The sequence below is a fragment of the Hyla sarda genome, chromosome 4 (genome assembly GCF_029499605.1).
Source record: "Hyla sarda isolate aHylSar1 chromosome 4, aHylSar1.hap1, whole genome shotgun sequence".
NCBI classification, from domain to species: domain Eukaryota; kingdom Metazoa; phylum Chordata; class Amphibia; order Anura; family Hylidae; genus Hyla; species Hyla sarda.
Window position 1 is genome coordinate 325,487,993 of NC_079192.1, and position 144,179 is coordinate 325,632,171.

The 144,179-nt window shown below is 43.3% G+C and overlaps 2 protein-coding genes across 8 annotated transcripts in view; one reads left to right on the forward strand and one right to left on the reverse strand.

The window, feature by feature from the left end:
• Window positions 1-27,307: 27,307 nt before the first annotated feature.
• On the forward strand, window positions 27,308-99,790 carry SIMC1 (SUMO interacting motifs containing 1). Of its 6 annotated transcripts, XM_056574979.1 has the most exons (11): window positions 27,816-27,915; window positions 30,154-30,325; window positions 61,400-62,020; window positions 62,261-62,484; window positions 63,807-63,876; window positions 79,930-80,072; window positions 80,326-80,409; window positions 80,485-80,613; window positions 93,886-94,048; window positions 96,424-96,502; window positions 99,339-99,790. In XM_056574979.1, exons 2-11 carry the CDS (start codon window positions 30,182-30,184, stop codon window positions 99,551-99,553), a joined length of 1,872 nt encoding a protein of 623 aa, XP_056430954.1. In that variant the 5' UTR covers window positions 27,816-27,915; window positions 30,154-30,181; the 3' UTR covers window positions 99,554-99,790. The 6 variants fall into 6 exon arrangements, with proteins under 6 accessions (XP_056430955.1, XP_056430960.1, XP_056430959.1 ...); XM_056574980.1 differs by lacking the exons at window positions 27,816-27,915; window positions 30,154-30,325 and adding an exon at window positions 27,308-27,739 and having other exon boundaries at window positions 99,339-99,786; XM_056574985.1 differs by lacking the exons at window positions 27,816-27,915; window positions 30,154-30,325 and adding an exon at window positions 27,742-27,802 and having other exon boundaries at window positions 99,339-99,787.
• Window positions 99,791-137,565: 37,775 nt separating this feature from the next.
• KIAA1191 (KIAA1191 ortholog) overlaps window positions 137,566-144,179 on the reverse strand; it is a 45,250-nt gene continuing 38,636 nt past the window's right edge. For both annotated transcript variants that reach the window (XM_056574989.1, XM_056574990.1), the window contains 4 exons: window positions 143,700-143,824; window positions 141,293-141,396; window positions 138,618-138,733; window positions 137,566-138,523 (listed from right to left, as the gene is read on the reverse strand). In XM_056574989.1, the coding sequence (XP_056430964.1) occupies window positions 138,312-138,523; window positions 138,618-138,733; window positions 141,293-141,396; window positions 143,700-143,824 (557 nt within the window). In that variant the 3' untranslated portion in view covers window positions 137,566-138,311. The remainder of the gene's footprint in view (window positions 138,524-138,617; window positions 138,734-141,292; window positions 141,397-143,699; window positions 143,825-144,179) is intronic.

The following is a 144,179-nucleotide window of genomic DNA, read 5'->3' on the forward strand; positions in this document are numbered from 1 at the left end:
GCTTCCTGATCTACCTACCTAGTTACCTATTTACCTGGCTACCTACCTACCTGCCCGTTTACTGTGCAGGACACCAAGGAGGGCATTATTACAGTTTGTGGGCCTATAGATGGGAAGATTGTGTAGAGGAGGGGAGGGCACTGAATATATGCAGAGTCTGACATGTTTTTCCTGCAGATGTTAAGAGATCCACATGGCGGTCTTATCCGGACGGAGAAAAAAAGGAAAGAGGACGCCGCTGATCAGAAAATACGTAATTGTGAGTCCCAAAATGTAACTGTAATCACTTATATGGTATACACATCCTGTGTGCAGCTGATATCTACCGCCATATGGTCCTGTATATAATCACTTATAATGTATACAGATTCTTTATAGTATAGTGGTCTGTGTATAGTGGTTTTATTCAGTACAGTATGGCGGTATTATCCAGTTATTGTGTGGTGGTATATATTTACTCCTTGTATACCAGTATTATTAGTCATGGAAATTTACCTACGTTATAGTGTTTCTTATATATATAAATTTTAGTTTATTGTGTGTGGGATTTAGGTGGAATAGGGGCGTGGCAGAATATTGACGAGCTGCAGAGCCGAGTAGGGGCCCTTGCATTTTTTTGGTTCATGGGCCCTGAGTGTTGTCAGTCCGCTCCTGGGAGGGGGTGTAATTAAGGGGGGGGAAGAGGGGGTAAATAAAGGGGGGGGGGAGGGGGTGTAATTAAGGGGGGGTGCGGGGGGGTGCCAAATGCTCTAGGTACGCCCCTGATATTTATAAAAATACAGGAACAAATGACATACAGGTACAAAAATATACAAAAGAGTTTTGTAAGGCAAGTTCAGAAAACAAAAGATGAAGTTCTTACAGCATGATGATATAGCAGTCCATGAGAGTGAGTTCCAGCTGTTCTTAGGATGGTCTTGTCAGCTTGTTGCACAGCATTGAACACACAGAGTCTAGCATTGTTAAATATTATATATCTGCCTTTTTGGAGGGAGACTCCATTCCCCCCTCCCATCTGATCTCACCAGAGGGGGGCATCTCTGTTCCTGGCCCTCTTATCTGGTTAATTATATGATGGGACCAGAGTGCCCTTACATCCTGCTGCTTCAAAAGAGCCCCTGACTTCAAAGGAGATACAAGTAAAACAGCCAGACCCCCAATAAAATGCAATACACAAAAGGATACACCGTCTGAATGACCTCTCACCCATGTCTTGGATGATCCATCACACACAGTTATAATTTATAATACACATATAGGATTTTAATAATCAGGCCTTGGGCCTGGCACAAGGCCTCTGAAAAAAGATCTGATTGGTTGCTATGGGCAACTGGGCAACTTTTCTTGTGCACATGTTTTGATAAATCTCCCCCACTGTGTATGTGAATCAATATGTCGTTTATTTGGCATGACCATTTTCCTTTCAAGCAGAGCATTTCAAATTTAGAAAAATGCTTAATTTTCCATAATTTCATAACATTTTGGAATTTTTCACAAAGAAATTATGCAAGTATTGATGAAAAATATACAACTGTCTTAAAGTAGAATATATCATGAAACAATTATATCGGAATCAGACTGATAATTTAAAGCATCTCAGAGTTATTTATGCATAAAATGACACAGGTCAGATTTATCACCTATCTGCAGGACTGGAGGAATTCTACTTTTCAATGGCACCATTTTGTGCTGTATTTAACACAGCCTGTTTTGGCATTAAAGGGGAACTCCGATACTCAACAACTTATCCCCTATTCACAGGATAGGGGGTAAGGGCCTGGTCATGGGGTACCTGACCACTGGGACTCCCACGATCTCCTGCCAGGTGCCCTGGCTCTCCTCATGCATTAAGCAGCCACTGCTCCGCACAGGATCGGCTGCATCTCTCAGCACAGATCTGTGTAGATTGGGCAGGAGTGCAGCTTTGGACACTGTAATAAATCTCATGTAATTCACATTTTGCTAAGACTGTTTTTTTTTTGACAAACAGAAATAAAATAAATGGCTCAAACAAAGTCAAAGAAAGGTAAAAATTTGGAAGTTTATTGTAATGTAAGGACTTGAACAATCCAAAGAAAACTTATGAATAAGTAGTAACCTCTTATCACTCACATATATATATATATATATATATATATATATATATATATATATATATTGTCCCCTGCAGTATAGTAACACTCAGGAAAAAACCCCATTGGAGGAAAACTGTAAGGAAACCATGGCTGCTGTATTGCCCATCCTCTGGGCATATTAAAGGAGAAATGTGGTGGAAAACTTTATCTATGTCTACATTTTCTTTGTAGGTCCGGAACCTCATTTCCACATCCTTGTAATAGTACATCTAAGGCTCCTTTCTAAGGCTCCTTTCACGTTTTTCTGTGTAAAAATGGATGTATAATAAAGGATGAAATAACGTGTGCTTACGGCTGAATAAATATTCATCTGTTAAGACCTGTTATAACATCCCTCCTGTATGTCTGTTTTAACACCTCTGCCTACAGACTCCCACAGCCGGGACTACTACAACTCCCATCATGGAACATATAACACGCACTTTTAAAACTTAAATTTAAGGCAAAAAGCCTGCCTGCGTGTTATACGGCGATAAATCTTCTGGTCACTGATTTAAAGCAGCCGCAGCAGGGAGAAAACAAGTGCCATTTTTACTTTTAATTTTCCTTACCTCCCCCTCCCTCATCATTCCCCCTTTTCCCTGCTTTTTATATATTTTTTTATTTTCCTTACCTGGCTGCGCTTCGGCAGGCCAGGTCAGGCGGGGGGGGGGGGGGGGTCTTGCGGGCTGTGGTTAGTGAAGCAGATGAATGACGTCCTCTCCCGGCTCCTCTGCGTGGCAACAGTGACGTCACATTTCATTTCCTGTAGTCGCCGCACTCTGAACTCTGACTAGCAGTGGTTACAGGAAATGAAATATGACGTCCCTGATGCCGCACAGAGAAGCCGGCAGAGGACGTCATTCATCTGCTTCACTGACCGCAGCCCGCAAGACAGCCGAAGCGCAGCCAGGTAAAGAAAATAAAAAAAAACTATGAAAAGCAGGGAAAAGGGGGAATGATGAGGGAGGGGAAGAATAGCATAGGAGGAACATGATGGGGGGATGATGAGACAGGGGGAAATGATGAGGTAGGGGGAAATGATGGGAACATGATGAGACAGGGTGGGGGATGATGAGACAGGGGGAAATGATGAGGGGGTGGGAATGATGGGGGCATGATGAGACAGGGTGGGGGATGATGAGACAGGGGGAAATTATGGTGCGGGAGGCACTAAAGGCTTAATGTCTGTATGGCTAGTGATGGTCTATGACAGGGGGGAATGATGAGACATGGGGGGTGGTGATGAGAGGGGTAAATGTGGCACAGGCACTGATAAAAGGGAAGGAATGATGTGGCACTGGAGGGGACAGGACCAAACTGAGGTGCAGAAGAAAACGAAGTTGGGGGGATGATGTGGCATTTAGTCCAAGTCATTTATTTTACATTTTATTTTTTTACTTAAATTTCCCTGTTAAAGTGGGGGTGCGTGTTATACGCCGATAAATACGGTACTATCCATAATAGGAGTAGTAGTTCCCCAGCTGCGGGAGTCTGCCGGTGGCTGGGGAGGCTGCATTAGTGTTTGAACTACAACCCCCAATCGTGGAACAGACTCTGTTCCATGATGGGGGTTTTAGTACAGGGGCTGAGGGATTGATCGCACCGGGTCTCGATTCTGAGACCCGATGCAATTCAAAGTTATTAAACAGGGGAGCGGGCGAAATGCTGCGCTCCCCTGCGATGTACAATGTATTTACTGTACTTTCATTTTTAAATTCCCCGCCGGGAGACCTGAATGGCCGGTATTGATTAGCCATTCAGGGCTCCTGGTGGGGTTTTCAAATAGAAGCACTGCGGTGGGGAAAGATATATAGAATCGCTGGGGGGGGTATATATCTGGCCCCCACAGTGCTTCTATATATCTTGCCCCCCGCAGCACATATATATATATATATATTGTCCCCTGCAGCGCATTTATATATTGTTCCCCACAGCACATTTATATATTCCCCCCCCCCCCCCAGAAGTGCATATATATGTTCCCCCCGCAGCGCTATGATATGCCCCAGGCAGCGCTAAAAATAAAAAGCTTTCTACAGCAGCACATCTGGCTGGGGCGATGCGCTGCTGAAAGAATACTTGTCATTCATAGCGCTGCAGCGGCATCTGTGTATAGATGCGCTGCAGGGGTCAAACATATATCCATATAAGTCTGGCCGGCCAGATGCGCTGCTGTAGAATACTTTTCATTCATAGCGCTGTCAAGGCATTTGATTGTAGAAGTGCTGTGGGGGCCAGACATATGGATATATGTCTTACCCCTGCAGCGCATCTATATACAGATGCCGCTGCAGCATTATGAATGACAAGTATTCTTTCAGCTGCATATCGTGCCGGCCAGATGCGCTGCTGTAGTTTCGTACCCTCGCCTCAGAGCTATCCTGGAACAATGAGGCCCTCTGCGCGACCTTCAAGAAAGGCTTATCCAGTAACATCAAAGATGTCCTGGCCGCACGAGAAATTCCTGCAAATTTGTCTGAACTTATTCATTTGGCCACCCGCATCGACATGCGTTTCTCTGAAAGACGCCAGGAACTTTGCCAGGAAAAGGATCTTGTTCGCACCAGGCGATTTCTGTCCCCGGCTCCTCTCTTCCAAAGTCCTTTGCAATCTGTTCCTGTGCCTTCCGCCGAGGAGGCTATGCAAGTGGATCGGTCCCGTCTGACCTTACAAGAGAGGACTCGTCGCCGTAACGAGAATCTGTGCCTGTACTGTGCTAGTACCGAACACTTCCTAAAAGACTGTCCTATCCGCCCTCCGCGTCAGGAGAAACGCACTCCATTACCTCACAAAGGTGAGACGACTCTTGGTATGAATTCTGCTTCTCCACGTCTGACTGTGCCTGTGCGGATTTCTCCTTCTGCCAATTCCTCCTTCTCAGCTGTGGCCTCTTTTGTTAATAGGTTCAGCATCCCAGTGACCTGTCTCGTCAAACCGCTCTATATTTCTTCTGTCAACGGAGAAAAGTTGGACTGCACTGTGCGCTACCGCACAGAACCCCTGCCTATGAGCATTGGACTGCATCATGAAAAAATTGAATTTTTTGTTCTGCCCAACTGCACCTCTGAAGTTCTTCTTGGCCTGCCATGGCTCCAACGTCATTCTCCTACCCTTGACTGGACCACCGGGGAGATCAAAAGTTGGGGTCCTTCTTGTCTCAAACGATGCCTCACATCTGCTTCCACTTGTCAAACTCCTGTGGCTCCACCTATACCGAGCCTTCCCAAGGCCTACCAGGACTTTTCTGATGTTTTCTGCAAAAAGCAAGCAGAGATCTTACCACCTCATAGGCCTTATGATTGTCACATTGACCTCCTTCTTGGTACCACTCCACCCCGGGGCAGGATCTACCCTCTGTCTGCCCCAGAGACTCAAGCTATGTCTGAGTATATCCAGGAGAACCTAAAGAGAGGTTTTATTAGAAAGTCCTCATCCCCTGCTGGAGCGGGGTTCTTCTTTGTCTCTAAAAAGGATGGATTCTTACGACCATGCATTGACTACCACAGTTTAAATAAAAATTACCATCAAAAACCGCTATCCCCTGCCTTTGATCTCTGAACTCTTTGACCGTCTTCGCAGAGCTAACATGTTCACTAAATTGGACTTAAGGGGCGCGTATAATCTTATTCGCATCAGGAAAGGTGATGAGTGGAAGACCGCGTTCAATACTAGAGATGGACATTTTGAATATCTAGTTATGCCCTTTGGGCTCTGCAACGCCCCTGCAGTCTTCCAGGACTTTGTTAATGAGATGTTTTGGAACTTATTATATACCTGTGTTGTGGTTTACCTGGATGACATCTTGATTTTTTCCTCTAACTAGGAGGAACACCATCGTCATGTCCGTCTAGTGGTCCAAAGACTTTGTGAAAACCACCTGTATGCTAAAGTTGAAAAATGTCTCTTTGAATGCAACAGTCTTTCTTTCCTAGGATACCTAGTCTCTGGCCAAGGGCTTCAAATGGATCAAGATAAACTGTCAGCGGTTTTGGATTGGCCACGCCCTTCTGGACTCCGTGCTATCTGTGGGATTTGCCAACTATTACCAACAGTTTATTCCCCACTTCTCCACCATTGTGGCCCCTATTGTGGCCCTGACCAGGAAGAATTCTAATCCTAAATCATGGCCTCCTCAAGCAGATGAGGCCTTCAATCGTCTCAAAACTGCCTTCGCTTCTGCAACAGTGCTGTCCAGACCTGATCCATTGAAACCTTTCTTCCTGGAAGTTGACGCTTCCTCAGTCGGAGCCGGAGCCATACTTCTTTAAAAAAAAAACTCTACCGGACGTAACATTACTTGTGTTTTTTTCTCTAAAACTTTCTCTCCGGCAGAAAAGAATTACTCCATTGGAGATCGTGAACTTCTGGCCATCAAGTTAGCACTCGAGGAGTGGAGGCATCTATTGGAGGGTTCCAAACACCCCATTGTCATTTACACTGACCACAAGAATCTCTCGTACCTCCAGTCTGCTCAGCGTCTGAATCCTCGCCAGGCTAGATGGTCGTTGTTTTTTGCCCGCTTTAACTTCGAGATACACTTCCGTCGCGCAGACAAAAATGTCAGAGCTGACGCCCTTTCTCGTTCCTCTGATGCCACCGAATCTGAAGCCCCTCTGCAGCATATCGTACCGCCTGAGTGATTGGTCTCCTCTGCTCCAGCCTCACTGGGACAAACCCCCCCCTGGAAAGACTTTTGTTCCTCCATGCCTTTGCCTCAAGATCCTCAAAAGGGGGCATTCCTCTCACCTGCTGGCATTAAAAAGTCCATCCAGCTCATTTCCCGTTTGTATTGGTGGCCCACACTAGAGAGTGACGTTACTGATTTCGTTCGGGCCTGTACTATTTGTGCCCGGGATAAAACCCCACGCCAGAAGCCTGCTGGACTCCTCCTTCCTTTGCCCGTCCCTGAGCAACCATGGTCCCAAATTGCCATGGATTTCATTACTGATCTGCCCGTATCCCATGGCAACACCGTCATCTGGGTGGTCGTTGATCGTTTTTCCAAAATGGCACACTTCATTCCGCTTCCAGGTCTTCCTTCTGCGCCACAGTTGGCAAAGCATTTTTTTCTGCATATTTTTAGCCTTCACGGGCTTCCCACGCATATCGTCTCAGATAGAGGAGTTCAATTTGTGTCGAAATTTTGGAGAGCTCTCTGTAACCAATTAAGAATCAAATTTAATTTCTTGTCCTCCTATCACCCCCAATGCAATGGACAAGTAGAGAGAGTAAACCAGATTCTTGGTGACTACTTGCGACATTTTGTCTCCTCCCGCCAAGACGATTGGGTCGACCTTCTGCCCTGGGCTGAATTCTCTTACAATTTCAAAAATTCGGAATCCTCTGCCAAATCCCCATTCTTTGTGGTGTACGGCCTTCACCCTCTGCCCCTCCACCCCATTCCCACTTCTTCTGGACTTCCTGCTGTAGATGAAGTAACCCGGGATTTCTCTGTTATTTGGAAGGAGACTCAAAAGTCGCTCCTACTGGCCTCGTCTCGTATGAAGAGACATGCAGATAAGAAGAGAAGGACTCCTCCTGTCTTCGCTCCTGGGGACAAAGTGTGGCTCTCTGCCAAATATATCCGGTTTCGTGTTCCTAGCTACAAGCTGGGTCCACGTTACCTTGGACCATTGAAAGTCAAGAGTCAAATTAATTCTGTCTCCTACAAACTTCTTCTTCCTCCTTCTCTTTGTATTCCTAACTCCTTTCATGTTTCCCTTCTCAAACCTCTCGTTCTTAACCGCTTTTCCCCCAAGGTCACTGCTCCTGCTCCTGTCTCTGGCTCCTCTGATGTCTTCACGGTAAAAGAAATCCTCGCCTCCAAGGTAGTCAGAGGTTAAAAAAAAATTCTCGTTGACTGGGAGAATTGTGGCCCCAAAGAGAGGTCTTGGTAGCCCGAGGATAATATCCTCGACAAGGAACTCATCCATGGGTTCCTGGGCTTCAAAAAGAGGGGGAGACCAAAGGGGGGGGGGGGTACTGTTACGCCAAGCACTCCGGGTCCCTGCTCCTCCCCGGAGCGGTCACGGCGTTCGTTTCTGTACAGCGCCCTGGTCAGACCCTCTGACCGGGAGCGCTGCACTGGTGTCACCGGAGGGGATGCAATCCACGTAGCGGGACACGCTCCCGCCCGCGGGTCGCATCCCAATCTCCTCACCTGCCCCGTCCTCTTGCTGTTCTGTCCCGGCGCGCGCGGCCCCGATCTCTAGGGCGCGCGCCGGCTCTCTGAAATTTAAAGGGCCAGTGCCCCATTAATTGGTGCCTGGCCCAATCAGTACCTACACCTGCGCCATTTGTATAAAAACCCACTTCCCTTCCTGTCCTTGCCGGATCTTGTTGCCTTGTGCCCTGTGAAAGCGTTTAGTGTGTTCCCAAGCCTGTTTACCCAGACCTTCTGCTGTTGCCCCTGACTACGACTCTTGCTGCCTGCCCTGACCTTCTGCTATGTCCGACCTTGCTCTTGCCTAGTCCCTGTGTACCGCGCCTGTCTCAGCTGTCAGCTGGGGTTGAGTCGCTATCGGGTGGAACGACCTTGGGGTTACCTGCCGCTGCAAGTCCATCCCGCTTTGCGGCGGGCTCTGGTGAAAACCAGTAACCACTTAGACTCCGTTCCCCTGGTACGGCTCACGCCATCACCCCACTTACACAGAGGATCCACCACCAGTGTCCTCGCTGCATACCAGTCCGGATCCTGACATAAGCTTTGATTTTGCTGTATGCTGTTCCACTGAATTTAGGGGTATGTTTAGGTTCAGTAGTCATGTAGGATTGATAAGCTCAGAGTTGGATTAACTCACGGTTTAGAAGGCTGCTGAAGTTGAAGGCTTCAGGCCTAACTTGGCTTGAAGAATTGTACAGAGTTGTGCTTGCTTTCATATCCCGAGGAAAAAGAGAGAGAATATTGGATACAGCGCCCTTATATACTGAAGGAGCAGGATCAAAGCTTATTGGTTCCCAGACCTGTCGGTCCTGACCCAAAGCATTATGGTCACATCAAATGACCCCATCACATGACCCAATGGTCCTTGAACCTTGCATAACACAATTCACTAGTGATCACATGACCTAAGGTCCTGTACATTTATTACACTATGACAGAATATATTAAATATATACAATTTTGAATAGCATTATGAGGCGACTAGGGGTTAACCCACCAGGAGAGCCCCGAATGCATGGAGGAACTCTGACTGTGGGGACTTATGACAAAGGTACGGGAGTGGGGGCGTGTAGCTGCATATACATATGGGAAAGAGGGGGGGGGGTGTATCTGCATATACCTATGGGAAAGGGGGGTGTAACTGCATATACCTATGGGGAAGAGGGGGCAGGGGTGTAGCTGCATATACATATGGGGGGGGGTGTAACTGCATATACACCTATAGGAAAGAGGGGGGGGTGTAACTGCATATACCTATGGGTAAGGGGGGGGTGTAACTGCATATACCTACGGGAAAGAGGGGGGGTGTATCTGCATATACCTATGTGAAAGGGGGGGTGTAACTGCATATACCTATGGGAAAGAGGGGGGGGTGTAACTGCATATACCTATGGGAAAGAGGGGGGGTGTAACTTCATATACCTATGGGAAAGAGGGGGGGTGTAACTGCATATACCTATGGGAAAGAGGGGGGGTGTAACTGCATATACCTATGGGAAAGAGGGGGGGGGGTGTAACTGCATATACCTATGGGAAAGGGGGGGTGTAACTGCATATACCTATGGGAAAGAGGGGGGTACAACTGCATATACCTATGGGAAAGGGGGGGTGTAACTGCATATACCTATGGGAAAGAGGGGGGGTGTAACTGCATATACCTATGGGAAAGAGGGGGGTGTAACTGCATATACCTATGGGAAAGGGATACCTATGGGAAAGGGGGGGGTGTAACTGCATATACCTATGGGAAAGGGGGGGTGTAACTGCATATACCTATGGGAAAGGGGGGATGTAACTGCATATACCTATGGGAAAGAGGGGGGGATGTAACTGCATATACCTATGGGAATGAGGGGGGGGGGTGTAACTGCATATACCTATGGGAAAGGGGGATGTAACTGCATATACCTATGGGAAAGAGGGGGGGATGTAACTGCATATACCTATGGGAAAGAGGGGGGTGTAACTGCATATACCTATGGGAAAGAGGGGGGTGTAACTGCATATGCCTATGGGTTAGAGGGGGGGGGTAACTCTGCCTATACTAATGGGGATAGGGGAGTAAAGGGGGGGGTAACTGCCTATACCAATGGGGAAGAGGGGGGTAACTCTGCCTATACCAATTGGGAAGAGGGGGGGGGGGAAATCTGCCTATACCTATGGGAAAAAAAGGGGTTTAACTCTGCCTATACCTATGGGAAACGGGGGGAGGGGGTTTGTAACTCTGCCTATACCTATGGGGAAAGGGGGTGGGGGGACTCTGCTGCCTATACCTAAGGAGAAAGGGGGGTTAACTCTGTTCCTATACCTATTGGGAAGGGGGTTTAACTCTGCTGCCTATACCTACAGGGAAGGGGGGCTATCTAACTTTATACCTGGATGCCTACCTACTTACCTACATACCCAGCTACCTAACAATGTACATACCTGGCCTTCATACATGGCTGCCTAACTACCTAGCTAGCCCCCTACCTACCTAACTTGTCACCTACCTACATATCTGGCTTCCTGATCTACCTTCCTAGTTACCTATTTACCTGGCTACCTACCTACATGCCGTTTACTGTGCAGGACACCAAGGAGGGCATTATTACAGTTTGTGGGCCTATAGATGGAAAGATTGTGTAGAGGAGGGGAGGGCACTGGAAAAATGCAGAGTCTGACATGTTTTTCCTGCAGATGTTAGGAGATCCACATGGCGGTCTTATCCAGACGGAGAAGAAAAGGAAAGAGGACGCCGCTGATCAGAAAATACGTAATTGTGAGTCCCAAAATGTAACTACAATCACTTATATGGTGTACAGATCCTGTGTACAGCTGATATCTACCGCCATATGGTCCTGTATATAATCACTTATACAGATCCTTTATAGTATACTGGTCTGTGTATAGTTGTTTTATTCAGTACATTATGGCGGTATTATCCAGTTATTGTGTGGTGGTATATATTTACTCCTTCTATACCAGTATTATTGGTCATGGAAATTTACCCATGTTAAAGTGTTTCTTATATATATATAAATTTTTGTTTATTGTGTGTGGGATTTAGGTGGAATAGGAGCATGGCAGAAGATTGATGAGCTGCAGAGCCTAGTAGGGGCCCTTGCCTTTTTTTGATCCGTGGGCCCTGAGTGTTGTCAGTCCGCTCCTGGGAGGGGGTGTAATTAAGGGGGGGGGAGGAGGGGGTAAATAAGGGGGGGGGGAGGGAGGGGGTAAATAAAGGGGGGGAGGGAGGGGGTAAATAAAGGGGGGGAGGGAGGGGTGTAATTAAGGGGGGTGCGGGTGGATGGGTGCCAAACAAAGGGTCCGCCAAATGCTCTAGGTACGCCCCTGGGTAAGGGTACCTATACATGAACACCCTTACCTAAGCAAATAAAGGTTATGCAAATAGTACACTTGGGAAAAGTGGTTGGGAAAAATATAGGGTTTTTTTCCCCACCTTAGGTGGTTTATTGTAATTATAAAAATAGTACCCTCCAACCATTGGTCTCTGCAATATTTTTGTTAATACAATTACATAAAGTCACTTACATTTAACGTCTTCACTAAGTGAATGAAAGGGGGCATCTTTTCTGATCTGAGTCGTTCATTTTCTTTTTTTTTTTCACAATATCCGCCCAGGGCATCATGAAGACTTCTCCCTGCCAAGAATTGTCTCCACAGAACCTGTCAGAGCAGCCAGACAAACATTTTTGACTCCTTTCTCAAGCACAATGCCCACCTCTTTACAAACACCCTGTGTGTATTTCATTACACAGTAATATTGCCCACTTTGTGCCCCATAGTTGTAGACCCCCCTTCTCTGTGCCCTCATAGCTGTAGGCTCCACTCTCTGTGCCCCCATAGTTGTAGGCTCCACTCTCTGTGCCCCCATAGTTGTAGGTTCCACTGTCTGTGCCCCCATAGTTGTAGGCTCCACTGTCTGTGCCCCCATAGTTGTAGGTTCCACTGTCTGTGCCCCCATAGTTTTAGGCTCCACTGTCTGTGCCCCCATAGTTGTAGGTTCCACTCTCTTTGCCCCCAAAGTTGTAGGTTCCACTCTCTTTGCCCCATAATTGTAGGCTCCACTCTCTGTGCCTCCATAGTTGTAAGCTCCACTCTCTGTGCCCCCATAGTTGTAGGCTCCACTCTCTGATACCCGCTGCGATCATCCTTCATCCCTGAGATGCGGAGCTTCCTTTCTTTTGCAGAGATGAGGAGCGGCTTTCTTCTGCGCTCGCACCTCTGCACTATAGTCCGGCCGGCCAGTGATGTGAATAAAATTTACATCACTGATTCATATTTCCCGCTGAAAGCCAATCACCGTTCTCAGCGGGAAATATGAATCAGTGATGTGAATTCTATTCACAACACTGGCCGACCAGAGTATAGTGCAGAGATGCGAGCAATATATTCTGCAATAGAAAGGATAATCGCATCGGGTGTCAGGAGTTATTAGTACAAAAAGACAAAAATAGTGAAAAAAGTTAAAAACACACACACACTTTATTAAACACATCATTAAATACATTACTAGTAAAAAGTTTCACTAAATTAATTATAAAAAAAATATATTATTTTTACATTTAAATGGCCCCTTTCTACATTTTTATTATTGGCGGCTACAATTTAAGCTCCCTGCCTGCCCACATAAATTGATCCATGTTTAAAAAATAATGAAAATTGCCACCATCTCCTTTGCTTTATATTATGCTGTTGGTATGTTGCCCTCTTTTTACCTACCCCCTGCAGTTTTTCTTTTTCATTTTTGTCTAGTATTTCCTTCATAATCCTCTTTCAAAGCTTGCTCACTGCACGCATTGTTCATTGGTGCGCCATGCAGCGTGCACAGCGCTTGCTCCCATCTGTCTGATTGACAGGCAGGAAGCTGTGCTGTGCTCGTCAGTGTCCAGGTTGCACTATGAGAGTTAGGACTCATGCATGAGTCTGAACTCTATGAGAGACTTGTGGCCAGGACATGTAGGGAGACTCCTAGTGGTCAGTTTTTACAAGTCAAAATAAATATATAAATATATATTTTAATGACATGGTATTAGAAAGTTGTTACATTTTTTTCCATCATTACTGCATCCTTTTTTTTTTTTTTGTAGACAACAAATTTTGGAAAAAACGCCAAAGGGGACAAAAATGCAATTTCCACTCAAAGGCAAAAATGCCAGAAAAAAACAAAATGCAGGGAAAATCAGTGGCAGTTTTTCTGCCAGTTAAAAAAAAAAAAAAAACCTAGTAGAAATCTAGCCTAAGGCTAAATTCCAGGAAAAACTGCCAGAAAAACTGCCACACCGTTTTTCTGGTGTTTTTTCTGGCGTTTTTCCTGGTATGTGGAAACAGCCAAATTTGTACCCTGTGGCAGTTTTTCAATGTTTTCAGGGTACCACTCTGTGGATGCTGAGCATCCGATCCACACAGTGTTGGGAGGTGAGTGGTGATGTATAGCATCACTACTCATCTCCCCCAGCCGTATAGTATACAGGGGTGCATAGTGTACCTGTATATACTATACAGGAGCCAGGAATCCTGTCACCTATAGCCCCTTTATACACTATATACAGCTATCTATACATAGCTGTATATAGTGTATACAGGAGGCAAGGTCCGCTTACCTCCCTCGCTCCCTGTCCCCGCCAGGTCCGTGTAGCTCTGCCCCTAGTGATGACGTTATTAGGGGGGGCGGAGCTACAGACAGGAGCCAGGCTGGTAAGGGTGTGAGGCTCTTTTCACATTTATGTTTTGTATAATGTGAACAGACCCTTCTGCCAGTGTCCTCCCAGACAGGGAGACTCCAGCTGTTGCTAAACTACAACTCCCAGCATGCCCAGACAGCCAAAGGCTGTCTGGACATGCTGGTAGTTGAAGTTTTGCAACAATTGGAGGCTCTTTTTTTGGGAAGACATTGCATTACGGGCGCTCTCCCCAGCGGAGAGCGCTAAAAATGTTCTAACCCATTTTTATGTTTCTTTTTTCTTCTCATTTCAGATCCGTGTATGCAGATGATTACGGCGGATGCGATGGATTACTGCGGATAAACTGGATTTTTTTCCTTTTAATAAAATGGTTAAGGAGGGCTGTGGGGGAGTGTTTTTTTTAGAATAAAATAATTTTTCCAATGCGTCGTGTTTATTTTTAAATTACATTTTCAGGCATAGTAGTGGAATTTGTCTTATTGACAGAATCCATTACGAAGCCAGGGCTTAGCGTTAGCCCCAAAAACAGCTAGCACTAACCCCTAATTATTACCCCGGTACCCACTGCCACAGGGGTGCCGAGAAGAGCCGGTACCAGCGTCAAAAATGGCACTCATATGCCTAGGTGGTAACAGGCTGGCGTTATTTAGGCTGGAGGTCCTCCATCACCCGGGTAATGTAAGGGTGTTGCTGCTTGGTTGGTATCTGGCTGAGAATAAAAATGTGGGGAACCCTATGTGTTTTTATTTATTTATGAAAAAAATGCATAGAGTTCTCCGCATTTTTATTCACAGCCAAATACCAACCAAGCAGCAACAGCCTGATGTTACCAGGGTGGGCGAGGACCATTGTTACTTGCCCTCCCCAGCCTAAATAACACCAGCCTGTTACCGCCTAGGCCCAGGAGTGGAATTTTTGACGTTTCGGGACTGTTGGTACCGGCTCTTCCCAGCACCCCTGTGGCGGTGGGTACCGAGGTAATAAGTGGGGGTTAGCGCTAGCTGTTTTTGTGGCAAAACGCTAAGCCCTGTCCTTTATTAAAAGGAAAAAAATCCAGTTAATCCGCAGTAGTCTGCCGAATCCGCCAGAGTCCTCTGCATACAATGTTCTGAAACAAGAAGAAGAAAAAAACACAAAGAATTGGTTAGGATATTATTGCAATGTCTTCCCAAACAGGGAGCCTTCAATTGTTGCAAAACTACAACTCCCAGCATGCCCATGTGGTGGTCCAGTACAGGAGTTATACCCCTGTACCCTTGCTGCCCTGTCAGACAGCCTCCCTGTAGTGTCCCCTGGGCCCCCAACACCTGTCCCCTTATGTATATATATATATATATATATATATATATATATATATATATATTTTATTTATATATATATATATATATATATATATATATATCTATATGTATTATTGCTTTAAGAAATGTTAACATGTGATCACCAGTTGTCATGTGAGTGTAACCCCGTAAGGTATCAGTGACCATGTGACCTAAGAGGCTTCCTGCTAGTCTCCCCCATATAAGCCCTGGGTGGAGCTTCTCTCTCTTTGAGCTCTGCTCTTCTGCTAAGCTGAGGTCCAGTGCAGTCGTGCATAGTGTGTGTATCCAGAGTGTTGGAGACCTCAAAGTCAAGTCCTGCAGCCACCATCAAGTCAAGTAAGTTAAAGTCACAGCTTTAAGAGTCAAGTCAGTACCTGTCATCTGTCAAGTCAGCTTGGTCTGCATTCAGTTGTGCAGTCCTACTACAAGTCCTAGCAAACCCTTAACCCCTTAACGACCACTGCCGTAAATGTACGTCCTAGTTTGGCGGTACTTCGCGCACCAAGACGTACATTTACGTCCTGTGTATGACCGTGAGCATCGGAGCGGTGCTCGCATCATACACGGCAGGTTCAGGCTGCTACCAGCAGCCGGGGACCCGCCGGTAATGGCCCACATCCACAATCGCGCGGATGTCCACCATTAACCCCTCAGATACTGTGATCAATACTGTGATCAGTGCGGTACTTTAAATGGATGATCGGATCGCCCGCAGCACTGCCGTGGCAATCCCCAAAAAGCATAACATTTTTTCAAAAATAAACATATTTGGTATTGCCGAGTGCGTAAATGTCCGAACTATCAAATTATAATGTTAATGATACCGTATGTTGAATGACGTAAACGTAAAAAATAAAAAAAGGCCAAAAATGCTGCTTTTTTGTCACATTTTATTCAAAAAAAATTATTAAAAAATTATCTAAAAGTTTTGTATATGCAAATGTGGTATTGATAAAAAGTACAGACGACGGTGCAAAAATTAGCCCCCATACCGCCCTATATATGGAAAAATAAAAAAGTTATAGGTGGTCAAAATAGGGCAATTTTAGATTACTGATTTTGTACAAACAGTTTTTGATTTTTTTTTAAGCGGAACAAAAATATAAAAGTATCTAGCCATGGGTATTATTTTAATCGTATTTACCCACAGAATAAAGAACACATGTAATTTTTACCGTAAAGTGTACGGTGTGAAGACAAAATCCTCCAAAATGTGCTATATTTTGGTTTTCATTTAAATTTCCTCCCTAAAAATATTTTTTTTGGGTTCGCAGTACATTTTATGGTAAAATGAGAGGTTTCATTACAAAGTAAAATTGGTCACGCAAAAAACTAGCCCTTATTTGGGTCTGTAGATGGAAATATAAAAGAGTTATGGATTTTAGAAGGCGAGGAGGAAAAAACGAAAACGCAAAAATAAAACTGGCCTGGTCCTTAAATGGGCACTGTCATGAAATAAAAAAAATTGATATGTTGTAGTACTTAAGTACTACAACATATCTCTAATATAGGAAATAATAATGTTTCACTAGCACTGGATGGGATAGAGTATATCTGCACCTGACAACTGCTGCTACACTATAAATACGTTGCGCTGTAAATACGTATTAAATAAATAAACAATATAAAAGTATATGCATATAGTGTGCGCTGTTTATGGTACACTTAACATAAATGAAGCATATATCACGTACCTATATTTAGTGCAATGAAGAAAAAATAGGCTAGTGGTATACACTTTCTGATGTTTTTACATTGAATTAAGTGATGTCACTAAATGAGGAAATCTTATAATAGTGTTATAAGGAGCACAGCGTTATGTGCTTCGTTAGTCCCCTTTTGGCTCCCGGATACCTGTATCCTGCCGTGCGATGTTTCCGTGTGGGCTCCGATTGTGGGTCCTACAGCAGTTGCGAATCTGATTACCTCCTTAGACTCCCGATGTTGTCCGGTTAGTTGTTGGTAGCGTGGAGAGCAGCGGGAGCGCGCCCCGGCCGTTGGCGCCTCAACCAAACTGCTTGCACGCTACGGGATGAATAAAGTTGTAGTTGGTTTGGCCTAGTGACGTCACTAATGGTGCCGAAGTATCCCAAAAAAAACTATCGGCGCGTTTTGGATACGGACGGTTTCCTTCGTCTGGATAGCTGCCGTGGGTTCATTCATCCTAAATGGCCACATCGGGAGTGCAATGGAGGAGATCAGCGCTATCCTATAGGAGTTCAGTCAGTTATATTAAGAGTTCTTTAAGGATATCTTCAAAGTGGAAAAAAGGATATTTTGAAAACTGTTTTGAAAAATGTTTTAATTGTTCTATAAAAATGCAAACAGTTCTAGCTCTGCATTCAGTCCATTAGGGGCTAGAGAATTTAAATTAAAAATCCATTTGGTCTCTGCTCTGGATAATTGGGAGATATAATTACCTCCCCTCCAGTGGGGGATGATTTTTTCTATAGCAAAAAAACTCGAACTTTTTGCAGATTGATTATGCCTCTGTTTATAATGAAAGGATAAGGGGTGGCCCTCATGGCCACGCTGGATGTTGTATATATGTTCTTTGATCCTGATTCCCAACTGCCTTTTTGTGCGCCCTACATATATTTTATTGCAGGGGCACCGAATTGCGTATATCACACCCTGAGTCTTACAGTGAATATGGCTCCTAATTTTATATTCGGTTCCATCTTGTTCATTTTTCACACTGGTTACAGGGTGACGGTTTTCCATAGTTTTACAAGCAGGACACATCTTGCATGGAAAAAAAACATTTTTCAGGGCTAGAAAATTTGCTCCTCCTTTAGTCTGTTCTTTGTTATTATCTATAGTTTTATTACGTACTGTGGGCGCTATTTTATTCCCAATATTTTAGGCCTTTTTATAGACAAAAGACGGATTTTTCGGGAGTATATCGCCCAGAATTTTATCCTCTAGTAAAATGTTCCAGTAATTTTTTACTATTTTCTGAAAGGTAGAACTCTGTTTGTTGTACTGTGTTATTATTGGTTTTCTTGTTGTTTATTTAATTGTTTCTTGTTTCACCACCAGAAACAGCCTTATCAGCATCGCTTGCTGGACCTGCGGCAACGCTGGAAGAGGATTGTGAGGAAGAGGAGTGTTACGCCGAGCGCTCCGGGTCCCCGCTCCTCCCTGGAGCGCTCACGGCGTTCTCCTGTTCGCAGCGCCCCGGTCAGACCCGCTGAATGGGTGCGCTGCGATAATGTCCCCAGCTGGGATGCGATTCGCGATGCGGGACGCGCCCGCTCGCGGTGCGCATTCCGACCCGCTTACCAGACTCGTTCCCCGTCTGTGCTGTCCCGGCGCACACGGTCCTGCTCCATAGGGCGCGCGCGGCCCCGCACCCTAGGGCGCGCGCGCCGGGTCTTTGCATTTTAAAGGGCCGGTGCGCCACTGATTGGCGCATGGGTTTTAATTAGTGTCTTCACCTGTGCAATTCCCTATAATACCTCACTTCCCCTGCACTTCCTTGCCGGATCTTGTTGCCATTGTGCCAGTGAAAGCGTTCCTTGTGTGTTCCTAGCCTGTGTTCCAGACCTCTTGCCGTTGCCCCTGACTACGATCCTTGCTGCCTGCCCTGACCTTCTGCTACGTCCGACCCTGCTCTTGTCTAATTCCTTGTACCGCGCCTATCTCAGCAGTCAGAGAGGTTGAGCCGTTGCCGGTGGATACGACCTGGTTGCTACCGCCGCTGCAAGTCCATCCTGCTTTGCGGCGGGCTCTGGTGAAAACCAGTAGCAACTTAGAACCGGTCCACCGACACGGTCCACGCCAATCCCTCTCTGACACAGAGGATCCACCTCCAGCCTGCCGAATCCTGACAGTAGATCCGGCCATGGATCCCGCTGAGGTCCCGCTGCCAGTTGTTGCTGACCTTACCACGGTGGTCGCCCAGCAGTCGCAACAGATAGCGCAACAAGGCCACCAGCTGTCTCAACTGACTGTGATGCTACAGCAGCTTCTACCACAGCTTCAGCAACCATCTCCTCCGCCAGCTCCTGCACCTCCTCCGCAGCGAGTGGCCGCATCCAGCCTCCGTTTATCATTGCCGGACAAGTTTGATGGGACTCTAAACCTTGCTGTGGTTTTCTCTCGCAATGTTCCCTGCATTTGGAGATGATGTCGGACCAATTTCCAACTGAAAGGTCAAAGGTGGCTTTCGTGGTCAGCCTTCTGTCTGGGAAAGCCCTGTCATGGGCCACACCGCTCTGGGACCGCAATGATCCTGTCACTGCCTCAGTACACTCTTTCTTCGCGGAGATTCGAAGTGTCTTCGAGGAACCAGCCCGAGCCTCTTCTGCCGAGACTGCCCTGCTGAACCTGGTCCAGAGTAATTCTTCTGTGGGGCGAGTACGCCATCCAATTCCGTACTCTCGCCTCCGAATTGTCCTGGAATAACGAGGCCCTCTGCGCGACCTTCAAAAAAGGCCTATCCAGTAACATCAAAGATGTGCTGGCCGCACGAGAAATCCCTGCTAACCTGCATGAACTTATTTATCTGGCCACCCGCATTGACATGCGTTTTTCCGAAAGGCGTCAGGAGCTCCGCCAGGATATGGACTTTGTTCGCACGAGGCGGTTTCTCTTCCCGGCTCCTCTCTTCTCTGGTCCGCTGCAATCTGTTCCTGTGCCTTCCGCCGTGGAGGCTATGCAAGTAGACCGGTCTCGCCTGACACCTCAAGAGAGGACACGCCGCCGCATTGAGAACCTATGCCTGTACTGTGCCAGTACCGAACACTTCTTGAAGGATTGTCCTTTCCGACCTCCACGTCAGGAAAGACGCACTCCGACTCCGCACAAAGGTGTGACAGCTCTAGGTGTGAACTCTGCTTCTCCACGTCTTACTGTGCCTGTGCGGATTTCTTCTTCTACCTTCTCCTTCTCAGCTGTGGCCTTCTTGGATTCCGGATCTGCAGGAAATTTTATTTTGGCCTCTTTCGTTAACAGGTTCAACATCCCAGTGACCAGTCTCGTCAGACACCTCTACATAGCCTCTGTTAATGGTGAAAGATTGGACTGTACTGTGCGTTACCGCACGGAACCCCTCTTAATGTGCATTGGAGCCCATCATGAAAAGATTGAATTTCTTGTCCTCTCTAACTGCACTTCTGAAATTCTTCTTGGACTACCTTGGCTTCAACGCCATTCCCCTACCCTCGATTGGACCACCGGGGAAATCAAGAACTGGGGTAATACTTGCCACAAAAAGTGTCTTATGTCTGCTCCCAGTCCTGTCAGTCAAAACCCTATGGCTCCTTCGATACCTGGTCTCCCCAAGGCCTATCTGGACTATGCTGATGTTTTTTGCAAAAAACAAGCAGAGACTTTGCCTCCTCACAGGCCTTATGACTGTCCTATTGATCTCCTCCCTGGTACTACTCCACCCCGGGGCAGAATCTATCCCCTGTCTGCTCCGGAAACACAAGCTATGACGGAGTACATCCAAGAAAATGTAAAAAGGGGATTTATCCGCAAGTCTTCTTCCCCTGCTGGAGCTGGATTCTTCTTCGTCTCCAAAAAAGACGGCTCCTTACGACCATGCATTGATTACCGCGGTCTTAATAAAATCACTATAAAAAACCGCTATCCTCTACCTCTTATCTCGGAACTCTTTGACCGCCTACGTGGCGCCAACATCTTTACCAAATTGGATTTAAGAGGTGCATATAATCTCATCCGCATCAGGGAGGGGGACGAGTGGAAGACCGCATTTAACACCAGAGATGGACACTTTGAATATTTGGTTATGCCTTTTGGGCTTTGCAACGCCCCTGCCGTCTTCCAGGACTTTGTAAATGAAATTTTTCGTGATCTTTTATATACCTGTGTTGTGGTCTACCTGGACGATATTTTGATTTTTTCTTCCAACCTAGAAGAACACCGCCGGCATGTCCGCATGGTTCTTCAGAGACTTCGGGACAATCAGTTATATGCCAAAATGGAAAAATGTATTTTCGAATGTCAATCTCTTCCCTTCCTAGGATATTTAGTCTCTGGCCAGGGACTCCAAATGGACCCGGACAAACTATCAGCCGTATTGGATTGGCCACGCCCCTCCGGACTCCGAGCTATCCAACGTTTCTTGGGGTTTGCCAATTACTACAGACAGTTTATTCCACATTTTTCCACTATTGTGGCCCCAATTGTGGCCCTAACCAAGAAAAACGCCAACCCTAAGTCCTGGCCTCCTCAAGCGGAAGAGGCGTTCAACCGTCTCAAAACTGCCTTTTCTTCTGCTCCCGTACTCTCCAGACCTGATCCATCTAAACCCTTCTCACTGGAGGTAGACGCCTCCTCGGTAGGAGCTGGAGCTGTACTCCTACAGAAAAATTCTTCCAGACATGCTGTTATTTGTGGTTTCTTTTCTAGGACCTTCTCTCCGGCGGAAAAAAACTACTCCATTGGGGATCGAGAACTACTGGCCATAAAACTGGCTCACGAGGAATGGAGGCACCTGCTGGAGGGGTCCAAATACCCAGTTATTATATACACCGATCACAAGAATCTCTCTTATCTTCAGTCTGCCCAACGGCTGAACCCTCGCCAGGCTAGGTGGTCGTTGTTCTTTGCCCGTTTTAACTTTTAGATTCATTTTCACCCCGCTGACAAGAACATTAGGGCTGACACTCTCTCTTGTTCCTTGGATGCCTCTGAAATGGAAGCCTCCCCGCAACACATTATTCCTCCTGACTGTCTGATCTCCGCTTCTCCAGCTTCCATCAGACAAACTCCTCCAGGAAAGACCTTCGTCCCTCCACGCCAGCGCCTCAGGATTCTCAGGTGGGGACACTCCTCACACCTCACCGGCCATGCTGGCATCAAGAAATCCGTCCAGCTCATCTCTCGTTTTTATTGGTGGCCTACCCTGGAAACAGATGTTGCTGATTTTGTTCGGGCTTGTACAGTCTGTGCCCGGGACAAGACTCCTCGCCAGAAGCCTGCCGGTCTCCTCCATCCTCTGCCTGTTCCTGAGCGACCATGGTCTCAGATTGCTATGGACTTTATTACAGACTTACCTTTATCCCATGGCAACACAGTTATTTGGGTGGTCGTTGATCGTTTTTCTAAGATGGCACATTTTATTCCTCTTCCAGGTCTTCCTTCTGCGCCTCAGTTGGCGAAACAATTTTTTGTGCACATTTTTCGCCTTCACAGGCTTCCCACGCATATCGTCTCGGATAGAGGGGTTCAATTTGTGTCAAAATTCTGGAGGGTCCTCTGTAATCAGCTTAAAATCAAATTAAACTTCTCGACTTCTTATCATCCCCAATCCAATGGGCAAGTGGAAAGAGTTAATCAGGTTCTTGGTGACTATTTGCGACATTTTGTTTCCTCCCGCCAGGATGACTGGGCCGATCTCCTACCATGGGCCGAATTCTCGTACAATTTCAAAGTCTCTGAGTATTCTGGTAAATCCCCATTCTTTGTGGTGTACGGCCGTCACCCTCTCCCCCCCCTCCCCACTCCCATGCCTTCTGGTTTGCCCGCTGTTGATGAGGTGGCTCGGGACTTCTCCACCATCTGGAAAGAGACTCAAAAATCTCTCCTACAGGCCTCATCCCGGATGAAGAAACATGCCGACAAAAAAAGAAGAACTCCTCCTGTCTTTTCTTCTGGAGACAAAGTGTGGCTCTCCGCCAAGTATGTCCGCTTTCGTGTCCCCAGTTATAAACTGGGACCACGTTATCTTGGTCCTTTTAAAGTCAAATGCCAAATCAACCCTGTCTCCTACAAACTCCTTCTTCCTCCTTCTCTCCGTATTCCTAATGCTTTTCATATCTCTCTCCTTAAACCACTCATCCTTAACCGCTTCTCTCCTAAGGTTGTTGCTCCTACTCCTGTCTCCGGGTCCTCTGACATCTTCTCGGTTAAAGAAATTCTGGCATCCAAGACGGTCAGAGGTAAAAAAAAAAATTCTTGTAGATTTGGAGAATTTGAAGACCCAAGGGGGGGGGGGGGGGGTACTGTTACGCTGAGCGCTCCGGGTCCCGGCTCCTCCCCGGAGCGCTCACGGCGTTCTCCTGTTCGCAGCGCCCCAGTCAGACCCAGACCATGTCCCCAGCCGGGATGCGATTTGCGATGCGGGACCCGCCCGCTCGCGGTGCGCATTCCGACCCGCTTACCAGACTCGTTCCCCGTCTGTGCTGTCCCGGCGCGCACGGCCCCGCTCCATAGGGCGCGTGCGCGCCGGGTCTTTGCGATTTAAAGGGCCGGTGCGCCACTGAACTTCTGGCCTGTCCCGCTTCAAGTGTCCTGTCAGAAAGGACCTTTAGTGCAGCAGGAGGTATTGTCACTGAGAAGAGGAGTCGCCTTGGTCAAAAAAGTCTGGATTACCTCACCTTTCTTAAGATGAATGAGGGATGGATCCCAAAGGGACTGACACTGGGCGATACATTTGACTGAACAAGGCCTGATCAGATGAGATGCCTTGGCCTAAAAATGGTCCACACACTGCTGTATTTGAACTCTGAATGCTGGATGACTTGCGTGACTTATACGCCACCAACTAGGGTTCAAGCCGCAATGTTTTAGGGCACTTTCTGCCTGGCAAAACAAACATAAATTTTTCAGGCCGCTGCTACAGCAGCGGCTGCGACAATACCAAATTTTCCAGCCAGGTGTACATGCCTAATTTTTCTGGCCTCTGCTGCTGCACTTGTTATGGTGCTGCAATTTTTATGGCCGCTTCTACAGCTGCGACAATACCAAATTTTCCTGCCAGGTGTACATGCCTAATTTTTCTGGCCTCTGCTGCTGCACTTGTTATGGTGCTGCAATTTTTATGGCCGCTGCTACAGCTGCGACAATACCAAATTTTCCAGCCAGGTGTACATGCCTAATTTTTCTGGCCTAAGCTACTGCACCTTTTCTGGTGCTGCAATTTTTCTGGCTGCTGCTACAGATGCGGCTGCGACAATACCCAATTTTTCATCCATGTGTACATGCCTAATTATTCTGGCCTCTGCTGCTGCAATTGTTATGGTGCTGCAATTTTTATGGCCACTGCTACAGAAGCGGCTGCAACAATACCAAATTTTTCAGGCATGTGTACATGCCTAATTTTTCAGGTACTCTCTGCTGGCATCTCTGTCCATTTTTGCAACCGTGGATATTAGATGTATGCTAAGGGTATGTTTCCTCCGTGCAGTTACAATGGCGACAGAAACAGGGTAGCATGGTGGCTCAGAGGTTAGCACTGCTGCCTTGCAGCGCTGGGGCCTGGTTCAAATCCCACTATGTGCTGCCTCAAGGGGGGCTATAACTATGTGCTGCCTAATATGGGGGAATCTTATGTGCTGCCTAAAGGGGAGCTCTAACTATGTGCTGCATAACATGGGGGAATCTATGTGCTACCTAAAGGGGGAATCTAACTATGTGATGCCTAAAGGGGGGATCTAACTATGTGCTGCCTAATATGGGGGAATCTAACTATGTAATGCCTAAAGGGGGGCTCTATGTGCTGCCTAAAGGGGGCTAAAGCACGTTATTCCAAACCATTTAGGAATAATAGTTGATTTATGCCCAGACTCTGCATCAACTATGTAATTTTCCATGGGAGTTTTGCCGTGGATCCCACTCCGGCACGCCACAGTCCAGGTGTTAGTCCCCTTGAAACAACTTTTAAATCACTATTGTGGCCAGAAAGAGTCCCTGTGGGATTTAAAATTCGCCTGCCCATTGAAGTCAATGGTGGTTCGCCCGGTTCGCGAACTTTTGCGGACGTTCGCGAACCGAAAATTTTATGTTCGCGACATCACTAGTCAGGAGTGACACTTGCTGTGATCTGTCTCTTACTGCAGGTACTACTGCTCCCAACATGGAACACACTCTGCTCCATGCTGGGAGCTGTAGTATCTGTACTAATAGACAGAGGGCCCGGGTGTCAATTCTGACACCCATTGCGATCTGTCTATTAATGCAGGTACTACAGCTCCCAGCATGGAGCAGAGTGTGCTCCATGTTGGGAGCAGTAGTACCTACAGTTAAGGTCAGATCACAGCGGGTGTCACTCCTGACACCCGCTGCGATCCTCTGGTATAAGCTATAGAAGTGGGCTGCAGCCGCACTTGTCTGGTCCCCTGTCCTCACTATACTCCGCTGTGATGTGAGGATCTTCACTTCACAGATTCACAGACACCTTCTGGCCAATTACAGCTCTTAGCGGGAAATATGAATCTGTGAAGTGAAGAGAACTTCACATCACATTAAAAATTAATAAAAATTTTGCTCAAAAAAAATTATAAAGTTAAATACAATTTTTTCCATCACTACTGTGCTTTTTTTTTTTTTTAATGGTACCCCACGAAATTTAACAAAGAAAGGTATCTCCATCACTTTTTTGGTTCGTTAAAGTCCAATAAAAAAATGTAACCGCCTGCAAAAACGCCAAAATTAAAACCCACAAGGTGTTTTTCTTGGCTTTTTTTCACTTCCATAGACTTCTATGGGAGGAAAACGCCAAGATTTTCCCGGAAAAAAACGCCATACTCTGAATTTGAGGACTTTTTGAAAACCAGCCACTGAGCCCAAAAAAGCTAAAAAACGCCCAGAGGATTTAAAAAACACCAAAATGAAAAATGCCAAGTGGATCTGGCATTTTGCAGTTCACTATTGACTTGCAGCTAACATCTGGCCACTGCGTTTTTGCAAAGAAAAAACGCTGTGCGGCAAAATCAGTGTTTTTATCTGCGTTTTTCATGAAAAACCTCAGCGAAATTCTAGTCTAGAGGAGTTTTGTGGGACATTATTGGTTGCCTAGCCTTAGGATAGGCCATGAATATCAGCTCGGCAGGGGTGTAAAGTGTTGGACCCCAACAAAGCAGATATTGATGTTTTAATTTGAGGAAGACCCCTTTGAATGGTACATAGAAATTAATGTGTTCATTGTATGGTGGTATGTGGGCCCTATGGAATAGTGGTGTTTGTGTTCTATGCCTATATTTATTCTTCTATAAAATGTTAGACCCCCCCCCAGCTCATGTTGTGTCCAGAAGCCCCTATTTTTAGTAAAAGAAAAGGGACACAGGTGCTTCACAGGGTGTTATCTGTGCAAAATACTAGTAAGTACAGGAAGTATGTATGGTTAGGTTCACACCACGATTTAACCATCCGATTATCGGACTGTAAAATCGGACGAAAAATTGCAAAAAATTGTATACAAATTTCTTTGCTATCTGATTTTAAAATCGCATCCAAAAATCGTACAGATGAAAATTAAATCCGATTTTCAATAAAAATCTAATCCAGTTTTTAAAATTAATATGTATGCCAATGGCAATAAAGTTTTATATATTTGAAGTGTATGTGTTTTGAAGTCTAATGCACATGCATACAAAAAAAATCGTGTGTGATTAATCTGATTAATCGATTCCATGCGATTTACATAGATCATCAATAATGCAAAAAATCGGACACAATTTCGATCCGATTTTGAATCTGGACGAAAAATCATGGTCAACCACGATTTTACCTGCGATCTTAAATCGTGCAAAATCGGATTCGGATCAAAACTGCTGCATGAGAAAAAAAAATAAACAGGTACATACCTTTCTTCGCTCCCCCGGTGCCTCCTGTAACCCGCTCCAGTCTCCGCCGCGATCCTCTTCCTGGTTGCTGGTGGTTGGCGAGTCATACTGCACTCAGCGAATCACCGGCTGCAGCGAAGTCCCGACTCAGCCGCCGATAGGCTGAGCGGCAGGGTGAGAACACTTCAAGACACACAATTCTTCACTACACCGGCACCTGCTGCCGGGGCCGAAAACGTCACACTGCTGCTCAGCCTATGGCCGGCCGGTGCAGTATGACTCGCCGACCATCGGCAACCAGGAAGAGGATCGCGGCGGAGACCGGAGCGGGTTACCGGAGGCACAGAAGGAGCGAAGGAAGGTATGTACCTGTTTATTTTTTTTTTACTGCCGACACTATGGACAATAATTTTCCTATTCCGGAGTTCTCCTTTAATAAATGGATGGTAAAATCTTGATGTGAATGCACCCTAAGTGTTTATTCCCCAGCAGCCTAAGCACGTGGTATGAGACTACCTGAGAACAGGTTAGGTTTCACTTCTATATATGGAAGGATAGAACCACAAGGAAATGTATATAAATACTCCATGGTCCTTGTGTGTAGCTTGCACCAGCTGATGAGGGGGCGGGCACTTTGGAGGCGTGGTCCCATGAGCTGTCCAATCGCGGCGCTCCGCCCGTCTCCTCCTGGTATATCAGCGCACCCTGCGCGCGTCCCCGTTTAGTTGGCGGCAGTAATGGGCGGCCGCTCATTAGGTGGAGCTGTCTGTGTGACTTATGCGGGGCCTCATGTTACTCTGTCTCAGGGAAGTCCAGCATGGACGATGTCATAGTCATAAGCCATTCGGATGAGTCGGAAGAAGACGGGCGAATATGGAGGAAAAGAAAACGTCCGCGCAGCGCCTCACCTGCGCAGGTGGGTAACTCGTGAGGGGGTCACGTGACCTAAGGCGGCCGGTATATATACACGGTTATATAGGTTAGCAGGCTGTGGCGGAGAGGCTGGGTTTGAGGAAATTGAGGAACCGGGTTGGGCTACGTCTGTGAAGTGAAAGTTACCGGCTGTAAACAGGATGAGCGCAGGTCTTCTAGGTGTAGTGTTCATAGCATAGCAGGGTCGGGTTATCTTCAGGGGTCACCCCATTTCTATACTGTGCCTTTATATAATGTGTCCTTCTATATGGAAGGAGACCACTACAAAGACCAGCAACGCCAAGTAGACTCTATAAAGCCCTACAGTCTGATACATTGAGATCTAAGAGATTGTCACTATAGCACGGGCTGGGTTATACATAACCTGTCGCACAACTACAACGTCCAGCATGCCTGGGCAGCCAAAAGCTGGAGGCACGCTGGTTGGCAAACCATGACCTATACCCGCCTCTCCTGGTGCCCACAGCTCTCAATGCCTGCTCCTCACCTGGTGAACAACCCCTTTAACTATTAAGTGACTGCTCCCTAGATCATAGTATTGCTGTAGACTGCAGATAAAGCTCCATAGATCATAGTATTATTGTAGACTGCAGATAAAGCTCTATAGATCAGAGTATTACTGTAGACTGCAGATAAAGCTCCATAGATCAGAGTATTACTGTAGACTGCAGATAATGCTCCATAGATCAGAGTATTACTGTAGACTGCAGATAAAGCTCCATAGATCAGAGTATTACTGTAGACTGCAGATAACGCTCCATAGATCAGAGTATTACTGTAGACTGCAGATAATGCTCCATAGATCAGAGTATTACTGTAGACTGCAGATAAAGCTCCATAGATCAGAGTATTACTGTAGACTGCAGATAAAGCTCCATAGATCAGAGTATTACTGTAGACTGCAGATAAAGCTCCATAGATCAGAGTATTACTGTAGACTGCAGATAAAGCTCCATAGATCAGAGTATTACTGTAGACTGCAGATAAAGCTCCATAGATCAGAGTATTACTGTAGACTGCAGATAAAGCTCCATAGATCAGAGTATTACTGTAGACTGCAGATAAAGCTCCATAGATCAGAGTATTACTGTAGACTGCAGATAAAGCTCCATAGATCAGAGTATTACTGTAGACTGCAGATAAAGCTCCATAGATCAGAGTATTACTGTAGACTGCAGATAAAGCTCCATAGATCAGAGTATTACTGTAGACTGCAGATAAAGCTCCATAGATCAGAGTACTACTGTAGACTGCAGATAAAGCTCCATAGATCAGAGTATTACTGTAGACTGCAGATAAAGCTCCATAGATCAGAGTATTACTGTAGACTGCAGATAAAGCTCCATAGATCAGAGTATTACTGTAGACTGCAGATAACGCTCCATAGATCAGAGTATTACTGTAGACTGCAGATAAAGCTCCATAGATCAGAGTATTACTGTAGACTGCAGATAAAGCTCCATAGATCAGAGTATTACTGTAGACTGCAGATAAAGCTCCATAGATCAGAGTACTACTGTAGACTGCAGATAACGCTCCATAGAGCAGTCTTTTTCGAGGAAGTCTGTGTATCCCAGGCTTTACTAATATGGAATTGGACAAAATAAAACTAAATTCATGTGGTGGACTACACGTCACAGCATTGCCAAGGCACAACACTGAGATTGTGTATACGGTTATGATGTCTTATGGTCCCGTCCTGTTCTGTACCATTAAAGATGACTCTTTTACACCTCTGTATATTTGGGGTTTCTGCTGTAAAGCTTTAGGTTGCTTTAGTTCTTCCGTTCAATCGCATGTTATAAATAACGGGTTAAAACGGCTATTAGAAAAATCCCGTAGACTATAATGGGATTTTCTAACTTGTTAGGGATTTTCTAATGGCAGTTTAACCCTGCGATCGCCCGCTAGTTTATAACTGTGAAAGCAGCCTTAGTTCCAGCAGATCCATTCCCCCCCCCCCCCCCCCCTATGATTACTCACCATACCTTACCTGTGTGGGGCTGAAAGGGGTACTCTGCCCCTAGACATCTTATCCCCTATCCAAAGGGACCCCCGCAATCTCTGTGCAGCACCCAGCGTTTGTTTAGAACGCTGGGTGTTGGGTGGTCGTGACATCATGACCATGCCCCCTCGTGAAGTCAAACAACGCCCCCTCAATGCAAGTCTATGGGAGGGGGTGTTGCCACGCCCCCTCCCATAGACTTGCATTAAGGGGGCGTGGTCGTGATGGCATAACCACCGACGTCCGCTCCAAGCGTTGTGAACAAAATGTTTAGAACGATGGGGCAGCGGAGGTACCCCTTTTAAAGTGCTACTCTGCTGAAGTATTTTGTGTACAACTGCTCAGGGTGTCAATGAATACTTGTAATCTCCTGTTACCCCTCCCGCCATCAGAGCTGCTTGTTCTCTGTACAGACGCAACATGTTGGAAGTGTCTCCTGAGGTGATAAAGACATTCATACTGTATCCTACAACACCTATGAAGTGGTCACAAGTCATTGCAGTTTGGCAGATTTGTCCTTTTACTCGATCAATGAGTTCTGGGCTGTCTCCATGGAGCCACCAGGTACATCAATCCACTTTACAGGTTACATAGTTAGTATGGTCGAAAAAAGACATATGTCCATCAAGTTCAACCAGGGAATTGAAGGGTAGGGGTGTGGCGCGATATTGGGGAAGGGATGGGATTTTATATTTCTTCATAAGCATTAATGTTGTTTTGTTCCAGGAATGTATCTAATCCGGTTTTAAATCTGTAAATTTTTCCTGCGGTGACCAGTTCCTGAGGTAGACTGTTCCATAAGTTCAGTTATCATTGTAAAGAAGGCGTGTCGCCCCTTGAGACTAAACCTTTTCTTCTCCAGATGGAGGGAGTGCCCCCTCGTCCTTTGGAGGGGTTTAACCTGGAACAGTTTTTCTCCATATTTTTTTTATGGGCCATTAATATACTTATATACATTTATCATATCCCCCCTTAAATGTCTCTTCTCAAGACTAAATAATTGTAACTCCTTTAATCGCTCCTCTTGGCTAAGATGTTCCATGCGCCATATTAGTTTAGTCGCGCGTCTCTGCACCCTTTCCAACTCCGCAGTGTCCCTTTTATGAACAGGCGACCAAAACTGAACAGCATATTCCAGGTGAGGCCGTACCAATGCTTTATAAAGGGGGAGTATTATGTCCCTGTCCCTTGAGTCCATGCCTCTTTTGATACATGACAATATCCTGCCGGCTTTGGAAGCAGCAGCCTGACATTGCATGCTATTCTGTAGTCTGTGATCTACAAGTACACCCAGATCCTTCTCTACCAGTGACTCTGCCAGTTTAATCCCCCCTAAGACATACGATGCATGCAGGTTATTAGTACCCAGATGCATAACTTTACATTTATCCACATTGAACCTCATTTGCCAAGTGGATGCCCAGACACTTAGTCTATCCAAGTCATCTTGTAACCTATACACCTCCTCTATAGACTGTACCGTGCTACAAAGCTTGGTGTCATCTGCAAAGATAGAAACAGAGCTGTTAATACCATCCTCTATATCATTGATAAATAAATTAAACAGCGGGCCCAGTACAGAACCTTGGGGTACACCACTAATAACCGGGGACCAATCAGAGTACGAATCATTGACCACCACTCTCTGGGTACGATCCATGAGCCAGTGTTCAATCCAGTTACAAACTAAAATTTCCAAACCCAAAGACCTTAACTTACCTGTCAGACGTCTATGAGGGACAGTATCAAACGCTTTGGCAAAATCCAGAAACACTATATCCACAGCCATTCCTCTGTCAAGGCTTCTACTCACCTCTTCATAAAAGCAAATTAGATTGGTTTGACAACTTCTATCCTTAGTAAATCCATGCTGGCTATCACTTAAAATACAATTATCCCCTATGTATTCCTCTATGTAATCCCTTATAAGTCCTTCAAACAATTTACCCACAATGCACATTAAACTTACCGGTCTATAGTTTCCTGGGGAAGACCTAGAGCCCTTTTTAAAGGTTGGCACCACATTCGCCAGTCCCTTGGCACAATACCAGACACCAGTGAATCTCTAAATATTATGAACAGGGGTACAGATATTACTGAACTTACCTCTCTAAGAACTCTTGGGTGCAATCCATCTGGCCCTGGAGATTTGCTTACATTTAAATTACTTAAAGGGGTTCTCCGGTGCTTAAACATCTTATCCCCTATCCAAAGAATAGGGGATAAGATGCCTGATTGCGGGAGTCCCGCCGCTGGGGACCCCCGGGATCATGCACGCGGCACCCCGTTTGTAATCAGTCCCCGGAGCGTGTTCGCTCCGGGACTGATTACCGGCGACTACAGGGCGGGTGACGTCACGCCTGTGCCGGCGTGTGACGTCGCGCTCCGCCCCGCAATGAAAGCCTACAGGCCTGGTCTTTCAGGGGCGTACAGGTTTATTTGCATTGGTCCTTCAGGGGTTAAGCTGTAACCTTTTCCACGTTAGAGCACCACTACATTTTTTTTTTTTTTTTTTTTTTTTTTTTACAAAAATCTCTAAAAATAAGCAATGCCCGATATCTATATACTGCTGAGTAATACGCAGTGGCTCATAAGTGGTGTCTTCTCCCAGAGTGGTTCGGCTTTCCTTATCTTTTCCTTTCCATGACTACTTCTTTCAGCCACAACTCCTCTCTGCAGAACCTGCTGGACAAGCATATTGGGCTACTTTCACACTGCCCTTGCTCCCCTTCGAGAACATCACTTTATTTTTTATTTATTTTTCCTGACTTTAACCTGTTAAGGACCAAGGGTGTACCTGTACGTCCTGGGTCCTTTCCCTTTCTATAACGCGGGGCTACAGCAGGTCTGATCGCAGCGCCGCAAGCTATTAACCCTTTAGACGCGGCGGTTAAAAGTTGATCGCCACGTCGAAAGTGAAAGTAAACTAATGCTAGCTCAGGGGGCTGTTCGGGACCACCACGGTGAAATCGCGGTGTCCTGGACAGCTGTAGGACACGAGGATGGTCCCCTTACCTGCCTCCTGGTGTCCAATCGCCAAATGACTGCTCAGTGCCGGAGATCCAGGCATGAGCAGTCAAGTGGCAGAATCATCGATCACTCGTTTCCTATGAGAAACCAGTGATCAATGTAAAAAATCAGTGTGTGCAGTGTTATAGCCCCCTATGGGAGCTATAACATTGCCAAAAAAGTGAAGAAAAAAAAGTTTAAGATCATTTAACCCCTTTCCTAATAATAAAAGTTTGAATCACCCCCCTTTTCCCATAAAAAAAAACTGAATAAAAATAAACATGTGATATCGCGGAAATGTCCGCATTATAAAAAATATATTAATGAAACCGCACGGTCAATGGTGTAAGCGCAAAAAAATTCAAGTCCAAAATAGCGTATTTTTGGTCACTTTTTAGATCATGAAAAAATGAATATTAAGTGATCAAAACATAAATCAATACATAAATGGTACTGCTAAAAACTTCTGATCACAGCGCAAAAAATTAGCCCTCATACCGCCCCATACGCGGAAAAATAGTTATAGGGGTCAGAAGATGACAATGTTAAACGTATACATTTTCCAGTATGACAAAATCAAACCTTTATACCTGTATCATTATAATTGTATGGACCTACAGAATAAAGGTAATTTTTACAGAAAAATGTACTGCGTAGAAACGGAAGCCCCCAAAAGTGAAAAAATTGTGGTTTTATTTCTTCAATTTTGGCGCACAATGTTTTTTTTCTATTTCGTCGTAGATGTTTGGGGAAAAATGACTGTCACTGCAAAGTAGAATTGGTGGCGCAAAAAATAAGCCATAATATGGATTTTTAGGTGCAAAATTTAGTTATGATTTTTTATTTTAACCTCTTAAGGACACAGCGCGTACCTGTACCCCCTGCGCCTGGTCCCAGTGTTTTAAACCGTGACCCCGCATCACCCTGGGCTAATAGCGCATGGCACAGTTCGTTGTGCCGTGCACTATTAACCCTTTAGACACAAAGTTGATCGCTGTGTCTAAAACGAAAGTAAAAGCTTCCCGGCAGCTCAGTCGGGCCGATCGGGACTATCGCAATAAAATCGGATGTCGCGATCAGCTAGGACCCTCACCTGTCTCCATCGCGTCTGATCGGCGTTTGATTGCTCCAAGCCTGAGCTACAGGCTTGAGCAATCGAGCCCCTATTACGCTGATCCATGCAAAGCTATGGCTTTGCAGGGATCAGGGTAAAAGATCAGTGTGTGCAGTGTTATAGCCCCCTATGGAAGCTATAACATTGCAAAAAAGGGGGAAAAAATTAATAAAGGTCATTTAACCCCTTCCCTAATAAGTTTGAATCACCCCCCTTTTCCCATAAAAAAAAACCTGTGTAAATAAACGTGGTATTGCCGCGTGCGTAAATGTCCGAACTATAAAAATACATTAATTAAACCGCACGGTCAATGGCGTATTTTTGGTCGCTTTTTATATAAAAAATGAATAAAAAGCGATCAAAAAGCCTGATCAATGCAAAAATGGTACCGATAAAAACTTCAGAACACGGTGCAAAAAATGAGCCCTCATAACGGCCCGTATGTGGAAAAATTACGTTATAGGGGTCAGAAAATGACAATTTTAAATGTATAAATTTTCCTGCATGTAGTTATTTTTTTTCAGAAGTACGACACAATCAAACCTATATAAGTAGGGTATCATTTTAATCGTATGGACCTACAGAATAAAGATAGTGTCATTTTTACCGAAAAATGTACTACGTAGAAACGGAAGCCCCCAAATTTACAAAATGACATTTTTTTTAATTCAATTTTGTCGCAAAATGAATTTTTTTCCGTTTCGCCGTGGATTTTTTGGTAAAATGACTGTCACTACAAAGTAGAATTGGTGGCACAAAAAATAAGCGATAATATGGAATTTTCTGTGCAAAATTGAAAGCGTTAGAATTTTTAGAAGGTTATGAGGAAAAATGAAAATGCAAAAACGGAAAAACACTGAGTCCTTATATGGTTAAAGGTAAGGAGGAAAAAGTGAGTGCAAAAACAAACTCCTGGTCCTTAAGGTGTTAAAGGCCGTTTTCTTAACGGGGAGCAACTGCAAACAACTAGTCTGACAGCTCCCGTTTACTATTATGGGGGCCGCCGGGTGCTGTTATGAATAGCGAGGGAAAAAGACGGCACATGGTGTAATTTTTTCTCCCGCTGTTTTGCAGCGGCTGTCACACTGCCGGGTACCAATGGCAGTGTGACGGGGGCCTTACACTCACATAAGTCCATTAGGCAACCACAGGTTAATCAATTAGACAAATGTGATGTTATGTAAACATTTCTTACAAACTTCCACAGACTTTCTTTTCTTCTCTTGATACCCTTAGAAAAACTATGATTACACTAGTTGTAAGACTACCTGTGCAATGAACTTGCTACATGCCCTTGCCCACTTGGTTACGTAGGTAAAACTCAGAGAATTAAGGTGCCGAGTTTTGCAAGGGAGGTGGAGACGCCATAAAGGGGCAATTCACCAAGTTAGTACCAACAAAGGACAATGAGGACAGAATGGCCATCAACAATGTGGCAATAGGAATGTACAGGTTTTAGGCAGAATCAGGTGATCGCGTATATGTAACGGGGTCAAATTTAGCGGATGGGGTGTCGCAAGGTAGGACTTCTCGGGGGGGGGGGGGGAAATAGGGGAAAGGGAGATAGAGAGGAAAGGAATAGTGAGGGGGATTGTGGGGAAAAAGGGGTAGGGTTCATAGGCTCTTCAAAGGGTAGAGACATAGTGGGGGCTATGAATCCAGATATTCCATCTTGTCAAAAACTTCATATCAGAGTGGCAAGACAAAGCGAAGGCACGCTCCAGTTCACACAGTGTAGGACCCCTGACAGAGTGGGTGTCTTCCATTTATATGTAATGCATAATTTCGTAGACATGCGAAGGTGTACTAGAACAGTTCTGACATTGTGTGGATAGTCCTCCAAATCTATAGAGGAGTGCGGCGGAAGGGGGAAATCTCAGTCAGTATACCTAACAGTCTGGATATTATTAATTCTATTCCCCTCCAGACAGGTCTGACAAGGGTAAGTCTATTCTTAATGCGTCTACTTGTACAGCCCACATAACCTAAATTGCAAATGCTACAATGTATATAATAGCCCAAGTGGTATTGCAATTTATAAAAGATGAAATAGTATAGGATATACCCGCGATGGTTTCATTAAATTCTTTAGCTTGTTTACGAAACGCACAGCAACCGCAGCGATTACCACAACATCTGAAACAGCCCTTGATATTAAGCCAAGTGTTATGGGAGCTGTTTGCTGTTATATGTGAGGGTGCAAGTATAGTTTGTAAATTGGGTGGGCGTTTAGCTGAAAATCTGCAGCCTTTATGTATAAAAATTTTAAGAATGGTGTCTTGTTCTAATATAGGATGATATTTACCAACAATGGTTTTTAACTTTATTGTATTGTCGACTATATGTAGTTACAAAAGTAACTTTCTTTCTTGTTACTGTTAGTAATGGTATCCTGATGTTTAGATTTTTTTTTTTTATCCTGTGAAAGGTCTTCTCTTTTAATTGCGCAAACTTTGTCGATGGCAGAATTTATCAGCCCTCCAGGGTAGTTTCTGTTTCAATCTATCAAACAGTTGGACACTTTCAGCCTCAAAAAGATGATCCGAAGAACAATTTCTTCTGAAAAATTCTCCATACGGCAAATTTCTAATAGGTTTCAGATGGCATGAATTGGCATGAAGTACAGAATTGCCTGCAGTAGGCTTTCTGTATGTGGAGGTGACAATTTTCTGATCTATGACTTCCAATTTTACATCAAGATAGTTAATTGTGACAGAATGGAAATCATAAGTAAATTTCAGAGCGCAGGGATTGCAGTTAAGATACTAAACAAATTGTGGTACGGCCGCCACATCAGCAGTCCAGATGATGATGATGATGATGATGATGATGATATCATCTATGCAGCGGCCGTACCACAAGATGCCAGACAAAAAAGGGTTAAGTGAATCAAACAAAATAATTCCTCCCACCATGCAACAAAAAGCATAGCTAAAGGAGTATTTGGCACCCATTGAAGCTCCTACCCACTGTAAATAATATTTAGAATTAAACATAAAAAAATTATGTGTTAACAAATATTCAATAACCATAAGAATAAACCTTTTTAAATCAGGGGTATAACTGGAATATTTATCAAGGTGGTATTCAATATCTATCAAAGCAAGATTATGGGGTATACAAGTGTAAAGTGTTTCTATGTCACATGTTAACCACGTATACTGAGGTTGCCACTGAACAGTAACGAGAATACCAAGTAGATGCTTGGTATCTCTAATGTACCCATAGGTACGTTTAACCAGAGGTTGCAAGAATTGATCAACCCATTTGCACAAAGATTCATTTAAAGAGCCAATCCCCGACACAATAGGTCTTAAGGGTGGTGGGAATTGGTTCTTATGAATGAATCTTTGGCAGGGAATGATAAATGGGTGTGATAGTCAGAAGGAATTTGATTATTTTTTTTTTTTTGTATGTTACTCCTAAGGACTGATACTGCAAGACCCTCATTCAAAAGATTTTTAAGGATGATCTGATAGTCCGAGGTAGGGTCCTTGTGTAGGACTTTATAAGTCGTTTCATCATTCAGCATATCTTCGTTCAGTTTGATGTATAGATCTTTATTTAACCCCTTAAGGACTGAGAGATTTCACATTTTTGCATTTTAAATTTTTCCTCCTCGCCTTTAAAAAATCATAACCCTTTCAATTTTGCACCTAAAAATCTGTATCATGGCTTATTTTTTGCGACACCAATTCTACTTTTCAGTGACATTAGTCATTTTACCGAAAAATCCACGGCAAAATGGAAAAAAAAATTCATTGTGGGAAAAACTTGAAGAAAAAATGCCATTTTGTAAATTTTGGGGGCTTCCATTTCTACACAGTACATTTTTCGGTAAAAATGACACCTTACCTTTATTCTGTAGGTCCATATGGTTAAAATGATACCCTACTTGTATAGGTATGATTCTGCATTACTTCAGAAAAAAAATCATAAATACATGCAGGAAAATTTATACGTTTAAAATTGTCATTTACTGAGCCCTATAACTTTTATTTTTCCATGTTCAAGGCGCTATGAGGGCTCATTTTTTGCGCCATGATCTGAAGTTTTTATCAGTACCATTTTTGTTCTGATCAAACTTTTTGATCACTTTTTTTATTCATTTCTTTTGTGGTATAAAAAGTGATAAAAAATGCTCTATTTTGGACTTTGGAATTTTTTTGCGCGTACGCCATTAAACGTGCGATTTTAAAAGCGGTATATTTTTATAATTCGGACATTTCCGCATGTGGTGATGCCACATGTTTTTTTATTTACACTGTCTTATTGTGTTACTAGGAAATGCCGGGTGATTTAAACTCTTAATTCAGAAGGGAATACCTGAAAGGGTTAACTTTTTTTTTAATTAAATTTTTTTATTTATTTTTTTTACACTTTTTTTTTTTTTGCGAGCTCATAGCTTCTATAGGGACCTATGAGCTTGCAATGGCTGATTGCATACACAGATTGTTGCCTTGCTGTTGCATGGCAACAAGCTGTGTAATTGGCGGTTGATTGCTCCAGCCTGTAACTCAGGCATGGAGCAATCAATCAGAGCCGGGATGCCGACGGAAGAAGGTAGGGACCTTCTTCTCTCCGGGTAGCTGATCGGGGCATCGCGACTTTATCGCGATGACCCCCGATCAGCCCGACTGAGCAGCCGGGAAGTATTTACTTTCACTTTCGATGTGGTGCTCAGCTTTGAGCGCTGCATCGGAAGGGTTAATAGTGCGTGGCCGAACGATCGCGGCCGTGCGCTATTAGCCACGGGTCCCGACTGTGAATAGGCGCCGGGACCCCGCATTAGACAGGGACCGGACTTAGGACGTACTCATACGTCCTAAGTCCTTAAGGAGTTAACAGTACCACGGCTCTGCCTTTATCGGCCGATCTCACTAGCAAATCTTCATTCTTTTTTAATTCAGACATAGCTCGTTTTTCGGCTTTGGATACATTTTCTTTGTATAGGTTGCTCTCTTGAGTATTATTAGTTGTTTCTCGATACAGTGTGACAAGTTCATCATAGATCAGTTCCTGAAACCGGTCTAGTGCATCGCATCTAGATTGCACTGGATAAAATGTGGGATTTTTAAAATCTATACATTTACTTTCCACAATTTTTTCGACAATTTATTCGGCACAATGCAATCTTGAAAGGAAAGTGGATTTATTTTTTCCTGAATTGTTTCAGGAGACAGAAGTTTCACTTTCACGGAGGAGGTGAGCGCTATTCAAACTTTTTCTATTCTAACCTTTTTTGCTTGCTAAAGAAAAATATTTGGGGTAGCAATGTCGACCAAAAGCTCCTCCAGATTGAGGCATGTTGGATTTACTGGCTGAAAACCTCTTCGCCTTGTGGCCTTAATGACTCCATCTCTGCTTTTTATCTAATCATATTGGACCAATTTCATGTTCTGGTTAAGGACCAGGCCCATTTTGGCTTTAAGAACCAGACCAATTTTATTAGCATTTTTGTGATTTCCTCCTCTCCTTCTAAAAATCATAACTTTTATATTTCCACCCACAGACCCATATGAGGGCTTGTTTTTTGCATCACCAATTGTACTTTGTAATGACATCACTATTTTACCATAAAATGTACGGTACAACCAAAAAAATATTATTTATGTGGGAAAATTGAAAAGAAAACTGCAATTTAGCAAATTTTGGAAGGTTTTGTTTTCACGCTGTACACTTTACAATAAAAATGAAATTTTTTCTTCTGTGGGTCAATACGATTAAAATGATACCCATTTTATATGTTTTTCTATAATTGTACCGCTTAAAAAAAATCTCAAACCATTTTAATAAAATTTGTATGTTTGAAATTGCTCTATTTTTGACCACCTATAATGGTCTAATTTTTCCATATATGAGGCGATATGAGGGCTCATTTTTTGCACCATGATCTATAGGTTTTTATCGGTACCACTTTTGCTTAGGTTTTACTTCTATAAATTTTGTAAAAAAATAAAATAAAAAAAATTTATAAAAAAAAATTGGGAATAAAATGTGACAAAAGCAGCAATTTTGGACTTAAAAAAAAATAAATAAAAAAAGTTTGACGCTGTTCACCGTACGGGATAATTAACAATACATTCTAATAGTTCAGACTTTTACGCACGGGGCGATATCAAATATGTGTAAATTATTATTTTGAACACTTTTTTTTTTTGGGGGGGGGGGGGGTAAAATGGGGGGGAAAAACTGACGTTTTAACTTTATTTTTATTTTTTTTGTGATTTGGTGCCAGTCTTCCTCCTGCTTCCTGGGGATGGTGAGTCATACTGCACTCAGCATATCGTCTGCTGCAGCGATGTCCCGCCTCGGCCTGTGAAAGACTGAGTGCACTGTCATGTAACGAGCCCAGGCAGCAGGGAGAAGGTGGGGCCCAGGCTCCCTATCAGCCTGCTCAGCCTATCACCGGCCAAGGTAGGACATTGCTGCTGCCAGCGAGTGCAATATAACTCATCGTCCCCAACAAGACCAGCACCGGAGGACCAGGACACAGATATTGGTGCAATGGGGGAACGTAGTAAGGTGAGTTTGTTTGTTTTAGTTTTTGCAGCCCGGGCACAGATTTCGGTACAGTTCTCCTTTAATCCAGTGTATCTTTGTTTCCAATGTACTCCAATCTAGCATGGATAATTAAACAGCGCTACCTAACATCCTCCCCTCTATCTGGTACCTCTCTCCTAGCTGGAGCACACTCGCCCTCCCACGATCTTCCGCCCGTTTAAAACATACACTGCAAAAAAAAAATAAAGGGAACACTTAAGAGAACACTTCCTAGATCTGAATGAATGAACTAATCGTATGAAATACTTTCGTCTTTACATAGTTGAATGTGCTGACAACAAAATCGCACAAAAATTATCAATGGAAATCAAATTTATCAACCCATGGAGGTCTGGATATGGAGTCACACTCAAAATCAAAGTGGGAAAACCACATTACAGGCTGATCCAACTTTGATGTAATGTCCTTAAAACAAGTCAAAATTGAGGCTCAGTAGTGTTTGTGGCCTCAATGTGCCCATATGACCTTACAAGGCCTGGGCATGCTTCTGATGAGGTGGCGGATGGTCTCCTGAGGGATGTCCTCCCAGACCTGGACTAAAGCATCCGCCAACTCCTGGACAGTCTGTGGTGGATGGCGCAAGACCTGATGTCCTAGATGTGCTCAATCGGATTCAGGTCTAGGGAACTGGCAGGCCAGTCTATAGCATCAATGTTTTCTTCTTGCAGGAACTGCTGACACTCCAGCCATATGAGGTATAGCATTGTCTTGCATTAGGAGGAACCCAGGGCCAACCACACCAGCATATGGTCCCACAAAGGGTCTGAGGATCTCATCTTGGTACCTAATGGCAGTGAAGCTACCTCTGGCAAGCACATGGAGGGCTGTGTGCCACCCCACACAATTACTAACCCATTGCCAAACCAGTCATGCTGGAGGATGTTGCAGGCAGCAGAACGTTCTCCACGGCATCTCCAGACTAATGTCTGTCACGTGCTCAGTGTGAACCTGCTTTAATCTGAAGAGCTAAGGGTGCCAGTGGCTATTTTGCCAATCTTGGTATTATCTAGCAAATGCCAAACGTCTTGCACTGTGTTGGGCTTGAAGCACAACACCCACCTGTGGATGTTGGGCCCTCATACTGCCCTCATGGAGTAGGTTTCTGACTGCTTGAGTTGACACATGCACATTTGTGGCCTGCTGGAGGTCATTTTGCCGGGCTCTGGCAGTTCTCCTTGCACAAAGGCAGAAGTAACTGTCTTGCTGCTGGGTTGTTCCCCCTCCTACAGCCTCCTCCACGGCTCCTGAAGCACTGGCCTGTCTCCTGGTATCGCCTCCATGCTGTGGACACTATGCTGACAGACACAGCAAACCTTGCCACAGATCGCATGGATGTGCCATCCTGGATGAGCTGCCCTACCTGAGAAACTTGTGTGGGTTGTAGACTCTGTCTCATGCTACCACTAGAGTGCCAGCAACGCCAGCATTCAAGTGACCAAAACATCAGCCAGGAAGCATAGAAACTGAGCAGTGGTCTGTGGTCACCACCTGCAGAACCACTCCTTTATTGGGGGTGTCTTGCTAATTGCCTATAATTTCCACCTGTTGTCTGTTCCATTTACACAACAGCATGTGAAATTGATTGTCAATCAGTGTTGCTTCCTGAGTGGACAGTGTGATTTCACAGAAGTGTGATTGACTTGGATGTACATTGAGGTGTTCCCTTTTACTGCATTTTTTTTACCGCTTTGCATAGGTGGACCAGTATACTAAATAGGTGTTCTTAATTTTTTGTCTGTTTTTCATCCAATCTCTGACTGGCTATTTTTGGCTTCTGGCTGCTAAGTATCTGAGGCTATGCTGGATCTTTGGGCATACTTCTGGAATTTATCATGTTTTTTAGGGGTGTGTGCTTTGTCAGAGGACTTGCCTATATTCATTCTATGTTCTCTGTGGGACGAGCCTTATTTATCCTACTCTTGTGTTAGGCTGGGTCCACACTACGTTTTGTCCCATACGGGAGCGCATACGGCAGGAGGGAGCTAAAAGCTCGCGCTCCCGTATGTTACCGTATGCGCTCCCGTATGTCATTCATTTCAATGAGCCGGCCGAAGTGAAACGTTCGGTCCGGTCGGCTCATTTTTGCGCCGTATGCGCTTTTACAACCGGACCTAAAACCGTGGTTGACCACAGTTTTAGGTCCGGTTGTAAAAGCGCATACGGCGCAAAAATGAGCCGACCGAACGTTTCACTCCGGCCGGCTCATTGAAATGAATGACATACGGGAGCGCGAGCTTTTAGCTCCCTCCTGCCGTATGCGCTCCCGTATGGGACAAAACGTAGTGTGGACCCAGCCTTAGCCAGGTATACACTGTTTGGAGACTTTTCTAGTCTGTGACTCTTTTCATCTGACATCATTATAGGGTAAGCCCCATTCTGTTTCATCTCAGTATCTGAAAAGAACTTAACTTGTGGATTGACTGTTACTGAGGGTATGTTTCTGGTCTCATTGTAGAGCCTTGCACAAATAGTGCGTCTCTACTGGGACACACGGGGAGATTTATCAAAACCTGTGCAAAGGAAAAGTTGCCTATAGCAACCAGATTGCTTCTTACATTTTGCAATGGAGCTATCAGTAGCCAGGGACCCACCGGTAACGGTGCTGATATGTGCCATTAACCCCTCAGATGCTGTGATCAACACAGTCAATAAAATGGATGATCAGATCACCCGCAGTGCTGCCGCGGGGATCCAATCGTCCTGTAAGGCGGCTGGAGGTCCCCTCACCTGCCTCTGGCCGTCTCCAGGGGTCTTCTGCTCTGGTCTGAGATCGAGCAGACCAGAGCAGAAGGTGACTGACACTGATCAGTCCTATTCCCTATGCTTAGCACTGAACAGTATTAGCAATCAAGTGATTGCTATCAATAGTCCCCTATGTGGACATAAAAAGTGTAAAAATAAAAGGTAAAATTTTTGTCATCTATTATCCTCTTGTGGTGGTAATCTCCTACTTCCCTTTATGAACCCCTGATATATAGTGCATGAAACGCGTTGGTTAAAGGAGTTTTAGCTAATTACTACAAATCCTTGGTTGAAAATATGCCGCCATCCCTCACCCCTCTCCACACTTTTTGTATGTATTACTTTGACTTAAGATTCCTAGTAAGTTGTTTTATGATCTACGATTAGCCGTGTTTTTTATAAAAAATTTTTTTTTTTTTTTTTGGAGAACAATTTTATGCAGACAAATTTTTTTTGTACAAGTAGTGAAATGAAACAAAACCTATATAAATTTGGTATCATTTTAAAGGGGTACTCCGGTGGAAAACAATTTTACATTAAATCAACTGGTGCCAGAAAGTTAACCCCCTTAAGGACATAGCCCCTTTTCACCTTAAGGACTGAGCCCTTTTTAGAAATTCTGACAAGTCACTTTACGCATTAATAACTCTAAAACGCTTTTACCGAATATTCTGAGATTGTTTTTTCGTGACATATTCTACTTTATTTTGGTGGTAAATTTTCGGCGTTAATTGCATCCATTTTTGGTGAAAAATCATGAAATTTTAGAAAATTTTGCATTTTTCTAACTTTGAAGCTCTCTGTTTTGTAAGGAAAATGGATATTCCAAATTTTATTTTTCTTCACAAATACAATATGTCCACTTTATGTTGGCATCATAGAATGGACATATTTGTACTTTTTGAAAAAAATGTGAGGGCTTCAAAGTAGAGCAGCAATTTTCAAAAATTTCATGAAAATTGTAAAATCTGAAGGGACAGATGTTACAGAACTACAACTCCCAGCATGCCTGGGCAGTCTAGGCATGCTGAGTTGTAGTTTGGCAACATCTGGAGGGCTACAGTTTGGGCACCACTAACAGTGGTCTCCAAACTGTGACCCTCCAGATGTTGCAAAACTACAACTCCCAGCATGCCCAGACAGACTTTGGCTGTCTGGGCATGCTAGGAGTTGCAGTTCGGCCTTCCTAGTGGTTGCCACAGTAAAGATCGTTTTACTTTCACTTTAATTTCCCCCACCAAAGGACCTGATCAGCCCGGAATAGCAGAAAATCGCATGTCTGAATTGACATGCGATTTTCTGCAATCGCCGACATGGGGGAGGAGGTCTCAGGATCCCCCTTGGCGATGTTCCAGGATGCCTGCTGAATGATTATAGTCCTTAAAGGGGTACTCCGCCCCTAGACATCTTATCCCCCTATCCAAAGGATAGGGCATAAGATGTCAGATCGCCAGGGTCCCGCTGCTAAGGACCCGGGGATCGCTGCTGCAGCACCCCGCTATCATTACTGCGCAGAGCGAGATCGCTCTGCACTTAATGACTGGCAATACAGGGGCCGGAGCATAGTTGCGTCACGGCTCCCCCCCCCCTCCTCGTGACGTCACGGCCCGCCCCGTCAATACAAGTCTATGGGAGGGGGCGTGGCAGTCGTCACTCCCCCTGCCATAGCCTTGCATTAAGGGGACGGGCCGTGATGTCATGAGGGGCAGGGCCATGATGTCACGCTGCTCCGGCCCCTGTATCGCCTGTAAGATGCCAGGGGCGGAGTACCCCTTTAAGGACTCGGGATGCAGGGCGTATGCATACTCCCCACGTCCTAAACAGGTTAAACAGATTTGTAAATGACTTCTATTAAAATCTTAATCCTTCCAGTACTTATCAGCTGCTGTTTAGTACAGAGAGTTTTCTCTTTGAATTTTCTGTCTGTCCACAGTGCTCTCTACTGACACCTCTGTGTCCGTGTCAGGAACTGTCCAGAGCAATATATGTTTGCTATGGGGATTTGCTCCTGCTCTGGACAGTTCCTGACATGGACAGAGGTGTTGGCAGAGAGCACTGTGGACAGATAGAAAAAAAAATGAACTTTCTCTGTAGTAAACAGCAGCTAATTACTCGAAGGATTAAGATTTTTTTTTTTTTAGTAATATACAAATCTGTAACTTTCTGGCACCAGTTGATTTAAAATAGTTTTACACCAGAGTACCCCTTTAATTGTACGGACCTAAGTAATTGTCATTTTTGCAGAAAAGTGAACCACGTAGGATTGGAAGCCCCAAAGATTTCAAAACTGCATATTTTATTTAAAAATATATATTATATATAATTTATGTTGGCACCTCTGAAATTTTTCAAGAAAATGAAGTATTTCTCACAGAAAAGGATTGCAGTAACACATGTTTTGCTATACATATGTTTATTCCCTTTGTGTGTATTGAAACTAAACCAAAAAAGTGGGGGGAAAAATGGCATATTGGACATAATGTCTCACCAAACTTCAAAAAATGGGCTGGACAAAATTATTGGCCCCCTTAACTTAATATTTGGTTGCACACCCTTTGGAAAAATGACTGAAATCAGCCGCTTCCTATAACCATCAATAAGCTTCTTGCTCCTCTCAGCCGGAATGTTGGACGTCTCTCCCTTTACAAACTGCTCCAGGTCTCTCTTATTGGAAGGCGCCTTTTCCCAACAGCAATTTTAAGATCTCTCCACAGGTGTTCAATGGGATTTAGATCTGGACTCATTGCTGCCACTTCAGAACTCTCCAGCACTTTGTTGCCATCCATTACTGGGTGATTTTTTGATGTATGTTTGGGGTCATTGTCCTGCTGGAAGACCCAAGATTTCGGACGCAAACCCAGCTTTCTGACACTGGGCTGTACAGTCCGACCCAAAATCCATTGGTAATCCTCAGATTTCATGATGCTTTGCACACATTCAAGGCACCCAGTGCCAGAGGCAGCAAAACAACCCCAAAACATCATTGAACCTCCACCATATTTCACTGTAGGTACTGTGGGGGAGATTTATCAAAACCTGTCCAGAGGAAAAGTTGCCCATAGCAACCAATCAGATCTCCTCTTTAACTTTTAACAAGGCCTCTGAAAAGTCAAAGAAGCAATCTGATTGCTTGCTATGGGCAACTGGGCAGGTTGTGAGAAATCTCACCCTGTTTTCTTTGTAGGCCTCATTCCATTTTCGAGAAACAGTAGAATGATGTGCTTTACCAAAAAGCTCTATCTTGGTCTCATCTGTCAACAAGATGTCTTCCCAGAAGGATTTTGGCTTACTAAAGTTAATTTTGGCAAAATGTAGTCTTGCTTTTGTCTCAGTTCCAATACACACAGGGAATAAACGTTTGTATAGCAAAACCTGTTAGTGCAATCCTTTTCTGTGAGAAATACTTAATTTTCTTGAAAAATTTCAGGGGTACCAACATTTACAGCCATGACTGTGTGTGTGTATGTGTATGTATGTGTGTATATGTGTATGTATGTATATATGTATATATGTGTATATATATATATATATATATATATATATATTTCCACTGTAGAGTTGGTAGTAAAATGATTGACGTAATTACAAAATACTGTATACATACAAGTAATTTGTGGCACAAAGAACAATCCCTTTGAGTCTGTAGGTGGAAAATTGAAAGCGCTATGGCTATTAGAAGGCTAGGAGGAAAAACAAAGTGCAAAAATTAGTACTCCGGCAAAAATTTACTTATCTCCTACCCGGTGACAGCCCTGTGTGTAGTAAGGTTTGGAGACCGGCCTGTGCGTTAGTCACATTGGCGCACTGGCTCTGCCTCCAAACCTTACTGCACACATAGGGCTGTCAGCTCATAGAAAACGCAGCCCATTTCCCAATAAGCAGCTAATGTCGCACAACTTGTGAAATACATGGTGTATAAGACGTGTGATCCCATCCTTAATTGGAATTTGGAACTTTTTCTGTACTCCATACACTTTTTTTTTTTTTTTTTTTAATCCTTCTAGCTCAAATTGACTAGAAAGTCCAAGAAACAGACTAAAAATAGGACATACTAAACACGCGTTAAGTATTTTTATGAATTTTAATGGCCATAAATAGTAATTTACTAAGCCCACTGATAAGTTATAGTTTGAGTATCATTTAATGGTCTCATAAGTAGTAGTTGAGATGTGCAACTGAAAATGACTGTTCATCTTTCATCCATAGCATGACATGGCTTGTTCATGCCAGAGAAGAAAATAATACTATATTCAAAAAAAGGGAGATGGCACCATCCATTCCCTCCAAGTGCTCCAAAAAGTAATTAAGACACAGTCCTAACCTCTTAATTTTACGATGTAAAAAAAAATCCACAAGGATCACAAATAGCTGCAACAGGGAATCTGACTCAAAACTGATCGGTATTCCTGGAGGACAACTGCAATCTTTGACTCTTGGGCAACAAGTAGAGAACAGGAATCCTGAGAACAATTTACAAAAGTTTTAGATAAGGTTTCAAACTATCATAAACACCAAAATAAGGGCTCCAACCACAAAAGTGTTAAAAATGAAATTTTAGAATTTTACATAAAGGAGAACAGGGTACCAAACTGCAGATATAATACAACATTGAATGTACCCTAACCGTGTCTAGACCAGGACAGAAGAACACTGGAAAATTGGACAAGCAAGGCAAATGTTTTAATGTCTGAAGACAACAGTGCGAACCTGAACACATGACTCTTAGATCAGATAAAAAAGGTTGACATTTTCAGGAAAAAAAATTCAAGCAAAGAAAGCAGGAAGAAAGGCTACTAATGGCACAATGGAATCTAACGTTAAAATATCATCAGAAAAGAGGAAAGTACAAGGAGGAAAGATGGAAAATAAACTAGAGTATCTCCTTGTTACTATAGCTTATCGAACACTTGCTGTTGTTGAAAGAATTATACTCAATGAAGGTCTGGAATTTCTACCAGCCTATGAGAAGTCAAAATTTTTACTTTAAAGCATTACTGTCATTAGTAAGAAAAAAAAAAAAAAAAAAAAAAAAAAAAATATATATATATATATATATATATATATATATATATATATATATATATATATATATATATATATATATAAAAAATTATATATATATGTATATATATATATATAATGCTTGTCAGTGTAGTAATGTGCCCTAAGACCTGTGTGCATAATGTACGTGATAATATGTAAAATACCTTTTTGATCTATGTGTTACTGTGAGTCTTTCTGAATTTCTCAGAGGCTGGGGGTGTTTCCCCTGGAGTGTGATTGCAAATTTAATATCTGTTTGTGCAGACAAAGTTCTTTACCTAAATGCATGCTCTATATAGCTAACGCTAATGAAAAACCTGCATTTTGTGCTAAACATTTTTAAATTTTCACAGCTTTGTAACCAAAGTGCATGCTTTTATTTTAACCCTAAAGCAGCAATGTGGAACCTATATGGTGCAAATACACAAGAAATAGAAGTTCATAAAATTACCAAAGAAAAGTCATTTTGCATATGAATAATAGTTTAGCACCTTGTATTACTTGTCACTGCAGTCTTTAAGATGAGAGGCATTAACATGCATACTGCCTTCATCTTGTTTGTACTCTGAGGCACAGAATGAAGATAACCACACCTCCTTTCCCCCCTCAAATATTTTTTTTTTTTTTTTTTTTTTTTTTTTTTTTTTTTTTGATGGACCAGAAAGGCTGGATTTTCAGGGTTCATTTCACAGGAACTCTTTAAGGTGGATTTCTATAGATTTTGTAGAAATATCAGAATGAAGAGGTTTCAATTTGTGAACTGTTCTAAATATAGGGTGGTGTCTCAAATAAAGTTCCTGAGGTGCTCCAATGGGCCTCTGTTAATTTCTGACATACAGTCATGGCTGTAAGTGTTGGCACCCCAGGCATTTTTTTTGATAATGAAGTATTTCTCACAGAAAAGGATTGCAGTAACACATGCTTTGCTATACACATGTTTATTCCCTTTGTGTGTATTGTAACTAAACCAAAAAAGATGATAAAAAGCAAATTGGAAACATTGTCACACCAAACTCCAAAAATGATCAGGACTAAATTATTGGCACCCTTTCAAAATTGAAGAAAAATAAGTGTTTCAAGCATGTGATGCACCTTTTAACCCCTTAACGACCACAGACTTAAATGTACGTCCTGGTGTGGCGGTACTTAGTGCACCAGGACTTACACTTACGTTCTGTGTATGACCGCAAGCATAGGAGCTGTGCTTGTCATACACGGCAGGTTCCTGCTGCTGGCAGCAGCCGGGGACACGCTGGTAATGACCAACATCCCCGATCGCACGGATGTCCTCCATTAACCCCTCAGTTGCAGTGATCAGTACAGATCATGGCATCTGCAGCAGTGCGCATGTTAAAATGGATTATCTGATCACCCACAGCGCTGCCGTGGGGATACGATCATCTGCCCTATGCATAGCACTGAACAGTATTAGCTATCAAATGAGTGCTATAGATAGTTCCCTATGGGGACATAAAAAGTGAAGAAAAAATATTTGAAAAATCCCCTCCCCCCAATAAAAACGAAATTTGTCAGTTTTTCTAATTTTTACACCCCAAAAAGGGTAATTAAAAAAAAAAACATATTTGGTATCGCCACATGCATAAACAGCTGAACTATCTCAAAATATAATGTTAATGATCCTGTATGGTGAACAGCGTAAACGTAAAAAATAAAGTCCAAAAATGCTGCTATTTTATTCCAAAAATAAAAAATGATGTAAATTTTATATATGCAAATGTGTTATCGATAAAAAGAACAGATGACGGAGCAAAAAATGAGCCCTCATACCGCCCTATATATGGAAAAATGAAAGTTATAGGTGGTCAAAACTGGGTGACTTTAGATTACTGATTTTGTACAAAAAGTTAGATTTATATTTTTGTACTGCTTAAAGTATCTAGCCATGGGTATTTTTAATCGTATTGACCCACAGAATGAAGAACTTCATTTTTACCATAAAGTGTACAGTGGGAAAACGAAACCCTCCAAAATGTGCAAAATTGTGGGTTCATTAAAATTTCCTCCCTAAAAAAACAATTTTTTGGGTTTGCTGTACATTTTATGGTAGAATGAGGTTTCATTACAAAGTACAATTGGTCATGCAAAAAACAAGCCCTTGCATGGGTCTGTAGATGGAAATATAAGAGTTATGAATTTTAGAAGGCTAGGAGGAAAAAATGAACTCAAATCTAAAATTGGCCTGGTCCTTAAAGGAGAAATCCAGAACAAAAAAATTGTCCCCCATAGTGCCGGCAGTAAAAAAATAAAGATGTACATACCTTCCTCTGCGCCTCCGGTAACCGACTCTGGTCTCTGCTGCGATCCACTTTCTGGTTACTGGTGGTCGGATGAGTCATACTGCGCTCAGCCAATCACCGGCTGCAGTGAAGTCCCGACTCGGCTGACGAAAGGCTGAGCGGCAGTGTGACTTTTTCGGCCCCGGCTGCAGGTGCCGGTGTAGTGAAGAATTTTGTCCTGAAGCGTTCTCTCACTGCCGCTCAGCCTATCGCCGGCCGAGTCTGACTTTGCTTCGATTTATCCGACCACTGGCAACCAGGAAGTGGATCGCGGCGGAGACCCGAGCCGGTGACTGGATGCCCTGGGGGAGCGGAGGAAGGTATGTAAATCTTTATTTTTTTTTACTGCCAGCAGTATGGGCTACAGTTTTTATATTCCAGAGTTCTCATTTAAGGTTAAAATGGGCTTGGTCCTTAAGGGGTTAAACTCACCTGGGACAAGTAACAGGTGTGGGCAATATAGAAATCACACCTGAAAGCATATAAAAAGGAGAGAAGTTCAGTCTTTGCATTGTGTGTGTGTGCCACACTAAGCATGAACAACAAAGAAGAGAACTGTAGGAGGACTTGAAAACCAAAATTGTGGAAAAATAACACTCAAGGTTAAAAGTCCATCTCCAGAGATCTAGATTTGCCTTTGTCCACAGTTGGTAATATTATCAACAAGTTTACAACCCATGGGACTGTAGCTATTCTCCCTTGGCGTGGATGGAAGAGAAAAATTGATGAAAGGAGTCAACGCAGGATAGTCCAGATGGTGAATAAGCAGCCCCAAACAAATTCCAAAGAGTTTGTGCTGACATTGATGCTCCCTGAGCCTGCAGGACAGCTTGAATATCTGACATTAAAATGAAATGAAACGCTATGGCAGACCCAGGAGGACCCCAGTGCTGACACATACATAAAAGACTACATTTTGCCAAAATCCTTCTGGGAAAACATCTTGTGGACAGATGAGACAAAGAGAGAGCTTTTTGGTAAAGCACATCATTCTACTGTTTACCGAAAACAGAATGACGACTACAAATAAAAGAACACAGTACCTACAGTGAAATATGGTGGAGGTTCAATGATGTTTTGGGGTTGTTTTGCTGCCTCTGGCATTGGGTGCCTTGAATGTGTGCAAGGCATCGTGAAATCTAAGGATTACCAACAGATTTTGGGTTGCACTGTACAACCCAGTGTCGGAAAGCTGGATTTGCATCCGAAATCTTTGGTCTTCCGGCAGTACAATGACCCCAAACATACTTCAAAAAGCACCCAGAAATGGATGGCAACAAACCACTGAAGAGTTCTGAAGTGGCTAGCAATGAGTCCAGATCTAAATCCCATTGAACACCTGTGAAGAGATCTTAAAATTGCATTTGAGAAAAGGCACCCTTCCAATAAGAGAGACCTGGAGCAGTTTGCAAAGGAAGAGTGGTCCAACATTCCGGCTGAGAGGTGTAAGAATATTGATGGTTATAGGAAGCCACTGATTTCAGTTATTTTTCCAAAGGGTGTGCAACCAAATATTAACCCCTTAAGGACAATGGACGTACTCCTACGCCCCCGTTTCCGAGTCCTTAAGGACCGAGGACGTAGGAGTAAGTCCTGTCCATTCCCGGGCCCCCCGCAGCCAGCTGGAGCAGAGCCGTTGCACAATACCTGCTGATATCGATCAGCAGGCATCGCAGCATATCGCCCAGGGGGGTCATGATGACCCCCCCCCATGTCTGTGATGGCCGCAGATCACTGAGCAATTCAGCCCAGCGATCTGCGGAGGATTCCGGTCTCCATTGACCCAGTGACCCAGAATTTCTGGCTGAACGGGGCAGTCTCTGATGGCCCCGAACAGCCATAGCCAGCAGGGGTGAGGTGGCACTGGTTTACCGGCCGACCAATCAGGGCACCTGCTGCGGGTGTCACTCCCGCAACCCGCTCGGCCCCTCTTCCGGAGGACGTGAGCGGGTGCGGGACGTGCACCCCAGGTGCTTGGGACCCCGATCCCCGGCGTCCCTGTTGGGATCGGGGCCCCAGGAGCGGCGGCGGCAAGGGACTGACCTGCAGCGTGGATCAGCAGTTGGACGTGAGTGACAGCCTCCTGCTGTTGCTTAGCAACAGCTCCCAGCATGCAAAAAGGGCATGCTGGGAGCTGTAGTTATGCAACAGCAGGAGGCAGACCACCACAACTCCCAGCATTCCCTAATGGGCATGCTGGGACTTATAGTTTTGCAACAGCTGGAGGCACATTTTTTTCTATGGAAAAGTGTACCTTCAGCTGTTTAACTACAACTCCCCAGCTTGCACAATCAGCTAAAGTGCATGCTGGGAGTTGTAGTGGTACATCTGCTGGTTGCATAACTACAACTCCCAGCATGCCCGTTGGCTGTCGGTGACTGCTGAGAGTTGTAGTTATGCAACAGCTGGAGTGTGCCTTCAGCTGTTGCAAAACTGCAAGTCCCAGCATGCCCTTCCACTGCTTGTACATGCTGGGGGTTGTAGCTTTTGCAACAGCTGAAGGCACACTGGTTGCAAAACACTGAGTTTGTTACCAAACTGTGTTTCACAACCAGTGTGCCTCCAACTGTTGCAAAACTAAAACACCCAGCATGCACTGATAGACTGTACATGCTGGGAGTTGCAGTTTTGCAACACCTGGATGTTCTCCTCCTCCCCCCCCCCCCCCCATGTGAATGTACAGGGTACACTCACATGGGCGGAGGTTTACAGTAAGTATCCGGCTGCAAGTTTGAGCTGCGGCAAATTTTCTGTTGCAGCTCAAACTGCCAGCGAAACTACTGTGAATCCCCGCCCGTGCGACTGTACCCTAAAAACACTACACTACCATAAAATAAAAAGTTAAAAACACTACATGTACACAGCCCCCCTCCCCTCCCCAATAAAAATGAAAAACGTCTGGTACGCCACTGTTTCCAAAACGGAGCCTCCAGCTGTTGCAAAACAATTACTCCCAGTATTGCCAGATAGCCACTGACTGTCCAGGCATGCTGGGAGTTTTACAACAGCTGGAGGCACCCTGTTTTATGAATCACTGGCGTAGAATACCCTTATGTCCACCCCTATGCAAGTCCCTAATTTAGGCCTCAAATGCGCATGGCGCTCTCACTTTGGAGCCCTGTCTTATTTCAGGGCAACAGTTAAGGGCCACATATGGGGTATCTCCGTACTCCGGAGGAATTGTGTTACAAATTTTGGGGGGTATTTTCTGAGATTACACTTTTTAAAAATGTAAAATTTTGGGGAAACCAAGAACTTTAGGTAAATTTTTTTTTACATATGCAAGTCGTGATTCACCTGTGGGGTATTAAGGTTCACTTTACCTCTTGTTATGTTCCCCGAGGGGTCTAGTTTCCAAAATGGTATGCCATGTTTTTTTTTTTTTTTTGCTGTTCTGGCACCATAGGGGCTTCCTAAAGGTGACATGCCCCCAAAAAACCATTTGTCGCTTCTTCCCTTCTGACCCCCCTACTGCGCCCGCCGAACACTTTACATAGACATATGAGGTATGTGCTTACTCGAGATAAATTGGGTTACACATATAAGTATACATTTTTTCCTTTTACCCCTTGTAAAAATTCAAAAATTGGGTCTACAAGAACATGCGAGTGTTAAAAATGAAGATTTTGAATTTTCTCCTTCACTTTGCTGCTATTCCTGTGAAACACCTAAAGGGTTAAAACATTTTGAATGCTTTTGGGGGGTGCAGTTTTTATAATGGGGTCATTTGTGGGGTATTTCTAATATGAAGACTCTTCAAATCCACTTCAAACCTGAACTGGTCCATGAAAAATAGTGAGTTTGAAAATTTTGTGAAAAATGTTAAAATTGCTGCCGAACTTTGAAGCCCTCTGGTGTCTTCCAAAAGTAAAAACTCATAAATTTTATGATGCAAACATAAAGTAGACATATTGGGGGACATTTACTAATCTAGTCTATTCTGGGTATGCTTATAGACCAGCGTATGTGGTAGTCTCCTGTCTATTGTGCTCCTGATTTATCAAAGGTCTCACAGCCCTTGATAAATTCTGTGCTCAGACTTCAGGGTCTACAGCTTAAACTGCATTTAGACCTGCTCCAACATGGTCTGACATTTCAGCGTATTTTGGGCAAATGCGACTTGTCGCACTTGATAAATTCAGCACCAATGCATTTTCCAATGCATTTCCGTCTAAAATAGACTTGCATGCATCATGTTCTAAAAATCCTCTACAGCAAGTCGCAGAAAAGTCGCACATATTTAGACTGCGACTTTCTGTGCAACAAATTTAGACAGGAAAAAACAGTCTAAATCCTTTGATAAATCTCCCCCATTGTATATGTGAACCAAAAAAAATGTATTTTGAATATCCATTTTCCTTAGAAGCAGAGAGCTTCAAAGTTAGGAAAATGCTAAATTTTCATATTTTTTTTTTTTCCATCAAATTTTGGGATTTTTCACCAAGAAAGGATGCAAGGTATCATAAAATTTTACCACTATGTTAAAGTAGAATATGTCACGAAAAAACAATCTCTGAATCAGAATGATAACTAAAAGCATTCCAGAGTTATTAATGTTTAAAGTGACAGTGGTCAGATGTGCAAAAAATGTTCTGGTCCTTAAGGGGTTAAGTTAAGGGTGCCAATAATTTTGTCCAGCCCATTTTTGGAGTTTGGTGTGACATTATGTCCAATTTGCTATTTTTTTTTTTTTTTTTCTCCCCCCTTTCTTTTTTGGTTTATTTCCAATACACACAAAGGGAATAAACGTGTATAGCAAAACATGTTACTGCAATCCATTTCTGTAATAAATACTTAATTATCTAGAAAAATGTTCAGGGGTGCCAACACTTACGGCCATGACTGTACATAGCAGCTTTGATGCATTTGTGCAGGTTTTTATTCAAGAAATGGACAAGTGTACTATATAGTGTCCAATGTGAAAAATGTTACTAGGACCTGTAATTAGAGATGAGCGAACTTACAGTAAATTCGATTCGTCACGAACTTCTCGGCTCGGCAGTTGACTTATCCTGCATAAATTAGTTCAGCTTTCAGGTGCTCCCGTGGGCTGGAAAAGGTGGATACAGTCCTAGGAGACTCTTTCCTAGGACTGTATCCACCATTTCCAGCCCATCAGAGCACTTGAAAGCTGAACAAATTTATGCAGGATAAGCCATCAACTGCCGAGCCGAGAAGTTCGTGACGAATCGAATTTACTGTAAGTTCGCTCATCTCTGGTTGTAATGCCACAATCGTGGGATCAGTACATGTGGGGGGTAGAGTTCAGCAATGCAGGATAGTTGTTGGTCCTGATTTACTAAGAGTGGAGTGGTGCTTTCTTTATGGGTTTAACCCCTTAAGGACGCAGGGTTTTTCTGTTTTTTGCATTTTCATATTTTCCTCATCCCCTTCTAAAAATAACGCTTTAAATTTTGCACCTAAAATTCCATATGATGGCTTATTCTTTGTGCCACCAATTCTACTTTACAGTGACTTTAGTCCTTTTACCCAAAAATCCACGGCAAAACGGGGAAAAAAGAAATAATTGTGCGACAATTTCATTTTGTAACTTTTGGGGGCTTCCGTTTCTACCTCTTTTTTTTATTTTCCTTTTTTTCTTTTTTTTTTTTTTTTTTCCGGTAAAAATTAGGGATCAACCAATATCTATTTTGGGCTTTAAGGACTAAAACTTTTTTTTTTTTTCCTCCTTGCCTTCTAAAAATCATAACTTTTATATTTTCATCCACAGATTAGTATGAGGGCTTGTTTTTTTTGTGTGACCAGTTGTCCTTTTGTAATGACATCACTCATTTTACCATAAAATGGCGCCTAAATGGCGATCTGACACATTGTCACTGGATGTGGTGATGGTGAAAATTAATGATATAATGTTATCTGAACGATTGAATGCTGTGCGTGGGGATACGATGCTACACTTTGATAAAGTTTGGGCACTCCTATTATATTTCTCTATGACATAGACATGTATTTGTTGGCCTCCTTTACTGATGCGTGTATAGACCTTTCCATTTATTCCATTAGCATGGTGTTATTGTGTCTGTTTGAAGGACCTATTCCTGTGGAGCTCCGCAGATGGCATTGTTCCCTGGATGCTTCAGTGCACCCCCTTCTTCCCTCCTACTCCCCCCCTCCCTTTACCTTATGATTGCCATACATTGATTCTTATGTACCAGTTTGGGCTTAGGCCATGTGTTGTATTTCCTATGTTCCTATGTTATGACGGACAATTTACATTTTTATTGGGAGGGTTTTTTTTTTTTTTACTTTTACACTTTAATAGTCCCCCATAGGGGACTATTTATAGCATTCATTCGATTGCTAATACTGTTCAGTGCTATCGGTCATCTGCTCTGGTCTGCTCACTCAGACCAGATCAGAAGACCCATGGAAGGCAGCGGAGGCAGGTGAGGGGACTTCTGTCTGGCGTTCTGGATGATTGGAAACCCGCGGCAGTGCTGCAGGCGATCCGATCATCCATTTTAGTAACCGCAGCGCTGCCTATGTTGTGATTTGTATTGATCACGGCATCTGAGGGGTTAATGGTGGACATTACAGGTGGGTCCTTGGCTGCTATCAGTAGCTGGGACCTGCCGCGCATGACCAGAACATAGCTCCGATGCTCGGTCATGTATAGGACGTAAATGTACGTTCTGATGCATTAAGTACCAATGCACCAGGACGTACATTTATGTCCTGCGTTAAGGGGTTAAATTCCCTGTTTTTTTCCCACAGTACTGAGGTACTAAGGCTTTCCTACATTTTACACTTTTCCTACGTTTTGCTTTTGCATGCTCTGAGCTGTGGGGTTTTTCTCAAATCTACCACAAAAATGTCGGACACACCCTTTTTTGTGACCACGCCCCTTTTCCGTGTTCTCGGTAAAATTGAGTTAGTCTGTTTTTTTTTCAGTTCTGGCACTGAATTTCTGGCGCACAAACAGGTCTGGTTTACAGTAGTTAATCAGGGCCAATGTGGCTGAAGGACCTGGAATGATGGGGAACATGTGACAGGAGTGGGCAGAGTTGAAAAGTGCACCAAAGAGCTGGGAACGCCCATAATGTCCCAAAGCACTTCATTTGCATATTTTTATTTTTGGAATCACTTTGGAATGGGGCCACACTGGGGGGGAAAGGCAAACCATGCTAAAAAGTCACCCACACTGACCAGCTGGTACAAGAAATGGTGCAGATGTTTGTGTGGAAGTTTGCAAGTAATGCTTACGTAGCATCACATTTGACTAGTTTACTAACTTGTGGTTGCCCTATAGACTTCTGATGTGTGCTTTTCACAGTTTGATAGAGCTCAGACCTGTGGACTTCTGTCTGCTTTGTGGAAATTGGACATCATTTTCACTTTAAAATCTCTTCCAGCACCCACCTTCCCTTTCTCCCAACTATAGGGTCCCAAACAGTAATAATTCCGCTATTTGGAGTCACGCACAGTAAAGTGGGAAGGTTTGTGGGTCGGAAGAGTAGGCTGCTCCAATGGGTACTTTCCCATTTGGAAGGTAGTTTCCTCCAGTATATGGCTTGCCCCCTTTGTAGATGGGAACCCCTTGACGGTCGCTTGCCAGCTTGCTTCCAGTAGGTAGAATTCCCCCCCCCCCCCCCCTTTTACCTTTTCAACTCCCTCGCAGTCACCGCTGTTTGCCCCTGTTTATAGACTGCAGGAAGCTTCTTTCTGTAGCCACTAGAAACTTGTAATATCTTTGCCTTCAGGACACTCAATGATATGTCTGTCGCCTAGAAGAGGCCAAAGTGACAACCACATGTGTCCTAGCATGTCAAGTAACCATTTTGCTCACTGGATTGGTGTAGCAAGATTTTGAGTTATAAGGTGCTTGGTGGAGTGTCATGATGCCCAGAGAATAAGAAGCAGTATCCACAGTTAATGCATAATGCATTGTGATACTACATTGTGAGCAATATCAAATGCCCAATCTTGCCAAAAAAAGCTTTATCCCCTTTATCCCCCATATGTTTTGGCAATCCAATATTTATCCTTAAAGGGAACCTGTCACATTGAAAATGCAGACCAATCTGCAGGCAGCATGTTATGGAGCAGGAGGAGCTGAGCAGATTGATATTGTAACCTCCCCAAATAGCCACCTAGTGCTGGGCGGTATGACCAAAAAATTTGCATCTCGGTATTTTTCAAACTTATGGCGATTCCACAGTATTTGACGGTATTTTTGTTTCACTCATCTTTCTGCTCACTGGCTTTCTGCGCTTGCAGGGGGAGGTGACAGCTTCCGTACTCTGAACAGAAGTCCTGCGCCCGCGGCTCACAACTCATTTCCAAAGCTGCGACTCTCACAGGAGGAGTAGAGCAGGGCCTGCGGGTAACATGATCAGTTCCCCGATGTGTGGGGATAGTGCTGCGGCTGATAGCTCAGTCATTCGAGGGGGAAGAGGGGCCTGACCGGTATACCGCCCAGCACTATAGCCACCTATGAGAAGTCTACTCCCTTGACCAGCCTTCATGTGACAGATTTTCAGTTCACTACATATGCTATGCACAGTAGTCATTTTCTTGAAGACCATGTCCATAAGACAACTTTTTCAAAGCTGTTTTAGGCAGAGGGTTTCATATTTTCGGGGAAACACGGTACTAAGACAGTCTTATATATATTTTTCTTCAAAAAGACTCACCATAGCCTATTTTCAGGGAATGTTTTATGCATGCATGATGCCCTGCATATCATCTGCCGTCCTGGGACCCGCCGCCGCTGCACGGAAGTCGCGTCCCACTGATCAGCTAGGACACGCTGCACTGCATATCAGTTGCCATCCCGGGACCTTCCGCCACCGTTGCACAGAAGTCATATCCTGCTGATCAGCTGGGACATGCTGCCCTGTATGTCAGCTGCCGTCCCAGGATCAGCTAGACACTGGACCCGCTGCTGTAAGGACATCCCTACGGTCAAGAAGGGCTGGCCATCATCTTTAGTTTTAATAAGCCACGCCTACCACCATGGCTTATTTTCGGGGTACGGCTTATATTAAGCGAATATAGATCTGCTGGTATGCATTATTTTCAGGGAAACTGTATATAGCTATGTGGAATAAAGTTCCAGGATAAGTTTCAAAGTAGGGCTGGGCCTTGAAATATAAGCACCCATTCAGTGTCACAAGATTATTTTTTGCTGGAAACGCAAATTCATTTTTCATATTTTAAGCATTATTTGGCTTATCTGCCTGTCCGGAAAGCTGGGTGAGAGTGTTGTAGCATTTGGCACCAGGACTCTGGAATGGTGAATTTTTCTGTTATGGTGTAATACATTTATTTTAGTGTGTATATATATATATATATATGTATATGTGTGTATGTGTATGTGTATATATATAGATAGAGATAGAGCGAGAGAGATAGATATATAGATATAGATATAGATATAGAGATATAGATATATAATATATAAAAAAAAATTGTTGTTTAGGATATACATTTGTTTTCTTCTCATATTACTAAGCAGATCTGCCTGTCAGGAAATGTCTGTCACCTAGGGCAATTAATGAAATAAAACAAATTATTTAGCAGACAAAGGTGTAGCTTTTATAATCATTATCTAGGTTAGACTGTATTCACACAATGTTTTGGCAATGAGGCAACTGGATCCAGCAGGGAAACTTTAAAACTGCCTCCTGTCGTGCCTGTGCCATACCCCATTCACTTCAATGAGGTGTCTGAAGTTGGCTAGTGACTCTGGTCAGCTCACTTTCCCCAACATATCAGTTTTTTTGGAACTGGTCTAAAAATCATGGTCTGTTGTGTTTTAGTTTGGCTCAAAAACTGGATATGGTGGGAAAGTGAGCCATCACTAACTGACTCCAGTCACCTTATTAAAATGAATGGGGTTCTATAGGAATCTGAGGGCCTCTGTTCATGTCACTGCTGTGGGTCCAAGTGGCTGAAACCCCACAGATCAGACATTTCACCTTTATCCTGTTGCTAGGTGGTAAGTTTAATCTTGGGATAACCCTTTTACCTCTTCCACTGTGGTGATCAGAATGTTATCCTGGCAGTTGTTATGGCAGCAGTCCTGTGTTACATTCCCACTTGTGCTGCCATTCTCATGTATGCTCTGACTTCTCATCTGAGATCAGAACTAGAATATGGTGTCATTTTAGTGTGTATTGCAGCCACGGCAGTGTGCACCTGTCTGTGGATTTAATTTGTGCTTAGTTGCACGTATCTGCAGGCTTCTTTTCAAAAGTTTGTAGTAAAAGCACAAATCACAATAAAGTGACAGGGTTAGCCATATAAGTCAGCTATCTCTTAGAGACCAACTGAAAGCCCTGACGTTTAATTGGTTCCGTGGAGAATAAAACAAACATCTCCTGGAGCATGTAAACACACCGGTGCGTCTTAAACCTTTCCCACGGGATCTTACTCATGACTGTCATGTGTGAGATCCATGAGAAGGCTTTGGAACACACAGAGTTAACATGCTCCAGGAGATGCTGTTTTGAATGATATTATTGGTTCCAGCAAGGTAAAACCAGTTTTCAGCCATCTTGTGATTCACATCAGACACTGCTCTTCTACATCTGTAAACCATGTAAACCAGGTGGAGTATGCAATGTGATCCTGGTGCAGGAACTGTGGGGTTTCTGTTTTGGATTTTCTGTCAGCTACTGGTGATGTAAATCTTTGTTCTTGGTTACAAGTGATTATTTGTAGACTTGTATTGTCAGACTTTTTGTATTATCGGATGCTGGACTAAAGAGATTTCAGAGAATTCTTTTTATTTCCTTATCTTGTCTACTTGGTTTTCAGCAGTCAGGTCAGTAATCCTTCCCAGAAATAGGATAAATAAATGACTTTTCCCTCACGTACAGATTTCAATACTTCATTTCCTTTCAGGATATTATCGATTTGACTGGGGACAGCGAGGTATTTGCATATGTAACAAGCTCCGATGACACTGTAATAGACTTGACGGTTCATGAAGAAGAGGAATCAGATGGCACCTTTCAGCAGCAGTTAAAATCTGAAACCAAGAACGGCATGGGTTCTCCATCTGAATGCAGAGGGTCAGACCTTGACAGTGATGTGGACATGAATGATGAATCGTGCGATAGCAAAGATTTGGATTACAGGTCAAGTTCGAGTGAAAACGGCAGCATATGCTCCACAGAAAGTATAACCAACCTCGGCCAACAAAATGGTGGTGTTCCAGAAGGTAGTGACAAAGGACTTCCTGCCAAAAACATAAAACACCCTTATGTAACGCCCGTATGTTTTCAAAACCATTACAAAACAATTCACAATCAAGACTATGAAAGTGCTCCTTTAGAAACTGGTACCCAGGTCCAACATATAAGTAGCTCCACACTTGCTTTGTCCCCAGCAGTGCAGAAGAACCCTGAAGAAACATTGTGCAGTCCATCCACAACAGTCAACAAGTCACTCTTATACAAACTTAGATACTTCAAGAAGCCTCCTGTCAATCATCTCTTTCCTCATACAGTAAGGAATTGCAAGGTAATAATGGCAACTATGTTTGCAGGGTCTCTGCTTGCTGTTGGAATCGAAAAATTCTTGTGCACGGCATGTTTCTTTTCCTGCTTAGACAGGTGCATGGCTTTTGTGCCAGGAATGGTTTCTGCATCTGAATAGGCTTTATTTGCATAACAGACAAGAGTTTTTTTTGGTTTTTTAAATATTTTTTATTTTATTTTGACTGTTGGTTTACTGTGCTGTCTTGTCTGTTAACTGTTGCAGAACTCTGAACCAACACCAATGCCTTTAAGTCGTATGAATTTAGTTAATAACACAAAGGATGAAGGCTTCCATCAAGGCACATTGTATTTTATGAATGAATTTGTATCAGCAAGTCACTACCCACCGAAAGAACTTATCAGTCATGTTATCACCTCTACTCTGCTGGGAGCTGAGGAACAAACCATCAGACATGACGCATACATGATCCTAATGAAAGTTCAAAGGTAGGTAAAGAGAAAATGGAAAGTGTTAGGAATCAATATTAGGAACAACTAAAATAATTTGTAATATATTTCCTTAGAGAATAAGGCTGCTTTCTCCACTTATCATGTGCCATGCTTCCTAAGGTCTGGTCAGTAAGAGTTGAGCTTAACTGACAATTGGAGACCCTACAGAGGGGACAACCGGTGAAAAAATACCACATACAAGTTGTATAATTGAAAGGAGTGATGCCACTTATGTACACATGACAACCTAGTCTAAAGTGGACCTGTTTTTTCAGGTGACTTTTCAAATAAAAGCTAACAGGCTGTTCACCAGCACTAAACCCAATACACAGGTTAATAGTGTAGGTGAACAGGAGTAAAACTATTACCTAAATTGGTCCCCACGTTTCCAAGAGATGGCCCCTGTTGCTAAAGTGCCTGCCAATTTAGATTTAGTGCGTTATGGAGGGTGGCACCATCTTGCTGAGCTTCCCAGTCTCCGTTCTCTGAGCCTTGCCCGCCCGTGTATATTCATTAGACTTCACACTCGCATCCTAGTCACTAGTGGTTTTACAGAGTGCATATGGCAATGGCTAACTTTCACTCATGTTGTAATGATTAGGACATGAGTGAAGAATTATGAATATGCATAAGATGGGCAGGCATAGTGTAGCATATATATTCTTATTCAGTAATGTAGCTCTAGGGGTTGCAGAGGTAGCAATTGCGACTGGGCCCCTACATAAGTGTGGTGTAGCACCTGGGATATCCTTGTTTGAGGAGACTTCTTTTGAGGGGAAAAACAGGATACCTAAGTACTGGGTAAATCTCTGTACTGCATGTTTTACATAACACTGCACTGTGTACACACACCATGCTTTGCATCCACATTTATTTACTGTATGTATTTGCACACTCACCTTGGTGATGCACAAGGTGTGCCCATTGCTGGGCTCCATCACTGTTCTGTTGGGATAAAAAGGAATACCATTGTGCAGCCTTTGACTTTAATAGACCAAACAGTGTACTGCTGACTGTGGTCTGTCATGAACGTAAGTTTTGTTTGTAGGATGCAAAATGTTTTGTCTGTCACACCTATGTATAACGCAAACAAAACTTCTACATTCCTGAAACAGACCACATAGTCAGTAGTTCACTTTCGGGTCCATAAATGTCTTTGTACCCCCCAAAATTGTAAATTGCTGCATATTCTCATGCTATATTAATAGTACTCTACAGGCAGTTTTACAATAATAGTCAAAAGTGGATTTTGTTTTGTTTTTCTTTTGGTAAATTAAATGATTAAACTTATTAAACCATGTTACCTTTTATTTTCTTAGACTACATCCAGCTACCTCTGAGTCAGTGGCTTGGGAGTGGAAACTGTTGTCTGAGGTGATGTCAAAACAGGTATGGTAAAAAAAAAAAATTAGTATAAGTGTAATTTACAAGTAATTGTTTTATAAGCACATAGCTTGTGTGCATCTATTTACCATCCATTTCCCAATCAAGGATGCGCTTACTGTATTTTGTTTCTGCACAGACATACAGGCAGTAGCAGCAGGGGCAAGACAGCTGTTTCACCCCAAAATATACATAAAAAAAAATTAACCAATGTATATTACCAATTAACCAATGTATACACTATCTACTGTAGTGAACAGCTCACATGGTGGGGTCGGCAATGACAGTGTTCACACAGGCAGTAGGTTTCAAACTATCAAGAGGATGTTTATTTAAATGAATTTTAGGCACAAAGCATACAGTGGGGATCAAAAGTTTGGGCACCCCAGGTAAAAGTTTGTATTAATGTGCATAAAGAAGCCAAGGAAAGATGGAAAAATCTCCAAAAGGTATCAAAATACAGATTAGAGATTCTTATAATATGTCAACAAAAGTTAGATTTTATTTCCATAATTTACCCTTTCAAAATAACAGAAAACATGCACTGCCCCCTTTGCAAAGCTGAGACCTGCCAGTGTCATTAATTGTTCTCAATCATCATCTGGGAAGACCAGGTGATGTCAATCTCAAAGGTTTTAAATGCCCAGACTCGTCTGACCTTGCCCCAACAATCAGCACCATGGGTTCTTCTAAGCAGTTGTCTAGAAATCTGAAACTGAAAAGCTGGAGAAGGCTGTAAGATGGCAAAACATTTTCAGATGTCAATATGCTCTGTTCGGAATGTAATTAAGAAATGGCAGTCATCAGGAACAATGGAAGTTAAAGCAAGATCTGGAAGACCAAGAAAAATATCAGACAGAACAGCTCGCAGGATTGTGAGAAAAACTATTCAAAACCCATGTTTGACTGAACAATTCCTCCAGAAAGATCTGGCAGACACTGGAGTTGTGGTGCACTATTCCACTATAAAGAGATACTTGTACAAATATGGTCTTCATGGAAGAGTCATCAGAAGAAAACCTCTTCTACATCCTCACCACAAAAATCAGCGTTTGAACTTTGCAAATGAACATAGACAAGCCTGATGCATTTTGGAAACTGTGGACCGATGAGGTTAAAATTGTACTTTTTGGCCGGAATGAGCAAAGGCATGTTTGGAGAAGAAGGGGAACAGAATTTAATAAAAAGCCCCTCTGTCCAACTGTTAAGCATGGGGGTGGATCAATCATGCTTTGGGGTTGTATTACAGCCAGTGGCACAGAGAACATCTCACGAGTAGAAGGAAAAATGGATTCAATAAAATTTCAGCAAACTTTGGATGCTAACTTGATGCCATCTGTGAAAAAGCTGAAGTTAAAGAAAGGATGGCTTCTAGAAATGGATAATGATCCTAAATACACCTCGAAATCCACAGGGGATTTCGAGAAGAGGCGTAAACTGAAGGTTTTGCCATGGCCTTCACAATCTCCTGACCTCACAGAATTGAAAATCTATGGATAGACCTTAAAAGAGCAGTGCGTGACAGACAGCTTAGAAATCTCAAAGAACTGGAAGACTTTTGTAAGGAAGAATGGGCAAAGAAACCTCAAACAAGAATTGAAAGACTCTTCGCTGGCTACAAAATGCGTTTACAAGCTGAGATACTTGCCAAAGGGGGCAGTACAAGATATTAACCCCTTTTAGGACGCAGCCCATTTTCAGCCCCTTTTTTGCACATCTGACCACTGTCACTTTAAACATTAACTCTGGAATGCTTTTACTTATCAATCTGATTCCGAGATTGTTTTTTCGTGACATATTCTACTTTAACATAGTGGTAAATTTTTGTGGTAACTTGCATCCTTTCTTGGTGAAAAATCCCCAAATTTGATGAAATAATTTAAAATTTTGCATTTTTCTAACTTTGAAGCTCTCTGCTTGTAAGGAAAATGGATATTCCAAATTTTTTTTTTTTTTGGGATTCGCATATACAATATGTCTGCTTTATGATTGCATCATAAAATTAATGTGGTTTTTTACTTTTGGAAGACATCAGAGGGCTTCAAAGTTCAGCAGCAATTTTAAAAATTTTCACACAATTTTCAAACTCTCTATCTTTCATGGACCAGTTCAGGTTTGAAGTGGATTTGAAGGGTCTTCATATTAGAAATACCCCATAAATGACTCCATTATAAAAACTGCACCCCCCAAAGTATTCAAAATGACATTCAGTAAGTGTTTTAACTCTTTAGGTGTTTCACAAGAAAAGCAGCAAAGTGAAGGAGAAAACTCACTCTTCATTTTTTACACTTGCATGTTCTTGTAGACCCAATTTTTTAATTTTTACAAGGGGTAAAAGGATCAAATTTATACTTGCATTTGTAGCCCAATTTCTCTCGAGTAAGCACATACCTCATGTCTATGTAAATTGTTCGGCGGGCTCAGAAGCGAAGGAGCGACAAGGGGATTTTGGAGAGTACGTTTTTCTGAAATGGTTTTGGGGGGGCATGTTGCATTTAGGAAGCCCCTATGGTGCCAAAACAGCAAAAAAAAAAAAACACATGGCATACCATTTTTTAAACTAGACCCCTTGAGGAACGTAACAATGAATTAAGTGAGCCTTAATACCCCACAGGTGTTTCACGACTTTTGCATATGTAAAAAAATATATATATATAATTTTCACTAAAATGTTTTCCCCCAAAATTTCACATTTTTGCAAGGGTTAATAGCAGAAAATACCCCCCCCCCCAAAATGTGTAACCCCATCTCTTCTGAGTATGGAGGTACACCATAAGTTGACCTGAAGTGCACTATGGGCGAACTACAATGCTCAGAAGAGAAGGAGCCATATTTGGCTTTTTGAGAGCAAATTTTGCTCGGGGGCATGTCTCATTTAGGAAGCCCCTATGGTGCCAGGACAGCAAAAAATAAAAAACACATGGCATACCATTTTGGAGACTAGACCCCTTGAGGAACGTAACAAGGGATAAAGTGAACCTTAATACCCCACAGGTGTTTCACGACTTTTGCATATGTAAGCCCCCCCCCCGTGGTGCCAGAACAGTGGACCCCCATTTTTAAAACTACACCCCTCACGGAATGTAATAAGGGATGCAGTGAGAATTTACACCCCACTGGAATTTGACGGATCTTTGGAACAGTGGGCTGTGCAAATTAAAAATTTTATTTATTTTGCTCACTACCCCTTGTTACATTCCGTGAGGGGTGTAGTTTCCAAAATGGGGTCACATGTGGGTATTTTGCACTTATGTCAGAACTGCTGTAAAATCAGCCACCCCTGTGCAAATCACCAATTTAGACCTCAAATGTACATGGTGCACTCTCCCTTCTGAGCCTTGTTGTGCGCCCACAGAGCACTTTGCGCCCACATATGGGGTATCTCCGTACTCGGGAGAAATTGTGTTACAAATTTTGGGGGATTTTTTTTTTTTTTCTTTTTTTTTACAGCTTGTGAAACTTAAAAGCATAGTGCAACACCAGTATGTTAGTGTACAAAAATGTTTTTATTTATTTTTTTTATTTTTTTTACACTAACATGCTGGTGTAGACCCCAACTTTACCTTTTCATAAGGGGTAAAAGGAGAAAAAGCCCCCCCCAAATTTGTTAGGCAATTTCTCCCGAGTATGGCGATACCCCATATGTGGCCATAAACTGTTGCCTTGAAATACGACAGGGCTCCAAAGTGAGAGCGCCATGCGCATTTGAGGCCTAAATTAGGGATATACATAGGGGTATTCTAAGCCAGTGATTCCCAAACAGGGTGCCTCCAGCTGTTGCAAAACTCCCGGCATGCTTGGACAGTCAATAGCTGTCTTTCAACAGCTGGAGGCTCTGTTTTGGAAACACTGCCGTAGGATACGTTTTTCATTTTTATTGGGGGGGAAGGGGGGGGGCAGTGTACATGTGTATGTGTAGTGTTTTACTCTTTATTTTGTGTTAGTGCAGTGTAGTGTTTTTAGGCTACATTCACACTGACGGCGGATTACACGGAGTCTCCCGCTAGGAGTTTGAGCTGCGGCGGAAAATTTGCCGTGGGTAACTCGCTGTAATCCGCCGCCAGTGTGAATGTAACCTGTACATTCACATGGGAGGGGGGGGGGAGCTATTACCTAACTCTGTATTTCCCAACCAGTGTGCCTCCAGCTGTTGCAGAACTACAACTCTCAGCATGTACTGATTGCCAAAGGGAATGCTGGGAGATGTAGTTATGCAACAGATGAAGGCACGCAAGTACAACTCCCAGCATGCCGAGACAGCCTTTTGCGGTTCCTGAATGCTGGGAGTTGTAGTTTTGCAAGATTTAGAGGGGTTCAGGCTGGAGATCACTGACAGTGGTCTCTAAATTGTGGCCCTCCAGATGTTGCAAAACTACAAATCTCAGCATGCTAAGAAAGCAAACTGCTGTCTGGGCATGCTGGGAGTTGTAGTTTTGTAACATTTGGAGGGCTACAGTTTAGAGACCACTGTCAGTGATCTCTAGCCTGAACCCAATCTTGCTAAACTACAAATCCCAGCATGCCAACACGGCAAACAGCTGTCAAGGCATGTGGGAGTTGTAGTTTTGCAACATCTAGAGGGCGACAGTTTAGAGACCACTCTCCAAACTGTCGCCCTGCAGATTTTGCTAGGCAACAGACTCCCAGACACACCGCCACCATACTCTCCTCCACCGCCGCCATGATCACAGCTGCCGCTGTCATCTGGAGCTCTGCCGCCGGGTAAGTGACCGCCGCCGCCGCTACTACACGGTTCCCCCCGCTGTTCCCGGACACCGATGGGTGGGCATAGCGGGGGAAACCAAACTTTAACCCCTGCCCCCAGTCTGCTATTGGTCGTTCGCTCCGCCGATCAATAGGAGGGGGTGGCACCCATGCCACCTCACTCCTATCCCTTCAGGAGGATCGAGGGTGTCTTGGACACCCCCGATCCCCTTATTTTATCACGGCGCCGCCGTTGGTGGGCAGGGAGAGAGCGCTCCCCCTGCAAACACCATGGATGCCGTGATCAGAACTGATCACGGCATCTATGGGGTTAATGCTGCCGGGACCGACACAATCGCGGCCCCAGCAGCTGCGGAGGGACTCCGGCTGTGATTGACAGCTGAGTCTCGCCGGCGATCTCCTGCACTGCCGCGGCAGAGCAGGAGATCGCTTGGACGTATGCATACGTCCATTTGCGCGAACGTGTAGTTCGCCTGGACGTATGCATACGTCCAATAGCGGGAAGGGGTTAAAGGGGTGCCAGAAAGTTAAACAGATTAGTAAACTACTTCTATTTAAAAATCTTAATCCTTCCTGTACTTATTAGCTGCTGAATACTACAGTGGAAATTCTTTTCAGTTTGAAACACAGAGCTGTCTGCTGACATCATGAGCACAGTGCTCTCTGCTGTCATCTGTCCATTTTAGGAACTGTCCAGGGTAAAAGGAAATCCCCATAGCAAACATATGCTGTTCTTGACAGTTTCTAAAAATTTCCACTGTAGTATTCAGCAGCTAATAAGTACAGGAAGGATTAAGATTTTTTAGTAAAGTAATTTACAAATCTGTTTAACTTTCTGGCACCAGTTGATTAAAAAAAAGTTTTTTGCACCGGAGTACCCCTTTAACTCTGCAGGGCGCCCAAACTTTTGCAGACGCCATTTTTGTTTTCTGTTATTTTGAAAGTGTAAATGATGGAAATAAAATGTAACTTTTGTTGACATATTATAAGAATGTCTAATCTGTAATTTGATGCCTTTTGGAGACTTTTCCATCTTTCCTTGTCTTCTTTATGCACATTAATACAAATTTTCACCTGGTGTGCCCAAACTTTTGATCCCCACTGTAGTGCAAACAAAACAAAAAGCTAAGCCTGTCCGGCTCTAACTAAACATCAGGATACCTCTCTATCGTACTGTGGGCCTAATGTCTGGCCCCAAGCAAACTCACACTAATGTCCAAAGAGGAATGTTCGGACCTGCTAGGTTTCAGCTGCAGCTCTGGCTGTGTCTGTTTCTCCTCTCTCTCCAGTAATCAGCAGCCACCCAACCTCACCTGAGGACACCTTGAAATAGGGAAACCCATAGTAAACTAGGGGTATGGACTGGAGCACTCCCACATCCAAACTGTCCTCCAGTCCAGGAAATCCAGCCCATGAAACTTAACAGGTGAGCCGTAAAGCAGCATATCCTTCTGGATTTCCTTTATCGTGCCTGGCTGAGGAAACAAGGTTAAATATACACCCCATCCACCGACACTCCAAAACAATGTATACAATCAAAGACAATAGAAACTCAGTTGAACAAATATCCAATTTAATAGGACTTTATTGAACTATATAATTAGAAAATTCATAATAAATGCAGGCATCAGGGGTCAGCAGAGAGCACTATGGACAACACAAAAAAAGAGAAAAAAAATATTTTCCTCTGTAGCAAACAGCTGCTAAAAAGTACTAAAAGGATTAAGATTTTTTTAATAGAAGTAATTTACAAATCTGTTTAACTTTCTGGCACCAGTTCAATTAAAAAAAATTCCACCAGAGTACCCCTTTTAATATGGTGCATGTGATTGCACCAAATTATCACAACAAGGTGTATGCTGGGGGTGGTAAGCTTAACTACCAATGTTGTAAGTACTTTCTGATTGGTGCTACGTGTGTGTGTATGTATATTAAAAAAAAAAAAAAAAAAAAAAAAAAAAGCCTGAGATGGAGCCACTCCCAGACAAAGGTGATATTGCTATGTGCTATTGGGTCTGTATAGCTACTTGTTTGTACTTTTGTAGTTGTTAATTAGGATTACAACATTTCGCACAAGGCAATATAATTTCTTTAGCGGATGCACTTTAGTAAGTGTATTGCAGTTTTGCATATCCACATGTTGCTGGTAGCGGTTTTGTGAGTATCACTTTTATTACTTTTTATTTACCGTATTTATCGGGGTATACCACGCACCAGCATATAACACGCACCCTCATTTTACCAAGGATATTTGGGTAAAAAAAAGTTTTTTACCCAAATATCCATGATAAAATGAGGGTGCATGTGTGCGCGTGTATACTGCCGGCTTCTCTCCCCCTGCCTTTCCTGGGGTCTAGAGCGCTGCTGTCGGCCCTTTTCACCCCCTGGTTATCGGCGCCGCTGCCCGTTCTGTCCCCCTGACTATCGGTGCCGGCGCCGATAGCCAGGGGGAGAGAAGGGGCAGCGGCGCCGCTGCCCCGTTGCCTCCCCCCATCCCCGGTGGCATAATTACCTGAGTCCGGTCCGCGCTGCTCCAGGACTCCGTTGTGCGTCCCCAGCGTCGTTGCTATGCACGGCGCGGCGCTCTGACGTCATTTGCCGCGCCGTTAAGCGCATAGCAATGACGCCGGGGACGCACGACGGAGGCCTGGAGCAGCGCGGACCGGACTCAGGTAATTATGCCACCGGGGATGGGGGGAGGCAACGGGGCAGCGGCGCCGGCAATGGGTGCCGCTGCCCCTTCTCTCCCCCTGGCTGTCGGCGCCGGCACCGATAGTCAGGGGGACAGAACGGGCAGCGGCGCCGATAACCAGGGGGTGAGAAGGGCCGACAGCAGCGCTCTAGACCCCAGGAAAGGCAGGGGGAGAGAAGCGGGCAGCGACGGCCTCTCTCCCCCTGCCTTTCCTGGGGGTGTATCGGCGTATAACACGCACACAGACTTTAGGCAAAAAATTTTAGCCTAAAAAGTGCGTGTTATACGCCGATAAATACTTTAGTGCTGTTTCCAGTGATGTCGCCCTGTTTGATGCCTGCATCCCCCTTGTATGTGATGTTGTGCAATCTGAATTTTTATTTATATTTTAATAAAGTCCTTCCATTAAACTGGATATTTGTTTGTGACATTCTGTTTTCTTTGGTTGTATACAAAATACATTGTTGGTAGTACCAAGCGAACATGTGCAGTCTCCATAGACTACAATGCAGTCCAGGTGGAATTCTGTCTAGAGTGAACCCATTCTTTTGGTGAGTTCTGAGTCTTCAATTTCTGCTGCATAATATTTACCCTGAGGCTAAGTATCCACTTGGTTTTTTGCACTGCGTTTTTAGGGATTAAAAAAAGCCTGAAAAATCGCCAGTGCAAGTGACTTCATCATGCATTTTTTCTTGCGTTTTTTTTCTGGCATTTTTTCCGGCGTTTTTTTTTTCATTTGTGTGGAAATTGCACCTTGGCGTTTTTTATTTTTTTTTTGGTACCCAAAATTTCTTGGGTACCAAAAGAAAATGCAGTAGTGATGGAAATTTTTTTATTAAACGCAATGTATATATTTTATGACCTAATTTTCATTATTTTTTAATAAAGTGTTTCACTTTTTTTTATTTATTTATTTTTTAATACATTTTTTTATGTAGCACTACTACTCCCAGCATGGGACAGACTGTTCCATGCTGGGAGTGATAGTACCTGTACTATAGACATATATCGTCCATAATATAGCAGAGAAGCGAGCGGGTCTATACATCGCTCGCCTCTCTGCACTATACTCCGGCCACTGATGTCAACAGAAATTCATATTTCCCACCCAGAGCTGTGATTGGCCGGATGGTTGCAGCCAATCACAGATCTGAGGAAAAGATGAATGAATGAGTGGCCAGACCGGAGTATAGTGCAGAGCAGGGATGTGAGCAATGTATACAGTCGCTCCATCTCTGCTATAGACAGGACGATCACAGAGGGTGTCAGTAGTGACATCCACTGCGATGTGTCCTTAAGCAGGCACTACTACTCCCAACATGGAGAACACTCTGCTCCATGCTGGGAGCTGTAGTACCTGTATTAATACAGATCGCAGAGAGTGTAACTTCTGACACCCGCATCGATCTGTCTATTAATGCAGGTATTACAGCGCCCAGCATGTGGCAGTGTGTGCTCCATGTTGGGAGTAGTATTACCTGCAGTTATGGAAAGATCACTGCGGGTATCACTTCTGACACCCGCTGTGATCCTCCTGTATAATGTATAGATGCAGCGGTCGGCGCTCTCCTATGGTCCCCTGCACGGCCGTATATATACACATATTCCTATTTCTCACAGAGCTGTGATTGGCTGGAACAATCTGACCAATCAGAGCCCTGCGGGAAATATGAATAAGTGTAAATATACGTCAGTGCAGGGGGACCATAGAAGAGCGGCCACCGCATCTATATATTATACAGAAAGATCGCTGCGGGCGATCTGTCGATTAGTACAGGTAGTACTACATCCATCATGGAACAGTGTGTTCCATGCTGGGAGTAGTAGTACTAACTAAAAAAAAGTAAAAAATAAAGCAAAAAAGTGAAAAACACACACAATACATTTTTATATTGTCGGCTACATTTTTATTTCCCCGCACACATAAATTGATCCCTGTTTAAAAAGTAATCATTTTTCTTCCAATATACATTTCGTTCGATACAATTTTTTCCTTCACTACCGTATATTTTTGAAAAATTTTTTTTTTAATGGTACCCTACGAAGTTTTATTAAAAACGGCTATCTACATCACTTTTTTGGATCGCTAAAGTCCAAAAAAGATTAAAAACCTCCTGCAAAAAACACCAAAGTTAAAATCCACATAGCGTTTTTCTTGGCGTTTTCTCACTCCCATAGACTTCTATTGGAGCAAAACTCCACGATTTTGACAAAAAACGCCGGTTTGAGGGAACTACAGCGTTTTTCAAAACGCCAAAGAGCAGAAAAAAAAACGCCAAAAGGATTTAAAAAAAAAGTAAAGTGGAATTCGAAATTTGTGATTTCTCTGACTTAAAGCTAACATCTGGCCGCAGCGTTTTTTGACAAAAAAACACCATGCGGCAGAACTGGCATTTTTCTTTGCGTTTTGCAAAAAAAAGTGGAGACTTAGCCTAAGGCTATGTTCACTCTATGAAACATTGCCATGGAAAATTTTCGTGTGGACATTCCACCAACAGCGGGGCGGTGGCAGAATTTGCCAGTGCTACGACTTCGCTGAAATTCCACCGTGTACACAGTGCAGCAGAATCCCAGTGAAATCAATTAGCCATTTACCTGCTATGTGATTTAGTCAATAAAAAAGGGAAACTTTGTTCTAAGGCCAGGTTTACACAGAATTTTCATAGAGATCCTGCAGGTGGTGCTAGGATCGCTCAGAAATGTATTGCAGTCAATGTAGATGGCAGTGAAGTCCACCTGTGGGATCTCTGGTGGAAATTGTGCCCAGGGATTCTGCAGTGTGAACTTGGCCTAAGACTTGGAAATGCTTGAATAGAGAGCAGAGACCACACCTTTAAATAGGATGGAAGAATAAATCTGGAATTATAGGGTTTAGACAAATGAATGTATAAAACAAGGACTGTATCTATTCTAAATATATACAATCTAGAACTAAACAAATCCTGCACATCAATATACAAAGGGTTTCTTAGTGAGGCGTCCATAATTTGGCATTTCACCCCAAGAATTGCCCCAAAAAAACAAATGAAATAACAAGAATGTGTATACCTAAAGAGCAAATAATTGTGGATGTGAGACCCTAAGACATGATAAATAATTGTGTATATGGATAATATAGATAAAGGGGAGCACCGTGCTCAAGGATTCCAGATCCGTGTGGGTGCACAGCTTCAGGAACAGACCAATTCCCAAGTAATATTGAAAGCAAAGTAGAAGCGGCACTCCAAGTTATCAATAAAGCGTGGATTGATTCACACATCTGTGCAAAAAGCGACGTTTCGGCTCAACAATAGAGCCTTTCTCTATTGTTGAGCCGAAACGTCTCTTTTTGCACAGATGTGTGAATAAATCCACGCTTTATTGATAACTTGGAGTGCCGCTTCTACTTTGCTTTCGGTAATTGTGTATATGTGTGTGCATATATAATATAAATGTGTATGTGTGTGTATATATTATATAGCATAGTGAAAGTATTCGGCCCCTTGAACTTTTCGACCTTTTGACACATTTCAGGCTTCAAACTTAAAGATATAAAACTCATTTTTTTTTTGTGAAGAATCGACAAGTGGGACAAAATTATTCAGCCCCTTTTACTTTCAGTGCAGCAAACTCTCTCCAGAAGTTCAGTGAGGATCTCTGAATGATCCAATGTTAACCTAAATGACGAATGATGATAAATAGAATCCACCTGTGTAATCAAATCTCCGTATAAATGCACCTGCACTGTGATGGTCTCAGAGGTCCGTTTAATGCGCAGAGAGAATCATGAAGAACAAGGAACACACCAGGCAGGTCAAAGATACTGTTGTGGAGAAGTTAAAATTCGGATTTGGATACAAAAAGATTTACCAAGCTTTAAGCATCCCAAGGAGCACTGTGCAAGCGATGATATTGAAATGGAAGGAGTATCAGACATCTGCAAATCTACAAAGACCTGGCCGTCCCTCTAAACTTTCAGCTCATACAAGGAGAAGACTGATCAGAGATGCAGCCAAGAGGCCCATGATCACTCTGGATGAACTGCAGAGATCTACAGCTGAGGTGGGAGACTCTGTCCATAGGACAACAATCAGTCATATACTGCACAAATCTGGCCTTTATGGAAGAGTGGCAAGAAGAAAGCCATTTCTTAAAGATATCCATAAAGTGGTGTTTAACGTTTGCCAGAAGCCACCTGGGAGACACACCAAACATGTGGAAGAAGGTGCTCTGGTCAGATGAAACCAAAATCAAACTTTTTGGCAACAATGCAAAACTTTATGTTTGGCGTAAAAGCAACACAGCTCATCACCCTGAAAACACCATCCCCACTGTCAAACATGGTGGTGGCAGCATCATGGTTTGAGCCTGCTTTTCTTCAGCAGGGACAGGGAAAATAGTTAAAATTGATGGGAAGATAGATGCAGACTCCATCAGGAAGAAAACCTGTGAGTCTGCAAAAGACCTGAGACTGGGACGGAGATTTGTCTTCCAACAAGACAATGATCCAAAACATAAAGCAAAATCTACAATGGAATGCTTCACAAATAAACATATCCAGGTGTTAGAATGGCCAAGTCAAAGTCCAGACCTGAATCCAATCGAGAATCTGTGGAAAGAACTGACAACTGCTGTTCACAAACGCTCTCCATCCAACCTCACTGAGCTCCAGCTGTTTTGCAAGGAGGAATGGGCAAAAATGTCAGTCTCTCGATGTACAAAACTGATAGACATACCCCAAGTGACTTACAGCTGTAATCGCAGCAAAATGTTTCACTACAAAGTATTAACTTAAGGGGGCTGCATAATTTTGCACACCCAATTTTTCAGTTTATTTGTTAGTTTGAAATATCCAATTCGTTCCACTTCATGATTGTGTCCCACTTGTTGTTGTTGTTGTTGTTGTTTTAACAAAAAATTTGTTTTATATCTGTTTGAAGCCAGAAATGTGTCAAAAGGTTGAAGTTCAAGGGGCTGAATACTTTCACTACGCAGTGTGTGTGTGTGTGTGTGTGTGTGTGTATATAATACACAATCATGGCCCTGAATGTTGGCAACCCTGAAATTTTTCAAGAAAATGAAAGATTTCTCACAGAAAAGGATTGCAGTAACACATGTTTCTCTATCGGCTCCATTGGGGGACACAGTCTGTGGGTGTATGCTGCTGTTTCTAGGAGGTATGACACTATGGCAACAAAGTCGGCTCCTCCCAGCAGGATATACCCGCCTCCAGGCCCTGAGGTAATCAGTTTTAAGCTTAGTGTCTAAGGAGGTGGACATGGTCTGGAGTTTTCTGCAGACCAGGTCTTGTTTTATTTTCCTAGATTTAGGTATGTTAGATTTTTCATTCCATTTTCTTTCCTGTTTTCAGGTGGGGACTCAGGAACTGCAGCTCACTGTTTCCCCATTGCGAGTAAGGGGGCACAGACATTGCGTATATGTGCTGTTCACCCCCTCTCGCCAACAGTAAGCGCCTGGGTTTGTACCTCATGGGTCCCCCTATCTCCCTGCTCGCCTCCCTCGCACATGGTAGCCCGGCATGATGCACGTGATAAAAGCTGGCTGAAGACTTTATAGGAAGACTTCATGAGGTAAGTTCTTCTGACCGAGGAGTAGATTTCTTTCTCCTTAGGTGCAGATTTGCAACATCTGGAGACCCTCAGTTTTTGGCCCATCTTTTTCTAATGGGGCTGGCCTGGTCAGGGGGTCCTTTATTACTGGGGTGAGCAGTGGCAGTTTGAATGGGGCACAACTTTCTACACTTTATTCTTATGTGTGTGTATGTGACGACTGTGTGTGTTTTTACATTGAAGCGGCTGACAGCCGCGGCGTTCTCTATGCGGGCGCTTGGAGCGCCGACTCACTTTCAGCAGTGGCTGCTGCCGGCGGCATCTAGTCCGCTCAATTCCCCGCGAGCGCACATGCATTCGCATGTGCGCTTGGGGCAAGGAGCGGGCGCCATTATGGGACTTCTTGTTAATACTTTAACTTTAGCTTTAGCTCCGCCCACCCAGGGCCGCCGAAGCTTCTCTGGGCGCAAACTGTCCACCAATCAGCGGTGCCCCCTGCTCTTAACACTCCCCTCCCTTGCTATTGGCCGGCATTTCTCCTCTCTGACAGCCTGGAGACCACCACAGGTTCGAGTCCTGGGGTGGGACAGAGTGTTAGTGTTGTGGTTTAATTTTTAAAATAGGTCCATTGTGGTTTATGGGGATCTCAAGGCATGTGAAACAGTAAGATACGCAGACTGTATCAGCAACACAGTGAAATGGAACACAGTCTTGGGTGGGAGAGGCCCAGAATGGCCTTCCTCTAAACAGTTAACTGGAGTGTTAGCCACTCCTTTACTCTGTTAATACTGTAACTCTAAACTGTCTGGTTCTGCTGAACCACTTGTTCTACCTGCTCCACTGCTCCCCCAGACCCCCCTGCTACTCTACCCTGGTTGTTCTTCCAGACCCGGTGAGTTCGGCCACCCCTCCAGCCTGGGTTCCCTCCCTCTCCCAGTCTATATCCGACTTGGCTCAGGTCTCCCGTTATGTCGGACTGCCTTGGAGAGGCCCTCCCTACACCGGCTCTCCGGAGGGTCCCGCTCTCCCCCCTATTCTTACACTCTCGCAGCATCATAGGGGTGTGTCATCCGACTCACCCCTCGAGTCTTCTGGCAGGCACGGGCGCTCCCCTCTCAGGCATCGCCCCGTTACTCCGACCTGTAGCAAGCGTCGCTCCTCTAGAGAATGCTTCCAGGGCCGCCTCACACGTTCCCATTCACCTGGAGAACTTGTGGAAGAAGTTTCTGATTTGGCATCCGACTCAGAGGACCGCATGGATGTGCCTAATGTGGTGTACTCATTGGTTGCGGCCATAAGAGACACCTTCCAGCTAAAGGACCCAGGAACTTCGGACGTGGTCAAGAAGTTTCCTTTCTTCGTGTCAGACCTCTTACAGGGCTGCCTCTCCTCATACCCATTCACCTGGAGAGCAATAAATGGAGGAAAAAAGCGGAGGTAGTGCCGGGTGCGGTGTAGGTCTTTAGCCAGTGTAGGTGGGTACCCAGGTGGGGGCAGTGTATTCCTTGCTGGTGATGGTAGCTTGGTATGCAGGCCAGCAGTGTGAGGACTGAGCCCAGGGGAGAGTCCGTAGAGTAATGCAGAGGTATAGAAGAAAAAAGCTGCGGTGGCGCTCCCAAGGAAATAACCCGAAGTTGTGGGTATTGGTGAAAAATAAATGAATAATTCTTACAGCATAAGAAATAAAGAAAATAATAAATATAAAGCAAGATGCGTTTCGGGAGTCACAGCTCTTTTTCAATTCCACATGTTTTTATTGGGATTTAGATCTGGACTCTGCTGGAAGACCCAAGATCGGACGCAAACCCAGCTTTTTGCCACTGGGCTGTATAGTGCGACCCAAAATCCGTTGGTAATCCTCAGATTTCATTATGTCTTGCACACATTAAAGGCATCCAGAGGCAGCAAAACAACCCCAAAATATCATTGAACCTCCACCAGATTTCACTATAGGTACTGTGTTCTTTTCTTTGTAGGCCTCATTCCATTTTCTGTAAACAGTAGAATGATGTGCTATACCAAAAAGCTCTATCTTGGTCTCATCTGTCCACAACACACTTTCCCTTAAGGATTTTGGCAAAATTTAGTCTTATGTCTGTCAGCAGTGGCACCGCTGGCACTGATGGTCCTTGAGCCTGCAGGACAGCTTGAATATCTTTTGGAACTTGTTTGGGGCTGCTTATCCATCATCCGGGCTATCCTGCGTTGACACCTTTTCATCAATTTTTCTCTCCCGTCCACGCCCAGGGAGATTAGCTACAGTGCCATGGGTTGCAAACTTCTTGATGATGTTGCGCACTGTGGACAAAGGCAAATCTAGATCTTTGGAGATGGACTTGAGAACTACAATTGTGGAAAAATAACAATCTTAAGGTTACAAGTCCTCACAGTGCTCTTCTCCTTTCTGTTGTCCATGCTTAGTGTGGCACACCCAACTAAGTGAACTTCTCTCCTTTTTATCTGCTTTCAGGTGTGCTTTTTATATTGGCCACACCTGTTACTTGCCCCAGGTGAGTTTAAAGGAGCATCACATGCTTGAAACAATCTTATTTTTCTACAACTTTGAAAGGGTGCCAATAATTGAGTTTGGTGGGACATTATGTCCAATTTCCTCCCCCCCCCCCCCCCTCCTTTTCATGGCTTAGTTCCACACAAAGGGAATAACGTTTATAGCAAAACATGTGTTACTGCAATCCTTTTCTGTGAGAAATACTTCATTTTCTTGAAAAAGATTTCAGGGGTGCCAACATTTACGGCCATGACTGTATTTTATATATTACATGCTGTCCTCCTCAAACTTTTGTAAAAGGTCATTAACCATAGGATGATAGAGCAGTGTCACCTGCTCCCCTCTGCCCTGGAAGAAGTAAAGACATGACCTAAAAGCATTTAGAAAGACTATTGTACATGTGGCACAGTTTATGAAAATAAACTTTGGGGGTCAGGGAGGATGGTTTTTCTTGTTTTCTAAAGTTAAGTGAAAAGATCAACAAAACACTGTAGACAGCTGAGAAAGGGGCGATCTTGCCTTGTATGCTGGCATTGAAAGCCTTGCCTGCAAAGGAGTAACCTTAATTGTTTGTTCTTATTTAGGAAAATCAGACTTGTCACCTTTTCCTCCAGTATGTGGTACAGACCTTAGATGATGATTTCCACCTCTGCCTACAACGTCGCAATCTTCATAAATGTCTGTGTAAAGCGATGCTGTCTTGTGACAAGAGTTTCTGTAATGTCAAGTAAGTGACCTTCACCCAGTGCGGTGGTTTAGGGAGCATTTAGTGTTAGTATAGCAACATTCACTTTAATATTCCTGTAAATGTAAGTAGGAGTGGGACAATGAATCATTTATTACTAATGAGATATTCTGACCGCTATAAAACTTGGAATTTGACACAAGTGCTGTTTTAAGTAGCTTGACTGGCTAGGAACAATCAGCATTGGCCGATGTTTCATTCCATAACAACCATGTTTTTTTGTAATGTGTTGCAGACAGGTCATTCACTGGCTAATAGATGCTGTGAAACAGATACCTGAAAATGATCAGGATCCCCTCTTACAGTGTTACAAACAGAGGTAGTGTGCCTTTTTATGCCTTATTTTTCCCCTTGAAGTGAGAACAAAATGTGACTTCTTGTTTCTGTGGTCCAGGCCAGTTTTTCTTTTCCAGCGTATGCTTTCCATAGCAGTGGAAGTGGATAACTCTCCTACAATGAACTCCAACAAGATAGCAGATTACACATTTCCCTATGTGACAGTCCTAAAAACAAGACAACAGAGGTATGTCTTAATTTGTTACAATTGCATATAGATATGTATGGCAAAGTTAACGCACCATGACGTACATTTAAGCGCCGCCATGATCACAAGCACCGCAGTGGTGCTTGCGTCATGCTCTGCAGGTCCCGGCTGCTGTCAGCAGCCAGGGACCCGCCGGTAATGGCGGACATCCACAATTGCGTGGATGTCCGCCATTAACCCCTCAGATGCCGTGATCAATACAGATCACGGCATCTGCGGCAGTGCGGTACTTTGGATGATCGGATCACCCACAGCGCTGCTGCGGGGATCCGATCATCCAGCATGGCAACTGGAGGTCCCCTCACCTGCCTCCGGCTGTCTTCCGGGGTCTTCTGCTCTGGTCTGATCGAGCAGACCAGAGCAGAAGATCACCGATAGCACTGAGCAGTATTAGCAATCAAATAATTGCTATGAATAGTCCCCTATGGGGACATAAAAAGTGTAAAAGTAAAAAAAAAAAAGTAAAATAAAGTAAAAAAAAATTTAAAATCCCCTCCCAATAAAAAAGTAAAACTAAAATTTTTTCCATTTTACCCCCCCCAAAAAGTGTAAAAAAAAGAAATAAAATTTTAACACATTTAGTATCGCCACGTGCGTAAGTCTAAACTATTAAAATATATTAATTATCCCGTACAGTGAACGGCGTAAACATAAAAAAATAAAAGTCCAAAATTGCTGCTTTTTTTTGTCACTTTTTTTCCCAAAAAAAAATTACATTTATAAAAAGTAAAACCTAAGCAACAGTGGTACTGATAAAAACTACAGATCATGGCGCAAAAAAATAGCCCTCATGTCGCCCATATACAGAAAAATTAGAAATGTATAGGTGTTCAAAGTAGGGCAATTTCAAACATACTAATTTTGTTAAAATGGTTTGAGATTTTTTTTTTTTTTTTTTTAGCGTTAGTTATAGAAAAGCATATAACATGGGTATCATTTTAATAGTACTGACCCACAGAATAAAGAAAACATGTCATTTTTACCGGAAAGTGTACAGCATGAAAACAAAACCTTCCAGAATTTGCTAAATTGCGGTTTACTTTTCAATTTTCCCACATAAATAATATTTGTTTGTGCTGTACATTTTATGGTAAAATAAGTGATGTCATTACAAAGTACAATTGTATAGAAAGGAAAACTCTCCACAGCACTTATTCAACAAAATTGATGTTTATTCCATGTTCAAGGTGCCTTTACAAAATGCAACGTTTCAACCAGCTCTACCTGGTCTTCTCCAAGCTTGAAAAAGACCAGGTAGAGCTGGTTGAAACGTCGCATTTTGTAAAGGCACCTTGAACATGGAATAAACACCAATTTTTTTTGAATGGAGTGCTGTGGAGAGTTTTCCTTTCTATACAAGTGGAGCCCCTAACCAGGACTCGAGATTCTACGTGCACCCGCACTTAACCAGAAATTTGGATGGATGTGCTGCTCTGCTTTCAATTGTACAAAGTATAATTGGTGATGCAAAAGACAAGCCCTCATATGGGTCTGTGGATGGAAATATAAGAGTTTATGATTTTTAGAAGGCGAGGAGGGAAAAATACTAAAATAAAATGGGCCTGTTCCTTAAAGAATCTACTAGCCATACTAAAACTCTTGACAGACCCATAAAAACATTGGAGAGGAGTAGAATCCTACTTTAGGTCATGGTAAAGCTGTTTTATTCCCTGGCCTCTGGTGCAAGTGGGTGCATAGAAAGCTTTCCTGGGCACCTTCCCTCAGCTACAATTGATAGCAATAGCTGTGTTCTGATTGGATGATAGAGCTGTCAATGCATAGAGCCCACCTTGACATTTAGGACAGCCAGGGCACAATAGAATTTCTTTTATGCAAGCTGGCTGCTGGCACCCCCCACAGATCGTGGTAGTGCAATAGTCTTTTGCATGCAGTGGCATAAATCTTTCTACCTAACCTTAAACCTTCTTATGTTCAAGAATTTCTTGATCGTGGACTAAAATAAATGTTATACTAGGGGAGCTGTCCTTGTCTTCACCTACCTTCAGCCTGTAGTTTTTCTAACCTACTTGTTTCATAACCTTCAGTGTCATCAAAAATCCATCTAGTGTGTGTACACACAGTGGTCCCTCAAGTTACAGTATTAATCGGTTCCAGATTGTATGTTGAGACAATAACACTATAGAAACCTGGTAATTGGTTCTGAAGCGCCCAAAATGTCATCCAAAAATAGGAAAAAGTGAGGATTAAACAAAATAAGTATATAACTAATATAGATAAAGCAAGTCCTTACATATAAAGTAAGGGAGCTGTTGGGAGCTGTAAATCACTGTCTATGTAGAGAACAGAAGCTTCTTCATGGCCCTGTACAGTACACATAATGTACTAAAGTAAAATGGAGCCGCCCTTACTTGGTGTCCAAAGGAGCAGCTAACTGGCATAGGTAGAGAGTAGTACAGAACATGTAACACCTCCCTGTACTGTAGACAGGGAGATGTTACCAGACAGGAAGTCAGTGCATGCACTTCAGTAATACAGGTGTTTTACCAGTGAATGCCCATTCTGATTGGTCAGTTCTTCCAGCCATTGACACTTTTACAGATCTGGACTATATGTAGCATTGTATGTTGAGTCTGGTTTCATGTTAAAATGAAAAGACTATTGTATGTTTAGGCCATTGTAAGTTGATGGATCACTGTACAAGTAATGAGTGTATGCAGCTGCAATTGTTGTTCTTTAAAAGAAACGGCATCGGAGTTTCTCTAATTTCAGCTGTGGCACATTTTCTTAATGTGGCACATGTTATTAGCGCCACATATTCAGATATTTAGCACCCTGTTAGCCTTTTTTTTTTTTTTTAAGGGGCATGGTTAGGCTTTTTGTGCTATTACCACCCTATTTTCAAAGGGTTAGCACAACTTTCTGGTGCACAAAGTGACGCGGTTAATACCAAGTAAACCTGGTATTAAATTATGTGGTGTTTTTCCCCAAATTTTCTAAAGCCCAAACACACTTCTGAAAATGAGCCACAGTTAAGTCTTTGAGGCACAAAAAAATGCACTAATTACACATTGGTTTAAAAGGAACCTGTCAAGAAAAATATTTTGGTGACTTAACCTCTTAATGACCATGGTACTTCACACCAGGACATACATTTACGTTGTCATGCACTGCAGGTCCTGGCTGCTGATAGCTATGATGCAGTGATTAATACAGATCACAGCATCTACAGCAATGTGCATGTTTAACCTGTTAAGGACCAAGGACATACCGGTACGTCCTGAGTCCTTTCCCTTTCTACAACGCGGGGACACGGCGTGGCCCGCGTCATAGCGGGTCGGGCCTGGCCTCTAACAATGGCCGGGACCCGTGGCTAATAGCGCGCGGCATTGATCGCGGTGCCACGCTCTATTAACCCTTTAGAGGCGGTGTCCAGATTTGAACACAGCCTCTAAAGTGAAGCTAAAACAATGCTGGTTAGCTCAGGGGGCTGTTCGGGATGGCCGTGGTGAAATCGTGGCATCCCGAACAGCTGTGACAGCTGGTGTCCGATCGCCGAATGACAGCTCAGTGCCTGAGATCCAGGCATGAGTAGTCAAGCGGCAGAATCATTGATCAATGGTTTCCTATGAGAAACCATTGATCAGTGTAAAAGATCAGTGTGCGCAGTGTTATAGCCCCCTATAGGAGCTATAACACTGCAAAAAAAGTGGGGGGAAAAAAGTGAGATCATTTAACCCCTTCCCTAATAAGTTTGAATCACCCCCCTTTTCCCATTTAAAAAAAAAAAAGTTTATATAAAAATAAACGTGTATCAACGCATGCGGAAATGTCAGAATAATGGCGTATGCATGAAAAAATTCCAAAGTCCAAAATAGTGTATTTTTGGTCACTTTTTTTTTTTATATGATGAAAAAAATGAATAAAAAGCGATCAAAAAGTCTAATCAATACAAAAAAGGTACCGCTAGAAACTTCAGATCATGTCGCAAAAAATTAGCCCTCATACCGCCCCATATGCGGGAAAAATAGTTTTAGGGGTCAGAAGATTACCATTTTAAACGTTTAAATTTTCCTGCATGTAGTTATGATTTTTTTTTTCCAGAAGTGCAACAAAATCAAACCTATATAAGTAGGATATCATTTTAATCGTATGGACCTACAGAATAAAGAGAAGGTGTAATTCTTACCAAAAAATGTACTGTGTAGAAACTGAAGACCGCAAGTGTTAAAAAATTGTGTCTTCTTCAATTTTGTCGCACAATTATTTTTCTCTATCGGCTCCATTGGGGGACACAGTCCATGGGTATATGCTGCTGTCTCTAGGAGGCTTGACACTATGGCAAGCCGTCAAATATGGTATACCCGCCGTCGGGCATCTGAGCTAGTCAATTTTAGCTTAGTGTCTTAAGGAGGCAGACACTGGTCTGAGTTCTCCCAGACCAGGTCACACATTTATTTTTTCAAGTTTAGGGACCTTTAGAATTTTATCTCCCTTTTACTTTTCTGTTCTCAGGTGGGGACTCGGGCACATAGCATTCACTGTTCCCCCATTTGCAATTTAGGGGGCACAGGCATTGTGGATGTACTGTCAACCCCCTCCCACCAACGGTCAGCGCCTAGGGTTGTACCTCATGGGTCCGGGTCCCCCTACTTCCCTGCTTGTCTCGCTGTTACAGCCCGGCTTGATGCAGGTGACAAAAGCTGACTGAGGAAAGTTCTTCTGACTCAGTTGAGTATTTTCCCCTCCTTTTTCTTTCAGGTTAGGGGACTTTCAGCCTCTGGAGACCCCCAGTTTTTGGCCCTCTCTTTATTTTCACCTGGGCAACTCTTTTCACAGAGGTCATGGTGGCATGTTCAGGAGGGACTAGGGAGCCCTATCTTGCTTTTAAGGTGTTTGGGGGACATATTGCAGTGGTGTGGACTGTATTCAGGCGCTGACTTTTTCTCCCCAGCTCCCCTCCCTCAGCATCCGCAGCTGCCAACTTTCACTTATGCGAGTGCCAGCTTCAGCCGCATCTCGCGCAAGTGTCTCAGTTCCCCTCGGCAGAGTGTAGAAACTGCCGGCTGTGTTTTCACCTGCTCCCTTCCCATTGCGCTCGCATATGTGATCGCATATGCGCTCAGGGTTGGGGGTGCCATTAACTCCTGGCCACATGTTATCAGCCGCGGGCTCTGCACATACTTTAGCCCCGCCCACCAGCGGCCAGCAGGGCTTTACACCAATTGGTTTTTCAGGTCCAATCAGAGTCGCCCTTGTTTTATCATGGCCCCCTCTTTCATTGGTCCTGCATTCTCAGCCCCTCTCTTTGCTACTGAGTTTCTCCTCATAGCAGCTGCCCTCTGGGGACACACACTGGGTGAGACTGTTTCATTTTACTATGTCTGAGCCCAGACCTGTTCCTCCCTATAAGCAGTTAACTGGGACCCTGGTCACCTATTATACCAGCAAGGGCTGTAATACTAAAATGTCTGGTTCCGCTGAACCCACTTGTTCTGCCTGCACCACTGCTTCCCCTGACCCCACTTTTATTTCTGCTCAAGATGCTCCTCCAGACCCTGTGGGCTCAGCTATCCCTCCAGTCTGGGTATCCTCCCTCTCCCAGTCTATTTCCGCCTTTGCTCAGGTCTCCCGTTCTGTGGTAACTGCCTTAGAGAGGCCCTCCCTAAGCCGACCCTCCAGAGAGACCCACTCTCCCCCACCCTATACTAACCGCTCTCGCAAGCGTAATAAGGGTATATCATCCAACTCTTCTCCTGAGTCTTCTAGCAGACACATGGAGATTCAGGGTTTTGCGTGCCAGCAATAAAATTGGGACTTCGTCCGGGCGTTTCCCCTCAGTTATGAAGATCGTCAAACAACCAGTTAATTATAACGTGATTCTTTTTATTGGGTGCAACATAAGTTTCGAGTCCTGGGATGTACTCTTCATCAGCTAGAATACAAACAGTCACAACTGCAATTTAAAAAGACCGGGAGGACACTTAACTCCGGGTCAAGGGTCACCAAACATCCCACATTTGATTAAAAAAATTAATACATATATATAAAATATAACAAAATAAACCAATCATGTGACTCATATACAGCCACTATTATAAAACGTGTGCAAATATATAAAAATATAGAAACTATAAAATTTGAGGTCATAAACCCAAATTACTTAAAAATGGGGAGTCGCCTACCTAGAAAGTTGCGGTATTGCGAAGGTGCTGAAGCCAGTGTATAATCTGTGCCAAAAAGGAACTTTTCGGCAGCGCTGGAGGTACTTGGCTTGAAGACCACGCCGCAAAAAACCCCGGGGAAGGGGATCCCAAACGAGGCTATGACCGGCCGTGATCGCATCAAACTAATGAATGAATTCAAACTGAGGCTATGATCCTGAAGGCATAGTAAACTTGTTGGTATGGTTACTGAGACAACATACTGACCTTTCTGAAGAAGATCCCGGAGTAGTCAGGACTTCTCATCATAAAGAGTACGGTAAGGGATTTTATTTAATTTTAAATGTAGTTTAACGGACAGATGGGATTATGAATATAAATATATGAAAATTTGTAAAATAAAAGGGTCAATAATTTGGCAAAGGATTTATAGTTAACCGATTTTCTGTGTTTTTCTTTCTGAAGAATATTGGCTTTAGGGTTATTGTTACAGTAATTGTTAATACAGTGTAGACAGTAAGTGATACTTAATAATAATGTAGCCTCGTTTGGGATCCCCTTCCTCTGGGTTTTTTGCGGCGTGGTCTTCAAACAAAGTACCTCCTGCGCTGCCGAAAAGTTCCTTTTTGGCACCGATTATACAGTGGCTTCAGCACCTTCGCAATACTGCAACTTTCTAGGTAGGCGACTCCCCATTTTTAAGTAATATGGGTTTATGACCTCAAATTTTATAGTTTCTATATTTTTATATATTTGCACACATGTTTTATAATAGTGGCTGTATAGGAGTCACATGATTGGTTTATTTTGTTATATTTTATATATATGTATACATTTTTTTTTTAATCAAATGTGGTATGTTTGGTGACCCTTGACCCGGAGGTAAGTGTCCTCCCGGTCTTTTTAAATTGCAGTTGTGACTGTTTGTATTCTACCTGATGAATAGTACATCCCAGGACTCGAAACTTATGTTGCACCCAATAAAAAGAACCATGTTATAATTAACTGGTTGTTTGACGATCTTCATAACTGAGGGGAAGCGCCCGGACGAAGTCCTGATTTTATTGCTGGCACGCAAAACCCTGAATCTCCATATATCGTTTGGGTCTGACATCTATCACCCAAAAAGGACTCTGGAGCAGCTGACCTCTACAACCAAGCGAGTCTACATGCCTGGAGAGGTGTTGTGCTCTTAGCACAACTCTTTCTGGTAAGCCTTAATTTACCTTTTTGGGGCCATTCTTTGAAGCTAACAATACTGCACTAGGAGCGCGCCTGTCTTTTTTTTCTTTTCTCCTTATTCTAGCAGACACAGGCGCTCTCATCACAGGCATCACCCCTCTGCATCAGTCTGCCACAAGCGTCACTCCCCTAGAGGATGCTCCCCTGGTCGCCACTGTGGCTCTCCAGAACCGCATACCAGGTCAGTGTCTCCCTCTTCCAGGGCTGCCACTCACCTGGAGAACTTGTAGATGAGACTTCTGATTCGGCCTCTGACTCAGAGGACCGCTCAGATCTGTCTGACAGTGGATTCGGCCATTAGAGACACCTTCCACCTAGAGGACCCAGGGACGTCTGGCGTAGCTCCAGAAGTTTCCTTTCATCGTGCCTGGCTGGCAACCAAGATTTTCCGCTCACGCTGAATTTGACGCCTTGCTGGAGTCCGCCTGGAGGCATCCTGACAAGTTTCAGGAAACAAAGAAGGTTCAAGCACAATATCCCTTCGCCAAGGACCTCATTGCTCGGTGCACTTCCTCCCCAACTGTGGATCCACCGGTCTCCCGCCTCTCTAAGGTGACTACCCTGCCATTGGCTGATACAGCTGACTTCAAGGATCCAGCAGACAAGAATGTGGAGATCTTGGCAAAATTTGCCTTCGAAGCAGCAGGTTCCTCACTACTTCCTGCCTTCACTTCTGCCTGGGTGTCAAAAGCACTCTGTCTGGTCTTCCCACTCCGCCAGGGTATTCTTTCAGGATTGGCCTCATCCTCCAGGCCTTGTCTTGATTAACCATCCAACCGAAGCGAGACAAGTCCAACCTCTCTCCTTCCCAGTCACTGGTGTTCCTAGGGCTCCAGTACGACATGGCTGTGGCCCGCATTAGACTTCTAACTCTCTTGTCAGGAGTCCGATTGCTTCGGAACCCTGCCCCAGTTTCCATTAGCTTTTGCATGGAAGTCCTGGGTCGGATGGTGGCTGGCATGGAGGCTGTGCCCTTTGCTCAGTTTTATTACAGTCCTCTTCAACTGGTGATTCTCTCCCGGTGGGACAGGTCTCTACTGTCTCCCGACTGAAAGTTTGTTCTCTCTTGACTCTCGTCAGTCCCTTCTATGGTGGCTTTGCTCGCCTCCTGCTTCTTCAGGGGCACTGCTTCCTGCCCCTCAACTGGCAAGTTGTCACAACGGATGGCAGTCTGTCGGGCTGGGGAGGTGTTTTCAGGGACTGGACGGTTCAGGGTCTTTGGTCCCCCCGAAATGTCCTTCTCCTCATCAACCTATTGGAACTGAGGGAAATCTGTCTTTGCCAGCTTCATTGGGAGCGCCTTCTTCAGGATCACCCTGTTCGTGTCCAGTCGGACAACTCCACTGCTGTGGCGTACATCAATCGCCAGGGCGGCACTCGCAGCTCAGCAGCGATGGCCGAGGTAACCAAAATTCTCCTCTGGGCAGAACTCAGGGTTACGGCCATCTTGGCAATTTACTTTCCGGGAGTGCACAATTGGGAAGTGGATTTTCTCAGCCGACTCCGGCAAGTAGTCCCTGCATCCGGAGGTGTTTGCAGAGATCTGCAACCTCTGTGGACCTCTTCGCGTCCCCGCGAAACCAAAAGGTTCCTCTCTTTGTGTCAAAGTCCCAGAACCCCTTGGCTCTAGCCGAGGATGCCCTGGTGATCCCTTTGTCGTGCTTTGCCCTACCCTATCTGTTCCCTCCCCTCTCCTTCCCAGGGTCCTGAGGAAAATCAAAGCAGAGGGCGTTCAAGCCATTCTCCTTGCTCCAGACTGGCCCCGGAGGGCGTGGTACGCCGACGTGGTCAGGCTCCTAGACTATGTACCACTGCGCCTCCCACCTCGTCCGGACCTCCTATCTCAAGGACCCTTTGCCACCCCAATTTACATTCGCTGCATTTGACGGCGTGGCGGTTGAGAGCGCGGTTCTAAGGGCCCGCGGTTTCTCTTCCCAAGTAATTCGCACCCTGCTCAGGGCTCGCAAGCCCTCCTCTGCGAAGATTTACCACTGTACCTGGCGGTCTTATTTTCATTGATGTGAAGCTCAGTCTTTTTCTCCGGTCGTGTTTTCCTGTCCCCGACTCCTTTCCTTTTTGCAGTCTGGGTTGGAACAAGGGTTGGCTCTCAGCTCCCTTAAGGGTCAAGTTTCGGCCCTTTCCATTCTTTTTCAAGTCCTCTGGCGTCCAATTCTCATGTCCGGACCTTTCTTCAGGGAGTGACACATGCTCCCCCTCATCAGTCTCCTTTTCCCCCTTAGGACTTAAATTTTGTCTTGGGTGCCATGCAAGGCGCTCCCTTTTGAACCTTTCATGGACGGTCCTCTTGGTCTCCTTTCCTGGAAGGTGGTGTTCCTTATTGTGATTACCGCTATTAGGAGAGAATAAGAGCTGGCAGCTCTCTCCTGCCATTCTCCCTTCCTGGTTGGACACCAGGACAAAGTTATTTACCATCCAGGTCTGTCCTTCTTATCTAAGGTGGTTTCGGCCTTTCACCTCGATGAGGACATCATCCTGCCATCCTTCTCATCCCAGGGATGGTTTGCTCCACAAACTTGATGTGGTGAGGGCTGCTCGGACCTCTGTCACTTCCTCCTTTCGGCAGTGTGGCTCCTTTTTTTGTTCTTACGGAAGGTAATTGTAAAGGACAACATGCTTCTAAGGCCACCATTTCTTGGTGGATCCGATCTGCTATTTCGGAAGCTTACCGCTGCAAGGGGAGGATCCTACCCTTCAGGGTTTTGGCTCATTCCACCCGTTCTGTCGGGGCATCCTGGGCCCTCCGCAACAAGGCTTCGGCCTCGCAGATCTGTAAAGCGGCCACATGGTCGTCTTTGCACACTTTCGCTAGGTTCTACCAGATTCAAACCTTTGCATCAGCTGATGTTAGTCTGGGCCGTAAGGTGTTGCAGGTGGCAGTGGTCCAGGCGTCAACCTGACTGATTTCCTTGCCCACCCAAGGGACGGCTTTGGTACGTGCCATGGTCTGTGTCCCCCAATGGAGCCGATAGAAAAAAGGAGATTTTTATGCTTACCGTAAAATCTTTCTCGAAGGATCCATTGGGGGACACAGCTCCCACCCTTTTTCTGGTGTTCCTATTTCAGTTATCTGTCCGAGGGTGTGTTCACTTATTTTTTTTCTTCTGGTTTCTCGGACTGTTTGTGGCTTTTCTCTTGACCTGTTGGTCTTCTCCTATTGCTCTGGGACTAAAACTGACTAGCTTAGAGGCCTGTGGGCGGGTATACCCTGCTGGGAGGAGCCGACTTTTCTGTTGCCATAGTGTCAAGCCTCCTAGAGACAGCAGCATATACCCATGGACTGTGTCCCCCAATGGATCCTTCGAAAGAGATTTTACGGAAACCATAAAAATCATTTTTTTTTTTTTCGTTTCCTCGTAGATTTTTGGGTAAAATGACTGTCATTACAAAGTAGAATTGGTGGCGCAAAAAATAGGAGGAAAAAAAATTAGAGTGCAAAAAACAGAAAACCCCCTGGTCCTTTAAAGGTTAAATGGAAGATCTAATCGCCAGGGGAGCTACTACAGGGATCCAGTCATCGAAAATGGCGGACAGAGGTCCCCCTCACCTGCCTCCAGCCCTCTCTGGTGGTCTTTTGCTCTGGTCTGAGGTTCTGCAGACTAGAGCAGAAAGCCATTAACACTGATCAGTGTTATGCCCTATGCATAGCACTAAACAGTATTAGCCATCAAGTGATTGCTATAGATAGTCTCCTATGGGGACATAAAAAGTGTAATATAATAAAAAAACTCCCCCCAATAAAAATGTAAATAATCATTTTCCCATTTTACCCCCAAAAAGTGTTAAAAAAAAATATTATAAATAATATACATATTTGGTATCGCCGTGTGGGTAAATGTCCGAGCTATCAAAATATATAATGTTAATGATCCCATACTGTAAACTGCGTAAAATTTTTAATTCGTCAAATTGCTGCTTTTTTGGCACATTTTATTGTAAAAAGAAATGAATAAAAAGTGACTTTAAAAGTTTTATATAGACAGATGTGGTATAGATAAAGTACAGATCACTGTGCAAAAAATTTGCCCTCATACAGCCATGTAAATGAAGGTTATAGGTGGTCAAAATAGGGCAATTTTAAACACTGATTTTGTAAAAAAAAAATCTATTTTTTTTTTTAAAAAAGCAGTACAGTAATAGTAAAGTATGTAAAGATGGGCATCACTTTATATTGACCCACGGAATAAAGAAAACATGTAATTTTTACCGTAAAGTTGGTTTTCATTTAAAATTTCCTAACTGAAATTTTTTTTTTTGGTTTGCCATACATTTTACGGTAAAGTGAGGTATCATTACTAAGTACAATTGGTCATGACAAAAAAAAAGCCCTCATATGGGTCTGTGGATGGAAATGTAAGTTATCCATTTTAGAAGGTGAGGATGAGAAAATTGCCTGGTCTAGGGATCCGATTGTTTGTTTGTTTTTTTTAGGAGCAGATGCCGTTAACCTGTGAACTTTCAGGCCGATAGCCGATCACTTTTACAGATATTCCGTGCATTTTATTTCTCCCAGGGCGCTTTAAATCAATGAACTGCAGCTGCTTTTGCAGGGCCAGAGACCGCCGCCGCCACCCGCTTCTCTCCCCCTGCCTGTCCTGGGGTCCTGAGTCCAACCGCTGCCCGCCGTGTGGGTCCAACCACAATCGCCGCTGTCCTGAGTCCAACCCTGCCGCTTTGCACAATGGAGATGGAGAAGCTGCTGAGTGAGTTCAGCCCCAGCCGCCACTCTGCTGCCCTGTGGTTGGAGCATGCTTTACCCGGACTCCGGAGGAGTGCTGTCCCCGGTCACCAGCCTGGCCTTCACCATGAACAAACTCGCCAGCCTGGGGATATAATTATAATTACCTGTTCCTGGGGTCCGCGTTACTTCTGGCTCTACGGCATCCTGCGCTGTTGCTGTGCGCATTGACGAATTACCTCCTCAACGCGACTCCACCATCAGTGGCCCGGCGCACAGTGACAGCTCAGGACTAACGCCGGAGCCAGAAGAAGCGCGGACCCCGGGAACAGGTAATTATAAAACCAGGGATGGGTGAGTCAATGGAGTAGCGGCCGTTTCTGGCCAGAGGGAAGGCTATTGGGCGGCGGTGGTTGGACTCAGGACCCCAGGACAGGCAGGGGGAGAGAAGCGGGCGGCGGCGGTCTCTGGCCCCGCCAAAGCCACTGCAGTTCATTGATTTAAAGCACCCGCATTGTCGGCAAGGTAATTGCCGATAACTTAGAAAATCGTGAATATCGGCCGATAATATCGTCCAAACCGTTAATCTGTCTATCCCTAGCCTTGACCTTAAGGTCAAAATGGGCTTGGTCCTGAAGGGGTTAAAGGAGAACTACATTTCATTTTTTTTTTTTTTTATCAATTATGCCTGGACTGCTACAATTAAAATCTTCAACTTACCTTCTGCCACTCTGCTGATATCGCTGTCCCATCCTCTGGCCCCAGTCCTAAGGCTTTTGGTGCCCAACAGGTCTCACTGTGGCTCAGTTTATCACTGGCCGCAGGGATGTCCTTCCTTGGCTGGTAATAGTCCAAGTGACAGTGTGGTTTAACAGGCATGGGCACCAGAAAGAAGCAAGTTACATGACACTGCTTAGCCTTTCATTGGCAGAGGGGGACACCATGCGGCTGGTGATTAACGGAGCTGCAGTTTGATGTCAGGCACCAAAAGCAGGAAGAAGACCAGGGCCAGAGGACAGGATTGATATTGGCAGCACCTGGGGAGAGGCAGAAGGTAAGAGTTTATTGTATTCTGGTAGACAGGACATAACTGATAAAAAAAAATAAAAATAAAAAAAAAATAAAAAAAATAAAAAATACAATTCACTGGAGTTCTCCTTAAATACTAACTTGATTTGTTTTTACTTTCAGAGAGATGTTCTTTATTAGTACAGAAAATATTCTACTTCGTGCAAAGATCCTGGAGCTAATCTTCCTCCATAGTTGTGAATTTCCTCCACCCCCAAACCTCTCCCTTTGTTTTAGCAAGATACTCTACTTTATAAGTAATACTACACTACAACTGGAGAATCAGGTGAGCAACAGTGGTCTAAACCTGGTGACCTAGTATTGTGTAGCCTTATAACATTTGAAATTTAATACAAAATTAACTTACAGAACAAAATCATTTTCAACTATATTTTCCATGCCATATAAAAAAAAAATGTTTCCGTTTTCTGGTTTTAGTTTTCACACTGGCTTCATAATACACTGACCCTTTCTGTTCTGTAACAATTTCTTTTCAGCAGTCACCTTATTATTGTAAACACTGTTACAATAAAGGTTACACCTGAGGCAGTCTGATCAGCATCAGGATTAGCCCATGTTCACACGGGTGTAAAATGTTCGGAATGTCCGCAGGAAAATACCGCCAGACATTCCGCACATATGAAAAATCTGGCAGGCGCTAGGACCGCTCTGAAATGTACAATCTCTTAGAGGGCAATATATTTCCTTAAGACTCCACATAAAGAATGGACTGTCTATTCTTTCTGCGGATGCCGGAATCAGGTGCAGAAATTCTGCCTTGTGAACAGTTCAGCAGAATCGCATTGAAATCAATGGGCCGCTGCTGCAGCGGAATCTCCGTGCGGACATTCCGCACAAGTTCTGCCCGTGTAAACATCCCATAACACTGACAAATATTGCAGTGCAGTACAGATCTGTATTGTAGTCTGTGAGAGATCAGTCTAGATCCCTAGGACAAGAAAATCAAAGAAAAAATGTTAAATATAAAAAAAATGTATAAAAAATCCATTATAAATTTTTCTTGGGGAAAAGAAAACCTTTTGGCATAGCCGTGTCTGTAACTGCTATAAAATTTTATTTAAACCACATGAGAAACACTGTTAAACAAAATCCAGCCCGCCAAAAACTAAATAGTCACATTTACCACTAAAAACATTAACTCATCTTGCAAAAAATCAAGATCAGTTGGATTGGAGTAAAATCATCCCAAAGTTATTCCCATGTAAGATATGTCAGATTAGTAAAAAAGGGTTCGGCCATCTAAGGCCAAAATTTACCTGGTCCCTAAAAGGTTAACAAATGTCATTTAAACAATTGGTACTTTAATGGCACATTCCTGATAATAACTATAGATTGTATGTTGCCTGACTAAGGTTTCTAATGTCTTTGTGGCTGCTGTGATGAAAAACTCTGAACTTCTGGTCACTGAGACAAGATGGCAGTCCCTATAATCCTGAGAACATAAACAAAATATATGTAATCCAAATCTATATCTTGTTTAAAGAAAAACCATATAAAAATGTTCTAGTATTTACCGTATATACTCGAGTTTAAGCCGAGTTTTTCAGCACGATTTTTGGTGCTGAAAACACCCCCCTCGGCTTATACTCGAGTGAACTCTCCACCCGCAGTGGTCTTCAACCTGCGGACCTCCAGAGGTTTCAAAACTACAACTCCCAGCAAGCCCGGGCAGCCATCGGCTGTCCGGGCTTGCTGGGAGTTGTAGTTTTGAAACCTCCGGAGGTCCGCAGGTTGAAGACCACTGCGGCCTTCGACATCATCCAGCCCCCTCTCACCCCCTTTAGTTCTGTACAGTACTCTCCTCCGCTCGGCGCTGGTCCGGTGCTGCAGGACTGTCCGGAGAGGAGGTGGTCCGGTGGGATAGTGGTTCCGGGCTGCTATCTTCACCGGGGAGGCCTCTTCTAAGCGCTTCGGGCCCGGCCCCAGAATAGTCACGTTGCCTTGACAACGACGCAGAGGTACGTTCATTGCCAACGTACTTCTGCGTCATTGTCAAGGCAACGCCTCTATTCTGGGCCCGAAGCGCGGAGAAGAGGCGCCCCCGGTGAAGATAGCAGCCCGGAACCACTATCCCACCGGACGACCTACTCACCGGACAGTCCTGCAGCACCGGACCAGCGCCGAGCGGAGGCGAGTACTGTACAGAACTAAAGGGGGTGAGAGGGGGCTGGATGAAGTCGAAGGCCGCAGTGGCTTCCCGGGCTTGCTGGGAGTTGTAGTTTTGAAACCTCTGGAGGTCCGCAGGTTGAAGACCACTGAGGGCGGATGACAAGAGGATGATGAAGGGGGGTGGGGATGATGACAAGGGGATGATGAAGGGGGGTGTGTGGGATGATAAGGGGATGATGACAGGTGATGATGATGAGGGTCTGGATGATGACAGGCTGTGATGATGATGAGGATGTTAATGACGGGTCTGGATGATGACAGGGGGGGGGGGATGATGTATTTCCCACCCTAGGCTTATACTCGAGTCAATAACTTTTCCTGGGATTTTGGGTTGAAATTAGGGGTCTCGGCTTATACTCAGGTCGGCTTATACTCGAGTATATACGGTATTATTATTTTTATTAAATTATTATTATTTTTAGGCTTGCTCTAAATTGCCAATTTTAAGACTTCTTCTACTTTATTTGGCAGGGTTCACCTTTGCAAAGATGGGATGAAATGCTGCACCATATAATCATGCTCTGCTTGAGTTTACAGACTGTTATAACAGGTAGCTGGTGTGTTGTGACCTAGTCTGCCCTGTCTGCATTTGAGTGATAATCTGAAGTCTTTGAATGTAACTGAACTAAAAGCAGACAAAGGGTGCATGTATACCACATTTTGTACAGCCAGATCCGGCGGGAGAATTTCAAAACCACCTGCTTTCCAGATCGGTGCATTACCCAATTCATTTCAGTGAGCTCAACTGAGACCGCTAGTGACAACTGTCTGCTAATTTTCCAACCACAGTTTTTATTCCGGGTCAAAAGCTGGATATGCTTGGAAAATGAGCCGACCAGAGTACCTGGCTGACTGTCCTACCGGATACGGATTTTCTTTATTACACAAAGCATGGGGTGCGTGCACCCTTAGAAGTTTGTCCTCAAGGCTCTTTTCATTGTAAATGATGCATATTTACCATGACTCATTCTTAATTTTTAGTTTAGTACATCTAAAGTAGCAATTTTGCATCTAGGATTTCCTCCGTTGTGATCCATTGAAGAAAATGACCAGCAGCAGGAAATGACTAGGAAAAAAGGCTGTACTCTCCTCTCTGCTTGCTCCTGGTCTAGTGCCATCTGCAATTATTTAGCATATTTCCTCTGTAACTGGGATATTAGTCCATAACACTCTCTGCAGGACTAATCTGTTTCTGCTAAGCAGCTCCTTTGGCTGGCTGGCTTGCACCCAGTGATCAATTGAGCCTTATGCCTGCCTTTTTGGCTGTGTACACTGGGGGAGATTGAGCAAAACCTGTGCAAAGGAAAAGTTGACCAGTTGCCCATAGCAACCAGATTGCTGCTTTCGTTTTGCAGATGTCTTGTTAAAAATGAAAGCGAGCTGATTGGTTGCTATGCGCAACTTTTCCTCTGCACAGGTTTTGATAAATCTCCCCCCACAGTGCAGGGGAAGGCAGAGCCAGAAACAGTCTTTTCTGTCTTTTCCCTGATGAGTCAAGCAGTCTTACAGCCAGCGGCTTTCCTCCTGCATGATTTCTGTGCAGCTGCAGACTTTGCAAGGACATTCCCATGTCACTTTGTTAATGTTGGACTCGCTGCTGCATTCACATGTCTGACAAGCTAACCCCATTCTTAGGATCTGTAGGCATCCCAACAGTCAGACTAAACTAATTACAATGGGAGGCTTCCTTGTCTCCCCCTTGTGAATATAACTGTGGGTTTGGCTATGGGGTTGCCAAAGATAGCTGAGCAAACTAATGTTTCCTCTACTTATTTAGCTAGATCAAGGTTCACATGGCTTTAACAACTGGATAGTTGTCAGAGTAGAAACAGAATAAATTTTCTCTGTTTCAGAAAGCTAATGGTTTCCTAGCTGATGCTTCAGCAGGACCCTTATGTGTAGCAAGCAGTTAATGCAACATTCAGTCTAATTCAATAAAAGTAAAAGTTGTCATCTATCTATACTTTGTGCCATTTAGCTATAGGGCAAAAGGGAGTGTTCCATACGCCGGTCTTGATTAAAGAGGAGGTATGGGACATGCTCCTGACTGAAGCCGCCATACCGGGCAGGCCCACAGCTGTTTTCAGTAGCTGGAAGCAGCAGGTGATTACTGCATGTGACTATTAACCCTTTAGATCACAGCTGTCAAAGCTGATAGCAGTGTCATTTTTTTTTTTTTTTTTAATGGTCCCTAGTGGTGTGGCTCTCTTCCAGTGGTTGGCCATCCACTGTTTAGTTAGCCAGAGGGCTTACCTCTTTCTGTCGCTAGCTGGGGTTCTAATTGAGAGAGCCTGCCTGTAGCAGGCTATACCCATTGAGCACAGATCAATTGATCTGTATGAGGAATCCAATGGTTCCTCATAAAATCCCCCCCCCCCCAGAGAGGACTAATAAAAGTGTAAATAAAAAAAACACAGATCAACCTCTTCCATGTTGAAACCACTCCCCCCCCCCTTTCCATATAAAAACTGACATAGTAAAAGTAAACATAGTTGGTATCACTACATGCGGTATAGTCCAAACTATTAAAATAACATTACTTATCCAGTATAGTAAATTACTTAAATGTAATACTGCTAAACCACAGAATAGCGTTTTTTGATCACATATCTAATAAAGAGTAAAACTATCAAGTAAACACCAAAATGGTCCAAATAAAATCAGGTTCCCTGTCATATTGAAGTGCCAAAGAGGCAGTGCTGAGCTGTAGAATGCACAACTCCTTCCATTACCCTCCTTGCCCTGTATGATTGGTGTACAGGGTAGGGACGGCCGATCATCGTTTGGCCGATATTATCGGCCAACAATCACGATTTTGGGCATTATCTGTATCAGCAATTACCTTGGGGCACGGAGTGGTGTAGTGCGGTGATAGGACTAAGGACCCCCGGACAGGCAGGGGGAGAGAAGCGGGTGGTGGCGGCGGTCTATGGCACCGCAAAAGCCACTGCAGTTCATTGATTTAAAGCGCCCGCTTTAAATCAGTGATCTGCAGCGATGTCGCGGGGGGATAAATAGCCGATAACTTATACTGGAATATCAGTATAAGTTATCGGCTATCTGCCCTAAAAAAAATAAAAAAATCGGTCGATCCCTAGTACAGGGCTTGGCTTCCAACACTGATCCTTGTCAGGACAGGAGTGGGGCGGAAGCATACATGCAACTTCTCTGCATTGCAGCCTTGAGCAGGATTTAAAACTGACATTAGTTTCAATATTAGGGTGCAGACTCTACAGGGTCTGTAGGTGAAGGATGGTTGATGGGTATGTGCTCCACTTTTCATTTTTGCCAATTTGGGAAAAATCTCATAACTGATAATTGACATCTAGCTTTTATTTTTGTATAATGTTTCAAGGTAACTGCAAACTTTTTTTTTTTTCTTTCAGATCACTTACGAACCCCTGTGATAGACCGCCAGGATGAAATTATAAAGAGACCACATTGTCTCTTTCATCAGTCTGAGGCCATCACAGAGTCTGAGGTGGATATTTCACTCACCCACTTCCGAACCGCTCTAGGAGCAGAGCCTCCTGCATCTTTTCTGAATAGACTTTTTCTCTTACGGTCTCTGCTAAATACAGCTGTTAAAAGGTATAACTAGTACAATATATATAAGACACTTATGTTCATTAGCGGTAAAAATAGAGGTTCTTCGCCTCATTTTTAATGGATTATATTTTAACGCTGGTAACTTTTTAAATCTGAAGTGACTGCGGGATTCAGCACTATAGCTTAGCACTTTGTTCATGTACATAGGTTTTGTTCATGTAGACTTGCTTTGTATACAATGAACTTTTACATAAATGATATTTGTAAAAACTGTGTCCCAAGAGCAAGTATTTTGTAAATTGGAAACTCACATCTGTTTTGAGTGAAGTCATATACTTTGTTTTGACTGTAATACTATAGCAGTAAGAGGCACTGTGACGTCAGGTGGCATTCTGCAATGTCGGAAGAGATTAACAGATCTACAGTAAGATTTGCCAGGCCTCTATTACTGCTGGATTCATATTACTGCTACTGGCTTTGACTCCCTTCTACCCTCACTTTAATGTGTAACTGTAATTTCAGGTAACTTTTTAAGATTAACTTTTGACATTATATATGTTGCATTTGAGCATTTATGATGGTAACCAAGGGAAAAAATGCCAATCTGCAGCTGAGCTTAGGAAAACAGACAAAGTGTACACAGACTAGCCTATGTGATGGCTCCTATACACTACATACAGACGAAAACTGAATCCTGCTTCCTTACCTTTCTGTATGTTTCTGCAATGTCTAAAGGGTTTGATACAGAGCAGTACTAAACAGTCTAATCTGTAAATCCAGCAGTTTGTTAGTCAGTACACCTGCAGAGTCTGTTCCTAGCACTTCCGCCTCATTAAACGCCCTGGGCCCCTCCCCTCTTAATTGACTTGTATAAGCAGTGTAAAGGTGCATTCACATTACTTTTTTGCTGTACGGTTGCCATATACGCTTTTAGCAAACCGTATTTATTGACCACCCATACAAAAACGTACACAACTAGATATATTTTTGCATTATTTTTTTTATCCCTGCACAAAACCATGGTCAACTGTTAGTTGTGTAGTTTTTCAAACTTTACTTTGCAGCTTCTCGGGACTCCTGCAGTGCTGTGGTACTACTCCTACTCCCATTGTGGAACAGACTTTTCCATGATGGAAGTAGTACTACTGTAGCGCCGAAGGACTGCTTCTGCATTTCCCCCGGCTACAGAAAGCTGTGGAATGGCCTTTTCACAATTATAAAAACCTTATACGGTTTATAATACAATTTTGCATACAATTTAGTTTTGGGGGGAAATAAAACTAAATTGTGAATGTAGCCTAAGCTGATCTAATTGCAACTGAAAACATGTCTTCACTCTGAACACTGATTTCCCTTAGTAATGAGTAGATAAGAAGTGTGAGGGGGGGGAAGCATATTTCTCTGATATAAGAAAATATATTTTATTTGCTTGTACTATTGACTTATGCAGAGTTCGTTGAAATGACAGGTACACTTTAAGGCCTTGTTATATAATTGTACGGCTAACTGTTCAGCTATTCTGCTGTATATTGGTCTAAGTGTTAACTAGAGGAACTGAAATCTGTACTTCTAGTTGAAATGTACATAAAGTTGCTTAAAATAATTGAACCCTTTAGAATTCTTAGGACTTGTGCATCGATTACCAATGTGGTCTGATGGTCTGTGGGGAATTTATACACAATATTCTAAATACAATGATAAAGCAGAGTTTCTGCAAACTCCGTCCAACCCAGAGCACACTTTAAAATTTTTCGATTTATGAACGTGCACTTTTGATAAATATGGGGATAAAAATAACTTTCATACAATGATAAATTCCCCCTCTGTTGCTTCATTGGGGGACACAGCAATCCATGGGTATTATGTTGCTGACACTAGGCAAAAAAAAATAAGCCTGCTCCTCCCAGCAGGATATACACTCCCACAGGCACAGAGCTAATCAGTTTTAGCATAGTGTCAGTAGGAGGCAGATGCAGGTCTGGAGCTCTCAAAATCTGGTCTTTTCTGTTTATTTTATAGCTATGGATGTCTAGTTAGGGTTTTTTCCTTTTAGGTCGGGCGACAGGAGCATGGTGCTACCTGATCGCCCACATGCGACAAAGGGGCACTGTGCATAAGATTATAGACCACTAACCCCTTCTCGGCAACAGTCAGGTCAGCACCTGGATGTAGTACCCTGGACCTGGGTCCCCCACTTGCCCCTGCCCACCTCACTATGGCAGCTTGAGTGATGCAGCGCAGATGTTAGCTGACTGAGGACTTCTAGGTAAGTATAAGAAGATGGAGTCCGTGGGTAAGTATGTACTACAAACCCCCTTCCCCCTCTTGCTCTACCTTACTAGGGGTCCTATTCAAAGTGCCCAGCTTCTCAGCCACCATTACTCGTGGCTGTGCTGGGCCAGAACCCTCATGGCCTCCATGTTGCCGGTGTTACCATATCTGCTGAGGACAGTCTGAAGAACTGTTCCCCCTTCACCTGGCCAGAGGTTTGTGGAGGTCTTCTCCCTTTCCCAGCTTCGCTCCCCGTGTGGCTACCACAAGCTTAGTTAGCTGGCTACTATTAGTCTAAGATAGGTCCCCTAGCGCACCCCCTAGTGTTTCCTGTCCCTAAGGAAGCCTGAGCTGAGAAGGTGTCCCTGTCTCAGGTGGACTATCCATAGCTGAGGGAAGTATGCTAAATCCCCGTAGTAGCAGGGTTTCCCTTACCCTACAAACCTTAGTTGGGGAGGAGAGTCTGGCTCCACATGAGGTTCCGGGTGCTCTGCAGGTGGGGGGAGCCCTTATGGCCAGCATGTATCAGCGCGTCTGGGGCTGGAACCGGGTGCAGGACTACAGGTAGTTGCCTGTACGTTCCCCCACACGTGCGCTGCTGCTCATGGGAATCTGGAAGCGGCAGTCGGATATGACGTCGGGTCATGTGATCTGAGGGCCCAGATGTGATGTCAGATGCCGGCCCTCTGTGTGTAAGTGCGGCCTAGTAGTATTTAGGCAGCCTGCACACTTAAAGAAGCCCTCCTTGTGGTAGCACAGCCAGCTATCAAGTCGGCAGCAAGTGTTCCTGAACAGCGTTCAGCATGAGTTAAGCCAAGGAGGACCCCAAACGGGATACAGCTGAAGTTACAGCCAAGACCCAGTGTACTGTACCACCAGCCACCTGTGTGTACCTATTCCTTGATTTTTGTAAATTTTTTTAATGGGGGTCATTAATGCTAGATACGGTTTATTTTCTAGGGTGATGTTCCTAAAAAAAATCTTCAAAAAAAGCATTTGGAGTATGCCTGTAATGACTGTAAATCTAACCTTTTCTCCAGGGTTATGACAGGCAGACCTGTTTCTTGTGTAGTAAAAAGTATTTTCTGCAGAAGTTCCATCTTTGCTAACCTCCATGCAAGAAATTTTTTTTAAATGGAGATTCAGAAATACTTCTGTTTCTACCCTGGTGTCTGCCTGCCCAAACCCCTGAAGCTATATTACCATCTGCCTGCGGTCAGAAGAAGGGATTATAGTAGATTCTGAAGAATCAGGTGAGGAGTCTTCTTCTGAGGACAATTTTTTTCTATCTGTAGGCACAGATGGTATAACTAAAAATGTCCGTATGGCCATGAACATAGAGGATCCAAAAGAGGTTAAAACTATCCAGGATAATGTTTGAGGGCCTTGAACCAAGGAAGCACAGGGTTTTTCTGGTTCAGATGCATTTCTGGTCTTATCAAAAAAGAATGTGAAAACCCTGATAAAGCTTTTTTTCCCCTCCCCAATGCACTAAAATGCAAATATCCCTTTTGATAAGGATCTTATGATGTGGGAAAAGTTCCTAAAAATCGATGTATCTATTTCTAAAATTTCTAGGAAAGGGGCTTTTCCCTTGGAAGATTTGGGGGTCCTTAGGGATCCTATGGATAAAAATCGGAATCTTTCTTGAAGGGCCTGGGAGGCCTCAACTGCTTCCTTCAAACCAAATGTGGCAGCTTCGTGGGTTTCTAGATCCATGTTACTATGGATCGACCAATCGTCCATGGATATTCAGAACAAAGTTCCCAATGAACAATTATTGTCTTCTATACCCTAAAAAAAAAAATCTGCAGCTTTCTTGGCGGATGCTTCCTCAGATTCCTTGAGACTGTCTGAAATTCTGCCCACAGAGCCCTCTGGCTAAAAACTTGGCACTGGGACATAACATCAAAAAATTGTGTGTGAGGGAAATTTGCTTTTTGGACCAGCCTTATCTGACATTTTGGAGAAGGCAGGTGACAGAAAGAAGGGGTTCCGTATCCAGCCACCCTTTAAACAAAATAAGCCTTATTCTTCAAATAAAAAAATCTAAATCTGGGGAAAATTCTAGATAGCGTTTTCCCATAGGTTCAAAAGGTTCTCTCTTTAACCAGTCCACCTCGATCTCTAAAAAAAACAGGTCGGCAATGACACTTTGGATAGAAATTTGTTCCCAACAGATGAAAAAATATAAACCATTTTTTAGGGAATACCCAGGAACTTCAAATTTAGAATTTCTCAGCCTCCCTCCGACTCGTCTTAAAATCACAGTGAGTTACTCAGGTCATCTAGGACAACTGGCTCTAGAAAAAAGTTATTTCCTTAATAGAAAAGAAGTCTTAGGGTGCTTTCACACTACGATTGTAGTGTACGGTTGCTGGATCCGGTTGGGAGGGGCGAAAATCGGACGCTCCCGTATCCCAGCCGGATCCGGCCCGAACCCCATTCATTTTAATGAGCCGATCCGGAATCAAACGCTGACTCCGGTTGTCTCATTTTTGCCCCGTATACAGTTTTCTGACCGGACCTAAAACCGGTTTCTGTGCGGAACAGACAGGGTACCACCAAGAGCTAAGCCTTAATGAATATCTTATCAAATATTTTTCTTTGGAGGATCAAATCTCCTTTCATTGTCCGCACTGCGCTTAAAAGGTTCCTTAAACATGAGCAGATTTCTTAAGCAGTCACAAACTCAGTCAGGGGGAGTGGTGCCTAGACCCCCAGATCTTTACCGTCTCTGGGGGACTCCACAGATAGACCTTTTTGCCACAAGGGAAAACCAGACAATACAAAAAATGTTAATGTTTTAAGTAACTTATGCAACCATGTCCCTCCAGCTGTTGCAAAAGCTACAACTCCCCCCTCCATGTGAATGAACAGGTACATGTGCGGGGGTTTACAGTGAGTTTCTCGCTGCAAGTTTGAGATGCAGCTAATTTTCTCCTGCAGCTCAAACTCCCAGTGGGAAACTCTCTGTAAACCCCTACCCCGTGTGAATGTACCCTAAAAAACACCACACCACACAAAATAAAAGTAAAACACTACATATACACCTACAATTACCCCCCCCCCCCCCCCCCCCCACCAATAAAAATGAAAAACTTCTGGTACGGCACAGTTTCCAAAACTGAGCTGGAAGCACCCTGTTTGGGAAACATTGACGTAGGGTCATTTTGGTATTCTTGCATCCTGGTCTGTCCCTATGAAAATCCCTAATTAAGGCCTCAAATGCGCATGGCGCTCTCTCACTTCAGAGCCTGTCATATTTCAAGACAACAATTTAGTGCCACATATGGGGTATTGCCTAACAAATTTTGGTGGGCTTTTTTTTTTTTCTTCCTTTTACCCCTTATGAAAAGGTAAAGTTGGGGTCTACACCAGCATGTTATCTCCTGACTACGAAAATTACGTGGCCGTAAAATGCTCTGCGGGTGCACAACAGGGCTCAGGAGTGAGAGCGCACTATGTACATTTGAGGCCTAAATTGGTGATTTGCACAGGGGTGGCTGGTTTTACAGTGGTTCTGACAAACTCAAAAAAATACCCACGTGACCCCATTTTGGAAACTACACCCCTCATGGAACCAAGGGGGTATAGTGAGCCTTATCACCCCACAAGTGTTTGACTAATTTTCTTTAAAGTTGGATGAGAAAATGAAGAAAATGTTTCACTAAAATGCTGGTGTTACCCTAAATTTTTCATTTTCACAAGGAAAATTGGAAAAAGCCCCCCAAAATTTGTAACCCTGTTACTTCTGAGTAAGAACATACCCCATATGTGGATGTAAAGTGCTCTCTGGGTGCACTACAATGCTCAGGAGGACTGCCATTGGGCTTTTGGAGAGAAAATGTTTCCGGAATTGAAGTCCATGTGTGTTTACAAAGCCCCCATGGTGCCAGAACAGTGCCCCCCCCCCCCCCCACGTGACCCTATTTTGGAAACTACACCCCTCACGTAATAAGGGGTACAGTGAGAATTTACACCTCACAGGTGTCTGACATTTTTGGAACAGTGGTCCGTGAAAATGAAAAATGCTCTTGCATACTAAATGTACAAAAAAGAAAGTTGCAACAGCACTCTGTCAAAAAAATGGAGGCTCTTAGCGCACTTTTTGATCAAAATGTGTCCCCCCCCCCCCATCCACCACGCGGAGGTGGCCTCATATCGGATGGGACCCTAACATGATAACTCACCTCTGCTGTGCATATAGCCTTGTGTTCTGGCAGTCCTTGTGCGTTTTCTGTTTTGGCTTTCTCTGTCTCAGGCCTCCCTTTCCATTTGCAGTGGGAGGTGCTCTGTTTGACCTCTGCTCTTGCTCTCCAGTGGTCTCCCTGCATGGAATATCTCAAGAATATCTTCCTTCTGGTGGCCCTTCTTTTCAGGCTTCCAATGGTTCCGCGACAGTCCTGGTTGCAGCATGTCAGTCCTTCTCCTTGATGAGTGTTTGTTGTTCTGTGCTTGTGAGACAGTCTTTGTGGTCAACCTCCTGCTTGGGGCCTTGGGACTGTGACCTTTGTACCTGGGGCTCCTGATTCGGGTGGTCGGTAGGTTGCTCCATGCCCTAGTCTTCTTTCTGGCTGGCTTGGGCCTGGGCGTGGGTCCCCCTTCATATCTCTCCTCAGCCTGGGTCCTACAGTTGCGGCTGGCCTCCTAACAGGGCACTTTCTTGTGCCTTTCCGCACAGATTTATTCTGGAAGTTGGTGTCTCCTCAGTGTTTGCGTTGCTAAGCCTAATCTCTGACTTGACATTCTCTTGTTACTCACTCTTTTGCCTTTTGGCCAGGCCTCGGTGGGCCTGCATCTTATGTCTTATCTTCAGAGGTTGTTTCTGCTATCCTGCCTGTTTTGGCCTGGCTGGCCTAGTCAACCTGGATGGCTGTCAGACCGCAGTCTCTGCAGGGTTCCTTCCCTTTGGGTCCTAGCTCACCCCTCCATGTTTTATGGGGGCTTCCTGGTAGTTGTTTGCCAGGTTCCTGTTCCCTCTAGGCCTCGTCAACATTTCTGGGCGAATGGGTCTTGTTCAGTCTCTAGACTGACATTCCTCTTTTTGGCGGTTGTTTTTCCCACCCCAGGGACTGCTTTGGGACGTCCCATGGTCTTGTGTGTCCCCCAATGAAGAGACCGAGAAAATAGTTTTTTTTGTACTCCCCATAAAATCTCTCTCATAGCCTTCATTGGGGGACACAGCACCCACCCATTTAAGGTTACCTGGTAAGGTTGTTTGATACCTGTTGTTGCTTTCTGGTGTCCTTTGGACCTTACTCCTTTGTTTGGCTTCTCCTACTTCTTTATGAGACAACTGATTCGCTCAGTGCCCGGTTGCGGGTATATCCTGCTGGGAAGAACAGACTTCTTTTTTTGACTAGTGTCAGCCTCCTAGTGGCAGCAGCGTAATACCCATGGTCTCCTGTGTACCCCAAAGAAGGCTACAAGAGAGATTTTACAGTGAGAAAGTGTGTACTTTTGCATAGCATTCTTATAGTATTAGCAAAACTTGCTGATTTTGGATCACATCACAAAAAAGAATAAGTAATCAGAAGCCAAATAAGCAAAAGTGGTGCAGATAAAAACTAAAGATCACAGTGCAGAAAAGGGTCCCTCAAGCAGTTCCATAGACAGAAAAATAAAGTTATAGGGGTTAGAATAGGGCAATTTTAAGCACTTACTTTTTTTTAAGCAAAAGTTAGACTTAAAAGTAGCACAGTAATACAAAAAATGTAATATGGATATCATTGTAATCGGATTGACCCACAGAGTATAGATAACAAATCTGTTTTACCAATTTGCCCAATTTTTACCCCAAAAATGTGTTGTTGTTTTGCCACACTTTATGGTAATGAGTCATTACAAAGTGCAATTGGTTGTGCAAAACACAACCCCTCATATGGCTCTGTGGATGGGGAAAACATTTGTTAAAAAGGCAATAAGGAAAAAAACTAATTTTCTTACCAAAATTTTCATTTCCTAGAGTCTGTAGGCAGCACATTAACAAATGGGTTAAAGCCCCCTGGGTACAATCAGAAAGGTTAATAGCAACAAATCAATTAAGCAAAAGGAGAAGATCAACATGAAGTTATCCCCAGGTGGAGTGAAATATCCCAGCACTCAGGTGAAAATTCCATAAAACAAAACATGCAGCTTTATTTCAATCCTTAAAATATTATAACATGGGGAGATTCATAAAATCGCATGGTAACCATCCCCTTTCAAGGTCTGATCTTAGCTTCATACTTCTCCAAATAAATACAGCTATAACCATACAGGTTCCTCCTGGTCATGATCACATTCTGTTCACATCAAAATTCTATTAACCCCTACCATCCCTTATACAAATATGTATAATTAGAAAAAAAAAAAAAAAAAAAAAAAAATTATATATATATATATACACACATTGAAAAAATTCATACAAATCTTATGTAGATCCATATCATATGAGGCCATGTTACTTTCAAGACTGAGATTTCATATGGTACTTAAATCTTCTTATGGTTCATTCACACTTTGCGTTTCCTAATTGTTCTGCTACTCATGTTGAGAGTTGAATTTGATTATATGGTGATTCATGTTATCTTCAGTCTTAAAAATAACAGGGCCTCATATGATATGGAAATACATGAGATTTGTATGAAAATGTATAAATATTTTTCTTATACATTTGTATTAGGGATGGTAGGGGTTAATCATGTGAACAGGATGTGATCATGACCAGGAACCTGTATGGTTATAGCTGCATTTATTTGGAGAAGTATGAAGTGAAGATCAAACCTTGATAAAGGGTAAAGCCGAAATGAGTTAGTCACCCTGTGATTTTATGGATCGCCCCATATTTTTAGGATTGAAATAAAGCTGCATGTTTTATGGAACTTACACCTGCGTGCTGGGTTATTTCACCCCACCTGGGGATAAATTCATGTAAATTAAGCGCTTAAGTCTTCACCCTATAAAGCCGATCAGCCGACAAGTATAGTTTACATAGGCACCAAAACCGAAAGATGGCTCTTATGTATGTTAACTATGGCTACCTAATAATCAACACCGAAAAATAGGCCACAAGATAATAAATATGAAAATGCATTGCTAGGACTTATTGATTCATTTTTTCATGATATAAAGTGACCAAAAATGCACTATTTTTGTGCGCGTACGCAATTGACCGTGCGGTTTAATTAACTATATATATATTTATAATTCGGACATTTCCGCACGTGGCGATACCATATGTTTGTTTTTATTTACACTTTTTTTTATTGGAAGGGGGGGGGGGGGTGAAATGATCTTTATTCACTTTTTTTTTGCAGTGTTAGCTCCCATAGGGACCAATAACACTACACGCACTGATCTTTTACATTGATCACTGGTTTCTCATAGGAAACCAGTGATCAATGATTCTGCCGCTTGACTGCTCATGCCTGGATCTAAGGCACTGAGCATTCATTCAGCGATCGGACAGCGAGGAGGCAGGTAGGGATCCTCCAGCTGTCTCTTAAGCTGTTCGGGATGCCGCGATTTTGCCACGGCTATCCCGAACAGTTCCCTGAGCTAACCGGCATACTTTCACTTTAGACGCAACGTTCACACCGTGGCCCCACGTTATAGATCGGGAGCGGACTCATGACGTAACGTTACGGGTACTGAACAGGTTAAGCCCTGTACTGAACAATGTATTTTATAGAGACACTGTCATTGTTAAAAACTTTTCATATATTGCAGGACTCATTATAATATGACCATTCACAATATACACCTGTTAAAAAAAATTAAAATTTTCACCTGAAATTAAAGCTCAAAATAGCCACCACTAGGGTTCACCTGTCTTTTAGCTAGACTGACTAGTCTAGATTTTACAGCATACTGTAAAGCAGTATAGCAGCATACTGTAAAGCACACCGGTATCCAGTATAGAAGATTTCTATTGAGTGTATGCAAAACTACAGATAAAGGATGTGTGGACATGCTGGGAGCTGTAGTTTTAAAACAGCTGGAGGCAACACTGCTCTAACAGTTATTTACAAACATTGCAGCATCAGTTGTTACAACTCCCAGCATCCTGAAATAGTCAAAGCTTTTTCGGACTCCTGAATGACAAAGAAGTTGATCAGACATTCAGGAGTCTGTGAAAGATGAATGACGCACATAGTGACAGCTATGCTGATTAGCATCCAGCTTTACTAGGAGAAGATAAAGCAGATAGAACATGTATTCATAAAAATGCTGTACTTTTATCAAAAAATCCTTGCACTAATTTTATAAAGATCTATTCTTATATTTATACATTTTATCCTGTTAGGAATTCACCATAATGTCTTCTGATTACTGCAGGCAAGCTCCAAGTATCTTCCTCTGACATGACACAGCATAAAACCAGAGAAGAAAGGGTTACAGAGTAGAGAGTACTGATTGGCTGACTACACAGGCTTGCTCCTGTGAGGGAGACAGACTGACACGCCCCCTCCAGCCTGCACAATGAAAAAGTAACTCACCAGCAGATAAATGCTTATATCTCTGGACATATAGGTCCAAGACACATAAAAATTATATGCACATGATCAGGATTGGGTCCTGAGTAACATCACTTTTTTTTTTCACTGACAGGTACGCTTTAAGTGTTAAGTCTTGAGAGAGATCTTGTTATACCACACACTGGAGATTTCCCAGATCTTATTGTAGACCTTAACTCTAGAGGTGTGTTATCAGCTTTTAGTGCCTTTAGGACCTAGATTAAAACAGTTCTCTACATCTTACGGCCTAGAGGCTGAGCAGGAGAAGTTTGGACCTCTTTTCTCTCAAAAGGAAGCCTTCCATGCCCACCTTTACACTCAGTCTATTTTTAGGCTAGGCCCAGACTATGGAATCTCCGGGCAGAAAATTTCCGCCCGGAGATTCGAGTGCAGCCAGCGTTGACTGAATCAGTCAGTGCTAGGACCGCGTGGACACTGCAGTCTCCAATAGACTGCAATGTGTTCCACGCGGATTTCTGCCTGAAGAAAGAGCAACCCCTTTCTTCAGGTGGAAATTTCCAAGCGGATTTTCCGTTCACAAATTCCAAAGTGTGAATTTGTGAATGGAAAACCATTGACTATACTATACATTTTAGCAAGCGGAATTTCCTCCTGCAATTTTGCTTTGAAATTCTGTAGTCTGAACCTAGCCTTAGTGTGAAACTACATGAGGATGAATCTGGCTCTGTGGCAGGAAGGAAGGACTGCCATGCCTTCAGCTTTGGGTATAGGGAAGAACTATAATAACCTCCTTCTATTGACAGAGCCTGATTTGTGGTACCTGAAGCAGAATGAATGCTATTGCGTATGCTTTGATGTCCTAACATGCAGGACTACAACCCCCATTCTGGTCACTATTTGGTTGAAACTACTCCACAGTCCACACCATAGTTATATCCAGGAGTGTTTATTTCCGGGTGAAATTCTGACCTTTTAAAAGGACTATTTATCACTACATTGGCCCTCATTTACTATTGCACACCTGACATTTTGTCTGGTTGTGCGCAAGATTCTGTCTCATTGTGCCAGATTTTGCGCCAGAATTCAAAAACCCCGACTATCCATTTTGCTAAGAAAGCCCAAAAAAGGGGTGTGGTAGTCAGGAAAAGGGGGCGTGTTCCCAACATTTTCACAAAAACCCAACATATTTACTAAGGCTTTCACATAAAATGTGGTGGATTTGAGCTGAGGAAAACCCTACAGATCAGAGCATGTGTATAAAAAAAAAAAAAAAAAAAAAAAGCAAAGTGTGGGGAAAGTGGAAAATGTAGGGAAACCTTAGTAAATACCGTGGAAAATAAATTGTAGGGAATTAAAACCCACAAAGAAACCTCCACTCCACTCTTAGTAAGTGAGGGCCATTGTGTTGCATTCTTTACCAGTCATCAGATTAGCATTTTTTGGTCATCAGTAGAGATGAGTGAAGTTAAAGTGATTGATTCGATTCGTCATGAACTTCTCAGCTCGGCAGTTGCTGACTTTAGCCTGCATAAATGAGTTCAGCTTTCAGGTGCTCCGGTGGGCTGGAGACTCTCTCCTAGGACTGTATCCACCTTTTCCAGCCCACCTGAAAGCTGAACTCATTTATGCAGGATAAAATCATCAACGGCCGAGCCGAGAAGTTTGTGACGAATCGAATCACTAACTTTGCTCATCTCTAGTCATCAGTGATTCCTGGTGTCCCCAGCATGTTTATGTAGAAAACTGTAGACAGATGTCTGTACTAGTACACGATAACTACATAGGTAATGAATGACTACATTATTGCCATCCTCACTCCCCTGAGGTACCTTAGGTTAAAGTATCCTTTGAATATCTATGGAAGCCCACAACCTTAATAGGAGGCATTTGTGGTGAGCACTACTGTTCTTGGGGTACCAGGATCTTACCCCTGAAAAGTCTGCCTACTTGCGGTGAGTAAAGGGAGATATTAAACACATTTCTATAAAACACTTGTGGCATCTGCTCTAGAGGAGATATTATTGACCTGGAGGAGGGGTGTGCACTGTAGTTCAGGATACTGCCTCTAAAAGAGGATGGGGGAGCAATAAATACTCCACTGTTTGAGAGTATCAGTTGATGGAAATTAATACAAACCCATAAAATTCAGATGTGATTTTTTTATTTGTGCACCCTATGGTCCAGTAGAAACTGTAAAGGGTCTGCAGGTAATACAGTGTATGGGTGGAGCTTTTGCTAAACAGTGGTGGACATTCGGTGTCATACAACCCTTCTCAATCTCAAGACTGCTGAAAAGTGATACTATAGTTCAGTGTTCCTCAACCAGTGTGCCTCCAGCTGTTGCAGAACTACAACTCCCAGCATACCCAGGCAGCTTTGGGCTGTCCGGGTATGCTGGAAGTTGTAGTTTTGCAACAGCTGAAGGCACCCTGGTTAGGAAACAATGCTATAGTTTCTGAAGACTGAGCTCTGAAGATATCCCAGAGAAGTGACGCGAGAACTGTGGAACACTTGCAGCTGGTCCTAAAATAGCTGGTCCTAAAATACAAGGAGGAAATCTCCTGTTAGACATTAACATTTCAGCAATCATCTGGCAATAATTTATATTGGACACATCAGGAACTTTGGAGTAATCTCTTCCTATAATCTTGAATTGAACCCCAGGGATTTGCCTGGTCATAACTTAAAGGGATACTCCGGTGGAAAACAATTTTAAAAAACTGGTGCCAGAAAGTTAAACAGATTTGTGAATTACTTCTATTTAAAAAATCTTATTCCTTCCATTACTTATCAGCTGCTGTATGCTCCAAGAAAGTTTTTCTTTTTGGATTTTTTTTTTTCTGTCTGACCACAGTGCTCTCTGCTGACACCTCTGTCCATGTCAGGAAATGTCCAGAGTAGGAGCAAATCCCCATAGCAAACCTTTCTTGCTCTGGACAGTTCTTGACATGGACAGAGGTGTCAGCAGAGAGCACTGTGGTCAGACTAAAAGAAGTGTACAAGTTCCTCTGGAGCATACAGCAGCTGATAAGTACTGGAAGGATTATGATTTTTGAATAGAAGTAATTTACAAATCTGTAACTTTCTGGCACCAGTAGATTTTTAAAAAAATATCCACCGAAGTACCCTGTTAAGCTACAAGGACCGGCTATTGTACTGGTGAGGGCCAGTGATATGGAAGAGCATTTGATGACATCTAAATAAAAAAAAATCTGATGTTGACTTCATTAAAAAGGCAAAATCTGAAGAATTTTCTCTCATGAAACATTTCATAAATCATGAAACAAATGCCTGGGATAGAAAGAGCAGGCTTGTAAGCAGCAGGAGGAGACATAGAACTAGCTTTGTGTTATCAGAGCTAGGAAAATTATTAAAGCTGTACTCCACTGGAAAACATTTCCTTTTAAATCAACTGGCTCCGGAAAGTTAAACAGATTTGTAAATTACTTCTATTAAAAAATCTTAATCCTTCCAATAGTTATTAGCTTCTGAAGTTTTCTGTCTAACTGCTCATTGATGATGTCACGTCCCGGGAGCTGTGCATGATGGGAGAATATCCCCATAGGAACTGCACAGCTCCCAGGACGTGAGTCATCAGAGAGCAGTTAGACAGAAGACAACAACTCAACTTCAGCAGCTAATAACTATTGGAAAGATTAAGATTTTTTAATAGAAGTAATTTACAAATCTGTTTAACTTTCCGGAGCAAGTTGATATATAAAAAAAAAAAAGGTTTTGCCTGGAATACCCCTTTAAGTACTGGAAAGATAATCAGCTGTTGTATAATACACAGGAAGTTCTTTTTGAATTTCCTTTCTGCCTGACCACAAGCGCTGACACCTCTGTCCGTGTCAGAAAACCTATCCTGCTCTGGACAGTTCCTATGGGCATTTGCTCCTGCTCTGGACAGTTCCTGACCTGGACAGAGGAGTCAGCAGAGAGCACTGTGGTCAGACAGAAAGGAAATTCAAAAATAAAAGAGCTTTCTGTGTATTATACAGAAGCTGATAAGTACTGGAAGGATTGGGGTTTTTTTATTTATTTTTTTAAATAGAAGTAAATTACAAATCTGTTTATTCTTTCTGGCACCAGTTGATTTAAAATAATTTTTCTAATGGAGTACCCCTTTAAAGAAGATATCCAGTGGGAAATAAAGAACAAAACTTATCGACAGGATAGGTGGTTTCTGATCGTGAGGGGCCCTGGCTTGGCTGCTGTGATGACATTTCGGACCCAGCATGTCAGCTGGTAGAAACACTCCCCCTGTTCATTACTATGCGAGAGGTGAAGACACTGCATTTGCAAGTCTTCACCTCTCCCATAGAAATAAATGGAGGGGGCGTGTTTTGACCAGCTTACGTGCTGGGTGTGAAACGTTATCACAAAGCAGCAGATCTGGGGTCCCGTACAGGAGATTGTGTGGAGAGGGGGCAGTCCCAGCAGTCTGACCCACGCGATCACTTAGATAGTAATCCAAATTGCAGGAAATGTATGAGAAACATCCTAGCATTAGACTATGGCTACACTTCAACTCTCCATAGTCCTACCTGATGACCAAGCCACAGGCGGAGTGCAAGGAAGAACACCTTTCAGTGAGTTGTATGTAAATCTGCAGACCTCAGCCACCGCTTCAAGTGGTGCCACAAAATGTCACAATACAGCCACTCCCCTATAAAGGCCTTCAAGAGGCATGGTCATTATGAAAAACTTTATATTTTGTAGTACTACTGATAAAAGGACTTTTTTAAATATACATTTACATTTTTTTTATTTTACTAAAAAAATTTAATGAAAATAGCTGCCACTAGGGGTCATCTATCTTTATACAGACAGACTACTCTGTATTTTGCAGCATACTGAATACAGTCTGTAAAGTGTGTTGGGTTGGTATCCAGTATAGGAGATCACCACTGCAGCCTTCAGATGTTCCTAAACTACAACTCGCATGATGGGAGTTGAAGTTTTGCAACAGCTGGGGGTAAAAACAAATGTACAGTGTGGAAATAGAAGCCCAACAACCCATAGGAAGGTACTTTGCTGACCAGTATTGTTATAGTATAACATTCCAATGTTAGTAGCATCCAATGGCAGATATCTATGGTGTACATTATGGACAGGTAGCTTTAACTGGTCAGTGTGGGAATAGCAGTCCACAGGAAGGTCCAACAATTACAAGCAGGGCAATATTAGTATACCATCTCACAGGCAGGAACACCAATAGGTATATACGGTGTGCTCACAGTGGGTTACTGTTAGGGATCGACCGATTATCGGTATGGCCGATATCGGCTGATAATCACGATTTTGGGCATTATCGGTATCGGCAATTATCTTGCCGATAAGCCGATAATGCCCCCCGCACAGCCCCCGACCCACCGCGACCAAAACCCCCCTACCCCCCCCACCGCACCCCACCCCCGACCCACCGCAATGCTGGGCGGTATACCGGTATGGATTTTTGCCCATACCGGTCGGGCCCCTCCCCCACCCTTCGAGTCAATAAAAAAAATTAAACTTACCCGTAATGGAGGTGGTCCGGGCCATCCATCCTTCCTGTAGTGTCCGAGGGCGTTCCGGGTGAACCGGTCCGGGCTGTCCTTCTCTGGCGGTCATCTTCTCCACTCCGGGCAGGCTCCGGCCTAGTACGCTGCATGGACGCCGCTACGCCGTGACGTCAGGTGCGTCGCTGCGCACGGGCGTCACTGCAGCGTACTAGGCCGGAGCCTGCCCGGAGTGGAGAAGATGACCGCCGGAGAAGGACAGCCCGGACCGGTTCACCCTCCACCCGGAACGCCCCCGGACACTACAGGAAGGATGGATGGATGGCCCGGACCACCCTGACAGGTAGGGGAGAGAAGCGGGTGGTGGCGGCGGCCTATGGCCCCGCAAAAGCCACTGCAGATCATTGATTTAAAGCGCCCGCTTTAAATCAATGATCTGCAGCGGTGTCGCAGGGGGTTAAATAGCCGATAACTTATACCGATATTCCGGTATAAAAGTTATCGGCTATCGGCCCTAACCTGCACCGATTATCGGCCCTAAAAAACCGATATCGGTCGATCCCTAGTTACTGTACTAGTGCCACTTCTGCCTGTGTCAGGAACAGGAGAGGTTTCCTCCTACTGGGAAATTTTCTCCTACTCTGGACATTTCCTGGTATGGACAGAGGTGTCAGCAGAGAGCACTGTGGTCAGACAGAAAAGAAACTCAAAAAGAAAAGAACTTCCAGCAGCTGATAAGTCCTGGAAGGTTTAAGATTTTTAAATAGAAGTAATTTACAAATCTGTTTAACTTTCTAGAGCCAGGTGATTTGAAAAAGTGTTTTCCACCAGAAAACTCCTTTAAGGACATCAGGACTTTTCATTTTTGCACTTTATTTTCCTCCTTGACTTCTAATAGCCATAAAGCTTTCAATTTTCCATCTACAGACCCATCTGAGTACTTGTTTCTTGTGCACCTTGTGGGAGATTTATAGAAACCTGTGTAGAGGAAGAGTGGTGCAGTTGCCCATACCATAGCGAACTGATTCTTCATTTTTGAAAAGTCCTTTGAAATAAAAAATAAAAAGCAATCTGGGGATATGGGCAAGTGGATCACTCTTCCTCTACTCAGGTTTTGATAAATCCTCCCCCCCCCCCCTTATTCTGCTTCTGAACACACTTTCTGAAGTGGGACAAGAGCGTACATTTATGCCCTATGTCCAGAAGGCGTTGAGAAGAGTAGTAATCTGGTTGCTATTGGCAACTGCACCACTCTCTCTCTTTACACAGGTTTTGATTAATCTCCCCCTTTGTAATACTTATAATGAAGACAGTTTAGCCTCCCTGACTATATAAATAACTGTTTGGCAGGGGTGAGGTGCAGAGTAGCAACATTTTTATGCCATCTCCAAAGTTTTGTTGCAATTTGTGCAGGAATGGGCATGCACAAATTATACACATTGTGCTGGTGCAAGAATGATAAATCCCCTTTAGAGTTTCACTGCATTTGTGCTAAAAATAAATAAATTAAAAGTTCCTTTTCCAAGTGCAGCAGTCCATGAACTCAAGCAGTGTTTTGTAATGAAACAAGACAACCACTCAAAAGGACACAGGTAAGTTAACAGAATTTACTTGTATGAATAAGCAGAGTCCGACCTCAAACTGTTTTCCAGGTTTCTAATTTTTTTAAATTTTTTTTACAGCACCACTTTTTTCCACAGGTTGTGTGTAGTACTACAGCTTAGCTCTATTCACTTCACTGGATCCAGGTTGCCATACCAGACAGACACTGCGGACAGAGTGGTGCTATTATTACAAGAAAAAAAGCAGTGTTTTCCTAATCCTGGACATTCTCCTTTAACCCTATTAAGATGCTGTGACATGAAACCATGTGCTAGGAAGGTTGATGGACTGAAACACATTCGCAGGAAAGAACAGTCCTAAATGCCTCTTCAAGGTCAATTTATTTGCAGCTAAAGGGCACATGTGGAGGAAGAGACTGTAGCTAGTTTAAGAATGTAATTCCTTGTTGCTCCCTGCACTGGGGATCTTTAACCAGTAGACACAAAAATACCTGAACATTGTTTTAGCAGGATTATATCTATAAGGATACGGTCACATAATGGGAAAATACTTTGCATTGCAAAATTCTGAGGGTAGCATATTTGTACACTTCTGGATGTAAACAATGGGGCTAATATGTGTTTAGGACTGGCATCAGAATAAGTGAGGTCAACTTTTGTAAAAGTCATCAAGCTACAGTTCAGGTAAGAAGGATATGCAAAGCAGCTCTGACACCACGTGTACAGGAAGCCTTCCCCTTAAAACACAACTGGGGATTTAATAAGCCAAGTGAGAAACTTTACCAGAAGGGAAAATTGCCCATCTGTAGACCGTTTCGGGGTTGTTGCCCCTCCTCAGTACAGAACAGGGTAATGCCCGGCTGCAGAGAGGTCTACAGTCATGGAATCCAAGGGTGTAATATTTTTGCTCCAATGGGAAACTCTAGCGGAGCATAAATGACCTATAAATATCCACTTGTCCTCATGGTGCTCTCCTTAAACAGCCGCATCACTACTTGGATTCCAAACATGAACCCTGTAGTCCCAAACTACAGGTGAAATTTATAGTGAACTGTCCCATCACACCATCTACGTGTCTACAGCATGTCATGTACTCCAGATAGACCATCAATATCAGCTCTGCTGAGGTCTGACTCCCAAATGATCTGAAGGGGCCACACTACTGCATGGGCATCAGCCTCTTTAATGTTAACTGGTACTTGTCCTTTCAGAAGCCAAGCTCACCACTTAAAACTGACATGGGTTTGTGACATTACCAGTGACATATCCGATCTACTCGGCATCAAAATATGATCTGCTAGAGGCAGATGGAGAACTCGCTCGGCACTCTTCTTCTGCCTCTAGTATCGATCAGCACTGGGCAAAGTGTGCAAGTACAGATTTCTCTATAGTGGATTGCAAAAATAGCGACTTCTATGGATTCAAGGTAGGAATCCCTGTCACTGCTTTTTAGTTTTAGGCATAAAAAAAAAGGGGGGGGGGGGGTAGGTGACAGGTCTGCATTAACCCCTTAAGGACCTGCGCTGTAAATGTCTGCCGCAGCTCAAACTCCCAACGAGAGACTCACTGTAAACCCACCCGTGTGAATATACCCTAAAAACACTATACTACACAAAATAAAAAGTAAAACACTACATATACCCCTCCCCCCCCCCCCCCCCCCCCCCCCAATAAAAATAAAAGATTTGTATGGCACTGTTTCCAAAGCAGAGCCTCCAGATGTTGAAAAACAACAACTCCTAGTATTGGCGGACAGCTACTGACTGTCCAGGCATGCTGGGAGTTTTGCAACAGCTGGAGACACCCTGTTTGGGAAACACTGCCGTAGGGTATTTTTGTGGCGGATACAAATCCCCCAACTTAGTCCTCAAATGCACATGGCGTTCTCAATTTGGAGCCCTGTCGTATTTCAAGGAAACAGTTTAGGGTCACATATGGGGTCTCTGTACTCGGGAGAAATTGCGCTACAAATTTGGTTTTTTTTCTCCTTTTACCCCTTATAAAAAGGAAAAGTTGGGGTCTACACCAGCATGTTAGTGTAAAAAAAAAATTGTTTTACACTAACATGCTGGTGTTGCCCTATACTTTTAATTTTCACAAGCTGTAAAAGGAAAAAGCAAAACAATTTCTAACGCAATTTCTCCTGAGTACAGAACTACCCCATATGTGGGCGTAAAATGCTCTGCGGATGCACAACAAGGCTCAGGAGTGAGAGCGCACTATGTACATTTGAGGTCTAAATTGGTGATTTGCACAGGGGTGGCTGATTTTACAGCGGTTCTGACAAACGCAATATAAAAACCCACATGTGACAACATTTTGGAACGTAACAAGGGGTATAGTGAACCTTAACACCCCATAGGTGTTTGACAAATTTTCGTTAAAGTTGGATGTGAAAATGAAAACATTTTCACTAAAATACTGGTGTTACTTTAAATTTCTCATTTTCACAAGGGAGAATAGGAAAAAAAAAGCCCCCCAAAATTTGTAGCCCCATTTCTTCTGAGTCAGAACATACGCCATATGTGGATGTAAAGTGCTCTGCGGGTGCACTACAATGCTAAGAAGAGAAGGAGCGCCCATTGGTATTTTGGAGAGAGAATGTGTCCGAAATTGAAGGCCACGTGTGTTTACAAAGCCCCCATAGTGCCAGAACTATGGACACCCCCCCACATGTGACCCCATTTTGGAAACTTTACCCCTCACAATGTAATAAGGGGTACAGTGAGCATTTGCACCCCACAGGTGTCTGACAAATTTTTGGAACAGTGGTCCGTGAAAATGAAAAAATTTAATTTTTCATTTGCACAGCCCACTGTTCCAAAGATCTGTCAAACACCAGTGGGGTGTAAATGGCCCCCAACTTCTATTCCAACCAAATTCTCTCACCAAAAGCTCAATGGTGCTCCTTCTGTGCATTGTAGTGTGCCCGCAGAGCACTTTACATCCACATATGGGGTATTTCCATACTCAGAAGAAATGGGGTTGCAAATTTTGGGAGGTTTTTTACCCCTTGTGAAAATGAAAAATTTTGGGTAACACCAGCATTTTAGTGAAAAAAAAATCTAATTTTTCATTTTCACGTCCAACTTTAGCGGAAATTTGTCAAACACCTGTGGGGTGTTAAGGCTCACAGTACCCCTTGTTACGTTTCTTGAGGGGTGTGGTTTTTATTTTGCTGTTCTGGCATCATAGGGGCTTCCTAAATGGGACATGCCCCCTAAAAACCATTTCAGCTAAATTTGCTTTCCAAAAGCCAAATGTGACTTCTCTACTGAGCATTGTAGTGCACCCGCAGTGCACTTGACGTCCACACATGGGGTATTTCCATACTCAGAAGATATGGGGTTCCAAATTTTGGATGGCATTTTCTCCTATAACCCCTTGTAAAAATGGAAAATTTGGGGGAAAACCAGCATTTTAGTGATAAAATAAAATTAATTTACACATCCGACTTGAACGAAAAGTCGTCAAACACCTGTGGGGTGTAAAGGCTCACTGGACCACTTGTTACATTCCTTGAGGGGTGTAGTTTCCAAAATAGTATGCCATGTTTTGTTTTGTCTTTTTGCTGTTCTGGCACCATAGGGGCTTCCTAAATGTGACATGCCCCCCAAAAAACCATTTCAGAAAAACTTCCTCTCCAAAATCCCATTATCGCTCCTTCCCTTCTGAGCCTTGTAGTGCACCCACAGAGCACTGTATGAGGTATTTCCTTACTCGAGAGAAATTGGGTTACAAATTATGGTGGTCTTTTTCTCCTTTTACCCCCTTGTAAAAATTCAAAAACTGGGTCTACAAGAACATGCGAGTGTAAAAAATTAAGATTTTGAATTTTCTCCTTCACTTTGCCACTATTCCTGTGAAACACTTGAAGGGTTAACACTTTCTGAATGTCATTTTGAATACTTTGGGGAGTGCAGTTTTTATAATGGGGTATTTCTAATATAAAGACCCCTCAAATCCACTCAAAACTGAACTGGTCGCTGAAAATTTTGAAAATTGTGAAAAATTGCTGCTGAACTTTGAAGCCCTCTGATTTCTTCCAAAAGTAAAAACATGTCAACTTTATGATGCAAATATAAAATAGACATATTGTATATGTGAATCAATAATTTATCTGGAATGTCCATTTTCCTTACAAGTAGAAAGTTTCAAGTTAGAAAAATGCAAGTAACAACGAAAATTTACCACTGTGTTAAAGTAGAATAGGTCACGGAAAAAAACTAATCTCGGAATCAGAATCGGTAAAATGCATAAAGTGACAGTGGTCAGAATTGCAAAAAAAGGGCTCAGTCCTTAAGGGGTTAATCCATCAATTCGAACCCCTTAAGGACTCAGCCCAACTTAAATTTTTTTTAAGTTTTCCTCCTCTCCAAAAAAACAAACAAAAAAAAAAAAAATTTAAAAACACATAACTCTTATATTTTTCATCCACAGACTAGTATGAGGGCTTGTTTTTTGCATAACCAGTTGTCCGTTGTAATGCCATCACTTTACCATAAAATGTATGTTGCAACCAAAAAAATACTGTGTGGGAAAATTAAAAAGAACACCGCAAATTTTGTAAGGTTATGTTTTGACGCCGTACAATTTACGGTAAAAATTAAGTGTTCTTTATTCTTTGGGTCAATACGATTAAAATGATACTCATGATTACAAACTTTTCTATTACTGTTGCGCTAAAAAAACGCAAACTTTTTAACCAAATACGTTTAATATTTTGAAGACCTAACACTTTCATTTTTCCGTATAAGCGGCGGTATGAAGGCAAATTTTTTTCGCCATGATGTATACTTTTTTATTGATACCATATATAAAACGTAATACATTTTTTATTTAAAAAATTTGGAAAAAGGTTATAAAAAAGCAGCAATTTGACTTTTTTACACCGTTCGGTATCATTAACATATTTTAATAGTTCGGATATTTACGCATGCGGCGATACCCAATACATTTTTTATTTTTAATACACTTTTTGGGGCTGAAATTGGGAAAATGGGACAATTTACATTTTTATTGGGGGAGGGGATTTTTCACTTTTTTTTACTTTTACACTTTAATAATCCCCATAGGGGACTATTTATAGTAATCATTCGATTGCTGATACTGTTCAGTGCTATGCATAGGACATAGCACTGATCAGTGTTATCGGTGATCTTCTGCTCTGGTCTGCTTAATCTCAGACCAGAAGACAGGGGAGGCAGGTGAGGGGACCTTAGTCTGCCGTTGTGGATGATCGGATCGCTGCAGGCGATCTGATTATCCATTTTAGTGACCGCAGATGCCGTGATCTGTATTGGTCACGGCATCTGAGGTGTTAATTGCGGTCAATCGCGGATGTCGGCCATTACCGGTGGGTCCCTGCCTGCTATTAGCAGCCAGGACCTACAGGTGCATAACCAGAGCATCGCTCCGATGCATGCGGTTATGTATAGGATGTAAATGTTCGTCCTGGTGCGTTAAGTACCACCTCACCAGGATGTACATTTACGTCCTGCGTTAAGGCGTTAATATTCCCCCGTTTATGTACAGCAAGTGGGACTATGGAATGCATGAAGATTCACCAAGGTTAGGTCTTAAAGGGGTACTACACTGGTAAACTTTTTTTTAAATCAACTGGTGCCAGAAAGTTAACAGATTTGTAAATAACTTCTATCAGCAGAGAGCACTGTGGTCAGACAGAAAAGAAATTCAAAAATTAAAGAACTTCCTGTGGATCATAGCAGCAGCTGATAAGTACTGGAATGATTAAGATAATAGAAATATAGTAATGTACAATGTAATCTGTTTAACTTTCTGGCACCAGTTGATATTAAAGAGTACCCTTTTAATATACACAGTGTTATTTCATTAACTGCCAATCCCTGACCGTAGTGGTTGTTTGCTGTCTTATGAAAAACAATAAAGGACCCAAAACAAGTGGCAAATATTATGTCTGTCAAGCAAAGAATCATAATTCTGTCAAGGACAGGACAAAAGCATCTGTTTTCCCACAGGAGGCGGCCTATTGCATATTCTGATTGAAGACTTTACTTTTTCAGCTTTCCTGTGAATATTCCAGCTGTGGGTATAAATGTCACTCAATACGACCATAAAGTTGCATTCATGCCACGAGGATATTGTGGATGTTATAAAAGTTTAGAGGTTTGGTCTGTAGGCGGCCTCTATAGGACGTTTAATAAGGAGGTTGTATATTTATGTATGGACTTTGGTCATCTATTGGTGAATATTAGAGATGAGCGAATTTACAGTAAATTCAATTAGTCACGAACTTCTCGGCTGGGCAGTTGTTGACTTATCCTGCATAAATTAGTTCAGCCTTCAGGTGCTCCGGTGGGCTGGAAAAGGTGGATACAGTCCTAGGAAAGAGTCTCCTAGGACTGTATCCACCTTTTCCAGCCCACGGGAGCACCTGAAAGCTGAACTAATTTATGCAGGATAAGTCAACAACTGCCCAGCCGAGAAGTTCGTGACGAATTGAATTTACTGTAAATTCGCTCATCTCTAGTGAATATAGTTAATACATGGGTCTTATGGGAAATCGGAGGAGTTGCCAGATATGGAACTAGATGATCCCATAGAAACAAGGGAACCAGAGTCTATTTGGCCTACTCAGTTCAGTTATGATCATTATGTATATGGTAAAGAGGCAAAGTAGCCTCATTAATACTTTAGTTATGTACGTGATAATATTTACCTGTACATGATTATATAGTGAGGATATATAGGACCAGTGTGATGACTCTTCTAGGAGATCATTATCAATATAGTTGTATGTAGTGTGCTAATTATCTAAGCCAGATCTGTTTATCTGTTTCAATATTTTTATCACATTTATATTTACAACAAAAATAAAAACAAGCTTATACAGTACGGGCACAAATGTTTACAGATACTAAACACAACCATATCAATTCTCGCATAGACTGCAGATATTCTTAAGCTTAATGGTAAAGCTGACTGAATATATAATATCACAAATAAATCACTTACGGTAACTAGCTATAGTATCAAAAGAAAAAACTTCCATCTGATATGCTACTTTAACACATGGTAGAAAGTAATGAGTGTTACATACATTATAAACATAACGGGGAGATTAAAACCGGTCCAGAAGAAAAGTTGCCCCATAGCAAGAAATCTGATTTCTTCTTTCATTTATGACAAGGCCTCTGCAGAATTAAAGAAGCGATCTGATTGGCTGCTATGGGCAACTTTTCCTCTGCACAGGTATTGATAAATATGCCCCTTTGCCTGTATAGTCGCAAAATACCAACTAGGGGAAAAAAATAAATAAAAAAAAAACACAACCCTACTAGAGCCTTACACAGTTAATCAATGCATCCTGCCATTGTTTAAATCAGTAAATAACCTAATTTTAGGTGCTATAGAAGAAGTTGTCCAGATATGCCATATATTATTTAGGGAAGGAATGCCACCAGTATTATATCATATGCAAAGGATTTTTCAGATTGATACAATTGATGAATGAGGGTTAAGAGCTTTTTATAGACTGGAATGGGCTTAATTTCCAATATTTTGTGATCACAAGTTTCGCCATAGTTAGAATCATACATACCAATAATTTGTTCAGGGTATATTTGAATACCTATCAATATAAGCACCATTTGAGGAGTCAGATGTATGGTTATGTTTGTCAATTGAGCTAAAAGTCTTTCAACTTGGGACCAATAAGATGATACTATATGGCTATGCCAAAAATTATGTGAACGCGAACCTCTATTGCTGCATAGTCTCCACCATAATGGAGGGGAGTCAGAGTACATAGCATGAAGCTTAGTTGGTGTAAGACACCATCAGAGTCTCATTTTAATAGCCACTTCCAAATGGGTCACAAACGGCAATGCCCTGCGCGTTCATTGGAAGGTTTTCTTCCATTCCTCTGAGATATTGCAGGACAACTTCTCCTATGCCCTAATCTAAGAGGGGCCAGGGGGGTTCCATAAGGTCGTAAATAGAACAAAGTCTCTGTTGCGGTTTACGAAGAAGGTTGTAAGCCTCAGAGTTATAGTGCCATCCACTATGGTTCCTATCTTGTTAGTGTCTAATTCTTAGATATTTATAAAAAAAATCACATTTAGGTAAAGAAAAAGCAGTCTGTAGTTGGACAAAAGGAAAAAGAACCCCTTTATCATACACTGCTCAAAGAAAAACAAAGGGAACACTAAGAGAACACATCCTAGATCTGAATGAATGAACTAATTGTATTAAATACTTCCGTCGTTACATAGTTGAATGTGCTGACAACAAAATCACACAAAAATTATCAATGGAAATCAAATTTCTCAACCCATGGAGATCTGCATATTGAGTCCCACTCAAAAGCAAAGTGGAAAAGCACACTACACAAACACTACTTAAAACAAGTCAAAATGAGGCTCAGTATTGTGTGTGGCCTCCACGTGCCCGTATGACCTCCCTACAATGCCTGGGCATTCTCCTGATGAGGTGGTGGATGGTCTCCTGAGGGATGTCCTCCCAGACCTGGACTAAAGCATCAGTCAACTCCTGGACAGTCTGTGGTGCAACGTGGCGTTGGTGGATGAAGTGAGACATGATGTCCTCCATTAGATTCAGGTCTGGGGAACGGCAGGCCAGTTCATAGCATCAATGCCTTACTCTTGCTGACACACTCCAGCCACATGAGGTCTAGCATTGTCTTGCATTAGGAGGAACCCAGGGCCAACCACATCAGCATATGGTCTCACAAAAGGGGTTTGAGGATCTCATCTCGGTACCTAATGGCAGTCAGGCTACCTCTGGCAAGCACATGGTAGGGCTGTGCGGGACCCCAAAGAAATTCCACCCCACACCATTACTGACCCACCGCCAAACCGGTCATACTGGAGGATGTTGCAGGCAGCAGAACGTTCTCCACGGCGCATCCAGACTGTCACGTGCTCAGTGTGAACCTACTTTCATCTGTGAAGAGCACAGGGCACCAGTGGCGAATTTGCCAATCTTTGTGTTCTCTAGCAAATGCCAAAACTTCCTGCACGGTGTTGGGCTGTAAGCACAACCCCCACCTGTGGACGTCAGACCCTCATACCACCCACATGAAGTCTGTTTCTGACTGCTTGAGTTGACACATGCACATTTGTGGCCTACTGGAGGTCATTTTGCAGAATTCTGGCAGTGCTCCTTCTTGCACAACGGTGGAGGTAGCGGTCCTGCTGCTGGGTTGTTGCCCTCCTACGGCCTCCTCCACGTCTGATGTAGAGACCTGTCTCCTGGTGGCGCCTCCATGCTCTGGACACTATGCCGACAGACACAGCAAACCTTCTTGCCATAGCTCGCATTGATGTGCCATCCAAGATAAGCTGCACTATCTGAGCCACTTGTGTGGGTTGCAGACTCAATCTCATGCTACCACTAGAGTGAAAGCACCACCAGCATTCAAAAGTGACAAACATCAGCCAGGAAGCATAGGAACTGAGAAGTCTGTTCACCACCTGCAGAACCACTCCTTTAATTAGGGGTGTCTTGCTAAGTGCCTATAATTTCCACCTATTGGTTGTCACAGTGTTGCTTCCTGAGTAGACAGTGTGATTTCACAGAAGTGTGATTGACTTGGAGGTACATTGTGTTGTTTAAGTGTTCCCCCCCCCCTTTTTTTTTTTTTTTTTTTTTTAAATGAGCTATAGTTAGCATTCCTTTTGCCATCCATGTAGTTAAATTAGAAATAGCTAAAGACAACACTGGAAGGGGGGTCTCCAGTGGACCTATAGCGTATGTCTTGCCAGTCAGACCGTGGATAGTCAACCAACCAGATATTCCTGAAGTGGTCACATGAGAGATTGTATGAGGAAACTTCAGCTTCCATATGGGCATATAAGGTACAAGGATAGCAGGAACTGGAGAACACCAGTATGCTTCTATTTGAGCCCAAGGTGGTAGGGACATATCTTGTACAAAAGTAAACATCTGGGAGACTATTGTTGCTATATAATAATGCCGGAGGTTAGGTACCCCCAGGCCTCCCCTATCTCAATGTCGTGTCATAAGCGACATGGAAATTCGCTTCAGCTTCCTTTCCAGCTATATTCAGACAACAGTTGGGTGAGATGTTTAACCTGTTCAGGACGCAGGGCGTATGCATCCCGAGTCCTTAAGGGCGTATGGATACTCCCATGGGAATTCCGGTCCCCGCCGCTAGCCGGTTGGGGACCGGACCGGGATACCTGCTGAAATGTCGGCGATCGGAGAAAATCCCATGTCAATTCAGACATGCGATTTTCTACTATTCCGGGCTGATCCGGTCTCTGGTGACCCGATCGCCCGAAAAATAGGGATAATCGGAGCTGTCAGTGACAGCCCCGATCATCCTGAGGGATAGGAGAGAGGTTGCAGTGCTGCAGCCTCCTCCTATCCCCTGCCATTAGTCAGCAATGTGTACTGATCAATGGCAGTTGAAGACGGGGGGGGGGGTTACCATGGAAACCCCCTGCTCTGCCCACCCCTGGATGTCGGGCAGAATGGGGGAGAAGATGGCGGCCGGTACCTGTGGGGACAGACGATCGTAGGTGATCAGCAGAGATCAGCGACGCAGGTAGGGAGGAGATGGTGTGGAGCATGGAGGGAGGTGGCAGTAAAGCGATCTTTACTGCTGCCTTCCTAGCGGAAGCCAAACTGCAACTCCCAGCATGCCCGGACAGCCAAAGGCTGTCTGGACATGCTGGGAGTTGTAGTTTTGCAACATCTGGAGGGTAACAGTTTGGAGACCGCTATTACAGTGGTGTCCAAACGGTAAGCCTCCAGATGTTGCAAAACTACAACTCTCAGCATGCCTAGACTACCCAGGCATGCTGGGAGTTGTAGTTCTGTAACATCTGTCCCTTCAGATTTTGCAATTTTCATCAGAATTTTGAAAATTGCTTTTTTCAAAAAGTAAAAATATGTCCATTTTATGATGCCAACATAAAGTGGACATATTGTATTTATGAATCAATATAAAACTTTCTTGGAATATCCATTTTCCTTACAAGCAGAGTTTTTCAAAGTTAGAAACATTTTTGGGATTTTTCACCAAGAAAGGATGCAAGTAGTGTCACGAAATGCAAGTGTCAGTGTTAGAGTTATTAATGCTTAAAGTGACAGTGGTCAGAATTGCAAAAAAAAAAAAATCGCTCCGTCCTTAAGGGGTTAAAAAAGTAACTGGGAAGAGATATAAGCAATGTCCTATAAAGATAAAACAGTTTGGGTAAGAGCATCATTTTAAAAAGAGGCTATTCTTCCCAGCCATGACATCAATTTTCCCCAGTAAATCCAGTTCCCTTTTAAACATCTGTGAGAATGGTATATAGTTATTAGCATAGATTGCAGGGAAAGTATGTGGAATTTTAACCCCTAAGTATGTAAGATAATCTGTTCTCCAGTCTAGAGGAAATTTTGAATTCAATATTGCTATTATTTCTGTGGGCATATGAAATGGTAAAGCTTGTGACTTTAGAGAATTCAATTTTTTATTAGATATCTGTCCAAAAGTTTCCAAGAGCTGCATAGACTCCGCCAGGGACTGCTCCGGATTTTCCATAGTCAAAATTACATCATGCACGTAAAGTGAAATCAAATATGTAGAAGGGACTATCAAAATACCTGATATTTTTGTTCGAGCGAAAAGCTATGGCCAGAGGCTCCATACACAGGCCGAAAATCAGGGAGATAAGGGGCAACCCTGGCGGGTCCCATTTGAGATCGGGAAACTTCCCAACAGTACCCAGTTGGAAAAGATCCTGGCGTTCGGGGTTGAATACAGGGCCTGAATGGCTTGTAAAATTGTCCCCTCGAATCCCATACCCTGAAGGACCGGGAAGGCAAATTACCAATGAATACAGTCAAATGCCTTCACTGCATCCAGGGACGGGAAAACCGACGGGAGACTGATTATATGGTGGAGGAGATTAATAACCCTACATGTTTTTTCAAAGGCCTGACGGCCTCGAATGAAGCAAACCTGATCTTTAGCCCCTAAACATGGAAGGACAGATTTTTAACTGTTGGCTAGTAGAGAGGCATACATTTTAAAGACATTTGTGATTGTGCGAGGGCTGGAAGGGATAGTTTATGCAGAAAGGATTCTGTGGGTTGTGAAGCGTTGGCATCACCTGAAAGATTATAGAGATCAGAATAATACTCCATGAAGGAGTGGGCAATATCAGCCGGATGATAGAACTTATGAGTAAATGTAGAATCCCGGAGATAAGAGATTCTTGATTGCGTATGTTTAGCCTTCAACCGAGACTCTAGCACAGGCATAGGCAACCTTCGGCACTGCAGATGTTTTGGACTACATCATCTTCCATGATGCTCTTACAGCCAAAATGTTGACAAAGCATCACGGGAGATTTAATCCAAAACATCTGCAGTCCTGAAGGTTGCCTATGCTAGCAATTCCCAGCTTTATCATATGCGTAATATTAGGACTTCAATTTACCCATTAGTTTAGTGTAGTCATCTTAGAAATATGTATGTACCCTATCCCTTGTAGTTTAGATGGCAGCTCTAAAGTAGGCGATTGTTTGTTCAAATCCTCTGCTATTTTCAGTTCAGCTAGTAAATCAGAAAGTTGTTTCATACGCTCTCTTGTGAATGTGGCCCATTTGATAAATGAACCTCTAATAACTGCCTTGCGAGCGTTCCAAATGGGAGTGGCTTTATCATATGGGGTCACATTCAACGAAAAAGAAAGATCAGCTAACAAATCAGCTTGATATTAAAGATGTCGCACCAAAAAATCATTAGCTCGCCATATGTATGCAGGTGACAGAGCATTAAGCTCCTCAACCTCAAGGATGACAGGAGCGTTATCAGACCATTTCATTGGGGCAATATCAGAGGACTTGAGCAGATCAATGAGGGATCTGTCCACAACTACTAAATCAATTCTAGAGTAGCTATTATGTGTTGAAGGGATACTCCGCCCGTAGACATCTTATCCCCTATCCTTTGGCTAGGTGATAAGATATCTGATCGCGGGGATCCCGCTGCTGGGGACCCCCGCAATCTCTCCTGCAGCACCTTCGAGTCATCACTGCACGGAGCCAAGTTTGCCCCATGTGTGATGACTCACGATACAGGGGCCAGAGTGTAGTTACATCATGGCTCCACCCCCTCAATACAAGCCTATGGAAGGGGGCATGGCGGCCATCAAGCCTCCTCCCATATACTTGCATTGAGGGGGCAGAGCGTGATGTCACGACACTCCGGCCCCTGTATCGTGAGTCATCACACACTGAGCAAACTTAGCTCTGTGCAGTGATTACTCAGGGTGCTGCAGGAGAGATTTTGGGGGTCCCCAATATTATGCGAAATCTCTTTCACTGGCATTTAAAAGACACCAAGTGTCGTAGACCTCTACCCGATGTAAGGGCCTGTAATGAGCAAGGACGGGTTCGGGTAGATGGAGACAGGTCTATCTCAATGTCTGGGACCGCATTAAAATTCCCAGACCGTATAAGATGGCCTTGTTTTTGTTTCCCTATTAATCGGAAAATCTTCTGTAAGAAATCTGACTTCTATTTGGGACATAAATCGATGTAACAGTGTAAACTACATTATTAAGAGAACATACCAATAAATACATAACGACCCTTGGGGTCCTTAATTTCCTTTGTAAGCTGGAAGGCTACATTGTCTTTAAATGAAATCATCACTCCTCTAGATTTATTAACATAGTGGGAGTGGAACGTGTGAGGGAAAACACCACGTGACACCCGAGAAGCATCGGCTTTTAGCAGGCGAGTTTCCTGTACACAACACATTGCAAGCTTGAGACCCGGCTTCTTTCCAGATATATGACCTCTTTTGGGGGGGCATTCAACCAGTTTACATTTAGTGCTACAATCTTAATTGCCATAATAAAAATTTAACATAGCTTTGGAAGAAAAAAATAATTAATATCTATCAAATGATTAGTCAATGGCAGATATGACTAAAATGGTAACATTTAAGTGGCAAAATTCCCCCAAAGAAGAAAAAAAGGAAAAAGGATAAAAGCAACAGCTAGTTCCCCAGATAAAGGGTGGTTACCAGAGGAATTACATCCATATCGATGACACTTTTTCAGAAAAATTTAAAAAAAATAGTTCAGCCTCAAAACAGCCGAACTGGTGAAGACATTCAGGGTTCGGATCTTCTCCTCATTTTCTCAATATCACTTAAATGTTGACCCCAATGATATCTACCAGTCAACTCCCAGTCTGATTGTACCCGAGCTGGGGTAGTAGGCAAAGATTTACTTGATCAATTGAGATCCCCAGTATTGTAGTGCTTTCACGTCTTCATCTAAGGAGCAAATGATACACAATGTTTCTAACCTTTGGATTATCAAGCGCGTTGGGTATCCCCATTTGTACCAGAGTTATGGGTAAGCTGTCTGCGAAGTTGTAGGGTAGTTGCTGATAGATCCGTGTACACTGAGATCTTGCAAAAATGTTCTGGAAGAGTCTCGATCTCGGGATTTAATCATAATTGCTTCCTTTATATGAAAAAAATGTATCCTAGTGAGAACATCTCTGGGGAGATCATAAGAAGTCATCATCTTTGGGGATGTCATAAGCAAAATTTTATCAAATGCCGTATATATGAACAACAACAATATTTGGCGTTAATTTATAGGTGCATAGTATTCTCACAAGTTCAACAGTATATGATATAAGATACACTTACCGTATATACTCGAGTATAAGCCGAGTTTTTCAGCACGATTTTTCGTGCTGAAAACACCCCCCTCGGCTTATACTCGAGTGAACTCCCCCACCCGCAGTGGTCTTCAACCTGCGGACTTCCAGAGGTTTCAAAACTACAACTCCCAGCAAGCCAGGGCAGCCATCGGCCTTCAACATCATCCAGCCCCCTCTCACCCCCTTTAGTTCTGAGTACTCACCTCCGCTCGGCGCTGGTCCGGTCCTGCAGGGCTGTCCGGTAAGGAGGTGGTCCGGTGAGGAGGTGGTCCGGGCTGCTATCTTCACCGGGGAGGCCTCTTCTAAGCGCTTCGGGCCCGGCCTCAGAATAGTCACGTTGCCTTGACAACGACGCAGATACGTCGTTGTCAAGGCAACGGCTCTATTCCGGGCCGGAAGCGCGGAGAAGAGGCGCCCCCGGTGAAGATAGCAGCCCGGACCACCTCCTCACCGGACCACCTCCTTACCGGACAGCCCTGCAGGACCGGACCAGCGCCGAGCGGAGGTGAGTACTCAGAACTAAAGGGGGTGAGAGGGGGCTGGATGATGTTGAAGGCCGCAGTGGTCTTCAACCTGCGGACCTCCGGAGGTTTCAAAACTACAACTCCCAGCAAGCCCGGACAGCCGATGGCTGCCCGGGCTTGCTGGGAGTTGTAGTTTTGAAACCTCTGGAGGTCCGCATGTTGAAGGCCGCAGTGGTCTTCAACCTGCGGACCTCCGGAGGTTTCAAAACTACAACTCCCAGCAAGCCCGGACAGCCGATGGCTGCCCGGGCTTGCTGGGAGTTGTAGTTTTGAAACCTCTGGAGGTCCGCAGGTTGAAGACCACTGAGGGCGAATGATGAGAAGAGGATGATGAAGGGGGGGGGGTGGGGATGATGAAGGGGGGGGGTGTGGGATGATAAGGGGATGATGAAGGGGGGATGTGTGGGATGATAAGGGGATGTGTGGGATGATGACAAGGGGATGATGAAGGGGGGATGTGTGGGATGATGACAAGGGGATGATGAAGGGGGGATGTATGGGATAAGGGGATGTGTGGGATGATGACAAGGGGATGATGAAGGGGGGATGTGTGGGATGATGACAAGGGGATGATGAGGATGTTAATGACGGGTCTGGATGATGACAGGGGGGGATGAGGTATTTCCCACCCTAGGCTTATACTCGAGTCAATAACTTTTCCTGGGATTTTGGGTTGAAATTAGGGGTCTCGGCTTATACTCGGGTCGGCTTATACTCGAGTATATACGGTAACTGACCAAAGTGATTAAGAGACACTAAAACATATACATATTCTATACTTATCACCTATATCTAAATCAGCCAGATAAGGTCCCTATAATGATAGTCTCCTTCCTAATTCTTTTCCCTTCCTCCCTCATTGGGATAATGGTAATAACCCTATAAGCAATATACATCTTGGATACACTAAGAATAAATAAGACATGTTGATATGTTTGGAATCATATTTATAATACCAGAAGACTTGGTCTATCCTCAGTGAGGCTAAGTCGGCCATCATACACACTGTGGTTTCTCTGATGTCTTCCTGCATCTAAGTGCCAGTGTGATCGATCTACACCTATCCCATAGTGGGGCAGGCCTGCCCCTTTGATGAGAATTAGGAGGTACCTATCAGATTAGAGGGGCAGGGTCTCCTGTAAGACAGGCACCACAAGGTGCCCCCCACCCTTTCTCCCTCAATTAGATGGCGATTTAGGGAAACTGCTTGACTAGTTTCTTAACCAATCTCTGGAGAGAATTTTCTTATTGGTGTCTTTATGCATGGAAACTATGACCAGGTCTGATGACCTTTTAGATGGGTCCCTATTAGTGCAGGACCTGTCAGTCATTGAGGGAGGGTATAAAACCACCAGTTTTTCAGATGATTGCCTCTAAAGACATCACCTTGCCTGAGGAAACATGTTAGGGAGGCACTGTGACATCCAACCAAGCACACTGTTGCCAAGTGGGGTGCATACTGTAGATGCCCCCTACACATTACATATAGAATACAGTTTATGCTAGTGGGCACATATACTGGTGTAGTAAGTGGACAATTGGCAGGGTTATTTGATGCTGGGTTTTTAAACCTAGGCTCCTTTAATCTTAAGAGTTCTAATTAAAAGTTGGTACGGGGCATGTGGGGAAAGGGATCCTTGACAGAATTAGGATTCTTTGCTTAGCTTAACATTCTCTTGTTTATATATTTATTGGAAAATATCTTGACAAATTTGGCTAACATTTTATCCATGGTAAAAGTCTGGTTTTGCCCTTAGGAACCAATCACAGCTCAGCTTTTATTTTATCAGAGCACAATAAGATATGGTAGTTTTGGTTTCAGGTTGATAAATCTGAGCCTTTGACATCTCCTAGGTTCATGCAGCCCACAGCTGACCCCCACATACAGCAAAGCATGCCATTTCCCCACTCCAGCAGTGACCTCTTTGTTCATTTTGTGACCCACATTAGCATAAATAATTGACATCAATTTCATCCAAAACTGTTTAAGATAAGACAGCAAGAGCACAGAAACACAAAGTTAGGATAAACATAAAAGACTGATGGTGTATGCAAGACTTTTACAAGGCTGTTTGTAGAACACTTGCAGAGCACACAAGCCATTTCCTTACCTGATCTTCCACAGTCGCTGTGAAAATGAAGCAAGGTAGTCTCAAGGTGGACTCCAGGGAGGCTGATGAGACTGTACAGTTCCATGGGGTATAGGTGGTCGGTCAGATGTATAAATGTCTCATAACACAAACTGTGCATTACCGCACATTAGTCTGGTATATTCTTGACAAAGCAAAATTCATAAGGCTTTTTTTTTAATACATTTTGCATCAAAATTATGTGTTGTCTATAATATGGAGCTAAATGTTAGACAAATTAGGCTGCTTTTACACTTCCTTTGTGACCAGTTAGGCTCTTTTTCCAGCCTTTAACGGCCGTGATCAGGACAGGTCACAACGGATCCATTGATTATAATGGGGTCCATCATTTTGCAGGAGAAAGACTGTACATGCACTCATTTTTCTCCTGCTATACTCCTGTCATTTTGTAACAGCTGGTGCACTGCCAGGACACAACAGTAGTGTGAAAGGGGCCTTCCATTGCTGTATAAGATATCCTGTATTTTAAAAATGCATCATGTGCTTTCCATGATCATGTACGCTCACCATAAGTCTATTAATATGGATTTTTCTGTTATACATCAGTACTTACACTTAAAATTAATTTTCTGTTTAGAAGACAACCTATCAGTATTTACTGGTCAGAAATACAAATGGTATTTTATCAGGAAGAAAAAAAAAATTGTATTATATATGCTCATATGAAATGGACCTAAAGGGGTTAACTTTTTACAATTGATAGCCTATCCTCCAGATAATCCAATAAAAAGGATCCATAGGATAAGTGGATGTGTGACCACTAGGACCCACCAAAATCTCCAGAATGGGGCCCTAGCTCAGAGCGTGCATGCTGTAGAAGGAACACTGAAGAAACCAGAGTACAGCATTAGGGCATCTCCATCTCTCCCATACAAATGAATCGAGCATGTTCCATCTACTACATGCACGCTCTCAGAGCAGGGGCCCTTGTTCTGTGGATCACAGTTGGTTGAGACTTATTAATATGAGATCAGCAAAGTCCATCACCCCTGATCATCAGCTGTGGGAAAAGGCTGCAGTTCTCATGCAATCGCCACAGGTCTCCCCCCAAAATGTTTACCAACACACTTGTCACATCGAAATTAATGGGTCACTTCTTTGCATATGGTTTCAATCTGAAGCAAAACAGTTCAAGCCAAGGACGCATTAACATGTTTTTGCCATATACGTTTTCTATTTGGAAACCAAATACAACCGTATATATAGCAAACCGTATTCATTGACCTCCCATACAAAAACTTAGAAAACTAGATGTATCCAGTTGTGTGTTTTTGTATTTTTACAGTTTAGCTTTTTTTTTATCCTGTGCACAAAAAACAGTTTTTTGCACAGTAAATTTTTTATTTTTTTATTTATTTTTATTCGTTCAGTTGCCCGGGAGTCTGCAGGCAGGTGTGGTGACTCTGCAGGAGTGTGGGTACTACTAGTCCCATCATGTAATAGAGTCTGTTCCATGTTGGGAGGTGTAGTACCAGCGCTGAGGGACGGTTTGCACTGGGTCTTACTCCTGAGACCCGCTATAATCCTAACTTATTAGCCTGTTAAGCGGGCGGCATGCTGCTTCCCTCCCCAGCCAGCTGATGATGTGAAGAACATAAAATATCTGCACTGTAACTTCATATTCACTGCCGGGAGCCCTGATTGGTCAATCGGTGCCACCAATCAGGGCTCCTGGCAGTGGTGAATATGAAGTTACAGTGCAGAGATTTTATGTTCTTCACATCACCAGCTGGCTGGGGAGGGAAGCAGCCAACTGGTGATGTGAAGGATTGCAGAGGGTCTCAGGAGTAAGACCCAGTACAAAACATCCCTCAGCCCTGGTACTACTCATCCCAACATGGAACAGACTGCGGCTACTACTACTCCCATCCTAGAACAGTCAGCACTGCCAGGGGGATGTGCAGGAGCCATGCCACAGTGCTGTGGTACTACTACTATTACCTCCATCATGAAACAGTCTGTCCCATGATGGGAGTAGTAGTAGCACAGCGCTGAGGGATAGTTCCAGCACATCCCCCGGCTGCGGGAGTCCCAGGCGGCTGTGGAGATGATCTTTGTAATTAATAAAAACCATATACGGTTTTTGTAAACATACAATTACATACGGTTTTGTAAGTTTTTTGTTTCCCGTTTTGGGGGGAACGAACAAAACCATATATAAATTAAAGGATGTGATTGTAGCCTAAAACTGACCTGTGAATAAAGTTGAACAAAACAAGAAGTCCTGCACAACAGCACCTCCGGGTGCAGGTCCCATGGATAAAAATGGGACAAATCATAACTTATCATGGGATCAAAGGCAGAAGTAAAAAAAAAAAAAAAAAAAAATCCTGGAATACCTCCAACACCATAACATGCTTTTCCTGCCCATTTCTCCACTTATTACTAGATCTCTAACACCAAAAATAGAACCGTACCACAACAACAAGAAAGTAATTAGAAGATAAACTTTATTAATGCAACACAATGAAAAAATAAAAATAAAACAAAGGAGTAGAAACAATAAACAAGCACCAGTAAACATACAAAGATATAGGACTATTGTAGGACCCAAGTACATCAGAATATGCAAATACAATAAGAGAATGCCAAAGTAACAGGTAAGGTATCATTTATGTATTATTATTTATGTATTAAGTCCTATATCTTTGTATGTTTACTGGTGCTTGTTTATTGTTTCTACTCCTTTGTTTTATTTTTATTTTTTCATTGTGTTGCATTAATAAAGTTTATCTTTTAATCTAATCACTTTCTTGTTGTTGTGGTACGGTTCTATTTTTGGTGTTAGAGGTTTAATTACGTACCCTTACCTACTATATATGTAGGGTTCTATATCTTTGGTGACTTCTTACTAGATGTATCCCAAAATGAAAAACCAGCAATCCAACAGAAGCCTTATTTCAGATTTATTTTAAACCATAAAACTGGACACAGAATACATAAGCAGGCGCGCACACAATATACATACAAATAAATTAAATCCAACAGACTTTCAGTGTGCAATTGCTTTAAAATGGAATGCAAAAATGCCATGAAGTCTGCAGGTGTCAACATTATAGAAAGCTGTAAAGAATCCGTCTGCGGAGCCAGCTGCAGCCATGCCAATGGTTCAATTCCTAACAGCCCTTTCTCCTCTGCAGTACTGTGGCAGATATATATATATATATATATATAGATAGATTTTATAACTAAAGCCCAGAAATTCTAGCTATACTTTACTTTCTAGGGCTTATTTTTATTGCAGCTGATCAACCGTGATGTCTACAAACTTAGATGCAGGAAAACAAATATCTGGTTTTAGGAGAAGACATAAGTCTGAATTTTTTTTTTAAAGATATGTAAAGAAATCCAAACAACCGCTTTGTGAGGAGATTCAGTTTTGCATTCTAATGTGCAGCTATACATTTCACCAATTCGTTTGCAGGTTATATCAGCAACACATGAACGCATAGTGGTAAAGGTTTCTGACCTTGAGAGGGAAGGTAAAACAAATGAGTCGTCTCATACAGAGGACAAAAGGTGTAATTAACACAATGGCTTACTGGTATCCTTCCTCGTGAGCGACCTGTGTCATGCATGAAATGGGAAGTCTACAAAGTAACTGGAATTGGTGAAATTAGACAGAAATGTGCATCTTAAAAGCCAGTGGGTGTGAGTATGTTCATCTCCCGTGGCTTCAGGTTGTGACCTCTGTTAACCTTTTTATTGTCCGATGCCATGGGCGGCATTTCCATCTTAGGTGGTTTGAATGTAAGTGGGTCGTCTCCTATTCTCTGAGACTGAGCTCGCATCAGTTCCATAGGGGTTGGCTTTTGGGCACCTTTGTAGGACTGAACAGTAAAACCACCTGTAAATGAGGCAGAAAAAAATAATAGGAAGTGATGATCCCAACATGTCACATAGGAGTGCAGCAGGATTGGGCTTTATGGGCCGGACTTTACCTGGGTCTGTGGTAGATTTCTGCACAGTACGCGGCCCAAACATGCTCCACTTATCCGCATCAGAGCTCTGGAATTCACTGCTAGGGATAGATGCAGAACCCTGACTGAACCATGACCTTTGCAGAGAAAAAATAAATCTTATATACAAGCATTGCTAAATGCTGGGTGACATTTCCCACTGATTTACTTTTATGTGATTTAAACAAAAGACAAGAAATGTTATACAAAATATGCTTTCATGCAAAAGTCTCACCCAAGAAAAGCCTAACAACAACTAAAGACAAAAGTACAACGCACAATATGTGACTGATTTTACATGTGATTAGGAAACACAGGGCACATATACTACCTGCCATTGGTTTCCAGGGAATTAATAAATCTGGGCCACGGAGTCAACAATTGCAAGTTTTTGGGCTTTAGTATGATGCCCAGATCTACCCCATATACTTTGGCCATAAAAAGGGTTTAGTCATGACATTGCATATGTCCTTGCAGGGGTGTGGAAAGTTAAGCAATAAAACTACTTGTTCACGGGACTAAAATGGAGCAAAATCTACTTGTCCCATATAACAATCCACTTGTCCGGGCCAATTTTCGCTTTTACATTCTCTTTTTTTCCCCTCCTTGTCATATAATATCCATAAATAACTACTATAAATTATACCTTTTCATTTTTCCATAACATATGCTCCAAAACAAATTATTGGCGAAGTGAAATTGAAATAGTAAAAGACAATTTAGCAAATTTGGTGAATTTCTTTTTTACACCATTTACCTTGTGGTGGAGCTAACATGTTGTTTTGATACTTTAGACTGGCCTGGTTACAGCAATACCAGATTTGTGAAGTTTCCGTCATGTTTTACCAATTAAAAAAAAAAAAAAATTCTGAACTTTTTCAAATTTTTTATTTGACATTTTCTGACCCCTGTAGCTTTTTTTTTCGTATGTTTAAATGATCGTATGTCAGGGGATCACTGTATATTACAGATATACATATAAGGGTACTATCTACATTATATCAAAAGTTTTTGTTGATGACAGGTAAACAGGATTCTATGGATAGGGGATAAGTACTCCTGTACCGCAGTTCCCCTTTAACCCCCATAAGGACTCAGACCATTTTCACCTTAAGGACTCAAAACCATGCGTTTTTGCACTTTCAGTTTTTCCTTCTCAAAATCATAACGTGTTCAATTTTGAACCTACAGACCCATATAAGGGCTTGTTTTTTGCATCACCAATTCTACTTTTTAATGAAATTACTTATTTTATTACAATCTGCGACAAAAAAAAAAAAAAAAATAATTTGTGGGGTGTCATGATAAAAAGCCATTTTGCTAAATTTTTTTGTGCTCTACGTGTTTCTACGTAGTGCACTTTTTTGGTAAAAATGACACCTTATCTGTATTCTGTAGGTCCATATGGTTACAGGAATACCCAATTTATGTAGGTTTTTATTTACTTATTTTAGGGAAAAGCCACCTCTAGTCCAGTGAGGAAAATATCCAGCACTTCAGGCGTGATCAAAAATATCGAAAAGCGGTAATGGATGAAAAATGTTTTATCCATTACCGCTTTTTGTACATGGCTTTATATCTCTATGGAGCCTAAAGGCATATTTTATATCACTCTTGAAGTGCTGAATATTATCCTCACGGGACTTCTCCTAGAGGTGGATCTTCCCTGTTTTCCTGCACTATACTAGGGCTACGTGTTTTTTTTGTGTATCCGGGAGTCTGCAGCTTGAGAACACAGACTTTTACACTGGACTGTGAGCTGTATTGCGTTTCTTTTTCTATTATAATTTTTTTTATTTTTCCACATAAGGGGCTATATGAAGGCTAATTTTTTTGCGCCGTGGTCTGTAGTTTTTATCGGTATCATTTTTGTTTTGATGGGACATTTTGATTGCTTTTTATCAATATTTTTATAGTATATGAAGTGACCAAAAATTCACAATTTCAGACATTGGTATTTTTTTACATGTATGCCATCGACAGAGCAGTTTAGCTACCCTTATATTTTAATAGTTCGGACATGTACGCACGCAGCGGTACCATATATGATTTTTTTAAATTAAATTATTTTTGGAAAGGTGGGGGGTGATTCTAACTTATTAGGGGGGCTTATTCACATATTTTTTTCTTTTAACGCTTTACAACTCATTTTTTTTATTTATTTATTTTTTTAAGCCCACACAGGGGGCTATACCATGCAATGTTCCGATTGCATACACTGATCTCTGCTATGCCAGGATTAGAGCAGTAGATCGCCGATCGGACAGACAACCAGGAGGCAAGTGAGGATTCTGTCACGTTAGTCCCGATCAGCTCTGCTGAGCTGCTGGGATGGTTTTACTTTCACTTTAGACACCGCAATCAACTTTGATTGTGGAGTCTAAAGGGTTCATGCCGGGCATCTGCCCAGTTGGCGGTACCCGGCATTAACCCTGGGTCCTGGCTGCTGATAGCAGTCGGGACCCACAGGGTTTAAAGCGTTCTCCGGTCGTGAGAACGGTTTAAGCCCTGTGTCCTTAAGGGGTTAAGACAACTGTCATCTCTGTAGGTCATAACATTGAGAGATACATAAGGCATCACAGCACGTGTCAGCATTACTTATCATTAGCCCACATTCCGTGGTCTTTCCATTGGGATACATAGCCCATGTACATTACCTGCGCATCTGCTTAGGGGAGGAGTTTGGAGTGCTGCATGGAGTGGATTGAGCAGATGAACTTTGTTTCTCTTCACTCGAGTCTCCAGTTTGCATCTTTAGCTTCTGTTTAGGGGGAGAGAATATGGTATACATTTAGTGTGTGAAACAGCCAAGTGCCCAAATACAATATTATTCGGCCTGTGCCACGTTCTCTATAGTTATGGCAAAGAGGCAGACTGAGACCTGATTTCAATTGTATAAGGAAGGCAGACGTCTTGTGACGGCCATGACCAGGCTAACCACAACCTTACTAGTCTTATGCTGAGGTACTGATCACCAGCACACAGCTCGAGCAATGTTACCACTGGAGGCACTCTGGTTGGGAAACGTTGTGCTATACACAGCATTCTTTAACCCATATTCTGCCATTCCATTTATCCGTGTGGCTAGGTGAGAACTCCTTTAAGATATAACTTCTAAGATTACCTTAAAATATCCAGTAATCCAAATAAGTTCTTTTACAGAGTCACAATCTCACTGGCTAACAATGGGGAGCATTGGTAGGATAGTCCCAATAAATCTGTTCTATACTGGAAAATGTAACCCCAAATATATCCTGCTGCCAGTAAGAATTAAAGGGAAACTCCAGTGAAAAACAAAATGTTTTCAAATCAACTGGTTCCAGAAAGTTAAACATTTGTAAATTACTTTTTCAAAATCTTCCAGTCCTTATCAGCTGCTGTATACTACAGAGAAAATTGTGCAGTTCTTTCCAGTCTGACCACAGTGCTCTCTGCTGAAACCTCTGTCCGTGTCAGGAACTGTCCAGATTAGAAGCATATCCCCATAGAAAACCTCTCCTGCTCTGGACAGTTCCTGACATGGACAGAGGTGTCAGCAGAGAGCATTGTGGTCAAACTGGAAAGAACTATACAACTTCCTCTGTAGTATACAGTAGTTGATAGTACTGGAAGGATTAAGATTTTTAAATAGTGATTTACAAATTTTTCTGGCACCAGTTGATTTGAAAACTCCCCCCCCCCCCCCCCCCCCCCCCCACCAGAGTACCCCTTTAAGCCTGCTGAAATCTCAGTCTGAAAAGAGTCACTATATAAAGCTGTTGGCTAGTCCAACAACCTTCAGGTATTCTATTAGACCCATGACCTACATTCTACCTGTAATATGCTGGCAGAAACAACCTATTCAGGAAGAATGACAACACTCCCAAAAAAAGTATTACACAATGTACCAATTCAACTACACAAGCACTCCCTTCCAAGAAAAGCTCTTGCAAAGTTCCCTGTAGGTAATATTATGTAACGGCAATATTGCTAAGCAAGCAAAGGTCTTGTTTACCTTGGTAGAACTCAATACACCTTTTTGTTTTTATAGAGTATAGGATTTAGGAGCTCTTTATGTATTTTGCTCTTTTAGCTTATTTCTTGGACGTCATTGTACCCCTAATCTGCATGTCCATTGCCGTAGGTTAATGTACAGCTACATCCAGTAAATGATGCCAGGACCAGATATAACTTCTATCCCAGTGGCTGACCCATTATGGGGGCAAGGGTATGAATTTCCTTTAAGAAATTTTCCTTCAAATCAATAGCAATGCTTTCTCCCGCCTGCTCCAGAGATAATCCTTACCACATTCAGCCGATAACACTGTTCCTTCACTTACCTGCTTAAGAGGGGGGATGAATATTTATGGAGATGTGGAGTCATTGGCCAAAGGCAGTGGGCTATCACCGGAGCGAGTGGTAAAAAGCATTACAATATAGCAATAACTGCACTGGGGGCAAGTGCTGAAGACTATATCACACTAGCAACAAGATGAATATCTACTTAACGGCTGCACCACACCAAATTTCACCAGGTAAGAAGTATTAGAAACAGGATCACACACACCATACCCGTCTGTTCAGGTAAGTGCGGGTGACCCTGCTTTCCCACCCCCTTACCTTGCTGCATTGAAAACTACCCTGGCCCCTCCTCCCAGCTATGATTGACAGCTCTAGTGGTCTCCTGACAGGACACTAGGAGGTCAATCATAGCTGAGAGGAGCGACTGGAAAACTCAATAGGGCACTTCAAGGACCAAACATTAAGTCCCCCGGGCACTTGTTTTTCTCAGTCATGCAGCAGGTATGGTTCCACTCCTCTTTGACTTCTGTATCGGACAATCAGCTATTTCAGACTTCCTATAAGATGTAAACTGAAAAGCTACAGCCCCTCAAAGCCCCTAACAGAACGAGTTCTGTCCATATTCACAAACACACAGCACAGGAGGGAATAGAAAGGAATCAGCAAAGCAAAAGCCCAGTCCATAGTCACATCAATACATGCAGAGAACAGCAGGCAGAGTCCACAATGTAGGGAGGAATACAGAATAGAAGTATGGGCTAGAGAGCAAGCCACAAGTCTTACATGCAGGGCCTCCGCCACGCGATGGTATTTTGTCTCTTCAGCAGTAAGGCCCTTGTGTGGAGTATAGCCAGCATCCCGGAGACCGGCTTGCTGCTCGAATCGCTGAATGCTCTCCTGTGTATGTTCTGAAATGGGAGACATTTGCACACACAGCTTTCAAGCGGGTGCCAAAGCCAGAGACTGAGTGGAGCCTCACTCCTCCATCATAGCAACACAATACACAGGCTTACTGGACTACAGTATAAATGTACATGAAATGATAAGGAGGTAGAAAACTTATTCTGTACAGACTTTGTTAATCCTAAATATATCAATGGCATTTTATCTTCACAGTACTGGCAGCCTATAGCGGTCAAATGAGCTCTCCTGAACCATCTGTATATTCCCCCATGACTCTACACTCCGAGTACCCAGTTCTTGAAGATTTAGCCTATGGTAACACTCCATATTTAAAGACTGAATTGGACAGCTGAAAAAGAG

What these genes read in the sequence shown, in the direction of transcription:
- SIMC1 (XM_056574979.1), top strand. Translation starts at nt 30,182, where the DNA reads ATGTTGGAAGTGTCTCCTGAGGTGATAAAGACATTCATACTGTATCCT. An exon ending in TGTCTCCATGGAGCCACCAG is followed by an intron (nt 30,326 to 61,399) that starts GTACATCAATCC and finishes ATTTCCTTTCAG; the next exon opens with GATATTATCGATTTGACTGG. An exon ending in AAGAGTTTCTGTAATGTCAA is followed by an intron (nt 80,073 to 80,325) that starts GTAAGTGACCTT and finishes AATGTGTTGCAG; the next exon opens with ACAGGTCATTCACTGGCTAA.